General features: G+C 39.6%; 18 protein-coding genes across 28 annotated transcripts; 8 read left to right on the top strand and 10 right to left on the bottom strand.

Annotated features, from left to right (window-relative positions):
* Nucleotides 1-41,886: 41,886 nt before the first annotated feature.
* Nucleotides 41,887-42,439, top strand: LOC108088275. Its single transcript, XM_017185994.1, has 2 exons — nucleotides 41,887-41,956; nucleotides 42,011-42,439. Exons 1-2 carry the CDS (start codon nucleotides 41,900-41,902, stop codon nucleotides 42,278-42,280), a joined length of 327 nt encoding a protein of 108 aa, XP_017041483.1. The 5' UTR covers nucleotides 41,887-41,899; the 3' UTR covers nucleotides 42,281-42,439.
* A 5,465-nt stretch (nucleotides 42,440-47,904) lies between these two features.
* On the bottom strand, nucleotides 47,905-48,719 carry LOC108088351 (39S ribosomal protein L21, mitochondrial). The gene is made up of 2 exons (XM_017186098.2): nucleotides 48,565-48,719; nucleotides 47,905-48,489 (listed from the first exon to the last, which is right to left on the bottom strand). The coding sequence occupies exons 1-2, from the start codon at nucleotides 48,632-48,634 to the stop codon at nucleotides 47,954-47,956; spliced, it is 606 nt and encodes a 201-aa protein (XP_017041587.1). The 5' UTR covers nucleotides 48,635-48,719; the 3' UTR covers nucleotides 47,905-47,953.
* A 976-nt stretch (nucleotides 48,720-49,695) lies between these two features.
* Nucleotides 49,696-51,411, top strand: LOC108088296 (ruvB-like helicase 2). The gene is made up of 2 exons (XM_017186026.2): nucleotides 49,696-49,809; nucleotides 49,867-51,411. The coding sequence occupies exon 2, from the start codon at nucleotides 49,876-49,878 to the stop codon at nucleotides 51,319-51,321; it is 1,446 nt and encodes a 481-aa protein (XP_017041515.1). The 5' UTR covers nucleotides 49,696-49,809; nucleotides 49,867-49,875; the 3' UTR covers nucleotides 51,322-51,411.
* A 366-nt stretch (nucleotides 51,412-51,777) lies between these two features.
* On the bottom strand, nucleotides 51,778-54,825 carry LOC108088295 (lysophospholipid acyltransferase 5). 2 transcript variants are annotated; one of them, XM_017186025.2, is made up of 4 exons: nucleotides 54,801-54,825; nucleotides 54,276-54,391; nucleotides 52,756-53,786; nucleotides 51,778-52,690 (listed from the first exon to the last, which is right to left on the bottom strand). In XM_017186025.2, the coding sequence occupies exons 2-4, from the start codon at nucleotides 54,382-54,384 to the stop codon at nucleotides 52,337-52,339; spliced, it is 1,494 nt and encodes a 497-aa protein (XP_017041514.1). In that variant the 5' UTR covers nucleotides 54,385-54,391; nucleotides 54,801-54,825; the 3' UTR covers nucleotides 51,778-52,336. The 2 variants fall into 2 exon arrangements, with proteins under 2 accessions (XP_017041514.1, XP_017041513.1); XM_017186024.2 differs by having other exon boundaries at nucleotides 54,688-54,810.
* Nucleotides 54,826-55,133: 308 nt separating this feature from the next.
* On the top strand, nucleotides 55,134-55,874 carry LOC108088300 (BET1 homolog). The gene is made up of 2 exons (XM_017186030.2): nucleotides 55,134-55,325; nucleotides 55,423-55,874. The coding sequence occupies exon 2, from the start codon at nucleotides 55,460-55,462 to the stop codon at nucleotides 55,811-55,813; it is 354 nt and encodes a 117-aa protein (XP_017041519.1). The 5' UTR covers nucleotides 55,134-55,325; nucleotides 55,423-55,459; the 3' UTR covers nucleotides 55,814-55,874.
* Nucleotides 55,875-56,293: 419 nt separating this feature from the next.
* Nucleotides 56,294-58,165, bottom strand: LOC108088298 (protein max). The gene is made up of 5 exons (XM_017186028.2): nucleotides 57,951-58,165; nucleotides 57,814-57,879; nucleotides 57,275-57,382; nucleotides 56,857-56,980; nucleotides 56,294-56,791 (listed from the first exon to the last, which is right to left on the bottom strand). The coding sequence occupies exons 1-5, from the start codon at nucleotides 57,993-57,995 to the stop codon at nucleotides 56,646-56,648; spliced, it is 489 nt and encodes a 162-aa protein (XP_017041517.1). The 5' UTR covers nucleotides 57,996-58,165; the 3' UTR covers nucleotides 56,294-56,645.
* Nucleotides 58,166-58,700: 535 nt separating this feature from the next.
* Nucleotides 58,701-59,268, top strand: LOC108088299 (SOSS complex subunit C homolog). Its single transcript, XM_017186029.2, has 2 exons — nucleotides 58,701-58,946; nucleotides 59,011-59,268. The coding sequence occupies exons 1-2, from the start codon at nucleotides 58,821-58,823 to the stop codon at nucleotides 59,266-59,268; spliced, it is 384 nt and encodes a 127-aa protein (XP_017041518.1). The 5' UTR covers nucleotides 58,701-58,820.
* Nucleotides 59,269-59,279: 11 nt separating this feature from the next.
* Nucleotides 59,280-60,402, top strand: LOC108088297 (rRNA N6-adenosine-methyltransferase METTL5). Its single transcript, XM_017186027.2, has 2 exons — nucleotides 59,280-59,767; nucleotides 60,146-60,402. Exons 1-2 carry the CDS (start codon nucleotides 59,280-59,282, stop codon nucleotides 60,297-60,299), a joined length of 642 nt encoding a protein of 213 aa, XP_017041516.1. The 3' UTR covers nucleotides 60,300-60,402.
* On the bottom strand, nucleotides 60,324-62,601 carry LOC108088293 (putative aldehyde dehydrogenase family 7 member A1 homolog). Its single transcript, XM_017186023.1, has 2 exons — nucleotides 62,545-62,601; nucleotides 60,324-62,018 (listed from the first exon to the last, which is right to left on the bottom strand). Exon 2 carries the CDS (start codon nucleotides 62,015-62,017, stop codon nucleotides 60,395-60,397), a length of 1,623 nt encoding a protein of 540 aa, XP_017041512.1. The 5' UTR covers nucleotide 62,018; nucleotides 62,545-62,601; the 3' UTR covers nucleotides 60,324-60,394.
* A 461-nt stretch (nucleotides 62,602-63,062) lies between these two features.
* Nucleotides 63,063-67,431, top strand: LOC108088269. Its single transcript, XM_017185987.2, has 7 exons — nucleotides 63,063-63,186; nucleotides 63,245-63,348; nucleotides 64,371-64,452; nucleotides 64,509-65,270; nucleotides 65,445-65,856; nucleotides 65,917-66,381; nucleotides 66,618-67,431. Exons 1-7 carry the CDS (start codon nucleotides 63,112-63,114, stop codon nucleotides 67,340-67,342), a joined length of 2,625 nt encoding a protein of 874 aa, XP_017041476.1. The 5' UTR covers nucleotides 63,063-63,111; the 3' UTR covers nucleotides 67,343-67,431.
* Nucleotides 67,432-69,051: 1,620 nt separating this feature from the next.
* LOC108088272 lies at nucleotides 69,052-73,251 on the top strand. Its single transcript, XM_017185990.1, has 5 exons — nucleotides 69,052-69,885; nucleotides 72,079-72,139; nucleotides 72,188-72,262; nucleotides 72,514-72,762; nucleotides 72,827-73,251. The coding sequence occupies exons 1-5, from the start codon at nucleotides 69,759-69,761 to the stop codon at nucleotides 72,951-72,953; spliced, it is 639 nt and encodes a 212-aa protein (XP_017041479.1). The 5' UTR covers nucleotides 69,052-69,758; the 3' UTR covers nucleotides 72,954-73,251.
* A 1,082-nt stretch (nucleotides 73,252-74,333) lies between these two features.
* Nucleotides 74,334-75,171, bottom strand: LOC108088274 (collagen alpha chain CG42342). The gene is given in 2 exon segments (XM_017185993.2): nucleotides 74,334-74,732; nucleotides 74,734-75,171. Coding segments are annotated over 2 exon segments (714 nt in total). The 3' UTR covers nucleotides 74,334-74,456.
* Nucleotides 75,172-75,771: 600 nt separating this feature from the next.
* LOC108088312 (glycogen-binding subunit 76A) lies at nucleotides 75,772-88,904 on the bottom strand. 2 transcript variants are annotated; one of them, XM_017186046.2, is made up of 3 exons: nucleotides 87,897-88,904; nucleotides 80,044-80,262; nucleotides 75,772-79,658 (listed from the first exon to the last, which is right to left on the bottom strand). In XM_017186046.2, the coding sequence occupies exons 2-3, from the start codon at nucleotides 80,209-80,211 to the stop codon at nucleotides 77,784-77,786; spliced, it is 2,043 nt and encodes a 680-aa protein (XP_017041535.1). In that variant the 5' UTR covers nucleotides 80,212-80,262; nucleotides 87,897-88,904; the 3' UTR covers nucleotides 75,772-77,783. The 2 variants fall into 2 exon arrangements, with proteins under 2 accessions (XP_017041535.1, XP_017041537.1); XM_017186048.2 differs by lacking the exon at nucleotides 87,897-88,904 and adding an exon at nucleotides 83,352-83,883.
* Nucleotides 88,905-91,179: 2,275 nt separating this feature from the next.
* LOC108088291 (deoxynucleoside triphosphate triphosphohydrolase SAMHD1 homolog) lies at nucleotides 91,180-94,434 on the top strand. Of its 2 annotated transcripts, none has more exons than XM_017186020.1 (5): nucleotides 91,180-91,501; nucleotides 92,908-93,074; nucleotides 93,133-93,304; nucleotides 93,475-94,175; nucleotides 94,237-94,434. In XM_017186020.1, exons 1-5 carry the CDS (start codon nucleotides 91,364-91,366, stop codon nucleotides 94,301-94,303), a joined length of 1,245 nt encoding a protein of 414 aa, XP_017041509.1. In that variant the 5' UTR covers nucleotides 91,180-91,363; the 3' UTR covers nucleotides 94,304-94,434. The 2 variants fall into 2 exon arrangements, with proteins under 2 accessions (XP_017041509.1, XP_017041510.1); XM_017186021.1 differs by lacking the exon at nucleotides 91,180-91,501 and adding an exon at nucleotides 92,617-92,717.
* Nucleotides 94,435-94,590: 156 nt separating this feature from the next.
* LOC108088290 (heparan sulfate 2-O-sulfotransferase pipe) lies at nucleotides 94,591-136,529 on the bottom strand. Of its 8 annotated transcripts, XM_017186016.2 has the most exons (7): nucleotides 136,252-136,527; nucleotides 116,179-116,345; nucleotides 110,456-110,514; nucleotides 104,629-104,946; nucleotides 104,329-104,573; nucleotides 104,116-104,270; nucleotides 103,813-104,052 (listed from the first exon to the last, which is right to left on the bottom strand). In XM_017186016.2, exons 1-7 carry the CDS (start codon nucleotides 136,338-136,340, stop codon nucleotides 103,874-103,876), a joined length of 1,212 nt encoding a protein of 403 aa, XP_017041505.1. In that variant the 5' UTR covers nucleotides 136,341-136,527; the 3' UTR covers nucleotides 103,813-103,873. The 8 variants fall into 8 exon arrangements, with proteins under 8 accessions (XP_017041500.1, XP_017041507.1, XP_017041506.1 ...); XM_017186011.2 differs by lacking the exons at nucleotides 103,813-104,052; nucleotides 104,116-104,270; nucleotides 104,329-104,573; nucleotides 104,629-104,946 and adding exons at nucleotides 94,591-95,121; nucleotides 95,249-95,403; nucleotides 95,523-96,082; XM_017186018.2 differs by lacking the exons at nucleotides 103,813-104,052; nucleotides 104,116-104,270; nucleotides 104,329-104,573; nucleotides 104,629-104,946 and adding exons at nucleotides 96,287-96,520; nucleotides 96,602-96,756; nucleotides 96,809-97,368 and having other exon boundaries at nucleotides 136,252-136,529.
* On the bottom strand, nucleotides 99,543-101,115 carry LOC108088258 (heparan sulfate 2-O-sulfotransferase pipe-like). Its single transcript, XM_017185976.1, has 4 exons — nucleotides 101,095-101,115; nucleotides 100,216-100,778; nucleotides 100,001-100,155; nucleotides 99,543-99,930 (listed from the first exon to the last, which is right to left on the bottom strand). Exons 1-4 carry the CDS (start codon nucleotides 101,113-101,115, stop codon nucleotides 99,740-99,742), a joined length of 930 nt encoding a protein of 309 aa, XP_017041465.1. The 3' UTR covers nucleotides 99,543-99,739.
* On the bottom strand, nucleotides 101,147-101,511 carry LOC122320777 (heparan sulfate 2-O-sulfotransferase pipe-like). The gene has a single exon (XM_043209247.1). It carries the CDS (start codon nucleotides 101,412-101,414, stop codon nucleotides 101,223-101,225), a length of 192 nt encoding a protein of 63 aa, XP_043065182.1. The 5' UTR covers nucleotides 101,415-101,511; the 3' UTR covers nucleotides 101,147-101,222.
* LOC108088292 (heparan sulfate 2-O-sulfotransferase pipe-like) lies at nucleotides 105,218-105,756 on the bottom strand. The gene is made up of 2 exons (XM_017186022.2): nucleotides 105,562-105,756; nucleotides 105,218-105,503 (listed from the first exon to the last, which is right to left on the bottom strand). The coding sequence occupies exons 1-2, from the start codon at nucleotides 105,692-105,694 to the stop codon at nucleotides 105,274-105,276; spliced, it is 363 nt and encodes a 120-aa protein (XP_017041511.1). The 5' UTR covers nucleotides 105,695-105,756; the 3' UTR covers nucleotides 105,218-105,273.
* Nucleotides 136,530-138,903: the final 2,374 nt, after the last annotated feature.

Below are 138,903 nucleotides of genomic sequence, written 5' to 3'. Positions count from 1 at the left end.
CTGTAGCCACAATTACCCAAAAAGCCGAACCAATTCCAATTTCAGTCCCCAAATCCACAACCACCCCTTGCTCACACACGCACACACCCACCCACACTCACACGCACACCCACCCACACACACCCACATGATACTTGGGGAGAAGGGGCGGTTGCTTCCTAGGACTTATCGACTGGGAGATATCTCGGGTAATGCAATTAAATCGCTCTCCAACATTTTCGGTTCGTCCGTCGGTTGGGCAATTCATAAATATTTTATTTGCCCATCACACCCTTTGACCCGCACCGTAACTCCTCACGAAAAAAAACGGAGAACATCAATGCTCAACAGCTACGGCGAAAAAAATGGACACACGCCATTAACAATAAATGAATGTACATCTTTATAAATCCTAGTAGGATATACTATTAAATAAAACAAAATAAATGTTGTTGAAAATCAGCTCTTTGCATATATCATCTTTTAAAAAATACCAACTGCTTTTGGTTATCATCGATTTAAGTTTTAAAGACCAATCCTATAATTTCACCCTCTTCTGTAGAACAGAAAAAAGCAGGAATAGATATTGCGTATACGCCATCGTGGCTATCTAATACGGCTCCTTCTGCGCTCCGTTCTTCATTATTACTTAACGCGGGGCAATGGCAGGCAAATTGCTTTTCGGCCAGGCACTCTCCGCTCGGCTTTCACATTAGAGCTGCATTAGGTTTCCGGTTCGATGTCGTTCCGCTCTTAGCCCCATTCCCCCAGATAAAGGGTTAAAAAGGTGCGGTTAGCCAGGGAGTCGCGGTTCCCGGGTTGGAAAACCAGAGAATGCCGTCCACACCAACCATACCAAGCAACCCCCGAAAAGCGGACACCAGCTGCATTTGCTTTGCTGTCTTCCTTGTTTGCCTTTCCTGCCAGTTAAACTTCCTTCCGTCGCTTTGATGTGCCAGAAATTAATTGCCTACAATTAGGCGCTCCGGCAAATGTCACTCACTCACTCAGAAAAAGGGGAGGGACAACCCTTCCGCTCGCCAAGTAATACCAACAATTTTTGACACTTACCGTTGTTCCTGTTTTGAGGCGGCTTAAAGGCTTCCCAGGAAATGTCTGCAAGGAGAAAAAGAAAACGGTTTGTTAGCCCAAAGTTCGAGATGAAGTGACTCCCGAAAGCCGACAAAACACATGCCATTACACGGTCATACTTGGGCAGACTTGTGGAATGTCTGCCCATGTCACATGCCTCCCGAACGACCGACCACTGACCAAGGGGCCAAGTCCGAGGACCTGGCCAGAACCCAAGAACCCAAGAACCCAGCAACCAGCTATAACAAGGGAAAAGTTCCGCCAACTTTGCGTCGAGTGCCTTTTGCCTAATGAAAAGAGTCTGTCATTGACTAGAGGAAATGGAAAAGTTTTTCATAGACCAGCCCGAAAGTGGTAAGAAGGAGCCAAAAGCCTTGTCCAGTTATGTCCTGTGACAGGCAGTTACTTTGGACTCCTTTTTTTTATCGAAATAAATAAAAGTAGATGATCGGAAATGGGTAGAAAAAAGAGAAATAAAAAGGAGTAAGACGAAAGAAAGCCGGCTTAAACATTCAACACTCCAAAAATGTCTATAAATCATTTTAAGTTGGCACTCGAAATAAATCCTTTCAATCTTAACTGCTTTTTATTGATATACGTTAAAAACTTTAATGCAAATTACCAAGTTAAGAATAATTTTCTTAATTTTAAGAAGTAAAATATGTTGACAGCATTTGTACATTCCTTTTATAAATATGAGTTACAATTATATATTTATATTAAGCAATGCTTATATTGGTAATTCTTTATAGAAAACAGATTTATTAAAAGATGTTTTTACAATTATTATATTAATCCACTTTTACTTTTTTTGTTTAAAGACAATTCAAGTGTCAAACATATTTATGGTATCTCCTTTAACCCTGAATTCTTTTTTGATGTGAATGTAACAATTTTTTGTTAAGAGTACCAATACATTTCCCATCTTGTGGCAATCATACACTATCTACAGATCTTTCCGCAAACCCCTCAAACTGAAGTGACCATTTCAAACGGACAGTAACTTGCGAAAGTTGTTTCGTGCCAAACAGGAATTACATTTATTCGCTTTTTGACTTTTTTTGCTGGTATCTTATTTGGCTATATTGTTGGCCGAGTCCCTTGACGTTTCTAATGGCGCATAGCGCACATATTCCGACTGGCCAAGAGAGATTTATTATCAGATGTCATTGTCGGAGCCCACACACCAGCAGATATGTGTATCTATATCTCTTTGGCCACCAGCAATCATCTCCGCACTCTCAGGAGCCGCAGAACATTTGTTATAATCAAAAGTTCTGACTGCGCGATGGCTGCTGCTTTGATTTCTCTGGCCCCCAAAAAAATCACAACTTTTCCGAAATAGTTTTTCTGATATTCGCCCGACCTCGAGCGCAATTTGTTTGGCTTAAGGTTGACAGTTCAATAAGTCGGAGCCGCTCTTTAATATCCATAAATAACCCCGCAAACAAAATAAAAAAAGTTGCTACCTGGGGGCGCAGGGTTACTAATTACGCATACGCAACGCTGTCTTAGGGGTTGGAAAAGTTGTCGGAAAAGTTCCTTAACCTTGCGCGCCCTAATGCCGTTTCCAATAACTTCTGCTGCAGTTCCCACAAAGTGAAGGAAAAGTCGAAGAAGATGGCAGAGCGGAGACATTTGCCAAAAATCCTTGCCTCGCCATATATCGTTTTAACATAATTTCTGTGGTAAAATTAACTTTATGAACTGTTGAATGGAACGAGGACGACCACGACGACGACGACGACGACGACGACCAGAAGGAGAACAACCCTCGGAGGCAGTCTGCGAGTAGCTAGCGTGCGTCTCACAACCTGCCACTTAAAACAAATAACAAAGTTTTGCTTAACTTTGCTCTAGCTCCTGGCCTCATCCTCTTGCTCCACAACCTCTTCCCTCTGGTTTTTCCCCTCGTTTCATTCAGGCAGCTCTTGGGGGAAATTATGGCCAGACACAAAGCGAAAAGCGTCGTCAACGACGTCGAGCGGCTTTTGTCTTGGGCGGCGTGGTTCGGCATCCAGCAGGAAAATCATCCTCGACAAGGACTCCTCGGCCCGTCTGGCGAGGAAGCGGTATCGCCAGGCAGCCAAGCTCCTCCTGATGGCAAAATTACATATGAAAGTGGATTTCATTAAAAAGAAGTTTGCTGCAGTGAAATATGGCAAGTAAAAGACATTTATCCAGGCGGACTTGTCTGTGGCCTATCAGTGCTGGCACGATTCAGCTTGGTTTTATTTAAATATCGGAAGAGAGAAATATCCCTCTACTTTACATTTCATTTAAAAATATTTTCTCTCTGAGAACAGAAAATATTTATATAAAATTTATAAACACTACAAAACATTCGCTAAACTTCTTAATAGAAATTGGTAAGCTTCACAAATAGTAATACCTTTTGTAAATGGGAAAACTGAAGAGGACAAATTCCACTACCTTTTTCAATCAATTTTCGAACGTTATTATTCAGCTCTAAGTCAGGCAATTTTGTATTCCCATTCCTAAATATCTGAAAGGGAAGACTTTCATCCTTTGGCAAATCCTTGGACAGGTGACGATGCCATGGCGACAGGCAATAAGTTAATGCAAAATAGTTTGCCGCTCCTCGGAGGCTCGAGCACTTTGACGAGGAGACAAAGGAAATTTCCATCAAAATAAAACGGCTTGAAGACGCTCACTAATTGGCCATAATGGAAAAGGGGGAAATAAATCCAGCAAACACCATGAAATATCATTATCCGTGGAGGTGCGAAAAGAAAATCGTAATGAGACGTTCGAGCCAAACACAATTGGCGGCATTTCAGCTTAGGGCCAAGCAATATGGGGTTACTATGTGTGCGAAGGGCTTTCAACCGATGAGGGAACCTCCTTCCGAAAGGGCGTGGGTGTACACACAAGTATAAAAACGGCGCCAACTCCATGAATTTTGAATGAACGCAGGGGGCAGAGGGCAGAGGGCTGAAACTAAAGCTTCTGCACTACCTCCCCGAAAAAAGGGAAAAACTAAGCACGGGGCTTTTCCCGCTGACACAAGACATGGAGGAGCCATCGTTTCCAACTTCCGACGACTACTTAGAGACGCCTAAACAGCTTCATTACTTTTATGGGGCTGACGGCGCGCTTCGTTGGCTCGCCATTGTCTGTTCGCCGGTTTGAATGTTTGGCTGTTCAGCTGTTCAGCTGGTTGGCTGCCTGTTTGACTGGCTGTTCGACTGGCTGTTTGCCCGGCTGTCTGGCCAGGCGCAAATTTGTTTGTGTAAATTAAATGAAACGACTGTAAAAATGCCAAATAAGCTAATTTGCGGTTAGTTTTTTTGTTGCCCGGAGTTAATATATATACAAATGGGAATGCAAAGAGACAAGGAAATTGGGTTCCCTCAAGTTTTGAGTTATGGGATCATTAGTTAGGGGACATTTCCAGAGTTCCCAGAAAAAGCTCTGCGTTTCTTTAAGAGGGGAACTTTGCAAATCTCTCGGAAGTGTTTTTGTCACGCAGTCTTTAGAATTAATTAGAATTTGTCTGTACTTTTAATTTAGAGGATCTCAGGCGAACGTAATAAATTTGTATGTGCTGAATCATTTGCTTAATATTCCTTTAAATAGGTATATATTTAAACCTAGAAGGACTAAATGTGCCTTGTTGATATTACAGTAACAATATAAAATACCAGTTCTACATATAATATTTCAATAATTTTGTACCTAGCCCGGAAGTTTTAGTTTTCTCTCAAGCTTAGAGTTATGATATCATTAGTGTGTGGTCTGTTCTGTTACTTGTTCCTCTAAACGATCAATCAGAGGAACAAAATGGCTTGCCGCCATTGCTCACTTTCTTCATGCAACTTTTATAAGCCTCCAACGGAGTCACTCCAATTTGAGTTCAGTTCGTGCTGGGCTTTTATATCCCTCGATGGTTTTGGTTCCGCTTCGCTCAGTCCGGTTTTGTTGTGGTGACCACCAGTGTCTGGATGGTCATTTTCAGAAGTCGACGCAACTCCACTCTGGTTGCATACTAAATGCAGAAGAGTCTTCCGTATCCTCCCACTTTTCCAGCAACTCTGGTTATTTTTCTGCCTGGCCATGAATTTTGCATTAGAGTTTAGTTAAAGTGCAGCTGGTGCGAATCCCAAAAGGGCAGGGATTGGGTGGAATATGGTTACTATTTTTTACTCGGAATAGATATGGATAGAATGCAAAGCCACTGTCGGGGCATTAAACTATTTAAAAGGGGAGTGATTCAAAGAATTTAAAGTCAGTTTAGGGGTTGATGGGAAAGTTTGAACAACAACGATTTCTAATTGCTATAAACAAATCAATTGAAAGCGTAAAGCTATCATTTAAATGTTAGCTGGAAATTAAAACGTTTCTTTGGCTCCCAATAGTGAATGCTTTTGAAACTATAAGTAAAATGATATTATGAATATTACATCCGCTCTGGGTATAAATAAACGACCCTAAGATTAACTTAAGCTCAAGGTTCTTCATATTCCCCACTATCAACACATAACAATTTACTTGTCAGAAAGTTGTACGGTTATTCGAATCATAAACTCTACTGACAGCTGCTGCGATAAGCTAATAGAACTGTCATTGCCGACCGCGCTAATCTTTATATGAAACTAATCCTAAACTGAGCTTGGTCTCAAAATGAACCCAACTATTTCAGACCGAGTCGCTCATTAGTTTTCCCGATTGCCCGAAGGCATTTCCATTTCCCGGCTTTCCCCTGAATTGATAATGTTGGCCGCCCTTCCCAGTAACTAAATTCCAACTGAGCGACAACAGCTGCGACAGAGTCCTGTTGGGTCCTTCAAATGAATTATAGCAACAACAAACTTTTGCATTATTTTATGAAATTTTTGTTTAACAAATTTGTTGCCGCTTGCCAGCCATGGAGTTTGTATTTGTGTTTGGGTGTTTTACTCAAATGTAAGCAGAATCGGAGGGGCCAGAGCCTCTCTCCTCGCCCGTGTTGAAAAGTTGTTCAGTTTGTGTCACCCGGACACACCTGAGAGTCCTGGCGAAGGATGGGCCGAGGGATATGCGGAAAGTATCTGGCGCACATTGCCATTCCCTCGCCCCGCAGCCCTCGTCCTCGTCGTCGCCTGTAAGTATGGTATTATAACTTTTTTCACGGCATAATTTATGCGCACTTTATGCAAATTTTTTCTATAAACCAGCCAGCGCTAGCGCACAGTGAGAAATACTGACATTTAGGTGAATATGGTGCAGAGAAAAGCACTATGCAGGATAAATATATATACAGAAATCAATTAAATACTTGTAGGTAACATTTTTGGAACATTATATAATTTTTTGAACATAAGGAAGCATTTATGTTAAGGAAAACTAAAATCAATTCATTCAACATATTTCTCCTTCAAATAATATAATAATATATAATAAATGTTATTTGAACATCTATTCAAATGAATTTTCTCAGTGTAGAAAGCATGCGTGCCCTGTATGTGTACGTTGTTTTTTAAATGTAAGCTGTAAGCGGGTTTTGCTTTTAAAAAACAGACATTCAGCTGGCTGTGGAGTTAGCAGGAGAATCAGGAGGTACACAGAAGAGCGCTTCGTAAACGTCAGTAATTATACATTTTTGCAAAGTTCCTGCTGCCAGGTTCGACTTTTTGGCCCACCAATCCGGCCAGTCGCTTATTTTTAATGAAAAAAGTTACCCCAACTGGGGCTCTGTGGCCCGGGGAAGTTCTAATTGATTTTTAGATTGATATGCAAAGCAGCAGAGTCGAGCAGAGCTGCCTCCTATCCGCATTTTGCGTTGACACAAAAATTGTTGCCATAGGCATATGAAATTTCAATTAAACTGCCGAAAACGAAATTCTAATGGCCGGTTGATATGCAACTAATTTGCAATTTTATTTTATGTCCTCGGCTTTGGGCAACCGATATCATTCGCCCCACAATTTATCAAATTGCTTATCGTTCTGGGGACTGTTTCATTCGCTCGGAATTTCGTACGGATAAATTACTTATTGCATTTTAGATTTTCCTGATTGGCAAACGAATTTTTCGCATATTTTATTTTAGTGAGTTTATTGTGATTTGGTTTTATTTTGATTGGAGCCTGCGAGCTCGATTTGATTAAATTAACAATTTATATTTTTTATAAATTGCTTGAATGGTTTTTCGAAATGCTGAACCTTTTCAATAATTCCTGTAATTTGGAAGCACATGATTGCACAAATTGCTAAATTACTATCACACTAAATTATCAAAAAACGAAAGCTTTATAAAACATCTAAATGAATGATAAGAGTTAAGTTAAAATATATGTATTACAAAATATTTTTAAATATATTCCTTTTCTATGCCAAAGTATTGTGCATCACCCTTGTTGAATCCCTCTGCTTTTATTATACTTTCCCCTCCTAATTTGACCCCTCTGAAATGGTAATTCCTGCCCATATACGACGACCCATTTCAATTCATTGAGTGAGCATTTCATTCTTTCGGATGGGCTGGATCCAAATCCTCGCACCTGTGCGACTCCCTCGAATCCTCCTTCACCTTCGAGTCCTTAATTGAATTCGTGTAATTCGTCCGGCAACTCGCCTTTGCGCCTTTCCGCCCTTCCGCTTTTCCGCCTTTTCCTTATCCTTGTCTGGCGCTTTTCGTTTAATGAGGACTGACAGGCGACAAGCGTAATTAAATTTTATTTTACTCTTACATGCAAATTCTATGGGAGTTCTTTTTTAGTCACGTCGCTTTGTCTTTTTCCCGGGTCTTGATTTGATTTTCCGGGTGGTATTATCTTAGTCAATCTCTATTTGGGGGTAGACTCGGGTCTAATTTATGAGCTGACCAGCGGGTGGTGCGAAAGTGTAGCCCACAATTGCCCAACTTAAATTTTCACCACCCGAATTACTCCAAATTGAATTTGGCACACAGAAGCCCATTGATTTCACCCCCCACATCAAGCATACGCAGTGTGCGCCAGGTCTTTGAGCTCCTGCTGCTGACTATGATGGAAAATGCAAGTCTGTCGCTGACAATGACATATTAGACTCATTTACACATTTTATGTACATAGATATTGCTCTGGTCCGCTCCTCACACGACTTTTTATTCAGTTCTTGACTAAAGCAATTTGTATGCAAAATAGTCGTAAACAATTTTGCATTCTCTCCGGGAAGGAACAAAAATAAGTCAAGTGCATTGACGACCGACTACTAATGACATCCTGTGCTGATGAAATGCGATGCACAGCACTAAATAACTATAAAGTTTATTATAATATTTATTTATTTTATTATATTTTATTTTGTAAAACCGATTTTAAAGTTTCTGTTTCATACAGAAAATGACTTCAGTAATTATGAATTTTAACAGGCAATCCAGTTTATTTTCTCGCTGTGTGATATTTTCATCCCAGCCATCAAGTCTCAATTGACATAGAAATCCATTTGCGTTTTTCTTTCAACTGATTCATTATGATACAACATACTTAGTTAAGTTCTAGCCCCGGGAAAGAGATAGGCACAATGTGGGAGCGAAATAGAGATTTTTCTGGGTAAGTGCGCTGAACAAGTCGGCAAGTTCTTTTAATTAGCGCATTGCCTTTTATGGGCCAAAGCGACTGCATTCGCTTAGATATTCTCCAAAGCTCCAAGAGGCGAGGCAGCAGCTTGTAAAGAAAATAAAATTTATTTGAGTTGCTTTAATTAGTTAAGTCGGGAAGGCTTAAACCGCTTCAACGACTTAACTATAAAACGACAGAAACGGGGACTTGGCTGATCAAATTCGGTAATGTAAATTGGGATTAAATATTAAAACGGGTCAGTAAAAGGTTCTGTCTAGACAACCATTTGGGGTAGTCGCGGAAAGTGAAACATTAGATGTTATAAGAGCAAAAGGTTTTAAATAAGTTAATTTAATTTTATTCTAAGATTTTTGTCCAAATGTCTTTTAAATACTTTAAAATCTCAAATTAAAAATCTCCTAAAGTTTTATTGATCACAAACTGCGACTATTTCAGCGAATATCCAATTCGACTTGGCTTTGGCCGGCACACTTAAAGCTGACGCCATCAACATGGCGATTGATTTGCTTTGGGCGCGCCAATAAATGGTAATTAAGATGGCGCTTGCAGCAAAACTGTGCCGCACTGCAGTTGCTCCACATTCTAAAAATGTATACATATTTATTCCCCCAATGGATACAATCCCCGGCAGTTCCATTATCAATCGGCTGAAGTTCGCTTGTCAGCAATAAATATTCAAGTACATAATACTTATAATTTATTTTACATATAAAAGGGAAATAAAAAATCAAATTGCATATGAGCTTCTAGTAAAGCGCCCCCTCCAACCCCCTCCGCCCTCTTTTGTGTAAAAAAGAGCCACCCCCTCGCCGCCCCACGCAATCGCACTTAGTTAGATTTATGGCAAAGTCAGTCGAGCAATTTGCGTAGGTAAACATGCACTAAAACTCAATTTAGAGGCGGATACAAGTACAATTTTATATATCTATGCATATTGTGTGTGCGGATGGATGTGCGAGTATATGTCGTATATATCTGTGCCCACTTCTTGCAAATTGTATGCTGACACAGCATTGAGGCAGGCGCCCAATTTAATGCGATTTAGGCAAGAGCAGCGCAAATTGAGCGAGCCACTTGAATGAATGAATGAATGATGGACCCAGTTGCACGGGCGGCTCCTCGAGCAACACAACAATAGATTTTTGGAAACCATAAAAGGCTTTCTGATACCCTACAAAAGAAGTATTTAACAAGTTCCAAAGCAGCTTTAAAATCGAAAGCTATTTGGCATTGATAGTAGGAGATGAAGAAGCTATAAAAAACTTAAATTATTTTGTATTTAAAATGATAAAAAGCATACTTAAAATTAAACTACTTTTCTTTTTTAAAGTTTAATATTGGTTTCATATATGAGTGCCTGGAGTACCCTTTTTACCCTACATTAACCACAAGTTACTGCCTCAATGGCAACGATAACGATATCGGGGTGGCAAAGCCTTGCCAATCCAGCTCGGTCCTGCCTCACATTATTAAATTACAAACACTCACGAATCTGGTGACGTCTTGCTCTCTCATTCCTGCACTCTATCGCGGTCTCCCTCTCTCTCGCTCTCTGGGTTTTTTGAGAACGCTCCCTTTCGCCTCCGCCAATTAATCCCAACTGGATTTGGCATAAAGATAAAATGACGACCAGCACAGTGGAGCTCTCGACTGTCGCTTCTGGTGCTGGAGGGCAATATTCCAATCCCCATCCAACTGCCATCAAGCGCCCCTCGCTTTTCCCCACACCCAGTTTTCCTCGCTTGACAATTTTCCAGCGCGTGGCGGAGCGGTTTTCCTCCCAACCCGCCACTTGATACAAGCAGATAAGTCATTTTTATGTGACACTTTGCCTTAAATATTTCACATTTTTTGTGACCGTTTTTTTCGGGCGCCATTATACAACTAAGCCCCCGTCTCCCCGTAGATGTTTGGGCAATGACACTATTGTGTATTATAATGGATACTGCGCCTTTAATGGCTGCCGATTCTGAGGCTCTGATATGCCCAAGATGGCCCCCAGTGACCTTCGCAGCCAGTGGGTGGGTCTTAATGCCCCCAGAAGCTGAATTTCGTCAAAGGCAACCTGAAATGGAAGTGAAATAATATCTTAGAGGGCCTGTGTCAACGTTAGTTTGCGATAATCTCGAGCTTTGCTGCTAATGCAGCAGTTGCGAAGTAGGTCACTCTGAAAAGGTGAATCCGAGGAAGGCACCTTAATCCCAGGCTTTTGGGGCTCACTGCGATGTTAAGTGATGTAAATGGGTTAAGGATTTCCCTGCCCAATGAAGTGTGAGTGCAGTTAACTTGCAGGCTTAGCTGTTCAGGCTTGAGCTGTTTTAAACGGATATATTGCTTACAAAATAATAATTATTAAACTTGACTCCTAAAGTATATTTTATTGCAATTTTTGATTCGAGAAATTAAACCCTTCAACTGGCAGAACAATAAATCTGCAAATTAATTCGATTTCCCACCATTAAAATACTTTTATAAACTCGCAAAGTGCCCAATCACTTCCGTCGCCTACTTTGACAACTCTTTTCAGAGCGTTAATAATATCAAAGACCCCACTGCCTTAAACACCCAACGAGGGTTTCCATTTCAAGTTAACAATACTGCGTTCCACCATCGAATCGAGAGGAAAAAGCCTCTTAAAAAATTATCGACAACATTTTGCCCACGCAAATGAGAATTTCGAACGAGGCATGACAAAATTGAGCCGCTGTCAATTGATCTGACTTCGATTCGGCGAAATCCCCACCGTTTCCACTATTTCCCCCAGCACTCTTTTCAGCTGTGGCCATCGTAACTGGAGACTGATGTTGGGAAGGCGTTGAAATTGAAATTGTAGAACGCCGAGGTCACCCTCTCCTCGCGCCTCTCGAATCGCTCCCACCTGGCCAAAACAAAACGTGAGCGGGCCGCAGAGCTGGGGCTTAAATGCGAAGTCCCCACCACCTCATGGTAATGTAAACACGGCCCGAAAGGTGTGTGTAAATAATGCGTAAAAATAATAACCCAACAAAAACAGAAGAGCATAATTTGTGTTGACTCTTTCAATTTCTGTATTGTCCAATCAAAATTTTCTGGCCTGGAAGGGGATCTCAAGTGTCGCCGGGCTCGGGGCTTATAATTAAGCCAAAGCCAAAGCTGTTGAAATGTGCCCACACCATCCTTTCGATTCAATTAAATTTTCCAGCCAGCCACAAAATAAATGACTTTATTTTCCCCAATTTCGGTTGAGGTGCGAACGCCACAAAAAACCAGTCGGCCAGCTACACACCCAATTTTGGCCAGAACGCGCCAGTCGGGTGTATTAAAAAGCAAACAAGTTGCAAAAATTGCCCAAATACAATCAACGGCCTGCAATCAAATGTGCAAACTGTGGCAAGTGGCAAACGATCTAATGACAAATGAGATGGACTGGCCCACTATTTTGGCGCTGATGACCCACTTGCTCCGCGTTTGGCCACGCCACTTGCCCAAGGAAACACTTGCAGTTGTAAATGTGTCTCCCGCATCGTTGTTTCTGAGATGGATGGATATCTCAGCGGTGAAGTGGGCATCCGGGAGATAGATTGAGAGTGATAACACGGACAATTACTTTAGGAAGAACTTCAAAAAAACAATAAGCATTAAATAGCTGGTACGCCTATTCTAGTTGGTCCAAAAGTATTATCAATCGAAAAAAAACAACAATTAAAATTAAATAAAAATGAAAATATGAGTACCTATATTATAAAGAAAAATAACTTAGTACAAACAGTACTATCAATTAAACCATTACAGATTTTAATACTTTTCTTTAATGTTTGTAAATATCTTAAAGCTTGAAGCTTACAAAAGCAATTTATGTTAGCCATCTCCTTAACTGTTTTAAGAATTGATTCAAGAGCTCAATAACATTTTCCCACATTCTGAAATTTACTTTTATCTCACTTTCTGGTACTTGTGCACAATTTCTGACGAATCTTTAATTACGCATTGTTATTGTTTTCATTAAATTTGCATTTTGTTGTAACTGACCAAGCTCAAGTGTCTCAGTGACAGGCCACTTGAAATGTGGAAAACATATTTTTACTTATTTTACATATGCAAATACAATACCAACACCCTTCATCAGCCTTTTCAAAAAACTCAAGCTGCTTGGCCATTATAGTTCCCAGTAATCATGTTTTTCCCTTTTAAAATTTAATTGTATTTGTTTGTGCAACGCTTTTCGATTTTTAACAACATAATAAATAAATCCCCGAACAATGTACACGTCAAATGCACTCGACTGAAGTGAAATTTATGGAAAATGAATACATATTTTTCGTAAATGGCATTTTCCACAAAAATAGCCAGGCTTTTAAGCCCTGAATAAAACCATCCGTCCCGAAGCCCGATTAAGGGCCTGTTAATCAAACTAATTTGGGCGGCTGCTGTCGCTTCTATTGCCTGTTATGCTAATCACATTAGAAACCGCAGCAGAGGAGGGAATTTCTATCGACCGACGGACTGGGCTGTCATTTTCATAATTGGCCAAAAAACCGACGGAGAACCGCACAACTATTAGCCGGGCACCAAACATCACACACTGACCGACGCACTAAATGTTGGCAAAAACTGATCGACAGAGTGACACTTTGGACTTTGAAAAAAAGGTTTTTGCGAAAAATAAATTCGTGATTCCAATGTGCCTAAATGTAAACAATTTAATCTTGAATATTTTTAAATTTAGAATGAATTAGCAATAAAAGTAAAAGGTTTAAAGATTTTAAATGCTGTATTTTAGCTCTTAAATTATTATATCATTTATTATAACGCTTTGATTTTACAATAATATTTCTAAGATGGGTAAAAACCCAAAAAAAATAATTATTTTAATTTTTTATATATTTTCTAGTTATTAGTACGACTATTAATTTCCTTAATAATATTTTTTAACCGAACTGCTTGGGATAGGTTATCCAAACAAAGCGCCCCGTGTGAACAGGAGATACCAAAGGCCTTTCGGGTCTCTGGTTCGTTACCAGAATTGCCCCGTTATTAAAATTTAACGCCGCAAAAGCGTAAAATTGCCACATTTATGTCCTGCAATGTCGTGGCCCAACCCCCCACTCCTCCCCTCCCTCCCATCCACACCCTCAACGACTGTTGTGCGTGCATTAAAAGTTTTTAAAATACACACAAATTGACTTTTGATGTTTCGCGGTTGTATTTCCGCATATTTTTGTTGCTGCTGCTGCAATGTTATAAATGGTGCGTAAAAAGTTTATTAAATTTTAAAGTTTCCCGCACACCGAGTGTGTGTGTAAGTGGAATTTCCATAAAAATAATTTTTCAATTATGCAGGCAGCAACGAAAGGAGACAAACGCTTTGGATTTCAACTGGTTTGGCACTTGGCAACTGCTGTTGGAACACTGCCGTTTGGTACGCATATGAACTTATACGAGAAAGTGGTAGCCAGGAAAATCCAAACGAAACCTCCTTATATAAAGCTAATACCCTTCTTATTAAAAAAAATAATGTAAAATCTTCATTAAACATCTCTTTTTGTGGAATTAGTTTGAGGAACCGCATTACAAAACTGACTCATGGGATTAAAAAAATTGAATTGGGATAACAGATTTTGACTGATTCAAACCTTTTTCTGTGATAATACACTTATAATTTACGTTTCATTTGTTAAATAACAATATGCAAAATAACAAAAAATTTAACATTATATAGATGTACAAAAGTATATTTTTGATTTTGTTATTTGGTCATAACATTGAAAACAATTGGTGGCTTACATAAATGTAATGTAAAGCTGTTTCAAAGTCTAGCTGAAATACCTCTTCAAAGGGCGTCAAACAGAGATGGTGATGGTGTCATGTAATGAAGTTTTAAATGAAGTGCGACAACTAACCGAGCAGCAGCAACAGCCGCCAAACAACCAAAGGAGTCGCACACTCGCCATGCAGAAACAACAACTGCGGCGCGACATTTTGTGGCAATAACGTTGATGATGATGCTCCCGAAACTGAGGGGCGGAGATGGGGCAGAGGCGTGGCTCCGAAACACACACATGGGGCAACATGGCGACCTCCGGCTGACTATTGCAATAATTCGGCAGCAAGTGTCGCCCCAAAATGAACGAACGAACTGCGAATGCCAACTGCATATTCCACTCTGCAAATTTTCTCCCTCCGCATCTTTCTTTTCTTTTCTTTTTTTTTTGATTTGCCAAAAGCCTGCTACTTGTCCTGGCACAAAGTTCATGGAGTTAGTGACTGCCTTCTGTGCTCAACGGGCTGTCAACGTTACTACTTCATATTGTGTTCCCTCTTTTTGGCCAAGGGGAAAACGGTACTATGCTACTGACAGTTCAGTCCGCTGCTTAACTTATTCTGTATAGTCGGTCATAAGTGGGTATACAACATCAAATGGAGGTAGTTTTTAATTTGCTTAAAATTTGTAGGGAAAAAATAGTGGAAGAAAGCACTTTAAAACATATTTATCCTATTTATGTAATCTAAGTATATTACATATTTATATTATATAATATTATTTGATTATTTTAAAGTGCCTAAATTGACTTTTCCTAGTATTTAAACACTATCAATTTACTTTTTTGGAATATTGTCCCTCAAGTCCAAGTATATCTTTCGCAATATGTATTTATATATTTTTTCATGTGGCACCTGCTGTTGTAGTTTTCTTGGTCACGATCCCGCAAGTAATATACCACTCCACCCAAGGCAAAAATCAAACATTTATTCTTGGCTCCGTTTACACCGAACAACTCGAACACTTGATGAATGTCGGTGGAGTACTTTACGCTTTCCCTTCGATATCACTTCGCTTTGGGTCTTAAAACCAGATGGTGTTAATTATGAATATCAATCAGGGACTGAGACAAATAGAGGGCAATAAAACAAATGCCCAACACCCGTTGCACATCGGCTACAGAAGCGAATTTGTCACACAATTTTGAATAATTCGCTTCACGCTTCTTGATTAACAGAAAGCGTTTTTCTGAATATTTTAATCACTGCGTTGATGATGATAAAGAGCGATCAAAACAGTTTAAAGAGCTATCAAATGCTGCCTTATGCAAGCCATCTTATATTATACATCTGCATAAATAATAAGGGCAGCCCTCGAATGTCTATTTGTCGTCTAACACTCACCGGCGGCACCTTTTTGATCTCCAAGCGCCAATTTGGTTTTATTTCAACCTTTTTGTTTTTGTTCCGTGTCTGGCAGCGAAATTCCAATCAAGTTTCGAGCTTTCAAAGGGAAAATGCCGACGCCGACGCTGTAAAAATTTGTGTCTATTTTGTTTTCGTGAAAACTTTTTGCCAAGCCAGAAAGATAAGCAAATAGTTGGCAGCGAGCTGCGAGCAGCCAGGAATAAATACTTTGGCCCAAAAGTTCTTCTCTTGGCACCTGGGCGAGTACAACAAATAATATAAATAATAATTACCCAACTGCAGTTACACTGATTTGTTGCTCGCGAAAGGTTATCAAAATTTATGCGGCAAAGTTATTCGGTTTTCGGTTCTCTAGCTGCTACTGCTTCTGCTCCGCCGGCAGACATTTCATAACTCAAATTAATGCTTATTAATTTTTATTGCTATTATTTGTGGCCCATTATTAATTATCTATTTGGTATTTTTATTGCCTCCAGACTGAAAAGGTGCCAACGAAATGAATTCGTTTTGTTATAATGTCTCTGGCTGTGGTTTCTGGCTTCTTTTGGTTTCAGGTTTCATATGCAAATGGGAATTATTGAGGAATTATGGAGCATTCGTTTAGGGATTAGCATTTTAATTTTGATATTTAGGTAAATGGAAGTTGTTCATAAAACACATGATGTATTTATAGAATCAAAAAATAATATCATTTTATTTGATAAGATTGCCAATAATGGTAACCATTTACACGTTTTGTATTTGAGTCTTATTTTTGACAGAACATTAATATAAAATAATATTTTAGAACCGAATTAAAATGTATACTACCTTATATATTATTGGTTTTATTATAACTTCGATTAATAAAACCAATCAGATATAGCCTAGAAAGCGTACCCAATTCCTTTTTTTCTCAAAATTCTAAATCTCAGTGATGAGTTTTCTATGGATTACCTTATCCATCATTTTAGAACGATAAGCTCCCAGTGATTGTAATCCCCCTCATCCATCAAACAAAAAAGGACTAAAATTAATTAAACTAAGAGCGAGGCAATGCTAATCACTTAATTACTTATCCAATCGCCAGATGTTTTTGCTCATGCCCTCCTCCTTTATTTTTGCCATCTCTGCCAGGCTTCCTACATATTTATAATTTGAAATTAAACTTGGGCGAGAAGTGCACGCGTGATCCATTGAGCCGGGGAAAACCAATCAATCAAAGACGACGGAGCGGCTCCCAGGACCCTTGGGGTCCTGCCTTTGAGCAACTGTCCATCCCCTACTTTAGTTTAAGCCGCCCGCTTGATTACCGTTCAAAATTGATTGATTAAATGCCGTTGTCAACCGTTCTCCGGCGATTCTCCTCCTCTGACGAAGCTGTCAGCGCTTTTGTCAACCGTCTGCGGGTAAATCCCCCCAGGGTTTGCAGCTGGATCCCGGATGCTCCAGCCTCCAGGAAGACAAAAACCGAAAACCGAATACAGAATACCGAAAACTGAAACCGAAACCGACAAAAACGAACGAAAAAACACATGCTCGCATTTTAATTTAATTACTTACAGCATCCGAGCTGCGAAAGGAGCCAACGCAAAGGCACTTTCACTCCTACATCCGCTTAATTGATTAATAAAGATTGTCAACTGAACAGTTTGGGCGAGCAATAAATGGCGTTCACACGTCAAGGCAGTCGGTTTCTCTGAGTTGACGAGGGTCCCTAACTCCCAGATGGGTGTCAGATGTACTATAGGACTACGCAATTACGGGGATCTTTCCCTCACTTTTTTGGGGTTGATAATGAGCGGATCGGAGCGAAATAATTATAATGCTCAAGGAGGTCCCCCAAACGAGGAGGTCCCCCAGTTCATTATCCCAGATTTAAGGCCTGAACTGGGGTCCATGCATCGGAGAAAGTTAAGTATTCCTTTTTAAGAAAATTAAATATATATATAGTGTGGTAATATTTCATTAAATCATAAAATAAATTTTTTTAAATCTGTGAATGTAATTTATATTTATTTATAATTTATCTCTGTATATGTAATCAATTAAATCAATTAATTAAAATTGGTGACATTTTGGGAAAGGAAATTAGTGGGACCAGCAAAGCAAAGTTTAATGCCAAACAACTTTATTATAAGTTGTTTGAAAAGTTCCGAACTGTTAATCGGTATAAGCTCACCATATACACATCACTGTATGTATTGACGCAAGTGGAGCACATAAACATTCTAATTCTCACTTCCTATATATTAACTCATAAATTACGGACAATAAATACTGATTTCGGCAGCTTTCGCGTTCGACCAGAGTTGCCACACTATCGCTGGGATAGAGCCATTACCCAAACCACTCTTTTTTCACATTTCAGATCCCGAGTGTCCATTGTCATCATCGTAAATCTCAACTAACTGTCAACCAAGCGAGTTCTATGGCACAATTCAATGAGTGCCTCTTCATAAATCTCGACTACCCATGTCACTCTTGCCCAATTTTCGTAGCATTTTTTGTGACTTATCGGAACAAGTCGCGTTGTGTCCCCCTTAATTGTCTTTAATTTAGTGTACAACTGAAATTACAAAATCACCTGAAAATTAAATTCGTATTGTACACAAAAACGAATCAGATTACCTCAGTCTCAGGACAGAATCGAAAAGCTAAAGCTGGAGATAAGCGAGAGGTCCCACAAATTGAATCTAATCGTGCGACTATCTAGGTGTAATTACAATTAGCTTGGATGGGGGAAAATCGAGGGAGAATCCGGCGGACCAAAAGATAATGAAATAATTTTTTGTGCGTGGCAGGTTCAATGCGTTAGTGTGTGTGGACGTTTTTGTGTGTGGGTTTACGCGTGGCAGGTGGAGGGGGTGGTGTGTGCGATGGGTGGTAACGCCTAATGTCGGTTAGCCCTAAAAACAGTTTCCACTTTCGGGCTGGTAATCAATCATTGTCAATGCCCTGTCAATTCTGCGGTCTGCCTGCCGCAGGGGTTGGATGGATGGATAGGTGGATCGGTGGGCAAATGGATGCCCAGACGAAACTAACATTACTGGGAAAAATCCTCTATAATATCTGAAATAGGTAGTTTCATTACTTTTTTGTCTCCATAAGCTAATAACATGAAAAAGAGCAAATTAAATGATTTAGGTAAAACATCGTTTCTAATCTTTAGAACAATATATATAATATAAGGAATCTTGTAGTTAGCGAAAAGTAAAAACGAAAAATAGTTTCATTTTTTCCTAAAGCTTTCTAAACATTTTAAGTAAACATTTTAAAATTTATTTTTTTTTCCAGTGTTTTTAAACAATATAGTGGCGCAAGATTGGCGGAGAGTGTGCAGTGTCAAATATTTGCCTATTTCTGGGCAGACAAAAGGAAATGCCGCCGCCACCTCGGAAATAAATTCCTCAAAAAAATAAAACCAGAACTAGGCCACCGCCGCATGAAAACTAATAAAAATCAAAATGAAATCAAATTTAATAAACAGCTAAACAACAAACAGAAAAAAACACAGGAAAATAGAATGCGAATGGCAACAATAAAGCAGGGCAATTACAGCAACAACAAACAGACGATAAAACCGAAGAAAGGACGCTGAGATGAGGCGAAAATTTAAGGCAACGGAGGCCTGAGATAAATTTTCCAAAGCAGACACAATGAGAATTACGGCAACACGAGGAAAAGTCAAAGGCTCGGGCTGAAAAGGAAAGTCGAAGGAAAAAAGTAGCGGAAGGAAATGCCATTATGACGTAAATGTGCTAAAATAAAACAACATGGCGGACAGGACAACCCAAGGAACAACAACGAAGCGTGTCGAAAGCTATACGAGTGTGTGCGAGTGTGTGCGTATTTTGTGGGGCTAATGTCAAAGTCAATCTTAGGAAAAACGCGTAGCGCATAAACATACAACAAAAGTAGAGAGTACAGCGGCAAAAGCAGCAAAAGGCTGTAGCAGTTAACCAAAAAATAAAGGCGAAAAGGAAAACCGAAAAAGAAAGCAAGGAAAGCAACCCCCAGTTTTCAACACGGGGGCCTTTCGCCGGAAAAACCCAACGCAAGCCGGAACCCCTCAAACGACAACTCGATTTTTCTTCTGGCACAAGAAAAATTGCCGAAATTAAAGCAAAAAGAAAAACAATTTTCTCTTTTTCCTCTCTTTTGCCCCATTGTAAGGGTTAGAAAATCTTTGGAGACCAAAGTTCCGCAAAAGAAAAATTGTTTAAAATGCGAAATGAAGATGAAAATGTTAAACACGTTTCGGAATTGTTTTTTCTTTTCCTTATTTTTGACTCGTGTCAGTTTGTGTGATTTGTCTAGGTGCAAAGGTGAAGAGAATAGGAAATATGGCAACAGGAGCAAGAAAAACTAACAAACAAAAGTTGAGAAAAAAGTTGGAATGTTTTTTTGGCGAGAAAGTTGGAAAGCTTTACGTGGAGAACTCGTGAAAATTTTTAATCAGAATGTGCGGCAGAAGTCTTTCGGTGTGGAAGATCCTATCTAGGAGCTTCTAAAAATATTTTTTTTAAACTATATTGGGGAGCGTATCCAGTTTTATAAACAAAAATTTACTGAAATACTGTTATACAGGAATTCTTAAATTCCAATTTTAATTCCAACATGCAAAGCACTTTGCAATATTATTCTAATAAAAGGACTTGAAAAATCAATTGTGTATATTAAACCTTGCTTTGTTTTGTGGCTATAATTATTAGTGGGGCAGCGTTCAAGGCTACAAAATATTAATTAGAACAGCCTAGGAAGAGTGTCTTTTCCTAGACAGCGTTCGAAAATAACAACAAAGTAGCTCTACCCCTTTCGCCAAGGTTATGGCAAATAACAACAACAGAGCACTAGAGCAAAGTCTGCAGCGTCTACGCTCTCTTTGTCTGCCTTTTCCCACTTTTCCCCCGGCTTTCCCCATTTCCCCGTGGCACTCTCCTCTCTTCGGCCGCTCTCTGCCGTTGCCGCTGTCGTTGGTCTCTCCCCGCAGGATTTTCCCTTTTTTATATATACGTATATTCTGCAGTCGACACTTTGGGGGTGGTTAGATAAAATGTGGAAATTGTTGAAAATGCCGCCCGCCTCACGGGCAGCCGATGGTGCTGCATCGTTATGTGGGAAAGCCCGGGTCGACGGACTTGGATGGATGCCGCCTTCGCCGTTCTGGGGGTGGTTGATGGGTGTTTGGGTTGGGGGTTTGGGGTAGATGGGCAGATGGGTAGGTGGGTGGCTGGGCGGCAGGGAAGGTGCGACTGCGACAGAAGGCAGACGAAGGACGACAAACGACAGAGGACGGCGGCAACTGTTTTCACTCCATGTCCTTGCCTCCGTCTTCTGCTAATGCTGCTTCTTCTGCTGGCAGGCATTTTCAAAAATTTCCTTTTTTACACTTGCACAGGAAACTAAGGTTTCTATAAATATGGATTATTCCTGAAATCGAAAGCCTTGTAAGCGTAGGCAAAAATTTTTAATATCACTCAGAAAAAGTAGTTTAAAAAGCAAAAACCGGGAAAAAAATTTAAAACTTCTACTACTTACAAATAATATTTAAGTTTTCTTATTAAAAAATTTAAAAGCTACCTCAATTTAATTTGAAAAAGAATTTAAGTTGGTTAGATATTTTTACAATGAAGAAACTGAAAATAAACAGGATAAATGAATAAATACAATGATAAGCCTGAGTAATAAGCTTCGTCCTGGTAATGTTGTAAGACATAGTTTTCTGATTTCAGCAACATAAAAAAAGGAACCGTATATTCTATTGTCTCTGTTAAAAAATAATCTTATATTATATACATTTTGTTTAGTTCCGAAATGGTTATTTTAGACTTGTGTGGTAAGTTGGGTCTTCAATTTTTCCCAGTACATGCACTGTTTTCCCAACTACGTTTTTTTATTCCGGGTGGAAAACTGGGCAAAAATAACAACAATTTCGCCACTCATAAAAAAGGCAAGAGGCGAAGATGGCGACGAGGGGCTGAGGGATCAGGAGGTCGAGGGGGAAAGCAGGAAGTAGGAAATTTGAACTTGGGCTTGTGATGTATGTCCGATGTGGAGACCCAAAAACTGCCAATGCGGCCGACCACTGCGGCAGAGTTTTCCCTGGTCGAAATGAAAATGGCAGACGAGAATGCTAAGCGATGGATGGGCAGTTGCCACCGGGTGGTTTGACCTCTCCCCCTCCCAATATCGCTTCCCGCCCATCAAGCAAACTGGTGAAAGTTGCCCTTGAATGGTGTTTTCTGGATTATGCTCCGTTCCGCCAGCTCTCCCGATTTCCCAGTCCCTTCGTCTAGGCATTTCTCTCTCTCTCTCTTTCAGAGTCCGTTTTCCAGCTTTTCCAATTGAGGTTTGGGGCCGGTGTTTGAGAGCAAATTGAAGTCGATAAACAGAAGTTCAGGAATGGCTATAGGCAATCAACATATGAAAATAATAACACGAGCCTGTAAACCAAAGTTGTGCTTAAAGGGTGAATTGTAGGACTCCGTATGTGTGGAAATAGTTATTGCTCACACGATTTGCTTTTATTTCAAGTGTTTGAAGCCCTACACTTCGCAAACACTGTGTTTTGTGATTTTAATAGGTTGTATTCTTGCAACAGAGCGAACCAAATAAACGAACTATTATTTAAACCTAGTAGTTGTTTTAGGTTTTTATAATATCAAAATTAAAACTCACCTCCAAAAGTAGTTATACCAATTTCAACTGCAATAATTCGGTTTCAGCGGGCTGTAAAATTGTAATTTCACTTGGATTTATCTATTTTTATATATCTATCGGTTTCGGATCGTATACGTTTCTGCTTTAGCACGGCACGGAACGGAATGGTTGCATTTTCGTATATTTTAATTGCTTTCTCTACATTGGACTGCTGATTTTAGTGTGTACTTTGGCTGGGCTTCCGTAGTTCAATTTACTTTCAATTTGACGAACCTGAAGAAGACATTGCAAATTAATTATTGATCACGTACAAGTGGCGTAAAAAGCAGTTTAATGGGAAACAAAGGACTGGAAGAGGAGCAATAAAAACGCAGACGCGCCTCTGCAAAAAAAAATAGAACAACACAGTCGGCAGGTGTGAGTGAAAAGGTGTAAGCCCGCCAACAACAACTAAATCAAATCGCAGGAAAATGCCTGGATTCCCCGCCCTTCCTCCATTCCCGCCGCTTGGCTGACTCCCAATGGGCTCTGGGGCAAATATTTTAAATGCGCAGATTTTTGGCATGTTTTAGTGGCAGTTCACGTTTTGAATTGTTGCCATGGCCCACGGAAGCGGTCCAACGCTCGTTTCACTGACAATTTAATACAAAAAATGCCAAACATTTTCACAAAATAAAAGCACCAGCACAAAAAGCCAACGTGGAAAAAGTTTGGCAGTCGTAAAGCGTGTGTTAACCCTTTAAAGTACCGAAAAAAAATATGTGTGTGCTCGTGGGCAGGGATATGATAAAAAAGTGGTTTGAATCGTAGTTGCTGGTTCCTTTTTTATGAAGGTGATTTTCAAAGATATTAGCATGATACAAGTTGGCTTATAGAATAGTTGAAAATTAATAAGCAATATTTCAATGAGGATAGTTTGAGCAGAAAATATAAATGGCAACAGCAAGTTACCAAAAATGAAAAAAAAAAATACATTATGATAAGTCTATCTCAATTAAGATTTTTTACATTTTTTTTTACATTCGATTTTCTTTAAATGTATAAGCCTTTTATAATGAAATGAGCTTTAATGGTTGCTTTGAAGCGACTAGGTCCTATTTAATTTTTATCAACCTAAAACTGAAATTTAGGTACTCCAAATGTAAGACACTTTCCTTTTATTTTTACAGAAACTGAATGAATAAGTTTGTAAATGAGCAAACGTCTGTAGACATTTCTGCACTTATTGCTCCGGCATTCACTGAGTATTTTGCATAATTTAACACACGGGTTAGGCTGTGACCCCCTGCAACACCACCCACTCCCCCGGATTTCCCACCCGCTGAGTCTGGCATAGAGCCCCGCCCCCTTTCCTGCTAATACCATTCCGCCCCTTTGCCGACCAGCATTGATGCGTGTGCCTTGCTGCTCCCATTCAAATGCCAGACTAACTCAATTAGAGAGCGCAGACAGAAGTCGAAGTTGAGTGTTACTTTGACTGCCGGCCAACATGCGAGTGCAAAGAAATAAATAAATGCTCCAAAACATCTGAAATTGTTTCGGTCTCAAATTTATGAATTTAAAGCGAGGAGCGATTGAGGAAACAGCTTGAAGAGGCGTCTCAATAAACAGACTGCCAAAAAAAGCGAAGATATGCTTGCCAAAAAGTATCTAGATACTTTTCGTAGCTAACTATGAAATACTTGAACAAAAACAACAGCAAAAGCTTTGTCTGGTTTGTAAACTGGACTGGTAAACACACAGAGAAGAAAATTCGCAAACTTTTATTAACATATTTATGATATACATATGTATGGTAGTTGCCTAACAAGCATCTCAATTATAATGCATATTTATTAAAAATAATACTGCTGGTAAATATTTAACAAATTAAAGGAAATTTCAATTTTTCCAGCATTCTTTTTGTGGAAATGGGAATCAGCCAACCTGTGGATATTTATTTTTTTTAACTAAATCTTAAATGATTCCTAATATTACTTATAAGATCCATTTTGAATATGAGCTGGTCAAAACAATAAGTTAAAAAAATACTGGCTAAAAATTTGAAATTAGATAAGACATTTATCCTATTTGTATATTGCATATTTTCCCCTTAATAGTAAATTTTAAAAGTTTTGTAACTTTTTTAACTAAAAAGTCCAATTAATATTCTTTTATAATAATTTCAGTGCTAATCTTTATAAAATTGGACGGACAGCATTTAAAGAATCATAATAAAAAGTTTTAAACTGTTACTTAAAACATCTGGATTTTGTAAGTTTTCCGTCAATTTTCTCTCTGTGTGCGAAAAACACAACAGAAAACAAAAATAAAATGCAAGCAACGGAAAAGCGGAAAAAAAAACTTGGCGTCGTCTGAGTTGTTAGCTCTCTGTGCTCTCTTTTCTTTCTTGCATCTGTGTGAGTTCGTGGCCGTTGTTGTTTTTCCATTTTTCCGTTCAAAATGTGAATGATTTTCCTTCACTTTCATCAACAGCTGCGCTCACACAAATGCAAGTAGTAGTCTTTTCTTTTAGCGTTTGCTTTTGTTGTTATTTTAGATACACATATGTACATATGTAATAAATTGTTGTATCTTTACCGTTTGGCTTTGTTTTTGTAGTCGTGTTTTTGCAAAACTCTCGTGTTTATCTTGCTGTTTTCAGTTTGGTTTTTAATACTATTTTGTTTGTATTTATTTTTTGTTTGTTTTTTGAATTCTTGGATTTGTGTTCTTCGCCGGCTTGCTTTTTGCAAATGCCGCCGAAATTGCAATCAATTGCAGTTTTATATCCCTAGCTCACACAGATACACACGCACACAAACACACATGCACACACTTAAGAACTGCGACGCCGACTGCGGCGTCGACTGCGCTGCCCACGTCGTTGTCCGTTAATTAAACGCGCGATTTTTTGTTTTGTTCGGCCTTTATTTATTTTTCTCTCGCTGGTTACTTTTTTGCATTCTTTTTGTTTTTGCTCCGCTTTGTTATTGTTATTAACTTTTGTTATCGGCCTTTGGCGCTGTCGGCGTCGACTGCGCTGCCTTTTGGGGCTGTTTTTTTATCCCGTCTGCGGTGTAACTGTCTGTGCCTTTCGCGATTTTCCTTCTGCCGCGCTGTGTAGTTTTTCCGGCGATTTCCACTTTCTAACTGACTTTCTTCCGACTTTTCCAAGCGGCCGGCCGTTTTGTTTTGCAAAATCCAGAAAGAGTAACTAAGTGGGAGAGGGTGAAATGCGGGGGAGGCAGCGCGAGAGAAAGAGAGCGAGCGTCAGCTGTGCGCCGGTCCAAAAAGCTCGCGAAACGATTTGGCAAACGGAACAACTACGTTGAACGTAAGGTCAGCGCGCTTACACGTGACGTAAGGTTGACTGAAAACGTTATATTCGAATAAATTATAATAATAAGAATTATTATAAAAACAACAATAAAAATAACTATTATTATAATAAAATAGTAATAATAACCTTGCACTGGGAACTTTAATTTTTAAAACAAATAGACTCGTTACTAATGTATAAAAACAAATTGTTTTCCTATGTGTGTCTGGTTTTTACTTTCCTATGGCCTATGTTCTAACCATCTTTATCAAGTTGGCAAGAGACAACTTAATAAAAATAACCATTACTGTTGAAAAATTTTAAATGGTTTCACATTTACACACCTTTGAAATCACTACTTCCAGTACCTGTGGAGCCGAAGTTAGTAAAATAATCAACTCAAAACAACTTTATATTTTTTTAAACATCTTAAGACTTGCATCTTATTAACTTATTATTTAAAAAGGTTAATAAATAATTCTATTTTACTTGTTGGGAAAAACAGGTATCCTATATTTGTTGAATATATATTAGATATATATTGAATATATATTAGAATATTGGGTATTAAAATGTAGATATTAGACCCTCAAGCCGCGAAAACCTGTGGCGCCCACAGTACACTCGTAAATACGCAGCGAATTGCGGTTTTTAAATATGCCACGCCTACAGCCCTGGGAGTGCTTTTTAAAGATTTTATTGGTATTATACTTATAGATTATAGTAGTAAATACGCAACGAAAAAAGTTCTAACAACAACAATTTTTTGTCAAGTTTAAGCACAATAGCTTTAAAACCAAGAGACCAGCTTAGTTCGTTTCAGATTGTTATCACTGCTTTGCAAACTTCTGACTAAATTTAAAGTCCCCTATGCAAGAATAAAAAAAAAACAGTTATCAGTAAGGCAGATTGTAAGTCAGGTTACTATTTTACGCAAAGACATATTTAATATTGGTTCTCTTGAAAAAAAGATAATAAAAACAAGAAAGGAAGCTAGCTTCGGCAATCGGAAGCTTATATACCCTTGCAGTCATCAAATATTTCGAAAATTTTATTTGCTATTCAAGAGTCGTTAGAAAACTCTATATTCCAAAAATCATGATTTTCTGATAAGAAATAACAATGTTATCATTTTATTTCCGTTAATTCTATATAGATTTTTCGATCTTTCTTATGGCAGCTATATGATATAGTTGTCCGATTTTTATGAAATTTTTTTATAAATCAAGGCTAGTTAGAAAACTTGATACTCAAAAAATCATGCTCGTGGGATAAAAAACAGCGATGCTATCAATTTATTTCCATTAATTCTATATATATTTTTCGATCTCTCCTATGGCAGCTATATGATTGAGTTATCCGATTTTGATCAAATTTAATCTGAAATTCAATAACAGTTGGAAAACGCCATCTTGAAGAATTCAAGTCGATCTGATGAAAAACAACGGCGGGAGAATTTTTCATTTCATTCCCTCGTATGGGAGCTATCCGATATAGTCGGCCGATCCGGCCCGTTCCGACTTATATACTGCGTGCAATAACTACACACCTTTTGGGAAAGTTTCAGCAAGATAGCTTTAAAACTGAGAGACTAGTTTGAAGAGAAACAGACAGACGGACAGACGGACAGACGGACAGACGGCCAGACGGCCAGACGGACAGACGGACAGACGTACAGACGTATTCTGATTCTACTCGTGATGCTGATCAAGAATATATATACTTTATGGGGTCTGAGGTGTCTCCTTCACTGCGTTGCAAACATCTGACTGAAATTATAATACCCTTTTGCTCTGCAAGGGTATAATAAGATCACATTTTTACATAACATTTTAAACTTAAGTTAACTTATGAGCTGGTCAAAAAATAATAATTTCTATTTCTAAATGCTAAGTTTGGAGATACCGAAATTGGACAAACATACTATATATGATACGGGTTTGAAGCAAACTGACAATTATAAACTCAATGAGGAACGTGTATAGGATTTATAATTATGAGCATTAAATCTCGATTACTTTATTAATCGTTTTTTCCGCGGGCAGCTGAAAATGTTAATTTGTTTTTTAGTCTGCAATAAAGACCCCAATAATATGGACGTCAAGGGTTTTCAAACCTTAGTTAAGCTGTTTTTGGGGACCATCTTTCTAGGCAGTGTTCTCGCAAAGGTGAGTTAAATCACTGAAAAAAAGACAAAACTAATGCAGCACGAATTAATTTTAATTTTTATTGTGACAAGATGAATGTTTTCATGACAGGTCTTGAGTGCTTAAATTATGCCCCAGAATTGATTACAAATGTAAGTTGCCGCTTAAATCAAACAGGCCAAACTTCATTCAGTATAGAGTTTGCCTTGACCAAAGACCTGAATGACTTGGAAGCCATATACCTACTAAAGTTTAAACTAGGCTCACGCTGGTCGAACTTTATCGAAACCAAACTAGACCTCTGTCGTATGTTATCAAGTGTAGAAACACAGTTTTTACTTAAAATGATAACCACTCAAATGCGAAGATACGGCAATCTTCCTCTGCAGTGTCCACTTAAAATGGTATGAAAACCTGTTCATTTTTAGTGCAATTCTCTAAATATATTCTTTTTTTAGAATCAACGATTTTATGTGAATGGATTTACAATCAATGCAAATGCCGTACCCAGCTATTTACCGGAATCGAATTTTATTTCAGATCTTCATGTTTATCATAAAGGTAGCCAAAAATGTCAGCTAATTATAAAAGGACGCCTTGGAAATTAAAATAAAATTAAAGCGTTTATGCCTAAAAAATTAATTTCAGCGAGATGAAATCCACGTTACACAACTGCACTTGACCTCTATAGACCGATTTTATTAATCAAAGGCTTTGTCTTACGTAAAAGAGTGGTCTTCTTGAAAAAAAGATAATAAAAATAAGATCACATTTTACCATAAAAAAAACGTAAAACTTAAGTTAGCTTATGAGGCTGGTCAAAAAATAATAATTTCTTTTTATAAATGCTAAGTTTGGAGATACCGAAATTAGACAAACATATATGCTACGGGTTTGGAGCAAACTGACAATTATAAACTCAATGAGGAACGTGTATAGGATTTATAATTATGAGCATTAAATCTCGATTACTTTATTAATCGTTTTTTCCGCGGGCAGCTGAAAATGTTAATTTGTTATTTAGTCTGCAATAAAGACCCCAACAATATGGACGTCAAGGGTTTTCAAAGCTTAGTTGAACTGTTTTTGGGGACCATCTTTTTAGGCAGTGTTCTCGCAAAGGTGAGTTAAATCACTGAAAATAATAAAATGAAGCGTGTTAATTTTATTTTAATGGGACAAGATGAATACATTCATGACAGGTGTGGAGTGCGTAAATTGTGCCCCAGAATTAATTACAAATGTAAGTTGCCGCTTAAATCAAACAGGCCAAACTTCGCTGAGTGTTGGGGTAACCGTGAACGAAGACATGAAAGACTTGGAAGCCGTATACACACTCAAGATAAAAGTAGGTTCTCGCTGGTTAAACTTTTCCGAATCCCGACTAGACCTATGTCATATGTTATCAAGTGTAGAAACACAGTTTTTATTTAAAATGATTACCACTCAGATCCGAAGAATCGGCAATCTTCCTCTGCAGTGTCCATTTAAAAAGGTAAGTAGACGTGATTATATTAGGGTCCTATTCTATATCTATTCTTTTTTAGAATCAACGATATTATGTGAATGGATTTACAATCAACGCAAATTCCATACCCAGTTATTTTCCGCAATCGAATTTTATTTCAGATCTTCTTGTTTATCAGAAAGGTAACAAAATATGTCGGTTAATTTTAAAAGGACGCTTTGGTAGCCGTCAAAAACCTTAACTTCTTGTAAAAAATTTAAATAAAATCGCTTTTGGTTGAAAAAAGAGTCTGTTCATTAAAATGGAACGATTCAGACGATCGTGATACTGGTAAAGAATATATATACCTTATGGGGCCTGAAGTGTCCTTCACTGTCTTGCAAACATTGCAACTGATAATACCTTCTGCAACCGTATAAATATGAGTCAAAGGTATAACATAATCAATCTTTTTTAATATAGAGTTTTCTAACGACTCTCGAATTGCGAAATTAAAGTCATGAAAATCGGATGACTGTATCATAAAGCTATCATAGGAAAAATCGTTGAACTTTTAACAAATTAATTAAAAGATCGTGATCCATTTGCTCGACATTAAGCACTTCGTTCCGAAAGTAGATATAAATAAACTAACGATATTAATAACTCTTTCGTTTAGCTTCCATTCACAACTAACCAAAAATAATAATATCGATTACAACATGCTGAGTTTCGAGATTGCGAAATTTGTCACATACACAAGTGTTTTGAAGCAAGCTGACAAATTGAAACGAGAAACGAGCATAGGCTTAATAATCATCATCATTAAACCTCCATTACTTTATTAATCGCTTTTTCTGCATCAGCTGAAAATGTTAATTTGTTATTTAGTCAGCAATCAAGACCCCAATAATATGGACGTCAAATGTTTTCAAACCTTTGTTGAACTTTTTTTGAGGTCTCTCCTTTCAAACATTGTTCTTGCAGAGGTGAGTTTTAAGCACTCAAGTGCAGAGATTTGGCAATCAATTTCGCAATATCCAACGTGTGGAACTCAGTAAAGGAGACACCTCTGACTCCATAAAGTATATATATTCATGATCAACATCACGATCTGAATCAAACTAGACGTGTACGTCTAAAGACCTTAAACTAAAGATACTTGTTTGCCTAGAAACATTACTAAATACATCCGTGTGTTTTGAAAAAAATTATCAAACTTTAAGCAAGTTTATAAAACTAAACTCCGAACGAATTGGTACTCATCAACATTTGATAGTCTTGTCCTCAAAAATTTGTTTTTGTTCTTAAATGCCCTTTCGTAACAATTTCTCTAAAGGTTACATTTTCTTAATTACCATGCACTAGCCATTTAATTAAATGTGAAATTAAAAAACAGATAAATTTAAGGAACATGAGAATGGGCCATGTGCTTGGTTTTACCAAAAGTGACAATGAAACATGTCCTGCGCATGATCCTCTCACGAGAGTCCTGCGCTCCTTTCCTCGGCAGCTCTCGCAAGTACACAAAAACAAAAGCCTGGCTGAAGCCTAAAGGGGGGTAAGTCTACCCAAGGGGGATTGGGGGGCCAGAAGCACCCACTGTGTGGGTGAATATGACTGTATTGCTAATGGCAGCGGCAGGACCAAGAACAGCCGGCCGGTCTTCTCCACCAACTGAGTGCGGTCAGCCAAAAGCCCAAGTGGCCAAATGGAGAAGTTACCTCTTGGATCGAATTATGGCCGCTATAACTGTTGCTATTGTCGTTCCGACAGTTGCGTTGACAAATGTTGAGCTGCATTTCGGGTTTTGACTCCTAGAAGGGTAAGGGATTGGTGAAGAGGAGTGAAAGGGGGTTTAGTATTTTCGGGACATGAGACTTTATAACGAACTGCGGAGCTTGATGGGTTATGTTAATGTGAAGAAAATATATTATTAAAATAATATGAGGAAAGATTTGAAACAGACTGAGAAAGTATAAGGAACACTATCTATACACGAAGGCTAAGAATACAAATAAAAAGCAACTCAACACAGGGACAATGAGCAGATGGACATTTTAATTGACAGCATCAGTCTGTAAAAATAGCCGGGTGATTATGGTGTAACAAATAATTTAAATGTTGCATATTAAAATAATTTAAAGTCAATAAATTGAATTTACACATTTAATTGTTCTTAGAAGTTTATCAATCAAATAGGTTAATAAATTTCTTTATTAAGACTTTTTAACTAAAGTCCACTGTATCTTTAGGACCTTCTTTTTTTCGTCACTGACTCATACCCTCAAAACTATTTGCTAATCGCAGTTTTCCCATTTCCCCCACTCATACAATCAATCAATCGGCAACGGCACAATATTTTCATAACAATTAAGTCCATTGATACACATTCGGAGGTTTGTTTTCGGACGAGAACCCACCTGCAGTGCATTGAAATTCGAAATTTGTTTTCGTTGCAATTAGAAATTTTATTACGGCTGGTGGGAGGTGGAATTCGGAAAGCTAAATGCTCAATAGGTCTCCGAGGAGCCCGAACTCCAAGCATGTTTTTTCAATCGATACTTTATGGCCAAAACAAAATATGGTCGAGAGCAGTTGTTTACCTGCGAACCCAAAAAACAGCGTCCAGAAATTATGGCACGCGTGCTGGGGCAATTAGTTAGAGAGCTATGGATCGGGGAGGGATCTGAATACTATATCTGTCTGATTCGCAACGGGGGCGGCACTCAATTTGCCATTTTTATGAGGCGCTTGGAAGCGAATTGAAAACAGCCCACCAGATATTTCATGAGTACTCTTTTCTGTGTCGGAGGGTAAACAATCAAATCTTGAGAGTGAATCAGCGGGAATTAAGTTAACCATCATGCTGGTGGAAGTTCCCTCTTAGTCAGAAAATGGCCGCCCCTCTCGCGGAAATAATTTACCAAGCATTCGCGCAATTTTCACGGAACCAGCACTCATTTGTTAATCGTAATGATTTGTGCAAATGCCGTTAAATGCCGTTTGACGTTTGTCAAGCTGAAGTGACCTCAATCCGAGAGTGGGCGTAATGCCACCCCAAACTTCTCTCTATACTTTGCACTCGGGAAAAAACTTCGTCGGCAATCAAATCTTTGAACTAAAAATGATAATTACATAATGCATATAATACATATCATTTTAGCTCTCTAACTTGTAAATAGGAATATCGTTTGATCTAAGAAATAAATAAATGTTAAATATATGATAAATAAAGTATTTAATTCCTTCTTTAATGATATTAAGAATAATTCGTTTTCTTAAAGCTGTATTTTTCTGAGTGGAGCAGGAAATGCCAGGAAGCAAATTGAAACTGATGATCCAACGCTCACTCAGTCACTCAGCCATTTCCTCATCCTCTCAATTCTGCAGCTGCCAAGTGAGCCATCATTTGGCCTTCCCTCGCGTCCCTTGCTTTAATCAAAATCTACGATGTGTTATTTAATTAAAATTATAAATATTACAAACAATAAATGCGACAGTGTGCGCGCAAGTGTTTGTCTTGGTTATCTGTCAACTGGCAGTTGAATGAAGTGTTTACTTTTGGGCTTTCAATGTCGCTCCCACAAATGAACGCAATTTTTTCACATCAAGTGAAAATTAATTTGTAAATGCAATCACATGAGTTATGCTGACAGATAGGTAACAAAAAGCACGAATTATTTAATAATAAAGTAATTACTTTTCGCTCATAAAGGTGTGTGCGTAATGTTAAATTGCAAATGTAATTCAAATATTTGGTAGGTTCTAAACATTTTAAATTAAGGTGGCAGTGCCCCTGTTTACTTTACTAGGTTTCATTAATTAAAATAATTCTCAATGAAAACCGTTATCAAACCAAAAACTTAATTGAACAATCTGTTTTTAAATGAAAAAAAGATTAATATATTTTATAAAATTTGTCAGTTGTTCTAGCACCAAAGATAGAAATCCTGGATAAACTATAATTTATGACCCTGACCAGCCATACCTACAGTGCATACAAAAAGTCGTTGAACCGATATTGTCGCAGCACTTGCCTTACCAAAAACGCTTTTTTTATTTTCAGCAATTTCCACTGATTAATTAATAACAATAAAAATGGATTGGAAAGAGAACGAAAATCGGGGGAAAATGTTAATGATTAAACACAGTGGCTATCCAACAAAAGCGACACAGCAACAACAGCCTCAATTTGTTTGTTGCTTTTGATTTATAGTGGGAAATGCAGAAAGGCGTAGCACACTTTTGGGGCGTTTTCCGACGGGCTGTGGAAAATGCTGCAGATGGAGGAAAAGCTATAAATCAGTAAATGGTAAAAGTGGGCGACAACGCGCTTTGTTGCAGCCACCGGGATGCAGTTTTGTTGCTGCTCTTCGTCCGGTTGTTTTTTAACACTTTTCTGGGATGTGCAAAAATTCAATGAAGCGACCAGCAGCGACAAAACGGCGAGCGGTGGCAGCAAAAACCTGACAGCAGGCGCACGGAAAATTTGCATCACACAAACAGCAAATACACAAACATATAGAGCACCAGGAAACATACGGCTCAAAAACACATGCACAGGAAGAAAGCAAATGACGGAAAAGAATTCTTTCAGAAACTATTACGTCGTAGAATACAATCACAATAAGATTTGGCTTACCACTTGCGGTGTTAAATACATTTCTGAGTAATTTTTAAGGTAAACCATTTTTGGCTCCCTTAAAGAAACCTTCCGTTTCAAATTATTTGAAAAGGAATTTTGTTTTGTTTGACAATTAACTTTTCCTTCCGTTTTACAGTGCGAACAACTTGATTAAACCGAAATTAATGGCATAAATTGGTAAAGGATGGATTTCGTAGATGATAAGTCCTGCAAAAAATTTATGAAAATAAATCTACATTTTTACAATCGTTATAACGAGTTCAATTTACATTTTAGTCAAAACGCTTACCATTTATAAAAGGTTTCAGGCTCGAAGTAATACCTTAATTTTTATCCGTGCACACACGAACACTGGGTGAGAGAAACACACAAAATGTTAATGCAAATAAATTGCCTGCTGACTTTATTTAAATTTCCCATAAGACACACATGAACGAGGACTAGCGCTAGAGGGAGACGGCAGAGTCCGCAGAAAGAGAGGGTGATAAATGGGGAAGGGAGTCCTGAGAGTGTTGAAGGAGCCTCCTAAGCAAAGTGCTAGGCCGGAGTTTGCATCCGCTCCCTAACAGACATGTGTTGCCTGTGGCAGCTTTTTGTAATTTTAATTTTGATTTTAATTTGTGTTGAAATATTTACATAATCACTGACTGACAACACTGCGAAAGAAGGAACAGAACCTGGTCTTCCAGAGGCGCAGAGAGTGGGTTTTTGGATGGAACATCTGCTTGGGCGCACCAGATTTTTGTATCAAACTTTAATGAAAATTTATAAGGTCTGCATGAATGATTAAGTAACCATGTGGTGGCGTAAAAGCGTGTGCGATTTGCTTTATTTGTCTTCTAACTTGGCTCAAGGATTCTTCTTAACTGGCAGACTTGAAGTTGTAAAGATGGAATGAGGAATTTTATTGCCTAACTAATGGCGTTGAATATTGAATAATAAACTTAAAATCTACAGAAAAAAAATTAAAATAAATTTGTGATGGAATATCCATTATTTGCCCTTTTTTTTTTTTTTTTTAACATCAAATTGAATTATTTTTTCTGTTAGTTTTCTTAAATTTGTGAAAACCTTTAGTCGAAAACCGAAACACTTAAATTACATTTTCTTTATTTCCGCACAACATGATTTTATTTCCCCTTTTCAACTGAAAAGGAAAATATGCTTTTTTATTTTCAAAATTAACAAACAAACTTTTGATTAATCCATTGAATTTTTTCTAGGATTGGCCTTCAAATAAAACAACCGCCTGGATGGTTTTAAGTTCTAATTAGTCATGAAAATACGAGTGTATACACAGTTTGCAAAAGGTTTCAAAGGTTGATGTCGGTTTTAATTGCACCCGTCAAGACCAAAAAATGTGCATAAAAATGTATACAAACAAGCATATACTTTTAATTAGAGGGCAAACTGAGGCCTACGCTATCCTCAGCCCGTTTTTTTGCAATTAACTTTGGCAGAGGCAGCTTGAAGTGGAACTCGACTATCGCAAGATGCAATCGCTTTCACTTTGGCAAAAGATCAAAGGCATGCAACAAACATATGCCCAACAATGGCCGCCTCGTAGATACTTCCTCAACCTCAAGCTCAAAGCCATACATATAGAACGCTTAAAACGAGTCGCGGCATCACAACAATAACAAACGCAACTCCGGGTGAAAGCTAAACGCAACAAAAAACTGTTTGTGGGCAAAGCGGGCGGGCAGCGAATAAGTGAATGAAAAAATATTTATGAATGGAATGTAACTACCGCTGGCAGATAAAAGCCGTCGCCCAGCCAGTGATGTGAAAGGTACTACCTGCATTTACCTGGATAAGGTACTGAAAACTCAATATAAGTGGTATGGCTTTGCTATTGACCGATTTAATCAGGATTAAAGTTACTGCTTAGCATTTGAGTAAATCCATTTTAAAACAAGATTTTACTTTACATTTCTATCATTAAATCATTTAAACAGAAAATTATACAAAAAATAATTAATAAGCCTTAAGAAAAGAAAGCAACTCCCTGAAACATTTCTTAGAAAAAGTAACCCAGAAGATCAGAGAGTGTTACCAGTGTAAAATAACTTGCATGATGTGTACTCAAATGCAACGTTCAGGATCCTTGGCAACACTGGTCGCAGCGGCAGGGTACAGACCATAAATACAGGGAGTCGCTTGCTGAATAGCTTCGTAAACGATGCCAAGCGAGGGGCAGGAACTGAATATGGAGTTGGACTCCTAAGTGAATTGCCATACACTGCACCCACACGACTTCATGACAATGGGCCTCTTCTCATAGCATTTGTATTGTGTATTGTGCATAGTTTTGCCAAAGTCCTGGCCCTCAGCTCCAGTGGCAAAACCCCTTTGATTTATGACATGTGCGTTTTAGGATTTGATTTTTTTTTCTGCCCACGTGCACCTTCCGATGGTACAGTTGCTTCTTCTATTAATTGGCACAAGCTAAATTGTTGCATACTATTGTGCGGGTTGGCAATGCTCTGCGAAGTGCGTCGAAGTTGGAGTTTGGAAAAGTTGACCTAAAGGGCTTTGGTGGATAAGAAATTCTTGAAAATATACTTTTTTATAAAATTAAAAGAATAAAATATATTTGTAATTTTATTATAAATTGTTATTTTATTTACCACTTTTGTATTTCTCTAAAAAATATCAATTTTTAGTTCAGCAATTTAAGTTTTTTATTCCTATGTTAAAAGCAAAAGGTTAGATAATAGTATGATTTTCTTTTTATCTGGATTAAAATTAAATATTAAACAGTTAAACAAGTTCAAAAGAAGTACAACTGTAGCTGCAACTAGTATTTCATATCATTTTCTCAGCTTACAACAGCCACAGGTAGGAAGTATGTACGAGTACATCTCAAAATCGCATGTTAATTTTTGTGGAAATGCGAAAAACACATGCAACACGGGGGGCAGCAACTACGTGAAGATGCAACTGCAGCACAGCCGAGGAGCCGACTAGGCTCAAAGCAGCAGATCCAGAGGGTTGATGGCATCGGGATGAAATGTTGGCCCAAACGAGAGCCACAAATTGCGGCAGAATGCATTTTTCAAAAGACGAAACGGGAGAGGAGGATGCAATCTCAAGTGGTTATCTCCGAGGCCCTCTGGACCTGTGGGACATGGGGACCAAAGTCAACATCAAAGTTCACGCCGACAAAGCGTCGAGAGTAAATGTTTAATGAGCGAGGCGAACGGGGAGCGTAGTTTGCTAAAAAGGAGTAAAGGATCACGACTCCTTCAGGCCCGGGCGCAAGCCAATTAAAACAAAAGCCAAAAAACAAATGCACTCCAAGCGGGGAGAAGCTGGGTAAGCTAGGAAAGCTGGGAGGAAAGCGCGTTTGACAGTGTCAAAGGACCAGAGGAGCGAGGGCCTACCACGTGAAGTGTTTGGCAACATTGTTGGACCTTCCAGGACCTCACCCAAACACTCTTTTTTCTCCCCCAGCACGCACTCCAAGCAACAGTTCTTCTTTGAAGTCAAAAGGATTTTTTCCCAGGCTGCAGCGAAAATCGGAGGCACAGTAAATTAGCTACACTTCACTCGACTGTTCAGCCGAAGGGAAAGGGTTTGGGGAATTTGCACCCGAAAGGCTCGCATTCCATTCGACAGCTGCTGCAGCCCCAAAGATGGATGGCATCCTAATCAAGGTGACAAATTAATCAGGGTTGGCAGAGAGTAAAAGGTAGAAAGAAACATTCGTTAGAGCCAAGCTGAAAATTTATCGGTGTAATTAGCAGAGAGAAGGAACTATAAAAAACAAAAAGAAAACGATTTTGAGTAAATGCCAAAGCGTAAACATACATTAAAACTAGTTATATACATAGTTAAGGAGGAAAACAACAATATTATGTAAAATACTCTCTTTTATTGTTGTATTGTTAATTAATTTGATGCGGGTACAAAAGAGCTTTCATAGAAAAACTAAGAAGACAGGAAGGAAAGCTTTAGTCGATTCTGTCGACTTTCTAATCGCTAATCAGATAAACAATTTTAATTGGCTGATTCTGATACCATTTTAAGACTTCTTATGGTTCAGTTTGGTTCAAAAACAATAATCTCGAAAAAAAATTATACTACGAGAAGGATCAACATAAAACACAACTAAGAAATAGACATTTGTATATGCTCCCTAAAATCAGAAACCTATCTAATTTTATATAAATTTTTAATACTTAATTTAACCATAGAACCTTTTTCATTTTTATGAACTTGAACGTTTTTTCTTTAAGTAAAAATTAGGCTGAAATTTAACCACAGCCAGTAGAGCTTTTAGCCCAACACTATCCCATTAGGAGCTGCAGTATCTCAATCCTGATCCGAAGACCCTATTTTCTTGGCAACTTTGCTCGCTTTTAATTATGCTTAGCTGACAGCGCAAACTACAATGGTAGTGCCAGGATGAGAAACAGGATGAGGAGCAGGGAGTGGAGCGGGAGCAGCAGGACAAAGGGGAGGATTAGGTTGAAGAGGCGCTTTGGCTTTAGGCCCACTGGCGCCCGGCGATATGTGACAGCCATTTAATTTGATTTATGGCAAGTGAATAGCCTTGATTAGGACGCGTTCGCTACAATGAGAACCGACGACCGACTCAGATGCCTGCGGGGCAGGATGAGTGCGATGTGTGTGCATGTGTGGATGAATTTAACTCAATTTCACATAAATCAAAAATGTAGCCGACCCAAAACCCGCTCCCAAGCCCGAATCCTCTTCGTCCTGCTCCACTTCTCCGCATTCATTCATTCATTTCCCCCGTGTGCACCTTGGCGCTAATCGCATTTCAATTGTTGAAACGAATTGCGAATTGAATGAAGTGTTGAAATTTTAGCAGCCCGACCAAGCTCATATGTGCACTGGAAAAAAAAACCTACCCAATGAGTTCAAATAGGAAAGTTAGGAAAGGCTGGATAGAGATTGGCCACTTTTTAAATAAGGAAGTTTTCATAAAAATACTTTGGTTTTATTGGGATTGAAAGTGTTTTAAAACGGCTTTATTTTTAAAAGAAGCCTTTTTTATTTTTTTAAAAAGATAACAACCTTTAATTTACCTTCGAATTTAAATTGAGCTATTAAAACCTGTTTAAGTTGTGAAATTTGTTTTGAAAAGTGTCCATCCAGGTTGGAAGCTTCTAGCAAAGAACAATTTGGATTACTATTTTTCCGAGTGTGTAGATAGAGATTTCCCCTATGGGGAGGGGAACAAGTTCATAAAAGTAAATCCAAAGCAGGCAACAATAAGCGAATTTAGGTGTCAAACAGCAGGTGGCAGTGGCAGCCAACGGAAGTGCCTGACGTCCTTCGATTGCGGACTGGGGGTCGGATTCGTATTGGGATTTGGGTTTGGGGTTCGGTTTCTGGGTTCCAGGACTCCGGGGTTCCGGGGTTTCGGGGTTCTGGGGTTCCGGGGTGCTGAGGTCTTTGGGGACTGCCTGGTATCGTCAGAGACAGATGATATCTTAAACACACACACCCTCAGACAATCACACATGACTACCCAGCCAAATGTTATCAGAAAACCAGCAACAAGCAAAAAAAAACCGAACTGTTGTACAATTTTTGACATGGGTTACACCGAACAAAGGACCACAAACTTGGGGCGGGCTTTAGATACGTATTGCGTACGTATAAATATATATGTGTCTATGGAACCTTCTTTCGATATCATTTGGGCAGTGCCCGTGTATTGGCAAACCGCAAGAACATCAACTGATGGCAGATAAATTAAATTTTGCGGTTCTAAATGGGCAATCAATGAGGCGTTCCACAGCAGGTTTCGCTGCCAAACTTCGCTTGCACTCTGAAAACTATGTGGAAATAAAATTTAAAAATTGAACAAACACGAGCCAATAACTTGACCTCCGCCAAAGAGACAGGCACGGCGAAATGCGAAGAAAGGAAAGGAAAGGAGCCCAAAAAGTTGTTAGTGAAACTTTCAGGCTACGACATCAAATATTGACTGAAGTCGGGAAATCCCCTCGCCCGATTCCCCCTCGACAACTCAAGTGGGTGTTGTTGTGTACAGTTGACACCTGGAATCCCCCTTCTACGGTTCCGTTTATTGGTATTTATTCGGCAGCCGGAATGCCTAATCAAACAGACGGAGGGTACTTGAAGGGCTGCTTGAGCACACAAAATACAACTAATATTGTACGCGATTCGGTATCCACAAGGGGAAATCCTTAAGGCGCCGAACCTCTCCATCTGAATAAAATGGAGGGTGAAAAAAGAGAGTAAGGGTTAAGATACTTCGCGATTTTGTGGGGATTGGATGTTCAGAAGCCAAGGAAAATAAGATAAGGTGAGCCAAATAATTCTAAAGGAGCACAATTGGTTTTTTTATTAATTCAGAAAGCTTTATAATACTTCTCTTTCTGGCATTTAATTTTTTGTAGTCTGTACAAATTCTGAAAAATAATAAATGCAATTCATCAATAAGAGTACCTAGTATTTGTTTAATAGTTACTGGCATTTGGCATTGTTTGACTTTAGCATTAATTGATTATTTTATTTCAACTGCTGTAAAAGTAATCAATTTGGATTTCCAGAGAATACAACATTGTGTTCCATTATTCTTATTAATTTAAATTAGCGCCAGCCCAGTCTGGACTCAACAGTTGCCCAGTTAATACGAGTGGGTCAATGGCTTAACAGTTGAACACCGAAAAAAGGACTCGCAGGACCTAGGCCAACTTGAATGGATGAGGAAAAAACCCATTTCCATACAATTTCTATATCAAAGGAACCCCTTCCTTGTCTCCCAAACGGACCGCGCTAGAGGGAAATATTTATTAATTAACCATTATCGTTGACTGGGCTCTGTCCGACTGCCGACTGCTGACTGCTGATTCCGCTTCTGGTGCTGATGCGTCGATGATAAATGGACGTCTGAAGTGCAATTTGCATGCGAGCCGAACAAAAAGGGGCGGGATGTTGGGGGAAAAAGGGAGATGTGCGGAGGAAATCAGCGGCGGCCATTGATGCCATTGAGATGAGCACACAAAACAGGCGGACGGAGGGACTTCCGGACGTGATGGCAACCTGTCCGCTGATGAGCATCATTATGCCAAAGGACATGCTGCTTGTCCTGCGGATCAGGCTCCCAGGAGTTGACAATTATGACAGACGCAGGCATTCGGCATTCGTTCCCTGCAGCCGATGCTACTGCTGGAATTAACGCCATTTTAATTGAATTTTAATATTTCACACACGACTCAACAGCCGGAAGTGGAAGTCCGCAGTTGGGCAGAGAAGGGCTTTGAAATTTGCCCGAAAACCGCAAGTAAAACGTTAAGAGTAGGCGGAATGGTACAGAATGGTTTATGGCCGCCCACCATAAAGGATGGCCTGCGGATCTGCCGCTGACTGACCAATGAAATAGCCATTATGGAAATCTGTTGCCAAGTTTGGTCACATAATGGATAATGATGCATTAAATTCTGGAGTACTTAAAGCGGGGCAAAGAGGGACCCAAACTCATCTGAAAAACTAAACGGTTATTGAACATTTACCAGTATATGTTTTCAAAATATATTCTCTTACTTTATTAAACGACCTTTAGATATAAGTACAACTATTAAATATTAATAATAAGGACGGATAAAGTAAAATGGTAAAAGGGTCTACGGTGAATGGTGTCTAAACTTGTAATTATAAATTCAGTACTTTCAATTAATTTTCTTAATTTGTATGCAAAAGTTTTAATAACGTTGTTTTAGTTGTTTAAAACGAGTGCCTCACGAAACATTATTAATAATAAGTGTTAAAATCTTTAGCAAACAAATTCTAAGTTCAACAAACCATAACTTAAGCTTTTTTACTTCCCAACTCTGATAAGTGCACGCACTATCGATATGCTTAGAATGCAATACTGCCAGTAGTGTTGAACAACTTAGCAATTAAATGAATGGCTTTTTCACAACTAAACCGCATTAAAATGGCTCGCGTTAAATTCACGATGATGGTAAGTTAAATGTGTTTTATATACAAAATTTCTTAAGTGTATAACTTGCTTCAGATTGGACCGTCTAAAAAGCGAACCCAGGTTATTAAACCCAAACCTCAAACATCACTTGATCGACGTCTGATCGAACTGGAGATGCGAATAAATAGCTTTGCTAAGGAAGTAATGGATTACAAAAAGAAATATAGCCCTTGTATCATTATGAAGACATCGGACAACCGATGCCCTATTCGATTGAATCTGGAATTTATGCGAAGGATTGAAGATCTCGCTGTGCAGTTTTTGGTTCAGGGAAATTCTCCAATTGTTGTTTTCACTTCTTGACTTGTCGAAAATCACCAGAAGTCCAGTTTAACGAGTACTTCAAAGTTGGAATCACAGCATTCGGCCAAACCAAACCGAACTTAAAACATATTACATAAACCACATGTTTCATACAAATGCAACAGACAAAAGACTAATCATTTAAATAAAAAACAAATAAACGTACTTTAAATTAAATAATTCCTTGATCCAAATAATATTATAAACATATGTAAAGGTATTTAAGGAAAAGGCACACATCAGTGGACTGATATTGTGGACAACCCAATTCGACGTATACATATAGCGACCACGATGCCCACGAAAACCTGATCAAATATTTTGTCACGACCAACAATTTCCTGAAGGGACACCGATGGGATGTGCCAGTGTCCAAATATTAAATGCCATTGTGACAAACGCCGCCAACTGGCTATGAAACAGTCAACTATTGATGATGATGAGGACGTGGAGCCCCAGACCAACGGGGACCATTCGAATAGTCGCCGTTTGCAATCAGTGTGAGGGGGTGTGACAAACGCAGTTGGCAATTTCTTCGTGTAACATGCAAATTTCAACGATTTTCAATCACAACTTCGCACTCGCTGCAGCTCTTTCTGTGACGTTTGGCAGTGATGCCGGCTTAGATAGATTTCGATCTCCGAATAGTGAATGGTAGTTTGAAACATTGACGTGGTATAAAATATCCTTTTTGCCAATTTACTCTAAAACCCTTGAAAAAGAGCACCCAATTAACTACAGTTGATTACGTGCCAATGCAATTGACTTTTTTTATTTTTGCACCATTAAACAACCTTATATTCATTTTTATTGCAATCCAAAACCATTAACCTTTGACTTTTATTCTGTTTAATAATTTACATATACATTTCTAAAAATTGCTCTTAAATGAATAAAAAAAGTATAGGATAGGAAGTAGCAGAGTCTGTTTAGTTTCGAGTTTAAAAAGGAATAATTAAGATATTAGGCTTTTATACAAAATGATAGTCCAAGCGGTGTTCTCAACACTTATATTTTTGGCTTAACATTGGGATCCAGTCTGCTGAAAGTCACGCAACACTGGTCTCTGCTTTGCACGGACACACAGTGCGTATGAGCAATGGAAAAGTAATTAAATTTAACAGGCAGAAACGAGAACTGCACGGAGTCCTGTGTGATGTCCTCCGTTCTCTGTCGATTTCCCGGCTAGTTAGACTAACAAAATAAAAAAGAAAATATTGGGAAAACTGTCATTATTAACGCATTGAACGCGGCGCTGACAGCTGTTGCACCCCGGAAAAGGATGAAAAACGGGGGGCGAGTAGGTGCCATGTTGACACTTTGCCGGGACCAAATGACATTTATTGAAATTTCATCATTAAGAGCCGAAGTGGGGAAGCCATTTCCCCAAACTGTTTGTGAACTTTGCCGCTCGTCGAACTTATTTAAATTCGAATTGCGACACGTGCGAGGAGTACGAGTAGATTGTCATATCACCATCAGGTTTTCAAAGAGGCAGCACGCAAAAAAAAACGTTGACAACCCTTGCCGATGAAAATCACTTTTATTTTGGCATCACAAACAACAATTCAGTGAACTGAAAAATATCCCCAAGGAGCAGAGCCGACATTTTCCACATTTTTGCATAATTTTCAAGAAAAACTTTTCAAGTTATGCGTTAGGTGACAGAAATCCTCATCATCCCCTTATCGAAAAATGATATGTGAGTTTATAATTCGAATGTAATATGCTTTAGGCAAATTGATGAAGACGAGGGTTGGATCGATATAATGCGAAAATAATATTTCGCTTGTGAAAGAAAAAGTCTAAGAAAAGAAATGGATCAATACGTACAGCATGAAGAGAATAAATGGAATGTTCAATTCAGAAACCCAATTTTGAATATTTTCTTGCGTTTGACGGGTTCACTGAGTGCTTTTTAATCGAGTTTAGTAGAAAAAATTCAATTGCAACTAAAATACCTTTAAGTTGAAAAATCTAAACTCATTAAATTAGGCTACCTTATTTTTTGAGAAATTATTCTGATTTCCGAACTCTTTACTTTTTTATGTTTGATTTCAAAACAGGTAAAATAAAGCAAAGGCATAGATTATGAAAATAGATGGATAAATATGTAAAGCAAATAGAAAATAAAGGAGATGTTCAATTCGTAAACCCAATACTAAATGTAGATTGCTTATATCGGAAGGGTTCATTAAGTTTTTCAATTCAATTGCCCGAGTCCCTGACTTCGCCACTTAACCACCGAGTTGCACCCCGGAATCCCCCGGATCGCATCGAAAAGCAACCCCTGCGAAAATTCCCTTGGAAGGCTATAGCTACATATATCCTCGTTCTTGGGATCTGACCAGCCTGGGGCTCTGGCTCGTCGGCCCGGTGTCTAATCAAAAATGCAATGTTTGGCTTGGTTAAGCGGAAATCGGTAGATTGCGTTCGCACAGTTTTCGCTTGTTGATATTAACACATTCCTCCCACCGCTTCTGCGGACCCATCAACACCCCCAGATTGATGGGCGTGGTCAAGGGTCGGGGGCGGAGGCGGAGGGGGAGGTGGGTTAATGAAACGTCACAGATGATGGCGACGTTGGCGTAAGATTTCAATGATATGTCAAAACTGAGTGATGCTGATGATGGATGGGTGGTCATAATACAGTATCCTTCGTCCTTGGTGCACTCAAAAAAAAAATTGTCCATTGTTTCTAAAAAAAATTTTTTTTTTAAATGTAAGGAAAGGGAGGGTGCCTCTATATTATATTCTAAAAATGAAATCCTTTTAGATTTGAATAGTTTTAGAGTTTTTATTTTTAATATGTACTTATATTTGTGTTTGTAACTTATTAATTTTATTAATAAATTTGTATTTGTAAAATTTGCTACATTAAAGAGTTTTTAGGCTTTTAAAACCTAATTGTAACACTTATAATATTTTATGAAATACGTGTACATATAAATAATTAAAAATGTATGTTAAACTTGTTTGTTATATAATTTTTTTGAGTGTCATTGTCGGCATGCCCCCTTCCTTTCGCCTTTCCCTTTCGGCCTCATACATCACACGCTTCTACGCATAAATTTACGAAATTTGGACCAACTTGAGCCGCATTTACATGGGATTTCCACGGCCAGAAAAGGATGGGGGAGGGTTGGCGAAAGTGGTGGCTTAGATGGACGCTTGACGGTGGGTGGTTGGCGGTTCGGGGAGGAGGACGGTGGGCGGTGGGCCGTAAGAAGACAAACAAACCCGGCATCCGCTTGGTGGCAATTTCCGTTTCGTCACTTAACGCACATCAAATGCAATTTTGCCGGGCAAATAACATAATCAACCCACAAAGTAGAAGGAGTGTAATACCCAAAATTTACCCGAGCAAGCAGTGCAGGCAGTCAGGTGAAATTTTATCACAGCAAAATGCTTTCAATTTGTGTTTCTATTTTCCGCTTACTCTTTTTATTCGACGCCTTCCATATTGAAATTTGATTTGTCGCTGGCAAAGTGCAGCGGGAATATACATTTTTGTGATGGATATTTGAGCAAAACTTGCCCGAAGTGTCGACAATTGAATTTGTGCTGCTTGTGCAATTTGCGAAAATTGATGTGGCACCATTAGACGCATCAACGTCGGCTCCTGTTGGGCAAAAAAGGGGAAAGGGGAGCTCGGTTGCGAAACCATAATTTTTAATGGCATTTTTATATGGAGCGAAAGTGATTTTATTTAGAAGGTGTCAACACGGATGCCGCCAGGAGAGATGAGGCGCAGACATCACTTTCAATTTATGAGCTGGGACGATAAAAAGGGTGGAGAATATTACAGGGACAACTATTGCTTGAAATAAGTTTGTGAAATACGTATGACTTTCACTGTGTCAAAGAGTAAAACAATTGCGTAATTTCAAATAATCGAACTGTTCGTAGTATTTTTGACTATTAAATTTTTCTGAATCTAAAGAACACCAGGTCGTCTGTTCTTAGATACACAATAACGAAACCATTTGTTATACAGTAATTTAAAACTATATGACAGATTTTTTGTTTTAAAATAAAAGAGTAATAATTTCTTTGTACACAAAATAATTGTTTAATAGTTTTATATTTGCACAATCTTAGCTTCCCAAAATATTAAAATTTAATTGATTTCAAACATGTGCGTTATTTCAAATAATCGAACTGTTTTTATCATCGTCGTATTTTAAGCCATTACATTTTTATGAATCTAAAACACACCAGGTAATCTATTTAATTTAATACATACACAGTAATAAGAAATTATATTACAGATTATACTTTTTTAATTAAAAGAATAATAAATTCTTTGTACGGAAAATATTTGTTTAATAGGCTTATATATATTTTTTTTAATGTAACGTCCGAGTTTAACTTCTCGAAGGATATAAATTTAATTGAAGGAATGCCAAAAATAGTTTTTCAGACGCATTTCCCTTTCTTGTCTTGGCCAATCTATGCAGATTCTTTCTTTAACCTCACATGCTCTTTCAGTATTTATTTTCCCTTCGGCCAAACTAAAACCGGAAAGGCCAAACGGGATAATGGGGCCAGGGAAAAGCAAAAGCCCACGCTTTACCAGGCAAAGGCTAAAAAGTAAACGCCTTTGGTTAGTGGAAAGTGAAAGAGCAGCGTAAACAAATACGACAGCCGCCGACTCGGGAGCAACTTACATCTGCTGATAAAGAAAGCAGCAGGCATTTTGTGAGAACCCTGCAGTTTATAAATCGTGAAGTGGGAGTGGTGTGGGTGGCTTAACTGGGAGGAAAGGGGGTGGTGCAGCCGACGTATTTTAATGAAAGATGGCAACAACAACATGGACGTTAAAAGGTTGTCATTAAAATTGCAGCGGTTGCTGCTGGTCGCTTCATTAGAGATGGCGCCTGCTCTTTGCTCTTTGTTGTGGTGCAAAAAGTTAGGAGTTGGGTGGTCCACATTTCAAACTAGGTTGCGTTTTGGGTAAATACTGTCGAACAGCGTGATGAACGCGCCAGAGTCATTGAATCAAGATGAAAGTGGAAATTGCAAATAGACAAAAAAGCGAAGACAGAAGGGCAATTTTTGCAAAAAGATCAAAGGCAAAAAAGGATAAAAGTTGTTACTAGCTACAAGATTGGTTTTTCAAACCAATGTAAGAGTGGCCGTACTGCTGAAAAGAGTTCGGTTTTAAGGGGATGCCACTTGGCTGAAAAAATGTGAGCTACCAGATTTCCTGGCTCATTTAAAAAATCAAGATTTGGGATAAAGAACTAGAAAGATCTCCCACTTCAGATATAAAGATTATTTATTTGATCAAATATTATAAGGAGTTCTCAATATGTAAGGCCAGTAATACACTAACCTCTAACATTCTCTTTTCTGCCACTTGTCTGCCAGTAAAAGGTTTATTTTTTAGACCTGTTGCACAGTTATTGCAAATGTTTAGCAACTAATAAGTTGTTTTAGTAACAAATAAGTCTATTAAATTAACTCAAATTAAATCATTGATTGGTAGGTTTCAGATAAGTTAATTTAAATCTTATTGGAAAAGCTAAAATGTTCCCTAACTGTTAAAAAGTATTAGGAAATTTCTATTTAATTTGGGTATCCAAACACCTTTGCGGGCCTCTTAAGACTTTGATTCACAATTTACCTTCCAATGATTACGTTTTTTATTTTCGATTAATAACATTTTAACTAAAACAAGCGCCTCGGTGGCTCCTTTTCCTCAGCATTCGCGTCTAGCGGACGAGCCAGTTCGATCGAATTGATCCTGACCATGGTGTGTGGGGATCGCTGGAAGTTGATTCTCATGTACTGCTTCCTGCGCTTCTTCCGGAAGTGGGTTTTCGTGTGGCTGAGGGTCTTCTCCACTACGGTGGCCTTCACGGAAACGAGTCCGGGTTCCAGAATGGGTCTTCCGACGAGGGTGAAGTCCCGGGCTCCCGCCAGCAGTACCTTATCCAAGCTAATCTCATCGCCCGCCGTTGGGGGCCAGTATCCCTCGACCACAATAATGTCGCCGGGGGTTATTTTAAATTGTTTACCGCACAGATGAACCACAGCGAAAAGCCGCCCCTGCTCTGATTTTTGCACCTGACGGTTGATTCGCTCGCAAATGTTCTGGCCCTCCTTTTGTTGCTCTTTGGCTATGGCAGATACGTCCACCGATTTCGCCGCTGGTTTGTTTTGCTGCCCCAAAGCCGGCGAAATGCTCAGCGAACGCATGGCACCTACAAAATACAAAGTTCCATTGATACCTTGTTATGTCACATTGTTTACATGGTTTTTAAAAACTAATCGCTCACCTGCTAATGCTGAACTGCGATTGGGCACCTGCCGCAGCACCTGGCGCACTGATTGCGCCAAAAATGACATCGTTTTTTGTAGTTTTTAACTCAAAATACAAAAGATCACAAATCAATCACACGGTGCAAAGAATCCAAGAAACTAAAATGCCCTAACGCGACAAAACAGCTGCTATAACATAAGACTGCCACATCTCTGTTAACGTCAGGTAAAATCTAGCTATTTTTGATAGACGCGTAAGTCAAAATGGTAAAGTTGTGCTTTAGCGGCTTTTGCTAAAAATGGTCTAGGAATTTTATTTTTTTTTAAAGGATACCTTGGGGCCTAAACATTTATAAAAAAAGTGGCGGAAAGCTTGATTTCTAATTATTTATTTGTAAAAATAGCAAAAAAGCAACTGGCCATAGCTTTCCTGGGTATTCACTCAGTACTATAAAATCACTCTGAGTCATTTCGCAACCTTTACAGCGTTCAGTACTAATATTGGCAGTGTCTGACATGGTGAAATTGTTTAATTTCTTTTGTTTTTAAATTTTCACTCAATTGCAGCACTCTTCATTCACAATACATTTTTCGCGGTAAAGTTTTTCGCTTGAAAAACATGGCAATGTTCTAACACGGGTTGTCTCGCGGCAGTGATAATTGCTGTTTTAACACATAAATAATTAAAATTTACGCTTTCCGCCATTTTTTTTATTAATGTTTAGGCCCCAAGGTATCCCTTAAAAAAAAAAAAAAACATTCCTAGCCCGTTTTTAGCAAAAGCCGCTAAAGCACAACTTTACCGTCAAAATTACAATTATCAAATTAGACTTGTTTGAAAATGATTTTATTTTTAAAGAATTTAGTGGATCAAGATCATTCAGAGCAATATAAAACTTAGCTGGGTTATTTGATAAGTAACAGACCTTTGTTGTATCCTATATTTATGCAAATGTATCTAATTGCAATATTTTTTTTTATACATATATGTATTTCTGAGTTTAAAAAAAAACCTTTTTAAAAATTGACATTGTCATGTGCAGGAATTCGGTAATGGAATCCAGCTATAAAATCATTCCACTTTCAGCTAGGTCTAGGTAGCTTTTTAAAAGCTGTCATTACTGTCAGCATGTGCCTCTCCGTTCAGTGCTGTCAAAAGCCGAAAGCCGAGTCACTTTCCAACACTCCTCCTGAAAGCAGGCCCGGCGTTTTGCTATCCGAATTTTTTGCCTAGCAACTTATTTTAGCTCCATAAACAACTAGTGAGTGGGTGAAAAGATCACAAAAGTGCAAATCCTCTAGCTGGTGATATATTATAGAAGTACAAAATGGCCGAGACCGAGAAAATTGAGGTTCGCGACGTAACGCGCATTGAGCGCATTGGCGCCCATTCGCATATCCGCGGATTGGGATTGGACGATGTGCTTGAAGCGCGCCTGGTTTCCCAGGGCATGGTGGGCCAGAAGGACGCCCGTCGTGCAGCTGGAGTGGTGGTACAGATGGTGCGCGAAGGCAAAATCGCCGGCAGATGCATTCTGCTGGCCGGAGAGCCGAGCACCGGCAAAACCGCCATCGCCGTTGGAATGGCCCAGGCTCTGGGCACAGAAACACCGTTCACTAGCATGTCCGGATCGGAGATATATTCGCTCGAGATGAGCAAGACCGAGGCCCTGTCACAGGCGCTGCGCAAGAGCATTGGCGTTCGCATCAAGGAGGAGACCGAGATCATCGAGGGCGAAGTGGTGGAGATCCAAATCGAACGCCCTGCCACGGGAACTGGACAGAAAGTGGGCAAGGTCACCCTGAAGACCACCGAGATGGAGACTAACTACGATCTAGGCAACAAGATCATCGAGTGCTTCATGAAGGAGAAGATCCAGGCGGGCGATGTGATCACCATCGACAAGGCCTCCGGAAAGGTAAACAAGCTGGGGCGCAGCTTCACCAGAGCCAGGGACTACGATGCCACTGGAGCCCAGACCAGATTCGTCCAGTGCCCCGAGGGGGAGCTCCAGAAGCGCAAGGAGGTGGTCCACACCGTGACCCTGCACGAGATCGATGTGATCAATAGTCGCACCCACGGCTTTCTGGCTCTGTTTTCCGGCGACACTGGCGAAATCAAGCAGGAAGTGCGCGACCAAATCAACAACAAGGTCCTCGAGTGGCGTGAGGAGGGCAAGGCCGAGATCAACCCGGGCGTACTCTTCATTGACGAGGTGCACATGCTGGACATTGAGTGCTTCTCCTTCCTTAACCGCGCCTTGGAATCGGACATGGCCCCCGTGGTGGTGATGGCCACCAATCGCGGCATCACTCGCATCAGGGGCACCAACTACCGCAGTCCGCATGGCATCCCCATCGATCTGCTCGACCGCATGATCATTATTCGCACGGTTCCGTATTCCGACAAGGAGGTCAAGGAGATCCTTAAGATCCGCTGCGAGGAGGAGGACTGCGTCATGCACCCGGACGCCCTGATCATTCTAACACGCATTGCCACCGACACGAGTCTGCGCTACGCCATCCAGCTCATCACTACAGCCAATTTAGTTTGCCGCCGTCGCAAGGCCACCGAGGTCAATACTGAGGATGTGAAGAAGGTCTACTCGCTGTTCCTAGACGAGAACCGTTCGAGCAAGATCCTGAAGGAGTACCAGGACGACTACATGTTCAGCGAGATCACCGAGGAGCTGGAGCAGGATCCCGCTTCTGGTGGCGGGGCAAAGCGTCGTGCGGAGACCGGTGGCGGTGATGCACAGCCCATGGAGCACTAGAGCCTTGATCGGCAGATCAGCAACCTCCCAGTACATTCTCATGACTACTTTATGATCAATAAATAAGTTTCCTTGTATCTACGATTAACACCAATGCCTTTGATTGCGGATTTAATCTGGAGTGCAGCTATTAAACCTCTAAACATTCATTGAATATATTTAACAATGATTTTTAATGGCAAAGCCTATAGGGAAAACCTGTTGGGCTTCCAGTGGTGAAAAATCAGTATTGACTTCTAATTACAGCGATTAAAATTTCTACTTTATAACGTCATTTAGATTATAAAATTTTAAACTTTGACGTTATTATTCGGCGGTTTAAATTTGTATGTGTCATTGTTAATTGAATATTGTTTGGCTCCTCCAGGGAGTCTAAAGTGTATGAATCACCACATAGTCCATAATGACTTTCCCATTTGATTTCCACGCCCAATTAATGCTTGCCTTGTTTCTAAAAATAATTCCATTGCATTTATTTCGCATTTCCGTTACTGAAATTTGCTCTCAGCGTGAGCATATCAAAATATATCTTTGCATCATCTCTGCAATAGTATAAAACTGTCTTTATGGCTTAGTCTCCATTAAAATACAAGAAATCTGTTAAAGAAGTTGTTTGATTTTCAAAGACCCGGGTCTGATAAAGTCTTATATGTGATCTGTCTAGTTACTAGTTGAACTAAACGGTTTTGTAACACTTAAACAATTTACAATTCCACAATATATATAGACTGGCAATGTGCCTTTGGGCGAGATAAAACAGTATCTTATCGCCAAAAAACCACTGCATGTTCGGGGATGACTCCTCCTTGACTAGGCAAACGATATATATATGTATAAAATTGCATTCCAATAGCTAGTTAACAAATCTCTAGTTAGAGTGGCATATTATTTGGTGAAACTTCTTATTTGGTTAGTCAAATTAATTCGATTCTTTGATTAATACCAATTCCAAACAATTGTCAAGGCGAAACTAAAATTTTAGATAACTTCCAGCTAATTTTCAATCTTTTCTTCCCTACTCCAACTTTTTGTCCTCTGGTTTCTTTTCCTCTGTGACGTTTTCTGTGATCTTTTCCTGTGTCTTCTCATCCTCGCCAGCTGCTCTTCGGGAACGGCTTCCAAAGAAGTGATAATAGGTGTGATAGAAGACAGCCCATACGAAGAGGAAGGTGAATCCGTAGTAGTCAACCGCTCCGTAAACCACGATCCACCGCTCGTACTTCAGATACACAAACGCCGTGAGACACCAGCCCATGTACACAATATTGTAAGATTTCATGGTGATAAAGTAGAGCAGCTTATAGATGTCCGAGTTGTTGAGGATCTGGCCATATTTCGGCAACACAACCTTTGTGTAAAAGCGGGTTATCTGCAATCGGTGGAAAGAATACATTTTTTACAAATTCTAACTTCGTACATTTTTGGAGGACTCACCTGCTTCTCAGTGCTCACGACCATGTATTCCATTAGGAAGGTCATGTAGTATCCGCTGTGGTATCCATGCCAAATGGCCAAGAAACCCAACGCCGCACCGTAACTGATCGTGCGATTGTTGAGGAATTTGAGCCGCTTGTAGATGTACTGTCCCACCCACTGATTCGTGTTTACGTTGAAGCTCTGCACGTAGTGCTCCATCGTGTTGCCAGTTTCCAGGAGCCTTAGCTTCACGTTGCTGCAGCCCGACCAATCTGGTTGTCCGTCCTTGTCCTCTCCTTTGTAGGTCAAGCCAATACAGATAAGGGCTCCCTCGGTGAGCAGCCAGCATGATATGTACTTGTACAAACTGAACTTGGCCCAGAAGCCCAGGAAGTAGATCCTCTTGATGAACGGAACCTCGGCAAACTCCGGAGTGAGGAAGTACGAATCGGGGAAATACCTCAAGCCCACTTGGCAGACTATCAGGTAGAAGAACCCAGCTCCGAATCGCCGAACGCCAGCGTTCAAGCTTCCCTCGTGCTGTCTGAATTGGCCATTAACGAAGGCCTGATATCGGCGAAAGGGGAACTGCGGTCCCACCAAGAACCCACTGGGAAAATATGCAAAGGCCAAGAGTTCCAGCAGCGATGGTGGTTTCTTCAAGGCAGTTTCCTTTTGGTCCTTCGACAGCTCTGATTCCTCTTTCAGTCCGTCGGTGATATCAAAGCCGTATCCGATCATTCGGAGTACCAAAATGCAATGCGGCATCGTCCATAGGATGTCGTATTCGTTGCTGGAGGTGAAGAAGTAACCCAGCAACAGATAACTCATGTGGAACACAAAGTTGAGGGCCAGGAATATTTGTGCTTTTTTTCGCAGGAAGAGTACCAGGAAATAGGTGGTCAGGATTCCCACCAGGGAGTGATATGTGTCGTAGCCATAGTTGAAGTAACATAACCCAAGTCCACATCCGGCAAAGAACAGGTGATGTACGGTCTTATCGGCAATGCTTGCGATATACTTGATATAAAACGCTGCCAAGGGATAACCTAAAACGGAATATATGGATATTAGTAGTTAACTAACCCAGTTAGGGTCAAAAAATGTCCAAAGAGCTAAGAAATACACAGATATGTTTTTTTTACGGAATTAACATTTTTAACTTAAGTTAATCTTTGCATTACCAGCAATAACTTCAAGCTGAAAAGTAGATCGAATTTTTAATGTTTGTTTGTATCCATTTCAATGCATCTATAGATCTAATTTGAATAACTAGTTTAAAAAATAGTTATTGTTACAAGCTTCAAATGTTGTTTTCATTTATATAATTTGTAATAATAAATATAAAATTAAAGAAAGAACGCTCCTTTTATTATTTGATTTCAAATAAACACTTGTGCATAAAACCTATTAATATCTACCATAAAATTTGTTTAGGAGTATTTTTAGTCGTATACCCATTAAGTCTCCAAACATAGAATGCAGCTACTCAAGCCCTCAACATTTCTTAAGACTTGTAAACGGATATTTTTGCTTACCTGCAAGGATAGTCAGGAGCAATCGAAAGGCCTCAACGGGGACCCCGATTCTCGACGAGATTCCATCCATTAATCCATAGTAGGGCACGACCTCCGCGAATTCCGTCATGCTAAATCTGGAAAAAAGAAGGTTTGCGCTTATCAGTTCACTTCACTCGCGTGTCTCGCTGGTGGTTCATTGTGCTTGAGTCCTTATCATCCCATAATTGTTGTTATTGTTATTGTCTTGTATTACGCAAACTGATTGTTTTTTGATCGTCGAAATGGTGAGGGGAGTGGAGGGAGAAGATTGAAGCGAAGAAGAAGACGAGAAACAACAACAACAAACGAGTGCACTTGGTCAGGGTCAATGAAAACTCATACGGAGAGGTCGAATTATTTTGTCGAAACACATAAATCGAAAATGACGCACTTGTCTCTTCACGGATTTAAATATTTTATACTTATTGATTTCACGGTCAGGTCATAAAAGTAAATGGAAACAACAAAACGAAAGCGGCAAGCCGAATTGTTGGTCGAAATTACCTAAAGTTGCTAAACACTGGAGCAATGTGGCTGTCTTCGGGAACATAGGAAATGCCTAATCCTAACAGTAATAGTCACGCGTATTAACCCATAGATGGTCGCAGATAAGGTATTACTGGGCCACAAATTATAATTTTCTTATTAAATTTGTTTTTTTTTCTTAACAAAAATTTAATATTATTTATATCAATGTAATTATTAACAAGAAATAAAGCAATCATAAAAAAATTAATAAAGTTTACAATGATTTGTAACTTGTACATTTACGATATTGGACAGAATGTAGGGTCCAGCGACGGGTTAATGGAATATCGTAAATCGCTTCCGAGAACTTTCTGTTGGCTTAAATTGGTCACACTGCTTATCAGCCAAGAATTGCATTAGTTTTAAAAAAGTTTCATATATTTAATTGGAACATTAGACAGCCAAATCCGAGAATTTCGTCGCGGGGCTAAGGGTCAATGCGCAGTCAGCCCCAGCGGTTGACACCATAAACGATAATCACAAAAGCTGTTCTGCCACTGGGTGAGATTTCTTGTTTACGTTTACGTGTCACTTGAATGGGACTCTGAGATTTCCGGACCGTGAACTGATTGCCCTCATTGTATATTCTAATTTACAGCAAAACGGATGCCAAACTGGCACATACGGGGAGCAGTATGCGACGCAACAACTATCCATATCAGCCCCTGAACCACCAGCCATCGGGACCGAGTCCTGCGAGCCACGATTCCTTGGAGGCGGAAAACGAGCAGGCGGCGGAGGAGCTAAAACAGAAGATCGGAGCCCTGAAGTCCCTTACCATCGACATAGGAAATGAGGTGCGCTATCAGGATAAACTTCTGCGTGGAATCGACGACGATATGGACCGAACGAGTGGTTTTCTGGGCAACACGATGACGCGGGTGCTGCGGTTGGCCAAACAAGGCGGTGGTGCCCGCCAGATGTTGTACATGTTTGCCTTCGTCCTCGTGGTTTTCTTCATCCTCTGGATAACCCTCAAGTTCAAATAGTTGTTGCTGATTTTTATAAAATATATACCAACAAATTTGTATTGTTTAGTGTAGCAAAAGAGCTACAAGTGTTTTGAGTGTCCACAAAGTGGTTAACTTGCAGCTCACGTTGCAAATGAACATTTACTTGTGCAGAAATAGCGAGGGCAGCATCAACAACTTAACTATTATTTTAAATTTAAAAGATGACAAAAAAATTCGATATTCAAATCTACTCAATATTTTTTGACTGAAGTCCCTGCTGGGACTAATATCTGGGCGATTCAATATTATGAATAGTTTAGTTAAAATGAATTACCGACTCATATAAATGACTTAAGAATAAAAAACATTCAATTATTATAATATACATACTTACAATTTTAGCTTAGCAACCGTTGGAGTACAAAAACTGTTTTATAAAAACAACTAATCTATTCTACTTGTTAGCCAGACATCCACGAAATCAATATTCAGTTGATTTTAAAACAAAAATGAATGTTTTGTTTTAAAATATGTACTTACATCTTTTATTGTTAGCGCAGAAAATGTTAATTTGCTCAAAGTACAAAAAAACACGCATACAAATTAAGGTAGAGTGGGTGGGTTACAGGATGGACTTACAGCTAATGATGATTATGAATTTTGGGTTTGTTTCAGTTTTCATTTTCACTTATTTTGATCGAATTAGAATTGATTTGAATTGGAAACAATTCCTTCACAACTTTGGGGGGCTATTGCTTTGGATAACACAACTCTAAGAACTGTAAACTTAAATCGAAAATATTCACAATATTGATGAAAGCGAAAACCGGAACGTGCTACTACGCAGCATTTTGAGCTGGAAAAGCGGCTATGCGTGGAAGGTCTTCATCTTTTTATTTCGTCTACTAAAGTCGGGCTGATCAATTTCATCGTCATCGGCCTCCTCGCTGCCCAATTCATCATCGCTGAGAAATTCCGAGAAGTGATCGTCGTTTGGACCTTCTAGGGCTCGAACTGAAAAATATAGAAAGGAGTCCTTAAAGTATAATGCGCAAAGGTGGTGTCAAAACCAAATTTACTTTGTTGATCTAACAGGCTGTTTTGCTTCTTGATCTCCTCGATATCCTTTTGGTTTTCACTGATCTTTCGCCTCATCGTTTGTATGCATTCGGTGGTCTTTTTCAAGATCTGAGCTCGGCTCGCCTGTAAAACCAATAGCGTTAATCTTTAGATATAGCTTAATCCCAGTATTTTCCCACTATTTACGGCCAATTTTCTGATTTTCATATTTAAATAATCCATTTTTTGTTCAACTTCCTTATGTATGTTAGTTAGCATCATAGGATATTCTTTTAAATTGAAACCAATTATCGTCCAGTGATGTTATCTTAAAAATATTTATTTTCTTGGTAGGTTCTGTTTCCTTGACATCCCCTTTTGTGTTCAATTGTCAATTTTCAACTTGTAGTCCCAGGATCACCTGTTGTTCTACAGTACCTTTTCGCCCTTAAGCGTGGGCACAGCCTCCCGAAGATTGGTGAAGCTCTCCTTGATGTGATCGCGCCGTCTTCGTTCCAACGCATTGTGATGTGCCCGCTTTTCAGCCTTTGAATACACAATATATACATAGATATGTGAGTAAGCAATCCAATCGTGCATACAGCAGAGTTCAAAATAATATTACAGAAAGATGATGAAAGAATACAAACATTTTGAAAGATATAATTTAATTTTTTGAGGGCTTATACAACAAATAACTTTTTTTTAAGCATATCTTATTGTATTCAATATTTTCTGTTATTAATTGTTTTTTTTTATTGAATTACTATTCTAATTTTTTTAAGTTTCTTTTGGTAACTTTAACAATCGGTATATCAACTTCTTTTGTTTCGCCTCTTAAGTCGACTCCTATAATAATGAACTTGGCTGTATGCAAGCACCACTTGATAGCAACAACCACATGTGCGTTCTGTTTATCAACAAAAGACAATGTGCGCAGTCGCTTCTTCTTTATTGTGGGATGTATTGATAGTTACCTGGGTGAAATTTGCAGTGCTTGTGTGTCGCGAGGAACCCAATCCATTATCGGAGTCGCCATCGTCCTTTAAAAATCATTATTTTGGCATTAAAGACCGTGTACATATACGTATATAACTTTTGGCGATTTGCTTACGTCACTCTCAATATCAATGTCTCGGTCGTCGTCGCTCATACTCATATTGTTTCACTTGTTCTCAGGGTTTTCACGGAAATGCTTAATAAATAATTAATTGGAAGCTGGCAAAAAAAAAAAACACTGAGAATTTGATTGTGATTATTGTAAATAAGTCTGTTATGATGTTGTTGTCTGCTCACGTTATTCGACAGACAGTGTGACCGTGTCAGAGCGGTCAGAATATACTGCATTAACAAGATTCGTTTTTAAATTTCTTAATAAAGTAAGCTAATGCTACGTTTTAAAAACTTACGTTTTTAAAAGTTTTAAAATTTTTTATTTTAACTTTTAAACTTAAAAACTCTTGATTTATACATATATAAATTTGAAAAATGGACGTTACAAGACCAGTTTTCTTTATAAGTAATTTTTATTTCAGCTGCTAATTTCAAATTCTATTTTTAAATAAATTAAGTTAAAGAACATCGATTTCTGTCGACTTTGTTTTTTAAGTGAATTATAACTCAAAACCATTTCATTAACACAAGCGAAAACTACGATCGGCATTTGTCCTCAAAGAACCATAATCATCTAGCTGTTTAATATATCCACAATATTATCGATCAATAAGAGTGAATTATTGTTATAGAATTTCTATGAAATATTTCTATTAGTTTGATGTGGATATATTTTGTTTTTAAAGAGATAATAGACTTTTAACATTATTTATATTTGCTGTTTGTCTTGCAGCAGGCAGTCACACTTTAGCCGGGTAGAGTGACCGCACCATCCAGCGTGCGCAAAGCCAAAAATAGCGACAGCAGCCCAACTTGCAAGGAAGTTTTCCACATAGTTCCGACTTTTCGACACTTAAACCTAGACTATTTGATGGCTTTTCCCACCACAAGTGCCCAGCAAGCCGAGACGAACCGCAAGATACTCGAGGAGATACAGACAAAGAAGCAGTTGCTCGCGGGCGGGATCATAAACCTAGGACTGAGCACTACTAGTCAGGTATGATCGCTGTGGTAGCGAGTTCAGGGGGCCAACCAATGTAAGCTGGACTTTTTGCCCACAGATGCCCACTCCCCAGTTGCTGGGACAGCCAACGACAGTAAATCCCGATTTCCAGGTGGGCGTGGGCACCAATGCCACATCCACCGCCCGCTCTGCATTTAATCCAACGAGCTCTACGACTCTGGGTTTCTTTGTACCTCAGGATTCGTATTTTGGAAACAGTTTTATACCCGTGCTGCCTCGTCTGGAGCCGCTGCCGTCGCCCGCGACCACGCCCACCACCCCGAACGCCCCGGCCAGCCATATCGTTAGCAAATAGCCCGAACCACCATGGCCCGCATGAAGTTAAGGAAGCTGGAGGAGTATCTACAGGGTGTTGATGGCTTCGAGCAACCAAAGATCCTGCTGGAGCAATACCCCACTCCGCCCCACATAGCCGCCTGCATGGCCCATCATATGCAGGCCCAGCACGAAGACATAGAGGGGAAACTAATTGGAGATCTGGGCTGTGGCTGCGGAATGCTTAGCATTGCATCCACTCTCCTGGGCGCCCAGCTCACGGTGGGCTTCGAACTGGACGGCGATGCGGTGGACACATTCAGGAGCAATGTGGTGGAGATGGAGCTTCCCAATGTCGATTGTGTCCGGGCGGATGTTTTGCAGCTGGCGGGCAGCAAATGGGAGAAGTCTTTTGACACTGTGGTGATGAACCCTCCGTTCGGCACTAAACACAATGCTGGCATGGACATGCGATTCCTAGAGGTTGCCCTGCGGTTGGCAAATAAGGCGGTTTATTCCCTGCACAAAACGTCAACACGGTGAGTCTTTTCAATTTAAATTACCATGATGTAAAAAAATATAACTAAGAAGTTATCCATCTTGTCATCTGGTCAATAGGATACATTTTCTAATATCACTTCAAATTGAATTTATTTAGAAACTGGCGATGCATTCCGAGTTTTAATAAATTAAAAAATACTTGCAATTCCAATCTATGTCAATGAGGTCTAATAGATTAAATAGAATTGATGATGATTTTAATAGAAATAAAAAACTTTATGTAAACATTTTATCGAATCCATTGGGAAAGTCCTTTACCTGATTCAGAAATCGCTATAGGTATATTTTCTTCGCTCGATGGTTTCTTGTTTGTTATTGTTTTAATTAATCGCAATCGTTTTCCGTTTATTTTTTAGTGCTTACATCCAGAAAAAGGCCCAGGAATGGGGCGCCCGGGGCTCTGTGATCGCTGAACTTCGCTACAATATTGACGCCAGCTACAAGTTCCACAAGCACAAGTCCAAGGATATTGAGGTTGACTTCTGGCGCTTTGACATCAGCAAGGAATAATTAGGAAGAATTAACTCTGTTGCATTTAGTTTTGGACATTACGTATATTAAATTGTATCAAATAGGAAAACATTAAAATTGACCATATCTCTTTTCTACTCCACATTGAAGACAACGCCCTGGGCGCAGGCCAATTCGCCGGAGTGATTGACTGTTATTGTGGCTCGTTTGCAATACTGCTTCCAGGCATCCGATCCAGATTCGCGACCACCGCCGGTGGCCTTTTCTCCGCCGAAGGCCCCTCCGATCTCAGCGCCATTGGTGGTGGTATTAATGTTTACGATGCCACAATCGGAACCCTTCGCTCCGATCCACTTGAAGGCCTGTCCAATGTTCTCGGTGAAAATGGCCGAGGAAAGGCCCTGCTCTACTTCGTTGTTCCATTCGATCGCTTGGTCCACGTTTTTGGCCTTCAGGATGTACACGATCGGAGCAAAGGTTTCCCGATGGACGACGCTGGCATCGTGGGGCAATCCGGTGATCACAGTGGGTTCTACGTAAAAACCATCGCGCTGGATAACCTGGCCGCCGAAGGCCACCGTTCCTCCCAAGGACTTGGCCTCCTCGATGGCCACCTTGTAGTTCTCCACGTTTTGTTGGGTGTGCACCGGACCGACGAGAGTTTGCGCCTCCAACTGGTGACCAATCCTGGGAATAAGCTGCTTGTATTTGCCAACCAGCTCCTTCACAAACTGATCATGCAGCTTTTCGTGCACGATAATCCTCCTGGTGGTGGTGCACCGTTGGCCACTGGTGCCGATGCATCCAAAGAGAGCTGCGTCGAGGGCCATTTTAACATTGGCGGATTCATCGATAATGAGGGCGTTGTTACCACCCAACTCGAGGATGACCTTTCCGAACCTGCGCTGGACTTCCACGCCCACATCTCGACCAGTTTGACAGCTGCCGGTGAAGGAAACGAGATTCACCCGCTTATCGGCCACCAAAGACTGACCCACATCGGTTCCGCCCTGGCAGAGGGTGACTACCGGAGGAAGGTTGTTCCTGCGCAGCACATCCGCTACGATCTTGGTGGTGGCCACCGAAACCAACGGCGTGCTGGGAGCTCCTTTCCACAGCACACTGTTACCGGTGGTCAGGGCAATGGCCGCGTTCCACCCGAAGACAGCGTTTGGGAAATTGTAGGCCGAAATAACGCCCACCACTCCCAGAGGACGCCAGGCCTCCAGGATCGAATGATCGGCTCGCTCAGAGTTGATCAGCTGTCCGGAGTAAATCCTGGAGAGTCCGACCGCATAGTCGCAGATGTCGATGAACTCCTGAACCTCTCCCTGACCCTCGCTGTAGATCTTTCCCACCTCCAGGGAGACGAGCTTTCCCAGCGGTTCCTTGAACTTTCGCAGCTCATCTCCAATTTGGCGGACAATCTCTCCGCGCACGGGAGCGGGAACCTGTCGCCACTGCTTGTAGGCCTCCACAGCCAGTCCGATGGTCTGCTCCAGTTCCTGGACGTTTCCCTGTCGCACTGTGGCAATTGGTTTTCCGCTACCGGGGTCGTAGCTGGTGATGGATGGGCCTCGACCCTGCCAGTGACCAGAGTAAACACCTGGGTTATCCCGCTCGAGGCCCAATTCCTTCAGGAAACTGTATTCCGGCTGGTCAATCAGGAACGACGAGGTCGATGAATAGCTGGCGGATTGGGTGACCAGACGGCGGGGCAGCGCCAGCCGAGAAAGATTTCTCAAATGTGCCAACATGCTGCATAAAAGAAATTGTCATTCGAAATTTACTAAAAGCGAACACAAAGAGCAGCCTCTATCATTTGAATTTTTGAAAAGTAGATAAATTAACTTTAATTATAAAATTGTTAGACGAATTGCATGTGCTGTATTGCATCCCACTATTTTAAATAGAATTTAAATCTATCTTTTAGAAAATAATATAATTTTTTATTTATCTGTTTGAATCACAAGATTAAAGATTTAACAACTGCATACAAATTTTGAATAAGTGATCTAATATCCAATTGTAACTATAATAATTAGGCAATGAATCTGTTTAACACTAAAGTAGCATGTTTAGATTCAGTTCTGTATGAGAATTGGTTCTCTGGCGGAGGAGAACGAGAGGAGATTTATGGATTACTGATTACGACCTGATACCATTCTTATCGGTTGATAACAGCTCCGCCAGTTTTCTGGTTGCTGGCTGGAAAGTTTTTTTTAGATCCCCAGCAGAGCGGATCTACTGATACTGATAGCATCCCAATCGGGGCGGTACTCACTTGGTATAAGATTGGATCGGAAGAACGACTGCCCGACTCGCAAGTCAATTATCAACTGAGGGCAGATCTGAGTGCTGAACCAGCGGGACGAACCGGCTTTTGTGGTCAGCTTATCGCAGGCGTAAAATGAATTAAATGCAAAGAGAGAGGGTGGGGAACTGAGTTGGCGTCTTATCAACAACATGAAAAAATTGAGGGGTTGAGTGCAGCATGCAAAAAATAAAGCATACTTTCAGATGGTGAGTTTAAAGATATTTAAAATAATATTCTAGAAATCTCAATTTTATTTGAAATCTCAATTATTAATTGTCATATGCATCTTTTTCTTACAACATTTACTCAATGTATCCCTAAGTAGATATTACAAATGTTAATTTAAACCTTTAAAATCAAAAGAGACCTAATAAGGTTATCTATCCTCACTTGCGATTTTTGAGTTGTCGATTGTAGTAATCTGTTTGTTACTATGGCAACTAGTTAGCTTGCTAAACTGTTTGTTCGTTAGCCCATTTAAGCCGAAAATTTCACTGTTTGAAATATTTTATAAAGTTGATAAAAGTAAACAATATGGAGGTTCTTGAAGAGGGAAATTTAATGGACAGAGTCCCGATTTTATTACAGCGCGATCTCGAGTTTTACCAGGTATAACCTCATCAGTTTGCTTATCTCGCAAATTATCTAACTTATCTTCACAAATCAGACACATCAACGGGTACTTCAGGAACCAATTTGCTCTGGAGTTGTAGGTGGAAAACTGGATTTTCCTCGTTACGCTTCCTTTGCAGCTATAAAATTGATAAGATGGTGAGGTTATTGTTTGTACTAAAATCTGCGTTTATCTTAAACTCCTGTGGTATCTTGGAAATATTTCACCACATTTTTTAACTTTAAAAAAAACAAGAAAGGAAGCTAGCTTCGGCAAGCCGAAGCTTATATACCCTTGCAGTCATCAAATATGCCGAAAAAAATACTTAAAGGCTAAACAACATCGAAGTTAAGACGATTTTTCTATTCATTTTCCATATATTCGACTATAGATCATATGGGAGCTATATGATATAGTTGTCCGATTTTCATCAAATTTAATTCGTAATTCAAAAGTCGTTAGAAAACTTTAAATTTCAAAAATCATGCTTATCAAATAAAAACCAACGATGTTATAATTTTATTTCCGTTATTTCTATATAGATTTTTCGATCTTTCCTATGGCAGCTATAAGATATAGTTGTCCGATTTTTATGAAACTTTTTTCTCAATATAAGGGTTGTTAAGAAACTTGATTTTCAAAAAAACAAGCTCGTGGGATGAAAAACAACGATGCTACTAATTAATTTCCATTAATTCTATATATATTTTTCGATCTCTCCTATGGCAGCTATATGATAGAGTTATCCGATTGTGTTCAAATTTAATCCGAAATTCAATAACAGTTAGAAATCACCATCTTGAAGAATTCAAGTCGATCTGATCAAAAACAACAGAGTGAGAATTTTTAATTTCATTCTCTTGTATTGGAGCTATCCGATATAGTCGGCCGATCCGGCCCGTTCCGACTTATATACTGCGTGCAACAAATACACAACTTTTGGGAAAGTTTCAGCACGATAGCTTTAAAACTGAGAGACTAGTTTGCGCGGAAACGGACAGACGGACAGATGGACAGACGTACATATATATTTCGATTCTGCTCGTGATGCTGATCAAGAATATATATACTTTATGGGGTCTGAGGTGTCTCCTTCACTGCGTTGCAAACTTCTGACTGAAATTATAATACCCTTTTGCTCTGCAAGGGTATAAATATTATAAGATAAATATTTACTTAGGTGGGAAGATGAGTACTTTGCATCCTACCGAAAGCCTTCTGGACTTTTGCACACCGAAAAGGAAATGAACGAGGGTGATTTTGTAAGGAGTTTATGCTTGATAAAACTTGAAGAACTCTATATCTTTTCTCACCCTAGTCTACTGCCACGGTGAAAACCTCTGACCCGGAAAAGTTTGTGCAGCTGGTCACCAAATCGGCTGATTTACTTTTAGAGCATGTTCATCGCCTTTCTCAGGAGTCCTTGGATCACGCTGACTTATCTGTTCTAACTGCCACAATTGGAGCTGCTTCGCTGGTTAAGAACTCCCTGAGTGTTTATATGCAGGCAGCTACAACTACTATATGTCCCCCGAAGGGCGATGAAAAGGGAGGAGCCCTCAAGCTCAGTTTCAAGCAATATTCCCAGATGTCAGAGGCCTTGGCCGAGAGACTCCTGGATCTCCACTGCCGCCTCCTCTTACTCTACATAATGCAGGATGCCGACTGTCTGCATTGGGAGGACACTCAACCGTTTTTCGAGTCGGAGAGGGGTTCTTACACCGTTCAGATGTGGTGGCACTACATGAAGGGCTCCCAAGCCGATCTGTGGAACTCGGTGCCACCGAAAATGGCCCAAAAGATATTCGCCGGAATGCTAAACGAAACTCTGAGTGTACTGACCGTCCGGTACACCCAGATAGTAACTAGTGTGGCTCGATCCACTCTCCATTTGGTGGACATCTGCAACATGCTGCTCTGCATCGCCGAACTTCTGCCCCACATTTGCGAGAGTGGTGAGGCCTATGTGGGATTGCAGCTGAGCAACCAGAGTGTCATCCTGAGGGACATTCACGCGAAGTGCAGGGAGCTCTTCTACTGCCTCCTCCTCAGGGGATCTCCTTTGGGAGTGCTTTCGAAGGTAATCGTGGTTTTGGACTTAAAAAAATTACTGTCTTTATTTCAATTAAATAGATAATAATGGTGAGTTTAATTTATATAAGTTATTTACTACAAATATATTGTTTTTATTTCTTTACCCAATTTTTAATTTCATTTTTAAGGACTGAAACCAATTCTTTTTCATGACTTGAAGGTTTTCCGCAAGGGATTAGACAACATGGAAATGTTTAGCTCTCGTCACGGCTTGCCAAGTGCTTGGATAATTTTTGCTCTCCCCAGATATTTTCCTAAGGAGCAGTCCTGCCAGTGGGTCACCGAATTCTCCGACCTTTCTACCAACACAGCTATATCATTGGACTTGAGGGTCTTGCTGGCCTTTCCGGAAGCAGATTGGTCGTATCTGCTAAAGATTCTTCTGATGAGAGATGCCTATCTCACTGGCATTATAATGCGTCATCTGATGCAGCACTTACCTTCATCGGAGAACTTTAAGAATGTTGCAAAGATTTCGTTCACCAGCGCTGAAGGTGCTCCTCAAAAGTGTGAGGCCTTTTTGTGTCGCGGGGAGTGCTTCAATGTCACCGATTCCATAGCTGGGGATATAGGTGAGTTTGGGTGAACTTTAAATAAGTATTGCCTTTATTGCTATTTGCTTTACCAAACAGATCCCGTGGGTCAGTCCAACTATCAGATAGTGCTTTCACTAACTTATCTCGTGGTGGCTGTTGGCAAGGCGGTGGACATTAAGTCCTGTCTGATCAAAACCCTGGAGGAGCATGCGATCGCAGGCTGGAGCGACTGCCTGGACAAGCGGCAGGTGTGGAACCAGAAGCGAACTCCCTGGCTGGAGGCCATCATGCACTTCGTGTATCCCGTTCTCGATTGCGTCGTGGACATGCTGGTCAATGCCGTGGAAAACGGAGCCAGCATGTATCAGGCCATGTCCTTGGCTCTGACCTGCGTCTCTGAGATATGGGACTGCCTTCCCGAGGGACTGTACAAGATCGCCTCCTTGCTGCAGGATATCATCCCAGTTTCGACCAGGCCTTTGGGAGATTCAGTGCTCTTGCAGGTGGTCTTTGCAGCTCTGTACACAGAACTGATCAAAACAGCGGAAATGTATGAGCAGGGTGAGTATTCGAGTATGTTATGAGTTATGTGGTTGGACTAATTAGGTTTTTAATAACTTACAAATAAATATCAGTAATTGGCCTATTTTAATAATAATTATATAATTTTGTATAATAAATTAAAAGAGAGAGTCGTGTTTAATAATATACAATCTACAAAAAAAAAACTTTTACAATATAATATTATATCAATTTCAATAAATTTTGGTATCACCTTCACATAAACTCAATTCAAGCCAAAAACGATGACAAAGCAGCCATATGTTATTCCATATCGGAGGCCATTTGCTCAATCGACGAGGACGACAAGCACACGGATCAGATCGAACTGTTCCTGAAGCAGGCCAAGGAGAGCATCAACTTGGACACGGACTTCGGAGGAACCCCCGGGAGCAACAATCGAGGCGCCGGCGGGATGAGTGCCGTGAGTACCATCAAAATGGATGACCTGGCCCTGACAAATGCGGAATCAGATCGTCTGAGCCACAGTCCGCCAAATAACTACGCCATGGAACTGGATGTGGGAATCGCAGATTATATAGCCGAGGTTCTGGTCAGCGATGTTCTGACCACCAATATAGGGAAGCAGGCCCTGAAAGTCGTGTACAACTATTTGAAGTTCAACAAGGACTGGCTGCTCGAGCAGTTGGGAACGGGTGACAATGAACCGAGTCCTTTCCAAGGCGTCCAAGGTCAGAACATCAAGGAGGCCAAGACCTCGGTGCTGAGGTCCATGTTCTTCATCGGGAATACCCCCTTCGACCAGCTGCTCACGGGTTCCCTGAAAATCGACTATGTCAGTTGGCTCCAGATGCCGTTGTCCTTGAATCCGGAAAGGACCTGGCTGCATTTAACCAGGCGCTGCGACTTCCAGGAGGATGCCAAGCTCTCGCTGCCCGAGGTGGCCATGGTGGCCGGGATTTCAAAGATAATGAAGCGGCGCAAGGAGTTTCCCAAGTGAGCTTCGCGGAAGGCATCATTAGCATGGCTGCACTTAAAGAAAAAAATAAATATCTGCATTCAACGATAATTAAATAAAAAAGCATAAAACAAATAATCAAGTTAAACCCCTAAGCAATAAAAAAAAGATTGATCTTTAAAAACCCCAAATATTATCAGATAATATTTAATTTAATTTTAACAACAATAAATTATAGCTTGATGTACTAAATTAAGCTTAAAGTTTAAGTTTCTAATTGGATTTTTAAGTCAAATATTAGATTATTATTATTATATTTAAAAGTATGTTTAGCATCGGACAACCTTAACTTAACTCTACACCAATTAAATTGAAGCAAATTTAAATAAATTTAAACTTTAGCTAACCGCCTTTTCCAGAAGTGAATTTTTCTATCCTAGGACATTGAGGGAAATTAAATTTTCTGAGTGCGGGGCAGCTGTGAATTATGTTGTAGACAGTGGCGACAGTAGAGGGTTTCCTCGGGGAGCGGCTTGCCACTTTGGATGTCATTAACGCCGCATAATGCAAACAAGTCTGACGATAGGCACCTTAGCAAATGCACAGCACAATAAGCGAGGGGGGCTAAAAAAATATTTACTCCTGCTCCCCCAGAATTTTTCCCCGTTTAATATATATGAGGTTGGGGGATGGTGTGGCAGCCGAAAATGTTTTTGTCCACATTCTGCGTAGTCGCCTGGCACTTGGCAATTGCTCAGCTCTGCTCCTGGTCTTCTTTTGAGCTTCTTTTCGTCTCCTGCCTCCCCGCTCCTCCGGCAGCCAGTTATGAAAATTACTGAAACGTGGAGGGGGGGAGAGAGGGGGTGTCGGAAGGACCAGCAGGACGAAAGCAGGCACACACGGGTCCACACCAGCAATAGCAACAACATGAGGGGCATCACACACAGGACAACGTGACAAATAAAATCAAGGCAGCATTGCTAAGAAGCGCTGCAGGACTTTAAAGGCAGGACCAATGCGCTACAACCTAAAATAATGGTCCATTGCATTAAACAATTTAAGCTTTAAAATATTTATTACTATTTAATTTAAGTTTTGAAAAACAATTTATGGTGGTCAGAATTTAAAATTTTTATTTAACACATTTTAGGAAATTCAAAATAAAGTAAAGGGTTAGGTATTAATTAAATTTTAGCAAAAGACCTTATTTACTTTATTAACCAATATCATCCAAAAATGTAATTAAGTAAATAAGCGTACTATTTTCAATTTGCACAAAATGATTGTAACACTGAAGCATTTAACACTTATGTTATTTCATAATTAAATCACATCTCAGCAGATAAAGATGGATAGTATTAAAAACGAAACAACAGCGGTAAACCTAAGTTAAAAGAATTAAAAATAAATTTCTCAATTATCAACCATATTCAATGTTAAAACCAACTCATTCATTAAAAATATCCGCAAAAACAACAAATAAATAATCTCGTTTTCCATAAATCTCAGCGTAAAAAGCTGCTTTTTGTGAAAAGCATTTAAAAGGAAATAAACACGAGTGTCCTCTCGTAACAAATCAACTTAGCCGTTTCAAATGCAGCGCCGCCCCATTGGCTGGCATTTGGCTACAAAGTCAGTGGCAGTGGAAAAGCAGCCTCAGCGGCGACTGTGGATCCCGACTCCGAAAATAGAAACGATTCCTTGCTGGTCCTTTCATTCAGTTTCATTCAGCTGGCGCTGCTGGAAGCGTGCGGACGTTCGTTGTTTACAGCTCGGTCATAAAGTCAAGTGGCAAAGTGGCACCTCACAAAAAATAACAAAAAAAGAAAAAAATTTAACAAAAATAAAAAGAAAAATTGAAACTCAAAAAAAGAACGTGCGGGGGCAAGGTGCAAATGGTAACGGTAATTTGCAGACATTAGTTGCTACCAACACACATACAAACGGAGCGGTGATTAAATGCTTTGGGAGGAGAGGTGCGAAAAGTGTCACATTACGCATACGCAGCGTATGGCCAAGCTAAATGCTGAATTTAAAAGCACAACGAGCGGTTCGAGTCGGAATTGAAAAATGAAAATGTTTGTCGTAAAGTTACTTGGCCACTTAGTAAGCCAAGCACGTAGTGGATTTTTGTGATGTGGATACGGCTCTTTGATTGTTTTATTAGCGTTTCCGTTGGACAGTTACCAAACGTGAAGTGCGAGTTTTGAAAAAGATTCTTAAAGAAATGTGGGATTATACAGAGATAACAATAAAAATAAAGGAAATAAATGTGCTTAAGAAATTTAAGGTTATGGCTTGAATAACATACAACAAACAAAAATACAACTCACAATAAAAATAGTTAATCAGCTATGGCATTGTTGGCCTGACTTGAGTGCAATAAATAAGATATTAATAGCCGTAATAAATCCTAAAAAGTTCGTAGAAGAAGTAAAACACGTACCCGAGGTTAGCCATGAGCCAAATGCAACTGCAGACGCAGCGCGTTCGCCGTGGACGTCACCATCACCGCCATCAGTCCGCAGAGCCTTGCGAGTGTTTACGTCCTGTGATAAGAGTTTTTGGTCTGCTGACTTCATTCGGTAAGCCCAAGTGCCTGGAAATCCATGCCAGTGAAATAAAATTCCCCAGTGCTCAGGTGACCCCCCGTCTCCAGATAATGCCAATCACGATATGGGGTTATGATGCATGTGCCTTAATACTATATACGTGTTTGTTCGTGTATGTATATATGCATGTGCAGAGCGCTTTTGGTCCTTTTCGGAATGTTTACTCTTGACAAATCGCAGGAAATGCCTGCGCATAGAAAGCCTCAGGATATGTTGAGTGCTGTGGCTTATTATATTTCTTGGCACTGAATGGAAATTGCAATGCTGAATAGGAAAATGTTCTTATTGGCTTCTTGTATTGTTCCTTTCAATAAAATCATCTTATTTTTTCTTGTTTACAAAGGTTCTGTTTGTTTTTTTTGGCCAGAATACGAAGAAAAAATGTGAAGAAAAGACAGAATATTTTCTTAATTCTTTCTGAGTATCTGCTTAATTCTTAATATTGTCTACATCAATTTGATTAAAATTTCTGAAGTGCTTCTGTTAAACATAAGTTAAGAACAACTTAATTCTGAATGTATTAAAAGTCTGCATATTTAACTACATATTTTCTTTTTTTTTGTGATTTTGCCTGGAAAAAAAGAGGTTATTAAATTGCACAACAAGCCGCATTTCTGTGGCATTTGGTTTTAAGTTCTAAAAGAAAATTTAATTATTCGCAACAAAAAGTAAAAAATGTTATAAATTAACGCAAATATTTTTCAGCAAGTAATCAATTTCCATTAGAAGCATTTATCTATAAATTTTCCGTAATTTATCTGCATTCCAAACTGAGAAAATGCAATCAAGTTTTTTCATTGAGTTTTTCCGTCCATCTGCTGCAGTTATCAAAGTTGGCTTAAACGCTTATCACGGTCAATCATAACGGTTTTCCGGCACCATCTGACTTTTCCCAAATGCGCTTTAAATTTGCACCCCCGTTTTTTTTTTTTTACGAATTTGATAAATTGCGGACTGCAGAATAACGAAAAGTTTGGGTCAAGTTCAAACTAATTTCTTTGCAAATTGTTTTTGGGTCTATTATGGATGCAGAGGCACGCAGAAAAACAAAGTATAAAGCCTGACGTAGTTCATAAACCTTGCAGGATGCAGAAGAAGCAAGGGGATTCCCAAGGAAATTCTCTGGTGGAGCCATTAACAAGGCATTGGCCTCTATGCAGCTTGCAGCTCACAGCTCGCATCCTGTGCCAAGAGCAGTATTTTCCCCGCCCGATTTCCCCCTTATCAGCAACTTTTCCATACGGTCGACAATGAGCTTTGTTGTTAGCCTTTCGGCGCCAGCCATTCGCCAAGTTTCCCCTCTTTCCCGGTATCTATTTTCCCTCCATCGCTTTCAATTATCCACATAATTTTTGCATGTTTTTTCGATTTCCGCTTTTTCGATTTTTTCCGTTGACAGCATTTAATGTAATTGGTTTGGTTTTGGCTTGGCGATTTTGTTTAAATGTGGGGCATACATCTAACTGGCTTAATCTGATTGGTTTTTCGCGGCTCGGCATAATAAAAACAACTTAATTAGATCGGGTTTTTATGGGTAAAGGGCGTGGTGGCTTCTTCGCTCCATATTTTACACATCGGAAGTGGATTTTCTTGAGACAAAATGGGGGACCCATAATGTGGTTAGAATATGAATATTTAGAGGGCTGTTTGACAACATTCGCGAAGCGTGATACAATGAGTTCACAAGTTGAAAATCTTTAATAATAAAATATACCTAGAGACATATTACCATTTTACTTTAATTATAATTTTTAATAATGTATGTAATAATAAAATAATTAAATTTCTATAACTATATTGTTACTAGGGCTATAATAATTAGTTTATGCTTGTAGGGCTGGGGTCAAATGATGAAAATAATAGATTAAATTAAATTAAATTACAGTGGATCAATTTAAACAAATATGTTTGAAGTCAATGGAAATTCTGTTTATATAGCACAGAACTTCTTATACCCACCTCGTTTCTTTTCATTGGTTTTGTATTACATTTTATGGCCCAAGCTTGGTAAACAAAAAGCCCCAACTCAATAAATATGCTTATAAATATATTTGCCTAGACGAAATCACATTATTTTATAGGCTCATTCAAGGATAACAATCCCCGTTCCGACCCGCGGACAAAGACCCCCCGCATCGAAACTTTCTAAGCCATTTTTCATTTCAGTTATCTGCGGCGTTGGCGTTGATGTCTACATGCATGGCTACCAGGCCGGTCTTTATATAGTGTAAGCCAAAGATCAAATATCCGCGGGAAAATATTAATTTCTGGTTAGTTTTTCAGCTGTGCTGGTAATGTTCATTGAGATCAAGTGGCTCGTGACAATATTTTTGCAACTACAGTGCTCAGAGTGGGTATAAAATAATGGTTTTATTGTTACTTATGCTGTTAAATAAGTCAGTTTAAAATATAAATTAAATAATTGAAAATAGAATACACTTAATTAAAAAAAAATCACAAAAATATAGCCCCTGCTTAGTTTCATAACTTTAGCTATTACCATCTCGTTGATTATCTTGAATTAAACTGAATATTTTTCGCAGTATCATCTATTTCCTTAAATGTCCCTATACACTTGTTTATGGATTTAATTTGTTCCAGGGATAATTACCATCGGAGGTCCTGTAGCTGCCTGGCCTGCTGGCGCCTTTCAGCGATTTGCGGCGGATGGAGACCCACTCCCGTTTATGCGGTCATAGGCATCTGCCTGATACTGTATCCCCACAATCTGTGGCTTAGTTATGTGGCCGGGATGTTCCTGATACTCCTCGGAGTCCTCAGACTCTGCACGCTGCTCAGATTCAGTCCTTCGAAGGAGGAGGGCCTCCTGCCGCAGTGCGACTTTGAAAAGTGATGGCGGAGTGCGAATATCGTTGTTATTTGTTTTTAATGTCTGTTTGCTTTGTGTTGATAGGGTCTCCAGCTTTGTGGATAATATGGAGGACGATTTCGCCGAGGTTAGCGCCTCGCAAGCGGCCTTGGAGGACGAAGCGGAGGTGGAGGGCGACGACCACCCCGTCATGGATGATGATGTTTGCTAATAGTTGATATACTCGTATTCCACTTTTCGTTCTCCTTGGAGACTTAAGTTACCGCGTTTGCTTTATGTAATGTGAGATTTTAATTATCGAAAAGATGTCTATTAACGTACGGTTTATAAAAAGGTTTCGAATGAAAGTTACATTTTGGTTTTTTCTGCATTGTTAACCCTTGAGAATTCAAGTTAATGTGGACAATCAAATTCGAAGGGCTGCTTTTTTGTTATAATTAAAACAACCTTGAAGTTACAATCAGTGACTATGTTCAATATTCATGTTTTATTTTCAAAGAAAAGAGCATGAGATTCTTATATCTCTATAACTACTTTGTTTCATCATTTATGATAGGCCAATTGCTTATGGGATCCTTTGTTATAATTTTAGTCAGCACACAGTAAAGAAGTCACCTCCGACAATAGGTATATGGAATAATATACATCAGTTTTACCATCCGAGTTAAAAACGTTGTCCGTTTCTCCGTCTGTTTGTTTCTATGCAAATATGTCTCTCAGTTTGAAGTTTTTGACTTAACAAAAAAAAAGCAAAGATCAGAACACTATTTTATTTCTTAAAATATGTGTACATTTTATATAAAACCAAGAATGAAATCTAGCAAAACACTATCAGAACTTAAATATTATATATAAAACTACTAGAATTCAAAATTAAATTGCTTTCAATTTTTTCTAAGGCCACTATTTGATGTAATAGTAAAGAACTTATTTTTTTTATATCTATTATTATAACGGAGTGGAAAATGATAAAACGATTTTTCCATATTTTCTGTATTTTTTTCGATTCTACAATCTATATTTTAAACTGTTTTCTTGATTTAAGCGTACGTAAAAAGCTCCATGTTCCGAAAATAATATATGATAAAAAACAACGAGGTTACAGTTTTTGTTCCGTTAATTATAAAAAGATTTGTTAACTATTTCAATGATAAAGTCAATCAATTCGAACGAAATTTAATTCAACGGGATGATAATGATTTTTTCCTGAATTTTTTTATCTCTCCTTTGGGAGCTATACGCTGTAGTTTCGACTTATTCAGTGCATGTAATTACATTTGGTAAGGTTTCAGCAAGATGGTTTTAAGCTAAAAGACTAGTTAACATAGAAACAGTCAGACGGACAGACGTCCACGACTAGATCGATTCAGATGGTGATGCTCTTGACTTATGAGATTTGAAGCATCTTCTTAATTGCGTTGCAAACTTCTGACTGAAATTATAATAACATCTTGCTTATTATCCAGGCAAAGATGTATATGTAAGACATTATATTTAATAAGATCGGAAGGCTATATCTTATTGCCGATATGCTTAATGAATGGGAGAGGATATTTACCTTCTGTTAAACATATCTAAATCTTCGGGTGCTCTAATTTCGTTTTTTTTTGTTCAGCATTTTCTTGATCATTAACATATCCTAATTTTATAGAGCCTATTTACTTCTCATTTCCTCACTAAACATATATCCCAGTCTTCATATATTATTACTTTTTTAATTTCGTCTTTTATTGGATTTTGTGGTGAATGGATTCCTATGATGACTAAAGGCCAAGATGATGGGTTGGCCACTGTGATCGTCATCCAAAAGGCTAAATGATCGCTCATTTCCGTAGTCACCGTCCTCGTCATAATAGTAAGGATCGTAGTACCTTGGGGGTCCTACTGGACCGCCTCCATTACCTCCGTTTCCGTTTCCAGGCCGTGGTCCTGGTCCTGGTCCAACTTGTGGGGGCGGAGGAGGTGGTGGGTATGGGTACGGGGGGGTAGGGATACGATCCTCCAGGATATCCAGGAGGACCCTGCGGACCCGGAAGTCCAGGCATTCCGGGGTAGCCCTTGTCTCCCCTGGGACCCTTCTCTCCGGGTTCGCCCTTGGATCCCTTTGGTCCGGGGTAGCCCTTCTGTCCAGGTTGTCCAGGTGGACCAGGCGGTCCTGGAGGTCCCGGTGGACACTGACAGTGTTGCGGCTGAGATGGAGGGTACGGATAGCTGGGCTGATACGCTGGCGGATGGTGGTGATGGTGGTCGTACTCCTGTTCGATGATCACTTCCTGGGGCGGTGGAGCAGGAGCAGGACTGCTGGCTTGAAGGGTAATGAGCCGGGGAACAGAGACATCTTCCTTGGCCTTAACTCCACCAGAAACAGACAGCAAGGCTGCCAACAATATAATCCAGTTCGCAGCGCGAACTCTCAGATGCGACGACATGCTGTAAACTAGCCAAAATCAGATCATAGTCACTTCTTTTATATGGACACAACGACCTGAAGAATGGCGATAGAGAAGAATCATTCAAACTACCGTTAAAATAGCTCATTTGAGATTTATTTGCCTTGTTGTTAGTTTGTTGTATATATATTCACATTATGCAAATCCCCCTTGTTTAATAAACTAAGCCAACTATTAATAAAGTGTGTATAATTTACATAAAAATCAATGAATACGTCGAGTTCTTGAGCTGTTGAAAGAACTTTCACACTTAATGTGTGTTGTTCTTTGTGATTGAGCCATGAAAAGTGAATCGTCATTCTATGTCGACTGAAATAGTTTTATAAATGAGAAAGGGTAAAATAAATAATGCGAAAACAGCAATAATCATCCCATAAACTTCAAATGGAACTAGAGCAATGGCTTTCATTGGGAGTGTCCAGATTATGATTCAAATACTACATTTTCACTTACCTGTGCAAAAGTTTATCATTTTTAAATTTTCGATATGGGTTTTGGGTTGATTTTTCCCCCCAACTGCCAGCTGGCTTTCATTCTGTTTCCATGCACAAAAGAAAACACATTCAAGACATGAAAAAATGCCTGTTCGCATTATTATTTTATTGTGGGTTTTATTATTCTTTTGTTAGTGTGGAGTGGAACTGATGCTGACAAAAGCCCCGCCTACACAAACCTTAACAAATGTCTGTTTTTTGGGCAGATCTCATAACATTTTTTCGCACTTCTCGCGAAATACTCACGCTTCAGTCTAAGTCATTCGGTTTGGGGGACTTTTGTAATTTTTATTAGGGTTTTGCTACATACATTAACATATGTAAATAGTTGTAACTTTTAAAGTTCGCTTTTATTTGTTGCTGCTTTCTTGTTTTATACATGTTTGCTATGCAATAAACATATTAATTGGTATTTTATTTTAATCATATATTTTGTTTAACTATTTATCTCTCTTATTCGTGTTTTCGGCTAGAAAACCTTGAGGTAGCTGCGTTTGCAATTAATTGTTAAAAGTATTCGTTTGTCAATCCCTGATATAGGCTATTTAAGGTTCTGTGTGGATAAGAAGAGCTCTAATCGTTTTTATTATTTAAAAACAATGATAAGTAAAAGAATCAACCAAGGAGAAATAACTAAATTTTATATTTATTTTATTGTGTTTATATATATTTATATAATATTACGATATATATTACGAATCAACATATACATAAAGAATAAGAAATCGTTTAAATTAGAGTTAACGAATATTAAAAAAATCAAGAGATTTATCAACATTTAGGAGAAACAAAAGCTGAGGTTTGTCTGTTGTCAGATGGTTGAAAAAGGATTTCCAATCGGGGTAAAAAGATCATTGGCTTGGAGTATTTCCTTTGGGACTGTTGAAAGTCAAAAGTGTCGCAAAAGTAAACTCGAATTGACTAGATAATGGATGTTGGTTAGTTGTAGTTAACTTTTGATGTCGTCTCTGTGCTCGAACGGATCCGTAAACGAGGCTACAAAACTTTCTTATAGTTGCTCTTACAAAAAGACGAGAATATGAATGGTGCTAAGCTCGTAAACTTCCTCAGTATTGCTGCTGAACTAAGATTAATAGGAATTAATCTTCTCACAAAAACTATGTATTTAAGAGTACATCAACTGGCAGAAATCCAATCTTGATAACCCGACCTGGAAACTCTTTTTCGCTACAAACAAACCCGGGAACAAACCAAATGAAATTGGGAAAGAATTGAAAACAGAAGAAGACATTGAAGAAACTGATCTGATTTTTAGTTTGTTATCACTTGCTCTTCTTATAACATACGACTAACAACTATCTTTGGGATTCATTCGAACTTTGCTGGCTTCTGTTCTTTTTTTCGCACTACTCTGGTTTGTCAATTTGATTTTTGTGGCGCTCTCTTAGCTTTTCAGCTCCTCTTCCTTTTCTCTAACCCTTCACTCCTTTTCGCTCTATAAAAATACAAACAATGATTGCCCTTTCAAGGAAGGGAAGGGCGATTCGATTTATCGGTGTGCGAGAACTTATAAATTCCAGGGATAAATAGTTTTGTAGACAGTTCTAAGCCACTTTCACTATGTAACAGCAGGTTGTGGTCGCTTGACATGAGTTGAGTTCTCATCTGAGGTGTAAACAACGTCATTAAATCGGGATACCATCCATTAAAGCTATTATATAGCAAAATCCAGACGAGAACTCGGCTCGTGTAAAGGGATCTTATAAAAACATTGTTATTCAATAGATAGTTATTTTGAATTTGCATTTAGAGATTCTTGGCCTAGAGTGTTCTCTGCACGTATTTCTAGAATTGTCCAAAAAGTACTTATGTCCAACCGGAATTTCTAGTCAAAAATCGACTCGCCCCACTGAAGAGGTGGCCCAACGAGGGTAGGTATTCTGATCTGTGATCTCCGAGGGGGATTCGAGTTCTTGCGGGGACCTGGACACGACGTCAAGGAACGGGATGAGTCCCGGACCTTGGTGTGGTGCCGTCGGGCTGGGGACTGGTAGGTAGGTAGGTAGTTAGGTAGGTAGGTGGGTGGGGTACAGTTCTGGAGGGCTTGCCAGTGGCCCGTCGCCACCGCCCACCGTCTTAGTAGAAGGAGCTGCACCAGGCATCGCCCGCCGTGGGGCTTAGCATTCCGACCAGGCTGGCCACGTGGCCGGAGGATACGGAGCCAGTCGCCACGGACGGCGGCGATACCGATGAGCTGCCGGCGGTGTGCGTCGAGCTGGGCAGACACTGGAAGCAGTAGTTGGCCCCGTAGTTGTTGTCCCAGAACTGCTGGCCCTTGCACTGGAACCGCACGGCGAACTCCAGCCGCTGGCCCACGTGCAGCGAGTTGCCGAACAGGACGAAGGTGAAGATGTCCGAGAAGCCGTCGCAGGAGTTCTCCACGTAGTTGGCCTGCAGGTCCGCGTAGCTCCTCCAGCCGTCCAGCGAGTAGCGGATGTGCACCGACTTGTGGAAGTCGAGGTTGCGCACGCGCACCGACCCCGAGATCGTCTGGTTGATGACGTCCGACACGGCGGCGTTCTCCAGCGACACCTGCTTCTCCCTGACGGCGTCGAGGAACTTGGGCAGGCCGCCCGGCTGCTGGAACAGGGGCATCAGCAGCTTGTCCGACTTGGGGCCCAGCTGCAGCGGCGGCTCCGACTCCAGGATCTCGAGGTCCTCGAACGCCGACTTCGGTATGGTGGGTATCTCGTCCAGGAAGGTCTTCACATCGGCCAAGTCCAGGCCGAGCACGTCGGCGAACCGCACGATCTTCTTGCGCCCCGGAGTTCCCGGCGGAGTCTTTCCCGTTTTCAGCGAGGAGCAGCGCCTGATCCTCTGGGGTCTGCAGTCGTCCTCGTCGTCCGTGGTGTCGATGCCGTGGCTCTGGGCGCCGCTCTTCTCCACCGCCTCGGTGGCGTCCTGCTTGGCCTGTTCGATCTGGGCCAGGTCGACGTTCACGGTGAGATTGCTGGCCGACTTGTCTGTCTCATCCACGCCGCTGTCCGGCGAGAGTTCCGCCTCCCTGGCTTCCACAACAGTTCTGTCCGGGGAGGTGGTTTCCTCTGTGGGGGTTGGCTCATCGGAGGTTTCTGGGGGCGATTGGCAGGAGGTTTCCTCCTGGACTGTGTCTTTGGCGGCTTCCTCTTGAACCCTTTCGTCGGGAGTTTTCTCTTGCAATCTGTCGTCAGGGGTTTCCTCCTGAGTCCTCTCCTGGGAACCTTCTTTTTGAACTCTGTCGTGTGGCAATTCTTCTTGAGTAACCTCTTCTTCGGTGGTCAAGCCTGGAGCTTTGTTTGTAGTACCAGCTACCAACTCCAGGCCATCCTTCAGCTCTGGCTCCTCTCCTTCCTCAAGATGCCCATTGCTGAGCTTCTCCTCCTCCAACTTTGCTTGTTCCAGACTTGCTCTTCGACTGTGCTGCTGGAGCTCACTGAGGATCTGGGCCTGCAGGAAGGCCTCGTCCTCCACATCCTTTCCAGCTGGCTCGTCCTCCTGCACTCCGTTGACGAGTCCGTGCCTTCCGTTTATCTGTAGCGTGTTCGCATACTCCTTGAGTTCCGAGGCTGGCAGCTTTTGGTCCTGGGCAGCTGCAGCTGTGGATGTGGAAGCGGATGCGGATGCGGATGCGATTGCATTTGCGGATGTGGATGCAGAGGCATCGAAGTAGGGACCATCGGTGCTGCTGCTGTGACTGCTGGCCATGGACGCGCAGGCGTAGCCCGACTCCGCCGTGGAGTTGTGCGGCGTATTCGAGGCGGTTTCGATCAGGCGCAGGTACTCGCACTCGTCCACCGGACTCCCCGGCGACTCCAGCTCGCAGTCGAAGTCGAAGAAGGAGTCGGACTCATGGCGCAGTGGCTGCAGGTCCGTCACCGTCTGTTCCGAGTCGTGGGAGTTGACCCACGTGTTCGTGCTGGTTCCATTGATGATTGGCTCATCCTCCGCGTTGCCCTCGCCCTCCTCGGTTGTCTGCGGGAAGAGAAGAGGTCTTAATAAGAATTACTTATGAAAATATATTGTAAAAGCACTGAAGATCAGTACGGCTAAGCATTCGTGGGTGCAGACTTAGCCCCAATCTTAAATCCCATTATTTAGAAGAAAGTCTTACAGAAATTGAAGCTAATATATAATTGCTCATCAATGTCATCCATTTTTAATATATTTTGTGAAATATTAATTTAAATACCATATAGGTTTCGAAACATCAACTGAACTATGTTGATTAAGTACTTCTTAATAAAATTGTTTTAATGAAAAAGAATATTGTACTGTTGTATTGTAAATATTGCTAGCCTACATTAAGTTAACGAGTACTTGATTGGGAACCTACTTTATAAAGATTGAAAGTGCTCACCTGTGATCCCAAGGTGCGCAGCTTGGAGGACAGACTCCGTGCGAATGCCTCGGCTCTCCCGCGACATGAGGACATCCCAATGGTTGGTATGATGGAGATGATGCTGCAGGGCGGCCTGCTGTCCGGCGTGCTCGTGTGTGTCAGGGGAATATCGCCTGGATCGTTCATTTACGTCACGTCAGCTCACGATCGTGTCGATGCAGCCGATCTGCGGAATATCTGCAAATATAGTACCATCGGGATGCATGACGTGAGTTATATATTGGAGCACGATGAGACATTTTTGAGTAAACAAATAAATTCGCACGAAATGTTGTTTTCCATCACTTTCCCTTTCCGCTTTCACCGTGTTTTCGGTGGCATTTTAAAACAGCTGAGGAAATATCTTATGCAGTATACTATACATGCTTTTATTATCCCCAGCGCATTTCTCATTTTTCTTTCGTTGCCATGGTTTTTTATTTGATTTAGTTGGTTGTCATTAAAATTTAAATATACTGACTTTTGAAAGATTCTGTCGGTTCAATTTGTTCTGCTCTACCAAAATGTGCACAACTCTGCCGAATTATTATGACAGTTTTGAGCTCTCAAATTCTTCGCAAATATTTTTTCAATGCATTATATTTAATGTGCCTAAGCAGTTGTTTATTGGTAATGAATAAATCAAATTTTAAACATTTAAATGGAAAGTATTGCATTTTGTTAATTACGTTGTTTATTATAAAAAATAAAACCAATTTTAAACTTGATGAAATATATTTCGATGTCAATAAATATTTTTTAAATGTAATAAAACTAAATCTGTATTTGATTGACCGCTACTAGCAGTCAAAAAAACTTTTGTTATTCCCGAATATATAAATTATTTGGAATCCAAAGTAAAGGCCCCAAGAACTAAAAACTTATATAATTTTATTTCATTTGGGGATGTCAGGTTTGCCCCGGATGCTTGCAATATTGTTTGGACCCCTGGGCACTTTGAGATGCACACGCGATCCAATAAGTCAGGTGATGAAAACCCGTGATACTTTGTCCCACAAACGATGTCAATGAAATCCCCGATGAACCGGGTGACCATAACAAATTGTTAACACCTCTCTGTTTTGCTCTTGGCAGATGGCAATGTTATTGTTTTCATTTTGCAATGACTGCACGTGCATTACCTTTGATCAGGTGCACAGCCAAGCCACGCCCATTAATAGGGATATATAGTGAGAGCAAGAAGGCGATTAATTCGGGAGAGGAAGTGCCGCCCAATGAAGACATCAGAGTTTTTATTTTCGAATTCAGATGCGCCAATCGAGTCGAGACAAAGTCAATTGGCCTTGAACTTTCGCGGCATTTCTTTTTTGTCTATTCCGATTTTCCGTCCCTTTTTGTTTTATGTTTTTTACTTTTTATTTTTGGCAGCATGCATAGGAAATTTAATTAAGCAGTAAAGCGAGTAAAAAGAAGTATAAAGATTGAAATGAAACTTTTACGCTCGCCAAATGGCGTCGACAAAGTTTAAAATAAACAAACGATCGTCTGACAATCGATCGATTAAGGAGGTCAAAATGCCGATCTCTTTAAAATTTCCTTAAAATTAAATCAACGAATGCAGGTCTCTTTGAAGCTACACATTATACAGATGCCATTGCATATGGGGTGGTGCCACTGATGGCAGATATTTCGTGATTCACCGACATCCCTTGCAGCTTGGTACTTTTATTAATTTTTTTCTTAAAAATAAATTGAATATTCTTTTGGCTCTTGGCCAAGAGGCTAAATGCGTTTTCGGTGCTAATGACGTTGAGTTGAGCAAAAACATTACAAAACTGAATTTGCATATAAATTTAAAAACCAAAAGTGCTTTCGAATTATTGTTAAATTACGTTTGTCGTTTTAAGTGACTCAATTAAGAAACAATATAAAATTAATTGCCTTTAAAATCAGAAGAATATTGGTACATAGAGATAATTAAATTTCCTATTAATTCACCTTCTCAGTTAATTCAAATTCATTTTCCTCAAATTCTAAAACATTTTCCTCTTAAATAATAATTGTCAATGTTGGGTCTCAAGCTCACATTTTATAAATAAAATGTATGTATAGAAAGAAGGAATGAAAATAAATAACATGAAAACGAAATCTATAAATAAAGCTAAGACAACATATGTCTTTGACTTTTATTTTACTGCTAAAGTAACATTTCCGTTTTCTTCGTATATTTGCCATTTTATTTGCGATTCTCCCACAGTTTTTGCTTTGCGAATTTACGCTTTGTTTTGACTGAAACTGCGTAACTGCAAAAGTTTATTTTCTTCAAGTATTTAACTTAAGTAGATACACGCACTAAGTGAGGAGACGGCCATAAAGCCGCTTAATTGAATTAAATTGGGGGAAATGTACGGAATTGATATTAAAGTGGACACCCAAGCGACCCACGCAATAAAAAAGATCTTTGAATTATGCTTGATTGGTTCATAGTCGATGTTTGTGGAATGAAGTCAAGGTGCTGTTAAGGTGCCAATTTCGTACAAAAAAACTCAATAATACTATTTAGTTTTATTGTGTTTAATAAGAAGAACGGTAATTGGAGATTTAATCCTATGAAAACAGTTCTTTTAGAAAGATTTTACCACATATTAATTTTTTGTTTTGAGAAATGGTCAGTTCTACTAGGGAATGTTTTCTTTTGCATTTATATACCTAAATGTAATCCACACCCGAATATATGTATGGAATGTTTCTGATTCGAGAATATTCAACAAATAATTGGTTGTTGATACATTCAAAAATTGTGTAAACCCTAAAAGTTTGTAGTTACGAAGTGCACATTCTTAGGAAACGTTTTATAATTATAAACTAAAAATCCCTGAAAATACACAGTTTTCAAATGTTTACAAGCCCTTCTGGTGCTATAATTGACAGACAATCAGACAGACTTATCAGCTGCATCTTCCAGTTGCATTTGTCATGTCAATTAGTTAGTCACTGGTCCAGAGATAGATGCGCCATTAGCTGTTCACACCATTTAAATAGTTCGATTAGATGTTTCTAGGCCTACGACTCGCACTATATTTTTATGGCCGGTCGCCGGCTTATCACCTGAACCACACATGATATTTGCCAGTGGGCGATGGGTGGGTGAGTGGGTGGCTTGGGGACTTTTGTGGTCGGGTGGTTTGCACTTAATCATGCTGCGACGGCGTCTCGATTATGAGGCGTGATAACGAATTTGCAGTTTTATTTATAGCAATCAGAATTGACCCGCGAACCGCGAACGCTTCTCTCACAATTGCACTCTTCGAGGATTTTTCACTTACACTAGACGGAGATGATATAACCGTGCGGTTAGCTGAAAAATCTCTTTTTGCGGCACTTTAATAACAGTGAATATTGAAAAACAAACGGATATTTAAACCAGCAACAGCCGAGGAAAAGAACCACCGAAAACCACTCGAACTGCACCACGTCTGCAGCGTCACGGTGTCGGGCGTGCACTGACTACCCACCGATCTTTTTGTTGTGTTTTTGGCATTCAGCAAATCCACAATCCACCCTGATTGATAAGGCGAAATCGGAACGGATCGGATCGGAGCGAAATTGCAAATCGCAGCCAAACACTGCCCTCAGGCTGATTGCACTCACCCCGCATCCGCATCCGTCTCTACAATTCGCATCTAAATCCGCGTGGTATCTGTATTTGTATCTGTATCTGTAACTGTAACTGTGCCCCTGTATCTGTATCTGTATCGCAGTGCATCCTAAAAGGTAACTGCAGCGCCGCTCGATTCTGGCAGACAGTCGCCGCTATAGACAGATGCTCGTGATCGGTGACGTCGCAGCCTCGGACGTCTGTCCCACAATTAACTTAGCTAACTGCTCTTTGAAGTGCCCTTTTCCGATCGGGATTATTACAAAATGTAAACCAGCTTGGATTTAATCTTTAAGACAATGCCTTAACGACTCAAATTGATGGAGAGGGTTTTGATTAGAAATAAAATAACTAAAAAATGATTTTTTAAAAATAAATTTTCAATATCTTTAATTTTTTCGAGGTCAACATATTGAAGTAGTAAAACTTCACCTTTCTTTTATTGACTTTAACTATAATGTTATAATTTTTTAGAATCAAAATATCTTCGATTAGTCAGTAATATTAGTTTTATATTGCAATAAATAAGCAACATGTGTTGTTTTAAGCTTAATATCATAAAAAAATTATTCTATGAATTTGCCGTTTTTGACTGTATTTTTTTGACTGTCATGCTTATTCTGTAAAATAAACGTTTTTTTGAAATACTAATTGAAACACCCTATAAGTAAATAAAATCGATTAGCATTAATAACAACAGGGTATTATCAAACCCACACCAACTAGAGAAACAGCAAGGCAACGGATTTCCGTTTCTGCAATAAATTGGTTAATACTGTAACGAGTTTCTTTATCCATATCAACCGTGTTACCCGCAGATAAACTATCAGTGTTTAATATTGCCGTCATTTAAGCCCCGTGGGCTTTGAAAACCTTCCGGGACCGCCTGCTGTGATTATCGAATCGTATATATGTATTCGGCGAACTTGGCCAACCGATATGGACCTAATCAGCGAACGGTTTTTCGAATTTGTTGGTTAAGAGCATGAGATTAGGTAATAATTTGTTTGCGTTTGGATTTGGCGCCGGAACAGCTTGTAATCCTGATTTAGCAGTGCCGAACAACTTGAGTTAGATTGATGGGTGACAGGAGAGACCGAAGGTGATAAGATTGCCGAGCGGATCATTGAACTGCTCTACAAAGCAAATATGCTTAGAAAATTAGTTTCAACAGGCAATTAATTATAAATTTGAAGAATAGTGATAAGATAAGATTGTACGGTAAATAATTAGAGTTGGTTAAATATAGTTCAAAATGCAAATACATTTATTAATAAATGAATAACAAGAATGATAATCCAAGCAGTGTTGAAAATAAAGAAAAATCAATAACTAAAAAATATCAAAACAAAAACGGTTTTTCATAGCAAATTATTTGCAAACAAGAAAGGAAGCTAGCTTCGGCAAGCCGAAGCTTATATACCCTTGCAGTCATCAAATATGTCGAACAAAACGCATAAAGGCTAGACAACATCGAATCTAAGACGATTTTTCTATTCATTTTCCATATTTTTGACTATAGATCATATGGGAGCTATACGATATAGGTGTCCGATTTTGATCAAATTTAATTCGTAATTCAAGAGTCGTAAGAAAACTCTATATTCCAAAAATCATACTTGTCTGGTGAAAAACAACGATATTATAATTTTATTTCCATTATTTCTATATAGATTTTTCGATCTTTCCTATGGCAGCTATAAGATATAGATGACCGATTTTTATGAAACTTTTTTTCCAATATAAACGTTGTTAAAAAACTTGATATTCAAAAAATCATGCTCGTGGGATAAAAAACAACGATGTTATCAATTTATTTCCATTATCTCTATATATAATTTTCGATCTCTCCTATGGCAGCTATATGATAGTGTTATCCGATTTTGATCAAATTTAATCCGAAATTCAATAACAGTTAGAAAACGCCATCTTGAAGAATTCAAGTCGATCTGATCAAAAACAACGGCGTGAGAATTTTTTATTTCATTCTCTCATATGGGAGCTATCCGATATAGTCGGCCGATCCGGCTCGTTCCGACTTATATACTGCGTGCAATAACTACACACCTTTTGGGAAAGTTTCATCAAGATAGCTTCAAAACTGAGAGACTAGTTTGCGCGGAAACGGACAGACGGACAGATGGACAGACAGACAGACGGACAGACGGACAGACGTACATGCATATTTGGATTCTGATCGTGATGCTGATCAAGAATATATATACTTTATGGGGTCTGAGGTGTCTCCTTCACTGCGTTGCAAACTTCTGACTGAAATTATAATACCCTTTTGCTCTGCAAGGGTATAAAAATACATAAAAGAAATAATAAAATGTATTTATTGTAGTATAAACGTGCCAAATAGACAACATTCTTTAAGTTTCCCGTTTAAAAGTAACATCTAATAAAAACATTATTCGTATTTATTACTTGTTTCAATTTTTATGTATTTTTTTAGTTTTTTGATCAATTAAGCAGTACCTTTATTTTAAAAGCAATATTGTACTTTGACCCCTGTTTTAAAACCAACAAAAAAAATTTGTCCAGTATGATAACAAAAAAGATACGAAAATAGCTGCAAAACCAATACTGTATGTAAGCTACAATAATTTATGAAAAAAGTTTTCCGTTTCGACCGAAACATTATTTTTAATAAGCTTAGAGCCACTTGAATTGGACAGCTCATAGAACTAAACAAATATCATTAGAGAACATTTTCACGCTGTCATCTACTGTCGCATATATCATTAGCATAAATTCTATTCAGCCGGCAAGTGCCGCCCGCGCATTGAAAAGAGCTATAGATACATGTTCCACCCATCAACAAACCACAACAGCTGACTGGCTTCTTTATTTATAAATAAACCGAAATTAATAATATATAATATTAATGGTGAATTAGCTGAAATTTAGACTGGCGCATGTTGCTCGGTCCCGAGTTTTCAGATTTAGAAGGCTCCGGCCACAAAAAAATCGATTCGCATGAGAACTTCAACGCAATCAATATGAAATACAAGTGGCTTACACGAGCCTCGTTTGAAGCGCTAATTTGCCTTCAGTAATTTTTCCTATCTATCAGATACATTGCGTGCGTGTGTGAGTGCGTGTGCTTGGATGTGGGTTGGTTCCACATTCATTTTTTGCTCTTTGGCAGCGCGTGGATTTTTTTATTTATATTTGTATGACATTGCTACCGAACGAAATGTCAAAAGCAAACAAAGCCAAGCACCGTGAAAGGCAAAAACAAAAAAAAAAACAAGTGGAAAAACGCTTGCGCCGTTCTGAAAACTCAGTTACAGATACGAAGATACTTGGGGGAAGGATACTTTCACTTTCAACTCGCTTTCGCTTTCGCATTTGCTTTCCTTGTTTTTATGGTTATTGCTGGGGTCCGGAGAACTGCGAGCGACTTGGCTTGTTTTGATTATTGTGATAACGAGATTTGGATTGTTTTGTTTTGATTGCGGCGGCCAACAAAAATGTGCTTAACGGTTGTTACAAACTTGTAATATTGATTTAGGAAAATAACTCCCCATGCCAGAGTTATGTAAGTATTACTTTATCCTTAAAATAGTCATTGAAAAAACGACTTCGTGTTCTTTAAAGAGTGGTGACCATCCATCCCTTCAATAAAAAATGTGTTTTTGTTTTTTAATATAGGAAGCAAATCTAGTTTACAAATTCTCGATAAAAGATCCATTAAAAAAATGTTCTTTTTTTTAAATTCAATATACACACTTGGAGACCCAATACAGCTTTCTGTGTCATTTATTTAAAATTGTAATCTTTTTTACAAATATGTTTAAGGTTACCCATAAGATCAGTATTTTTGTTTTGTTTTGTTTAAAATAGGAGTTACAGAACCGATCAACTTTATGTTCTACTTTACGAGCTAAGCATGCAAGTACGTAATTAAATTGATTGGTAAAGTCTGGTGTAATACTTGACACCCCTGAACTTGTCCTCAATTGAACTTGTTCAGTATCTTAAGTTTGTGCTACTGATTCCATGTTCAGTTAAGCACTCGAAGCTTTGACTTTAAGTGGTAAAGCCAATGTCAAATGTATCTTATGGAGACGTGCTCCACTAATTGCTTCCACTAAACTGAAGATATATTATTTAAGAAAATAAAATCAACACGTAAGATTCCGTAATATGCAATTAATTATGTCACTTGGGTCTGAAATTTGTTGTAATAATTTGATTTACAAACCTGATGTTTTAATATTATTCCAAGGCGTTCCCTTTTTGGCCTTTGCCAGCGTTTTCCTCTGGTTCGTCGGCGTAGCAATAAAAAGAATTGCTTGTCAAAAGTTGTGGCATAAATATCACCTATATATACCGATTCTAGGTGTATATATTTACTATATATGCTGGGGCCTTTTAATTATTGCGTGCCCCGTTGTCGTTTATGTTTCGATTCCGAAGGAAGTGACCCAATGTTGGGGAAAGGTTACCGAAGGATATTGGCCGGTCGAGAACTTTCACTTTTATTCGCCGCACACACACACACACAGCCGCCAGGGGGCGCTAGTTAGATAACACTATCTTTTGTCGAATTTCTCAGATATGTTCGCTTATTTTTTCATTTAATCTTTGTATGTATGTGTATTTTTTAATTATTTGTTTTTATTTTGGTTTATTTAGCACACACTTGTTTTGGTTACGGTTAAGGCTTTATTAAGGATACGTCCGGGGTTCTCGACTCTCGACTCTCACGAAGTCACGCGAAAATTTTTTGACCTCAATAAAATTTTCACTTTTACTTTGCGCAGCGTTTTTTCGGGCCCTATGTGTTCTGCTGTGTATTTAAGTGATTTTTAGCTGTTATTATTATTATTTTTGCCAGCGCTGAGTGGCAGCCGTGGCAGCAGCGCCCGTTGGAGTGGCAACGTTGGCGACTTGGTCGCAATAAGAGTGTCATTCAAGGGCATTGCAAGGTCGCAGCAGTTGCGTCTTTCGCCCACTGGCAGCTGAGATGCGAGAGCGCCAAACGACGGCCTCTTTTAGTTCTCCGATACACAGATACAAAGATTTTCGAGAATTATTTCGTTTATTTTTTTTCGCAAAACCGGAGAGGATGGATAATTTGGGGACGGTGGGGGGGCTTTGTCACGCAGCGATTTAATTATTATTAATTTGGCTATCGGTGTATCTGAGCGATACGGTTTTAGCCTAGGCCCGAGTCTTGTGCCTCTCCAATCGCCCGTTTGGCCGTCCTGTCGTGTGGCAACTGAGGCAAGTCTCACCAAAAGTTGCAACCTTTCAGGCCTCTCACTTTCGCTCACATTCTCGACGCTTCTCTGGCCGCATTCTCTCGGGAATTCTCGCTCTCAGTGGGCGGCTTTTGGGTGGTTCTGCTAGATATTGCCCGGTCTAAGTTCCATTGATAAGAGAGAGGTACACCGTCGAGAGAACACAATTTTTAGGTGATGGACAGTGGTATTCGACCAGATAACTAGTACTTGTTTAAAATTCTATTCTAATAAAAAATTATGTTGTGTTTATTTTATAAAGATTTCTAGTTTTATTTAATTTAGATTATTTATTTCTTTTTACAAAAATTGTATTCATCAGTAACATTGCATATGGAATTAATTTTAATTAATTGATCGAAGTACAGTAGGGCTTTAAGGTATACATTTTGATTTTTGTTTCTTTTCAGGAATTGGATTCTGTTTTATTACTGTTGGTAAAAAAAGCAAAGTATATCATAATTTCGTAACTATATATTATTAAACCACTGTTCAGCATTTGTTTGCTGTTCTCAGCGCCTTTAGACTTCTCTCGATTTTAGTTCTCTTCATTGCTCCAGTCCTCGTCCAATTGTAGAACCGGCATATTTGAACAATTCAGTTTTTTGTTTATATTTGCATACCTAAACTGTTTGCCCGGTTATTGTTTTCGTTTCATTACTTTATTAATTGTTTTCGATCTTTACGGTAGTCTTTTAACTTTTGTGGGGTGGCGTATTTCACTTACAAATTTGCCGTAGATACTCATGTATCTGAAATTGTACTCTCTGTTATTCTAAAGTGCGTTGACTGGGTGAACTTTGAGAAAAGATGCAATTACATATACGTATGAAATTGCGCTTGAATGAGAATTGCAATAATGCGGGTTGCATACACAGATACTATGGTAGTATACATTCTCTTTAGCCACACACTCTTTACTATTCTTGTCCTGAAACTTCTCTTTGTTGTGCCGCTTTCATCTGTAGGTCAGCGGCAAACTTTCACTTTCACTTTATTGCGACGGCGCTCTCAGCAAAAACAATTTCCACGCCGATTGAGCCACGTGCCATCCCTCCCACCTTGCTGCCGGAAAATGTCACTGGAGAATCAGTGGATGTGTGAAAAGAGACACCTACTATTTGGTTTAAATCGGGTTAGCTTAACGACATATGTATATTTAACTGTTAACTAATGTTGCGTTTCGGGTAAGATTATGGGATAAGTATGACATATATTTATTTTCAAAAATGTAATTAATAATTAAAAAATAATTTCTTAACATGTTTTCGTATGATGCAAAATAAAAACGTTCAGTAATTTAGATTTTATACACAACGTGTGTTTTCAATTTTATATTAATGGTGAACCGCAACAAGACTCTAATTAGTATCTCGCTATATTTAAGTATGTAGTTAATTTTTAAGTTTTTTTTTTTTTCAAATTTAAAGAAATTTAAGTGTTGTACAAATATAAACAAAAAGTTTAAGTTTCAAGGTACGATTTATTTAAGCTTTAATAAGTACTACGTTTATAGAGTCCTACCCAATAATATTATTGGTGGTAAATAAATATGCATATGCGCACTATTAAGCGGGGACATGCACCAAAAGAGAAAGTTTCGACATAGTCCGTCTAGATGGCGTAGGATTTATTTGACGAGAAATAATAATCGAAATTTCAAAAAAAAAAAAAATACAAATATTTAAGTATTTAATACTTAAATTAGTAATATCATGTTTTAAAATTATTTTATTTTATTTATATTGAAAAATTTCACAAAGTTAAACTTCAGAAAATTATGGTCAAAAAAAGTTTTATATAAAAAATTCAGTCTTTTCGTGGTAAACTCAATCAAAGCACTAAACGACTTTTATAAGTCTATGGGTAGCTGGGTATGTACAAAAGTTTGAAAAATTAAATATAACGAACCAAAATGAAATAACATTTTCCGAGATATGTTACTTTGAATAATAAAAATCGGACGACTATATCATATAGCTGTATAAGGAACTAATAAACTAATTCGGTATAAAAAGATATAGGAAATTAATTTTAAAAAATATAACAATGGCTATTGAAAAATAATTTTGTGATTGTTCTTAAAACAAATTAAAACTAAATGCTGCAATGCTTAAGAATGGCTACATAATAATTTTAATGCCTGTTTTATTGCCGGTGCTGTTTAAAAATTGCGCCACTATTACGTAGCTTGTGCTGCATCCCTGGTCGATTGCCAACTAAGCTAATCAGCTGTTCTTCCAATACTCACATTTGCAGTTGTGTGCTTTAAAAATCGAAAACTTGCCATAAAACTTCTTAACAAATTTCCTGATGTAATGTACTGGCCCCAATCGTCGGGAAGACATCATTCAAGACGTCGTGCTGTTCGCGTTTTCGGTTATATTTCGGAAGCGGGCTGTCGACGAACAGAAATCCATTTACAATGTCGGCCAGCCAAGTTCTCCGCTCCCCCACGCAGCTCCGTCGACCCCTTCCCATCGAGCAATCGAAAAAGCCGTTTCTCCAGCAACAACAACAAGAATTTGAGACACAACCACTGCAACCACCAGCACAACAATCCGTAAGTTTTCCCGCTTGTTTCGCTGGTTGCTAGGGAACCGTTGCAGCTGTGCAACAGCTGATTGCACTGAAAACAACTTTGTGTTTATTAAAGTGAACCTGATTTGTTTTGATGCATGTTCTACATTTTTTTGTTATGTTGTGGTTTATTTTAATTGCCATTTACTTAATATTTTTTTATTGGTAATGCCAATGTATGTATGTATGTACATATATTTATATTGTTTTCTATACAAAAGCTTGTGGTTAAACTGGTGCACAAATGTGCACACAAACATAATTAATGAAACTCTATTACTACGGTTGTTACCTTTATATATCCTTGCCGAGCAAAGGGTGTTATAATTTTAGTCAGAAGTTTGCAACGCTGTGCAGGATATAGCGTTTATTAATGACTCTTGATTTTTATAGCTGTCATATGAGTATAAATCGAAAATGTAGAAAAGGTTTAGAATAATCGTCATAGCTCCAATGGTGTTCAGCCTTTATGTATTTTGTTAGACATATTGATGACTGCAAGGGTAAGTATATATGTATGATAAGCTTCGACTTGCCGAAGCTTGTTTTCTTTCATGTTTGTTTTAAGATTGATATTTATTAAATGAAATACAATTTCTATAGACAAAAGTCCAAAGCCGACTTAAAGAAATTTGAAGTGCGTGGTCCGTATTGAAGAGTCCTCACAATGGAACAAATTACAAAAATAAACAAAAAATAATAGCCCAGAATTCCGATCTAAGAAACAAGTTGTCAGCGAAAATTTTCCATCTCGACCTGATTGAATCGGATTTTACCCATTGAGACATTTTTTACATTCAGCCAATTATAAGTTGATCCTCAAATGAAAGTCCAATGTTTGAATGTAGCAAAACTAGTTTGTAATTGTATGCATACAAAAATTAGACCAAGAGTTGTGTTTTAACTTTTAAAGGGTTATTGACATTTGTACTTACACGGTTTTTTATGTCAGAGGAAAAAATTATGTTGAATATCAAGAGTGCGTTTAACTTCATTTTCCAGAAAAATTTGAGTACACAAATTATATTTTGGCGTGTTGCTAAAAAATTAAGGGCACAATGTGATTGGAAGCTAAAATTGCCATATTGGTAAAGGCTTTTCTAAATTGAACAATTTACTCACATTAACCCGTAGTCATTCAAAGTGTTTCGGTTATTCTTAACGTTCGACGGATGATCGATGGAGAGAAAATGTTTTCAGTAATCAGTATATTATAAACTATATTATAAAAAGTATTTAAAGATTTTATGTATAATTAGCTTAATCTTTTTTGTTTTTAAACTAATGATGTCTTAGGTGTGTCAACATTTTTATAACTTGACATTTAGTGAAGACAAATTTGTTATTTTTAAGCATTAAGAATTCCATAAAAAAAATATTTTCTTTCAGTTGCTCATTGAAGATGAAGTCCACGGTGTGATAGAACTACCAAGCCACATACAAGAGATCGTTCAGCATCCGCTCTTCCAACGCCTAAAACAAATACATCAATTGGGCCTGATACCGTGGTCCATAGATAAGAAAGCCAATCACAAGCGATACGATCATTGTCTTGGGTAAGCATTGGAAAGTACAACCCTGATTAAGTCGTTAAAAAAACCTAATTATTTTTAGGGCTTACAAAAGTGCACAGGATCACCTAAGGGCCATAGAACGCAATTCGCATTATGAGCCAAAGCTACCCGATTGGTGTCGTCTGGCGGTGGAAATAGCAGCCCTTCTTCACGACATTGGACATGGTCCGATGTCACATGCTTGGGAGCTTTTGAACCATCATCAATTTGACGTAAGTCATTTTATTCAAAGGTCTCACAAAATATCCTTTGGGTTATGATACGGTATAACATTGCAGACAATAAATCCTTTTTTGTTGTTTTCTAAACCAATAACTTAAAAATAATAATTAAAGAAATTACATTATATTTTTTAATGCTATAATTTTTCTCGTTCTATTAGCACGAGGAAAACGCCTTAGCCTGTGTGGACCTCATTTTTAATGATGCCCTAAACCAGGAGCTGGTCTCCTTAAGGGACGATGGAAGCGGGCGAGGAGTTCAATTAATAAAGGCTCTGATTCTAGGATGCAGTGACTCCCTGTCGTTTCCCATGATGGGGCATACCTACATCTTTGATATCGTTCACAATCGTCGTTGCGGATTGGATGTGGATAAATGGGATTATCTGCGGCGCGACAACAAACGCTTAAAAGTTCTCAACGCAGCGGAAATGGATTTTGATGATGTGTTTCTTCAGGCGCGTATATCGGCAGATGGACAACGCATCGAATACCGTTATCAGGACTATCATCGTATATATCGCCTGTTCGAGGCAAGGTGGCGCCTCCATATTGCTTCTTATCAGCATCCCCTTACTTGTGCCATAGATATAATTTTTGGAAGTGCAGTGCAACGTATAGCTCCTGAACTACTGAAAATTAGGTCGAAAGACCCAGACTGGCTTATACTACACGATGATCATGTCCTAAAGAAAATTGAATCGGATCCCATTTATAAATATATAAGGGAACCACAACGAATTGCAGAAGTTTCAAGCAAGAATGGTTCTGGATCAAATATTATACGGGTACATAGGAAAATACCTGGACCTTGGGAGGCTATGAAATCCGATGAGGCTTTCGCTTTCTTTGGTAATAAAAGGTAAACAAATCTTAAATGCTTAAAAATTATATGTAAACAAGAAACTTTGTTTTCTCTTTAGCAAGAAGCGTCCAATCACTCCATGCCTGAAAACGACTATAATCAACAAGTGCTATAAGTTAGAGTAAAACCTCGACCAGAAATTTTCCATTTGAAAGCATAGATTGCGTTAAATCCGTCAAATCTCGTATGCTATTGTTTTCTCTTTCATTTTGCTATCTATATTTTAATAAACATTTTATGACATTATGTATTAATACTCGTTAGGTTGTTTTAGTATTGCAAATGCACGCAATGCTGATCACATTTGTTATCCATTTTTATGTTCAAATCGTTGATTTTATCAGTTACTTGAAGTTTATCATGTTAGTTTTTGTTTTTTCCATATAAAAGTCAAAATAGTACAACAGCAAAGTGTTCTTAAAATATTCATTTATTAGTTTATACATTGTATTATCATAATCGTCTTAGAACTAAAATACTAAAACAAAAATTTCAACAGTTCACTTGAAGACATCACAATTCAAATTCAGGTCTTTCTAACATTAAGTACTTACTAATCAATATAAATATAAGATGGATTTGTCATATTTTTGATAACCCCGAAATATACACAAGAGAAAACAATCATTTTGCTACAACATAAAGGGGAACTTAGCTGACTACATGTTCGAGTACGATTTTGTTTGTCATATTTGTTTCTACATTTGTTCGTGAGCTACAATGTACACAATTTAATTGCCATTGGGGCCTGGCAGATGTGCTGAGTCTGTGATTATTCGCTGGGGCAAGTGAGCAGCTAGATATTGCTTGTGAAGTCTCTGTCGGCAAAACTGATAGAACTCGATCTCGTTTGTAAAGTTCCGGCGCACTATGTCCTTTACATGTTCGCTGACGGGCGGCTTGAAGTTGTTCTTGTTGATCTTGGTCAAATATTCGGCGCTGGCTATAAAAAGAGAAAAGGGTCAGCCATGTCATATTAAAAGAATATCGTTAATTATTATAATAGGTGTACAGAAGTGAACTTGTTTTAAGTATACCTTCTCTTACGTATCTGAATGCCATCAACTTACTTGCATAAATATCTCGAACGCCCTCAAAGAATCGTGGTACGTATTTTTCCAGGACAGAGAGTGTTGTGTTCAGATCCTCCAGCACGCCGACTACCGCATATTGCTGTTCCACAGCGAATTTAGCTCGCTCCAAGGCACCCACAGTATTGAAGGGACTACAAATTAAATTTGAATTGAAAAATCATGTCTACAATTTAAAAACATAAGTTATATTATTATATATATAAATAACTACTTCTTCGTGGTTTTTTAAATAAGTTTCCAAAAAACTTACGTGCACTCGTAGTCGTGACCGCAGAAGAACAAACTCTGTCTGCGATGATCTCCGATTCCCTCCACCGTAACTCCTTGAGTGTAGGTGCACTCCTGATCACCATTGAGCACACACGTTTCAAAATCCTTCTTTAGCCAAGCGGGATGGGGCAGTGGGAGGTCAGGAAAAGCCGCTTTGCGCTCCACAAAGTACCAAGGAGCCCTCACGTAGTAGAACCAGCTGATCACTCGCTCCACGGGATCACGAACCACATTCAGGTAAATGGGCTTGGGCAGGTTGAACTTGGTGAAGTTGGTGAAGCACACGTGCTTGATGAAGACCGAGGGTTCCGGCAGCTCACTGATCACCTCGGCCATTTCCTGCTGCTGATCCTCCGCCAGGCGGATGGTCTCCACTTTTTGCACAGCATCGCGATGGAACTGAAAGTTATTGCGCTCGGAAAGTCGACGGAGAAGCTCCATGAACGTCTGACTTCCCACTTTGGGAACTCTGTTGAAAAAAACTAGTTCCATTTGTGCCTTTCGGGTGTTATTCAGATCCCGCACGTTAAGGGAGGACATCTGGTTGGAAGATTCAGGGTTAGTTGTTAAAATCAAAACATAAATAGTAATAAGTAAAATTGTTGCAGATTTGTGGATATGTTTACCTTCAGATCCTTGGTGGTTGATATGCATTTGGGGTTATTGAACCTAATGAGATAATTACGATAAAATCACCTAAGCTAAGAAATATTTTCTAATTTTAATTAAGAAAATTTAATTGTCTTGCATTGGAACCCAAATTTTTATTAGAAATTAAGATATTGTTTCGGTGTACACAAGTTTAATGAAGATTATTCTCGAATTGCAGAGCCAGGTATTGCTTGTATAGACGCTGCTTGCAGAAGTAGTAGAACTCGTATTCGTTGGTGAAGTTCTGCCTTACCATCTCCCTAACATCAGGATCTATGTGGGGCTTACGGTTATTGCGATTCCGGTTTCGAATACTCTTGCTGTGCACTGAAAGAAATAGTTCTACTTGACTCGATTCTTCGCAGATGGCAATTGAACACTTTTAGTTTGGCCCCTGGGTCTACCTACATTTAAACAGAAAACGAGCGTGATTGAAGAATCTGGGGATATATTTCTCCAGTACAGTCAGTGTTATGTTTCTCTCTTCCCAAGTGCCCACCACGGAATATTCTTTTTCCACTCTTCTCTTTGCTATTTGGATAGCATAATGGGAATTGAAGGGTCTACAGAATAATACGTAAAATATTGAGTTGGAAGAAGGCTTCAACTACTCACAAACAATCGCCTTCGTTGCCGCAAAAGTACAGGGATTGTCTCTTAAAGTCCGGAATGTAATCTGCCACCGAATACTGGACAAAATTACATTCGCGACTTCCCCTTCTTACGCAATCATTAAAGCTTTCTTGGTACCACTCCTCGGGCATTTCGCGACGGCCTGGATAGATCCTTCTGTTTATAGCTCTCTTCACCCAAGAGCGTCGCTTGTAAAAATCTGTAACCATCCGATCGATTGGATCTTTGACTAGCGAAATGTATATTGGTTTCTTGAATCCATAGCTGGCAAAGTCCAGCCAGTTGGAGTGGGCCACATAGATCGACCCGCCCTCCAGTTCAGTTGCCCACTCCGCTTCGACCAGTTGCTCCTTTTCAGTGCGGGTTCTATTCATCGTCCTGACAGGTCCATTGAGCACCACATTTATGTCGTTCATAGCGGCGAGTTGCCTGAAAAGCGGCATCATTCGTTCGCTGTCCACTCGAGTTGGTCGATTAAAGACAACAATTTCCGAGCCCGCGAAACGTGTGTTGTTGAGATACATTAGGGTCACCCGTCCAAGCTGGGAAGATCAGGGGTTTTCCTGGGATTCATTAAAACTCCAAAAACAAAGCACAAATTAATGAAACACAGAGTGTATATGGTGTCACAAACTAGATTCGCTAACTATCCCAGGAGCTAACAAAGCAAAAAGTGTTCAAATACCTATACAATTCGATCAAAAATTTGATCGCGATCGAATACTGAAAACAGTACAGCATGCAACCTACTCTCAAAAATGTTCCTCACTCCCTTGAAGAATCTTGGAATGTAGGCTTCAAACACGGTAAGGGTTATATTAGTCTCTTCCCAAGTTCCCACGACAGCATAATCCCGTTCCACATGTAACTTGGCTACCTGAATGGCGCGTGGAGAGTCGAATGGTCTAAAATAATCTTTGCATAAGACGTTTTCTTACAGTTAGAAATCTTCCTATGAAGCTACTTACAAACAGTGCCGCTCATGACCGCAGAAGAAGAGGGTTTGCCTCATGAAATTACCCACCGCCTCTTTAACAGTTCCCGGCACATATTGACACTCGGGGTCACCACTGCGAACACAATCGTTGTAGTTCTTTTTGAACCACTTCTCCGATTGAATGGTCGCATTCGGAAATTTTCTGTGGTGGATGGCATTGCGGTAACCACTGCGAACGTAGTAGTACCAGCTGATCATCCGCTCCACGGGATCGCGAACCAAGTTGATGTATATGGGCTTTGGCAACTGATATCTGTGGAAATCCAACCAGTTGCAGTGCTCTATGTAAACAGTGCCTGGATCCAGCTCGGTCACCCAGAGGGCCTGTATCATTCTCTCCCCAGGAGATCGGGTGCGGGAATTAGTGTCTATTGGTCCTTTTGTGACCACCTTTAGGTCATTATAGGGAGCCATGGTTTGGGTGAGTTCCATCAAAGCCTCACTTCCGACTTTGGCTCCACGATTGAAGAATATAACCTCCAGTTTAGAATTTCGTGTGTTGTTCAGCGTTTCGCTGCTCAACGAGGCAAGCTGCGATTTATACAGATACGATTCAACTTAGCTATGGTTGCTCAACGGGATTCTATTGGTTTTCTACATGTTAGTTACAATTACTATTCAGTACTTTATTATTGAACTACAGAAAGATTACGTCAATAACTAATATATTTTCAGTCTAAGAAATTAGGGGAAGTTCAGTCGTTCCAATTCCTTTCGCTTGAGCGCTATGTACTGAATATAGAGACGCTGTTTGCAAAAGTAGTAAAAGTCGTATTCGTGGGTGAAATTACGGCGGACCATTGCCCTGACATCTGCATCCACCTCGGGTTTTCTATTGTTGCGATTGCGGTTCTGTAAGGTTTTCTGGTGCACTAGAGGAGAGATTATTTTAGTGCTAACTCCTAGTCATTGCGAACTGGGAACTCTTACTGTGAAAGATCATTTTTGCTTTAGCGAAATAACGCGGAATATAGTGCTCCAAAACGGTTAGAGTTATGTTGGTCTCCTCCCAAGTCCCCACCACTGCGTATTCCGTTTCAACCCTGCGTTTGGCTATCTGAACAGCCAATAGGGAATTGAAGGGTCTGAAATGGGGTTAAAGATTCTTCTCTTTAGTAGAGATTGGAAACCTAATGCCTGTTACACCACTCACAAACAGTCCTGATCGTGACCGCAGAAGAATATGCTTTGCCTTTTGTAGTTTCCCTCGTAATCACGAACTGCCAAAGGGACGTACTGGCATTCGGGGTCACCACTCCTCACGCAGTCGTTGTAGCTCTTCTTGAACCAGGCCGTGGACTTTATGGGAGCCAGAGGATGATTCCGAAAGAACAGGGCATTCCTGTAGGAGTTTCTCACGTAGTAATACCAGCTGATCATGCGTTCCACGGGGTCGCGAACCAGGTTGATGAAGATTGGCTTGGGCAGGTTGTACTCATGGAAGTCGATCCAAGGGACGTGTTCCACGTAGACTGACCCCTCTTCCAGGTTGTAGACATAGCCAGCGGTCCGAGCCTGAGCCAGCGGTTTCAGTTGCCTTTTTGATTTCTTGCTGAACCCGTATTTGTCGACCCGGAAGTTGTTGATATTCTGCAGATACTCCATGAACTCCGACAGGGATTCGCTGCCCACTTTGGCGCACCTCGTGAAAAATAGACGATCCATCTCGGCCTTGGCTGTGTTGTTCAGTCGGCGAGGCGTAAGGTCACCTAACTAGTTGGGGATAGGGTATGGGTTTAGAAGCTTCATGGGAAGGGACGATGCCAGACAACAAATACAACACAGATATGGGAACAACGTGTAAGGAAAGTGTGGGTCTACTGCTCTACGGTTTTACTGACTACTGTTTATTAAACTGTTAAGATTTGTTCGCATATATATCACCATCTAAAATCTAAATGTCGGAGTCTAGTCAACTAGTTCAAAAGACCATGCTCCTCCAACTCCTTCAGGTTAAGAGCCAAATACTGTTTGTACAAACGCTGCTTGCAGAAGTAGTAAAACTCGTACTCGTTAGTGAAGTTCTTGCGGATTATATCCTTGACCTCCGGCTCGATGAACGGCTTGCGTTTGTTTTTGTTCCGATTGGTGATCTTGTTATTGTGCACTGGTAGGGATTGGGGTATAAGAAATAAGCTCTATGCTCTACGGTTGATTTACTTGATTTAAGCACCTACTTTCGTACATGAGCTTGGCACCGCGAAAGAATCGCGGAATATACTTCTCGAGCACAATCAGGGTTATATTCGTATCCTCCCAGCTGCCTACGACAGCGTAATCCCTTTCCACGTGTTCCTTGGCCATTTGCACGGCAGTCGGCGAGTTAAAGGGACTAAAAAGGGAACGGGACCCCGTGATACCAGAAAACTCTTTACCATTCCTATCTACTCACATGCAATCATCGTGATGACCGCAGTAAAACAAGGATTGTCTCTTGAAATTGGCAAACGCGTCCTTCACCGTGTGGGGTACATATTGACACTCCGGATCGCCACTCCTCACACACTCGTTGAAGTCCTTTTTGTACCAAGAAGCCGGCCTAATATTTTTATTTGGGTTTTTTCGGTACTCAATGGCATTCTTGTAGGAGCTTCGGGCATAGTAGAACCAACTAATAACCCTCTCAACGGGATCGCGGACCAGGTTAATGTAAATAGGCTTTGGTAAATCGAACTCGTCGAAGTCCAGCCAATTGATATGCTCTATGTACATGGTGCCCTCATCCAAGTCAGCGACAAATTCAGCAGACTCTCGTCTTTGTTTTTTGTTCATCTGACGAAAGGTTCTGGTAGAAAGACCACGTCTTTCTAGTGTTACATCATCGCGGTACTTTTCCAGTGCAATGAAGAGCTCCAGCATTGCCTCACTTCCGACTTTGGCGGCGCGGTTAAAAAAGAGTACATCGATATCTGCATTTTTTGTGTTGTTGAGACGGTTTGTGTTCAGGTGGTGAAGCTAAAGGGGATAAGGGTGTCCAAAAAGGGGATGATCAGCCTATTGATCCTATTTTTTGCCTGTTAGTAAGCAGCGATCGCAAGCGAAAATAAGTATTTTTCGTCCAGGATAAAAATGTTGATAGTTTGGCTTTCCTCTGCTCGGTTACAAAGCGATAGTTTGAAAAAAAGGAAAAGCTTAAGCGTCTAAGTATTTATTTTATAAGACGATTTACAAAGTAGAAAGTCTTATAATAAGTTAAAATTCCCAAAAAGAATTTCCAGTTAAAAAACAGAAGAGAAGCAGCGGTAAAGTGTCACTTCGATCAAAGAGCCACCTCAAAACTTATCATAAACATTAAGATAATTATAAAAGGTCAAATATCGGCATTTTGTTTCCACAAGAAAAACCTCTTAAAATCTTCCTTCATATTTATTAATTTGGCTTTAAAATATATCTAAAAAACTAGTTTTTAATGGCCATTTCATTGGCATCGCTCAGTCTGGCCAATGACTTGTCCACCCGCTTGAGATCGTTCAGTTTTAGGGCAAGATACTGTTTGTGCAATCGCTGGCGACAGAATTGATAAAACTCGATTTCACGTGTGAAATTCCGGCGAACCATATCTAAAATATCCTGCGAGATATGCGGCTTCATTGGGTTAACATTTTGTTTATCGACATGCAGACCCGCTGTAAATTATATTTGTCTATCACATATCTCAATTTTAAACACAATACAGAAGAGTAAATTTAAAATCAAGAAAATAGGTTTTGTTTGCCTATGAAAAATGTTTTATAGAAAATTTTGCCCTTCTTGATTTTAAAAGTATTCCATTCGAATACCCACTGAAACTTACAATAATACATTTTGGAAGCATCTGCAAAATAGCGAGGTACATAGGCCTCTAGAACAGCCAGGGTTTCATTCGTGTGCTCCCAAGTTCCCACCACAGAGTACTCCCGCTCCACATTCATTTTGGCCAATTGCAGGGGCAGCCGAGCATTGAAGGGTCTACAGAGGGGTTCGAGGAATCACTGAGAGGAAAAATGGGCACGCTGACCTAACTCACGTGCACTGTAACTCGTTGTGACCGCAGAAGAACAATGTCTGTCGTCGATGGTCGCCCACGTGCTCCAGCAGAGAATTCTCGATGTAGGTGCACACTTTTTCTCCACTGGTAACGCACTGGTCGTATTCGGTGTTGACCCACTTGGGGTTGGGCATTTCGCGGTTGTTGCGCCTTCTTCCAGGCACAAAAACCCACGGAGCTCGAATGTAGTAGTACCAGCTGATAACCCTCTCCACCGGATCGCGAACCATGTTGATATAAATCGGTTTTGGTTGTTCGTGCTTGCTGAAGTTCAGAAAGTTTACATGACTGGCGAAGACTGTGCCATCCTCAAAGTTAACAATATTGTCGATCATGTCGCTTTCCTCAGCGGGTTCCAGCAGCGGAATGACTCCTCCGTTTTGGGGATCCTTTTCCACCTCATAGTCATGGACTTTGCCCAACTGCCTCATAAGCTCAATCAGCTGCATACTTCCTGTCTTGGGGACTCGGTTGAAAAACAACACATTGATCTCGGCCTTGGGGGTATTGTTCAGCTTTTCGGGACTGAGCTGAAGGATCTGCAAAGGTTGTTGGTCGCCCTTGAATTAATTTCTGGTATGGGAGGCGGAGTGGAGAGTGAATCCAAGCAAACAAGCTATCAAAATGATTAGTAGCGAAAGGAGGAAAAGACTCGTCTCGAAACTTAGGTGTAAGATCATTTGGCAAAAAACCCTGTATTTTATTCATTTGGTAATGTTCAAAGTCTTTAGTCTAAGGTGTCTAAAACTCGTCCTTATGCACTGCTATATACTGCTTGTAGAGACGCTGTTTGATAAACAGATATAGCTCAATCTCGAAGGAGAAACTGTTCCTCAGATACTCCATTACGTCCTTATCCAGATGAGTGTCATGGTGAACTGTGTTTATCGTAAATTTTTCGGTTGTGTCTAAATAAGAGAGTTCGAAGTAAGTTGACTTGCGAATTTGGTTCAAATGGAGTACACCTACTATAGTAAACCTTGGTGGCATTGGTAAAAAACCTCGGTATGTAGGCTTCTAAAACAGCCAGGGTCACATTCGTATCCTCCCAACTACCCACTACCGCGTATTCCCGTTCCACGTTCATTTTGGCGATTTGCGTGGTAGTCTCGGAGTTGAAGTGCCTAAATAGGAAGGACATGGTAACTTGTACCTTAATAACTCTTTCAGAAAAGCTTTCTACCTTGGCCAAGTTCAAACGGCTATAGCTTTGAAATCTTCGAATTTCAAGACAATCTTTTAAAGAATATAATAATAAAAATATTTCCTTAAGCAACCATCCTGTTCAAACTTGGTTTCGGTTCGAAAGACTGTATTCCCAAGCAAGATAAACCTACGTGCAAATTTCTGAATTGCCGCAGAGGTGAAGCGAAAACCTTCTCCAATCTCCGTTAAACGGATTGTGGGCGTCAAAAACACAATGTGGGCGTATCCGCTGCCTCACACAGTCGTTGAAGGTGGTGTCGAAGTACTGCTTGCTCTTGATTTGCTTATTGGGATTCCGCATTAGACCCTGGGCGAAGATCAGCGGGTGGCGTTGATAATAGTAGGCACTTATCACCTTCTGTATGGGATCCCGAACCATGTTGATGTAAATTGGCCGGGGATTTTCGTGCTTTGTAAAGTTGACCCAGTTGGCGTGCTCCACGTAAACGGCGGGTTCCCCCAGTTCGAGGAGCTGGTCCACCAGGTCCTTCTCATCCTCCTCATCATCAGTCATCGGCCTAGAAGGTCTAACTATGTTCCTGAAGGTTTCAAACCCTAGTAGATCTCCCAGCTGTTTGATGAGTCGCGTCATTGACTGACTTCCCGTTTTCTCCAGACGGTTGTAGAACACAAATTCACGCTCCGCCTTGGGGGTGTTATTCAGATGGGCAGGGTCCAAATTATGCAGCTTGAAAGTGAGGAGAGAATTAAGTCCACTTTGGTACAACAAAAGAAAAAACCCTTATCGACACAAAAACTAGGCTACGGGGTTATAGGGAGTAAAGTTAATGGAAAAACGAAAGGCGTAGGCAGTTCTTCAGAAATGCAAATGTCTATTTATTGCAAAGTATTGTCGATACAAGCGCTGCTTGCAAAAGTAATAGAAGTCATATTCCTGGGTGAAGTTGGCCCGCATTATCCGCTTGATGCGTTCGCTAATCTTAGGCTTCCAGTGGTTCGTGTTTTGTTTCTGAAAGGCCAGACCTTTGATGGGTTCTATGGGAAGACAGAGTTTTCTTTTTAGCACCTCCAGCAAGGCAACTTTATGGAGGACATTACCGTAGTAGAGCTCCGTGCTGCCCTTGAAAAAGCGAGGTATATAGGCCTCGAGAACTGACAACGTCACATTCACATCCTCCCAGGATCCAACCACTGCGTATTCCCGCTCTACGTTCTGTTTGGCCCTCTCTATTGCTCCCGGTGTATTGAAAGGTCTTGAAGGGGAAAACCTTATCGTTAAGCAGGAACCTACAAGAGCTCTAAGCTACCTACTCGCAAATGGGTAAGTGTCCACAGAAGAACAAGCTCTGACGCTTGTGATCGGCAGTATCGTCTTTAAACATTATTCCGTAATCATATCGACATTCAAGATCATGATTCAGGACACAGTCCTCAAAGTTTTTGACGTAATGTGTGCGGTTCTCGAACTTCCCGGTGACCTTGAACATCTTCACAGAGTTCCAGGGAGTGCGCTTGTAATAGAACCAACTGATCACTCTCTCAACGGGGTCACGAATCTGGTAAATGGGGTTAGTGGGGGTATTTCTTCTGGGCCACATTATTCTATCCTACCATGTTTATAAAGATGGGCTGCGGATAGTGGAAGGGACGAATGTTCATGTAGTTCATGTGCTCTACATAGACGAAGGCATCCTCCTCCTGCAGGTTAAGAATGCGCGTGGCTTCTTGTTTTTGGCGCTCCACTGACCAATAAACTCCAACGGGCTTCGAAAAGGGTGCTCTTGCGGTTTGGAAATTATTCCTTTCACCCAGTCTGTTCATCAGCTCAATCAGGGTTTCACTTCCTGTCTTGGGCACTCGATTATAGAAAATGAGTTCGCGGATATGGAACCTGGTGTTATTAAGGAACTTTGGGTTCAACCGCCACAGCTGCAAAAGGTCAGGTCAAAGTTGAAGAAAACAGAACGAATCACAGACACTAACAGTACAGATAAACACACAGAAAGCTCTTGTTGGGACTCAAAATACACAGAAAGCAACCGAAGACTGTGTTTGCAGGGATATTTTTGGGAAGTAGTCACACACAAAGCAATCAAATATCGTCTTTATAAGAAGACACATATAATAAATAAAAGTGAATAAAAAGTTGATCAAGGCTGCAACAATTTAACCAAATCAATAGAAGCGTATTGTAAACCTATTAATGATCAGTTTCTTTTATTTGTATGTGTTCTATACAGTCCTCACTTAATTAATTTAATACTCTTCATTGTAATCGTTTTGCTGTTCGGGCACTAAGAGGTAGTCATCCTCCCCGAATCGCTTTCCATGGCTCAAGGCGGCATACTGAAGATACAAGCGCTGTTTGCAAAACTCGTAAAACTCGATCTCGTTGGTGAGATTTTTCCTCAAAATGAGTCGAGTTTCATCGCTGACGATTCGAGTGACATTGTTGCGATTCACTCGCGACAGCCGGTCTTTTCCCACTAAAAAAATATGAGGGAAATTCACAAATGTCCTGAGAAGAGTCTTCGACTTTCTTACGGTAGTAGGCCACTTTGGCGTTGCGGAAGAACCGCGGTATGTATGCCTCCAGTACAGAAAGCGTAATATTCGTGTCCTCCCAGGTTCCCACTACGGCGTACTCCGTCTCCACAGTTCGCTTAGCCTTTTGCATGGCAGCCTCCGAGTTAAAGGGCCTATCGAGGGTTTTCGGTAATGAGCGCGTTAATGTCCCTATCTGTTTCCTACTTACATGCACAGCTTCTGGTTCATGCCACAAAAGAAAAGCGTTTGACGGCGATGATCCCCCACGGGGTTTTTAATCTGCATTTGGGTGAAGGTGCAGTGGGGATCGTGGTTCCGCACACAGGTGTCCAAGTCGAGGTTGAGGAACTCATCCGAGGGCATTGGCAGTGCCTTTTCGCCCAGCTTGGCCTGCATATCCCGGTAGTACCACGGGGCCCGGATGTAGTAGTGCCAGCTGATAATGCGATCGATCGGGTCGCGAACTAAGTTTATGTAAATCGGCTTCGGCAGGTGGAACCGGGTGAAGTTGATGTAGGCTATGTGCTGGCTATATATGTGCGGCTTTGGTCGGGTCAGCAGATCGGCTATGAGGTCGTTCTGCTTCTGCTTGTTCATCACGATCGTCTCATGGACACTTCCCTTGTTCCGAGCGTGGGTGAAGCCATTGATCTTGCCCAGGCGAGCCATCAGTTCCATCAAGGACTGACTGCCCACCTTGGGGACCCGATTGAAGAACACAAAGTCCACCTCGGCGAACTTGGTGTTGTTCAGAAGGTCGGCCTTCAAGTTGAAACTTTCGTCCTCACTGGTCCCCACACCATTGGCCAGGTCATCGTCCTCCTCCTCGTTCTCCTCATCGTCGTCCGCGTAGTGGACCTCGTCTTCCTTTCGGTGGTTTTCGGGCACAGCCAGTTGTTTGTCATGGGCCGTCTTGTGCTTGTGCTCATCGCTCTTCGCCTGGTGATGCACATGGTGGTGGTGCGAGTGGTGATCGTGGTGGTGACCATGGCCCGTTGAATCCCGCAACTCCTCCTCGCTGCTCCGCCGATCGTGCACATTATATCCAACCTTCTGCATGGACGACAGGCTGTATGAGGCTAAATCTGCGCGAAATCTACCGAAGCTAGCCCATTCGAAAGTTCACCAAGCTAGGGTTAGAATTACACCGGAAAAGATCGAAGCAGTCCGAAAGTTAGCATAGTTTTATTACTCTTCAACGAACCCTTACTGACTATATTCAAACTATTCCCTCAACTTGGGATCTGCATCCAGTTGGAGGGCTATGAACTGCTTAAACAGTCGATGCCTGATAAACTGGTACAACTCGATTTCCCGTGTGAGATTTTGGGTGAGTAAGGCCCTCGACTTATCGCTAAGTTTGGGTCGGAACGTATTCCGGTTGAAGTCTCCCAGATTTTTCTTCATAGCGTAATACTCGTCCTTGGCCCCGGCAAAGAAACGTGGGATATAGCCCTCGAGGACCGAAAGAGTGGTATTTGTGTCCTCCCAGGTTCCAACCACTGCGTAGTGCTCCTCCACATTCTTCTTGGCCCGTTGCATGGCCTCATGGGAGTTGAAGGGCCTGCAGGCGGATGTGGTTAAGTCAGTTCTTCCTATAAGGACCCATCTTTTTAAAGTGGGGCTTCAACAAATAGAAGGGTTGATCGAAAAGTAGAGGGGACTTGAATTTAAATATAAGTTTAGTAGAAGATCTTATGATCTCTTGGGTAACAGCAAGTGTAATTTACTTTAACATTTTCAGTTAACAAACTAAAGGTGAATTTACTTTTGATAATAAAACAATGCGAAAGAATTTTAAAGTTTCAATAGCTTTCTTTCATTTTCAAATTTCAACGAAAATGTATTTATAAAGACAGGAACAGAAACCGATTTTTACTTTTTTGAAACCCTCTTTCACACATCGACTTTCCCCTCCTAATGGTTTTCCCCCCATTTCAGGGACAGCTACTCACATGCACACCTCGTTGACCTGACCGCAAAAATATTCCGACTGTCGCCTGTGATCACCAAAGTTTCTCGGGGTCATTTGTTCGAACGTGCACTCTGGATCCTTTTCCTCCATGCAGCGGTTGAACTCCTTTTTGAGCCACTCTGTACTGGGCATTTGCACTGCATCTCCAAAGTCCTCAACCAACTCGCCGTACACCCAAGGGGCCCGCACGTAATAAAACCAGCTGATCAGCCGCTCGATGGGATCTCGTACCAGGTTGATGTAAATGGGCCAAGGTTCGTCCAGTCGGTCAAAATCCAGGAAGGCCACGTGTTTGGTGTAGGTATTTGCCCGACTGCAGTTCAGAACTTCGGTGCGAACAAAGTTCTTGGCGTAAACGTCGTCCATTCTGACCACCTCGTGGAGAGCCTTGGCATCGCGACGGGCCTCGAAATTATTCCGCTTGGCGAGGATCTTGAGCAACTCCATCATCTTTTCGCTGCCGGTCTTGGTGACCCGATTGAAGAGTACTGTCTCTACTTGGGCTCGCGGGGTGTTGTTCAGCTGCGCGGCGGTCAGGTGCTTAAGCTGCCGGATTGCAAAAGTTGGGAGTGCTAGTTGGAGTAGTGTTCAGGTGGCGGGTTTCTTGGAGTTTGGGGCACAGACACAGAGGCACACGCACATGAACGAAATAGGCACAAGTACAAAACAGAAATTTCATAAAAGAAGGCTTTCAGCGGTTGGGTTACAAAAATTGTTTTCAAGCAACAAACAAGATCAACGTTTTTATATATATTAAATTTTCGCAACATGTTTAAGCATAGTTTAATTGCTATAAAACGATCCTTAGTGACTATATCCTCAGCTTGGGATTTTCATCTAGCTGGAGGGCTATATACTGCTTATAGAGTCGATGCTTGATGAACTGATACAACTCGATTTCGCGTGTGAGATTTTTGCTGAGTACTGCTCTCGCCCTTTCGTTGAGAGTGGGTCTGAAGGCATTTCGGTTAACGTTTCCCAGTTTTTTCTTCAAAGCGTAATACTCGTCCTTGGCCCCAGCGAAGAACCGTGGGACATAGCCCTCGAGGACCGAAAGAGTGATATTCGTGTCCTCCCAGGTTCCTACCACTGCGTAGTGCTCCTCCACATTCTTCTTGGCCCGTTGCATGGCCTCATGGGAATTGAAGGGCCTGTGGGTGTTTTACTCAGTTTTTGGTCTTATTAAGAGAGATTTTTGGGTGGGGCTTTAACTAAAGGGGTTGAACGAAAAGGAAAGACGACGGGAGCTATTTGGATTTTAATGAAAGGATCGCCTTGTCGATTGGAAAATCGCCCTAAGGAATTGATATAAGTTAACAAAATTCGATAGCCACATCGATTAAATGTTCAAATTAAAGGGTTTTCTATCTCACGTTTTCCCCTTTTTTTAACCTCCCCTGCTAAAGCTTGTACCACCTCATCTCTGGGACAGCTACTCACATGCACACCGCTGTGACCTGACCGCAAAGGTAAAGTGACTGGCGCCTGTGATCGCCCAGGTTGCCCACTTCCATTTGCTCGTAGACACACTCGGGATCGCCCTCCTCGATGCAGCGGTTAAAGTCCTTTTTGAGCCACTCTATGCTGGGCATTTGGACGGCGTCTCCAAACACCTGCCTTCTCTCGGCCAAGTACCAAGGGGCTCGGGCATAGTAGAACCAACTGACCAGCCGCTCGATGGGATCTCGAACCATGTTTATGTAAATGGGCCAGGGTTCGTCCAGATGGTCAAAATCAATGAAGGCCACGTGCTTGGTGTAGGTGTTGGCCCTACTGCAGTTAAGAACTTCGGTTCGTAAAAAGTTTTTGGCGTAGGCGTCGTGCATTATGACAATCTCGTAGAATCCCTCGGCATCGCGTCGGGCCTGAAAGTTATGGCGCTTGGCCAGGATCTTGAGCAACTCCATCATCTTTTCGCTGCCAGTCTTGGTGATCCGATTGAAGAATATTGTGTCTACTTGGGCACGAGGGGTGTTGTTCAGCTGCGCGGCGGTCAGGTGCTTAAGCTGCCGGATTGCAAAAGTTGGGAGTGCTAGTTGGAGTAGTTTTCAGGTTGCGGGTTTCTTGGAGTTGGGAGCACAGACACCGAGACACACGGACATAAACGAGTCAAACACAAGTAGGACAACATATAAAGTTTTGTAAAAATAGACTTTAAGCGGCTGGCGATTAGATATTTTTTTCCGAAGCAACAAACAAGGCACCTGGGGGCATCCCATCATCTTTGAAATTTCGCAAAATTTTGCTCGCACAGCTGGGAATGTGGGCATAAATAATAATCCTCCCCATAACAGGCACTTACCTTTACTCTTTAATCTTTATAAATCGATTTTCTATCGCTTCAGTGTCGCAACTAACTAACGAGCCAAAAAAAAAGACAAGACTGCACTGACAAATTCCAAGACTGAGTCGAAGTGTAATTTTCGTAGTTGGTTAGTGTTAGGAGAGATCTTTATAGGATAGTGTAGAGCTAACTAGAATCAGATCAGTAGGGATAGGAGTAGGTATAGGGATAGCTGATAGTCTACCAGATAGCTAGTTGGCTAAACTGTTTAATTCTAGTGTGTGTGGGGTGTTGTTCGTGTTGTATGTGGGTGAGGTCTAAGGAGGATATGCTACACGGATAATGAATCCACGCTTGACACAATGGGTGCGACAGAGACAGCGCATGAACGATACAGAGAGAGGGAGACAGAGACAATGAGGTTTTCTGGGCAGGCAAAATGCTAAATGCTGTAGGCTAAATGCAATATCAATCACCAAGGAGCTGAGGCTACCGTTCCACATGTCGGTCGCTTTTGATGGACTTTCATCGATGGTTGCTTTTTATCCGCTTTATGAACCACCAGTAATGTATGCAACAATGTTTACGGCGATGCGGCAAATGCGAGATAAATAAAATGGAAATTCGCTTACCTGGCCAGTGCTCTTAAGATATTGGTAGGTGCCATGCAGAGTGTTGATATCGTCGTGCTCTAAAAAAAGAAGGGATAATTAAACAATCGAATGTAAACTAAGAGGTTAAAAAGGAGAACATAGAGCACATTTGTGAATAACCTTCCTTGTTAATTTATTAGAAACCTCACGATTATCCCATTACCGCCTAACATCGCCCAAATTACTTATATCAGTTATCATCTCGACCCCAATTAAATTGAAACATTCGGCGACCTTAAAAACTGACGCCGAAAAAGGAAGCAACCCGAGTACTTTTACTTTCCGTTTGGGCCCGAAAGTGTTTATGCAATATTTGAATGGGATGCCGAGGCCCAAGTCGAAGTTGAGGCCATTTACAGCTATGATAAATAAATAAAGACGAGTGCAATAAATATGCAAGCTCATGATGATTCCTTTCACTTTTCCGGCTCGCTTGGGATGCGATAGGGATCATCCCGGTGGATTTGAAAGGTTTCCCCATTTCTTCCCAGCCCAAGAAGTAAACGCATGCAAGTGGATATTTCTGCGTGTCGTGCGGTCAATTTAATTGCTGATGCCAGACATTTGTCCAACTGAAGTCCACACCATTTAAGCCGAAATGGTAAATGACTGCAATTGATCAGTTGGACACAGAGATGCAGAGACAGAGATGCGGAAAACATCTTGATTTTCAAGTGTAGTATGGGTCGGTCGCACTACTTTTGTTTTGTTTTGGCTAGGCTTCGGTTTTTATGGCCGAGTATTTCATAATTCACCGCGAAGTGAACAAGGAAGTCTGCGTATATCCAGTCCAATTGCCTTTAAACCAGATCCGTTGTATTTGGTCAATTGTGCAGTTTCGCTTTAAAATGTGAATGAAAATGTCGGACCAACTGGTTTCGGCCGACTTTCTGTGCAAAGCCGCCAACAACAAAGTCACTGAACCAAGAGTGAAATACATTTTGCGGTCGAAACCTTAAAATAGAAGCCTGCTCTCCTTTTATTTGTCACATTTTACTTGGCTCCTTTTTTTTTTTTTTTGCAAGTTTTGTGTGTTTTCGTTTCGTGTGGTCAGGAAATTGGGTCACATCCCGTTCAGTTAACTCTTCCATTTGCTCTGAATGCTTTTTTTGCTTGGAATTCTCTGCTGTTCTAAGGCGACCTTCAATCTTAGCCTAGCTCCGGTTATTGGCCACTTGAACTGTCAGTGCGTTGAAGGTGAACCACCTGGCATATGTCGCAGCTTATTGAATATGAGGCATTTAGGAGTACATATGTGAATTCATTCTGGGTGCGGATTGGATTGAGTTCAAGTGGTGTGATTTTCAAAGAGAGAAAAGCCGGTACAGACAAAACTTAGGTGGAAGCTCAAGACTTCAAAGGGAAAGCATTTGTTAACGCCACTCTGACTGACTTTAATCAAATAAACAAGGAACCACATTATTTGAATAAATATTATATATCTGTATTGTACTAATTACTTATCCGTTTTGTTTCCCTTTTTAGCTGCATCTGAAGGACCCACCCAACACCACGTTCATTAGGTTAATGTTATGTTTCACTTCTCAATCTCTCTATCGCACCCTATCTCAAGATCTGACTCCGAAATTATCCGAGCTCTTGGTAACGCCCCTGCTAACACAAATTGCTTGCTGGCTTGCATTTTCCAACCGAATTGGACCTCAGCTCGAAAACACTTAATTTGGCTACCTAGCGAACTTGGAGTGCAGAGAGAAAAATTGCTAAGTACTGGTTTCTAAAATTGCTCACATCATGATGGTGCATTAATAATAATTAATGTTTACATAATGAAAAATATGTACATAGTTATTTTATTCCAATCAAGATACGTTTTATAACTTCTAGTACATAGTGTTAAATCCTGTTTATCTACTCAATACTTTCTCCCTGTGTAGGTGTAAGTATTGCCATTGCTTTTGTTGCTTTTTTATGGGTGTTTGTTTGGGTCCGTGGCTTAGTTTGTATCTAGTGGCTGTCTAATTGAAAATAAAGCTGCCCGGTTCGGTAGTGAGCGCAAAGAACTGGTTTGCTATGCATTTTAGCCAGGGGCAAAGTTGCCATTGCTACACTTTTGCTAAGATTGTTGTTAGTGTGCCACTTAAAGGTGCCAATAATTGTTGGGTTGGTTTCTTATTTCAGAGACAATAGCTAGTGCCAGGTAGACCCTGTCAGGGAAGGGTTCTATGCACAAAGAAGTTTATCCATTACGTCGCAGAATAAAGGTAACAGAAAATGGAGGGGTAATTGGGCATTGCATATCTAAAATATATAAAAGTTATCTGTGATAATATAATACATTAGTATTGATAGAAGCTAACGATCATTTAATAATTTAATTTAATTTAATGACCCAACGAAAGGTGTTCAAAATGTCGTATTCGTTTAATTTAAAATGAAAATAGCAACGCGGTTTTGGGTAATTCAAATGTTTTTGGCACCCACACTATGTTTAGCTATAGCCAACTTTTGAAAGAAAAGTTTCTTTTTTCTTGCGGTAATTAACATTTTCGTGGTAAATTTTCTGTTTAAAACATTATCCGCTTAACCCACTTTTCGTTAATTTATGCTTTCCTGAAATCAACATAAGAATCTTTAGATTTTCCCCTGCCCATCTCCATTTGCTCATTAGACCACGACATTAACCAACTTCCAAACAACTTGGCTTGCATCGTTCAGCACCGTTAATTAACTTAAGTCAAGTTCAATGTTGCCAGCCAAATACGTACATATGTATATAAAATAAATACAAAAACGCAGCCAGACAAAAACCGACATTGGCCGACGGCAACAAACGGTGTCATCATCATCATGATGGCTTAAACGAGCATGTTGAGTACGTCGTCATATACGTATCTTTATCTCGCACTCGACCCCAAGTCGTGTGAGTCAATTAAATGAAATATTTATGAATGGACGGGATGAGCGAGTGGCTGAAGGTAAACCTTTTTCCTGCATTTCACACTGTTTATTTCGTTTTGTCTTTAGCCCAAAGAAAAACTCCATCACCGTCGCAAGGTGTTGTTTTGGTTTTTCTTTTTACTCAAAAAATATTTTCTTTTCCTCGGCTATTTGTTGTACTTTTTGCCATTAGCTGGGGTTTTTTTTTTGTTTTTTGAGAGGGGCAAACCGGGACAATTTGTAACTGTCGGCAATTGACGCGTGCGCAGACGCAAATGCAAGAGATGCAACAATGAAGATGCCACCAGCTGTGCGGCAAATATAGCCCACAAGTGCACTCTGGATGGCCGTCGCATCTGGCCCGACTTTATCCACTTCCACATCATCATTATCATCATCATCACTCACGGCACAGTGGAAAATCGACTTGAGCAGCGAAATTTTTCTTTTTCTCTTTTCCCTCGAACAGGGTATCTCAGATTTACTAAAAAGATAATTATGTAGATAAATGATCTTACATTATTTAAAGAGCAAGTTGTTAAATCTTCATTATGTGAATGGTGATAAATTTAATTACTTTGAAAACCATTTACTTGTATTTTTTTTGACATTACTCATTTATAATTAGGGTTCAATTAAATTGAATAATTAAATAAATGTAAATAAATGTATCGTCCAAAAATATAACTATTCAATTACTTTTGTAATAATATTATTAACAAAAATAAGTAAAATAAAAATTACTAAATTGAATCGAAAAATCTGTTATTTTTATATTAGGCAATAATCAATTATTTAACCAAATAACATCAATTTTGAAAATACTTTAATTACAGAATCGAATTTTAAAAATAGTTAATTTTGTCCGCTTTAAATGACATTCTTTAACTTCAGTCTATTCGGGTAAGTTTGTTTGATCATTTAGGGTATTTTTTCGGCCCGTAGAAAGCCTTAATTACCACAGTGCTATCGTCAGCTGACTTATCGTATGTTGTTGTTTGGCAATCACCGCAGTTAGGCGTGAAGTCTTCTGTTTTCCTTCTTCGGGCCCCTTCAACTCACATTTTCCCCGCGAAAAGCAACCAAGTGGAGATCACTTGGCACAGCTGCTGTTGTGATGTTGTGCTGTTGGGGCAACTTTTGCCTAATTTGCAAGTGGAATTGCACGGCCCGAGCAACCCGCCAAACTTCCGGCATGGAAATTAGGGTTTCATTTCCAGAAAGTTTTGATTCGATTTTGCATTTTTCCGCGGTTGCCTAATGATAGCGTTATTAGTTTGTTGCAAGAGACCTAATTTGGGGTTTCTGCCTGACGCTTATTGAGTGGCAGAATCTGAAGAGATTTTTGTTTGCCAGCAATTACGCTCTTTTTAGGGCGTTTTTTATTGTTTGTGCTCCCAAGTGCGGTTTGGTTTTGGAATTTGGAGTATGCTCGTCAAATATTGCTCCGATGCAAAAAGGTGTCAAGTGACGGCTTTTGTGGTCCATGGTAATGTGATCTTAATGGAAATATTTTCAACTCCCTTGAGCTGTAAACTGCCTATAAAAGTACAAAACGCGAACTAAAACTTCATAAAATTATATTACTTTGTAGCTCGTATGATATATTATTAAAATAAACCAAACATTGGGCTTTAATGCGAAAACCACAAACCGGTTTTAGTGACACCAATTAATCCCCAATTTCCTTTTGTTGCTTTTATCATTACCATTGCTTGGTAATTGAATTAATAATATTACAATCAATATGGTGCATTATTTATATGGGCCACGAAAATAAAAACGAGCTTAACTATATGTCAAAAGGTTAAATTCCCAGACACGCATAAAATGGCCTAACCTTTTTCCCTAGCGGACCTGTCGCACCTAAATAATTTATTAATGCACTAAAATATTGACAAAAAAGAAGCCTTTTATGTACAAATATATGCGCATATGCATATTGTAATTAAAATGTGCACCGCACACATTTGCAGCAATAACATTCTATGGATGCAACGACCATATATTATGTTGAATTTAATTTGCCAGTTTATTAGTGCTTTACCAAAAGCACACACAAATGGTGTAACAAATGCACATGTATTTATATTTACTCTTTGTGCTACATTTACCAAACAGACCATAATTAATTCACGAGGACTAATTTAGTCTAAAACGATCGACTAATTTATGGCAGGCGGTACCTGCAAATACAAGCAAAGGTCTTAGCTCCCCGAATCGGTTCTTTTTACCCGTTTTTGCGTGGCTTGAGGTTTGGGTCAATGCGGTAATTAAAAATCAATTGGCCGTATCTGGCTTTCAAAGGCGGTATTCAATGGTTGAAAGGGTGGATCGGACCGTTTCGTTAAGGTGTAGCAGAGTTTATATTTAAAACATTAGCAAATTTAAGGTAGAAAACGAAGTTAAATATTTTTACTGAGCTTTCAAGAACTATTTATTTTACAATTTTACTTGGAATTTTAAACTAATAATTATGATCCAAGAAAGGATTAAAGGATTCAAGATGATTTTGCTCCGAGTATTCCTAGCTGCAACTAATATCCCTAGGCGGCACCCTGCACCAATCCCACTGTTTTTGCCTTTTGCTAAACTTCCTGTCCAAATCTGATGCCTTATTCCGATAGGCAACGCAACGCGGGTGCAATCGAGCGCAAATTCTGGCCCGCAATCTGGCCTTGTGGCCATTGTTTGCGATGGAAGCGAGTCGAGATGAGATGGGGCGAGGTGCGATGCGTTGGATATGCATCTGATAAATGGAAACTGGGGAAGTGGGTATCTGAATCTGAGGGATAGTGACTTACTGCCCGCATCGTGTCCGCTGATGTGATTGCCCGTTAGACCCAGGGCCGAAAACTCCGACGGCTGCAGCTTCACCTCCATTTCCTTGAGGCGACTGTTCAATTTGTTTGTGTGCATGAACAGGAAGAAGGTGCACGAAATAGCCAGCAGGGCTATCAGCTCCACGGAACTGCAAGAGAACAGTGAACAAATGGTTAGTCAAAGGTTACCCAACAGCTCAATGAACGGGGGACGGGAAACGGGCAACGGGGAACGGGCTGTTCTCCATTTATAATGGCCATTAAGCTTTTATAATTTACGCCAAATTGGTTTTTAGCAGCTATTATTTCATTTACACTTCGAATCGCTGTCACAAACAGCCAGAGCGGCTCCCCCTGACAGGATTCAAAGGCAACAAAGGTGGCATAGGGGCAAGGGTCCTTTCGCCGCGACTACAAAGTGTGCGCTGTGACAACATTTAATTAAGTTGTGAAAAGCCGGAACGGAATAAAACGAAACAACAAAGCAAAAATCGGCGAAAGGACACAAGAAATGCACTGCTAGTGAGTGAGAGAGAAATTGCAAAAATTATAAAAGAAATTAACAAACAATGCGGGATGAGTTGTGGGGAGTTGCTCCAAGGGATGGAGCACCTGACAGGTGTGCGGTACAGCTTGGCGATTGGGGTATATTGATGATAAGGCAACGATCCTCATCCTCAAAAAAGTATTTACAACTTGTAATATTCAGTTCAGCTCTTGTTGGATTTTCTTTAAGGAGGTTTAAAAAAAACATTTATGACTTTATAATGCCTTATCAATCAACTGAAATGATTTTTTAGTCGACTTTTTAACCTGTCTACTTTTTATGGTTTTATTAAAAATCACTTATCGGATTTATGATAATTAAAACCCTAAAAAAAGGTATGCGAAAATAGGTACAATGCGTATTTGTTTACTTAGATACATTTTGCTTGTTAAAATGTACACATACGTAATCATATTTATCGTAGATTTTATGTGTTTAAAATATGAATTGGCTCAATCAGATAGTCATTTAAAATTTATTTATAAGTAAAGGTATTTATTTACCTAGTAGAATATTGCATTTCCTAGACAAAAATTGTTCAGATTTTTCTTAAATTTTTATTTTTCTTCTCCTGCAGTAAGCTTCCGCACTAGTTCAAACGACTTGCAATTGTTTTCTTTTTATGCATATATTTTCATATCAAATTGAATTCGCAGCTTTCAGATTTGGCATTACTTCTGCTCGAGTCGGTAAGCCAGAGCGGACTACAATGACCCAGTTGGGAGGGTTTAACCGAGTTGCAACAGACCGGACAACCTTTTGTGGGTCCTGGTCAGTCCTAAAGCGCACACAGAAAGTATATAGTTAAGTACATATCTATTTTTATTTTGTTTTGATATTTTTTGCTCTTGCCCAACGTTGATAACAAAACAAAGCACAAAGAAATAGAAAAAACAACAACGAACAACGAACCTCCTAAAGAGAGTTGAAAAATAAAACCGGGCAAAAATTGCAATGCAAACTGTTTTCTTTGGCAACTTTTTAATGCCGCTGTTCGCTGCTCCAACTGGACAGCACAAGAAAGAAACAAAATTAAAAGCAAAAAAGAGTGTACATATTTTTTATTGTTGGCTTTTGTTGGCATAAATCTACGGGCAGATAGTAGGAAAACTGGGCAGACAACAGCAGAAAACTTAAAAAACGGTATCAAAATAATAATGACAATAAATGCGGCCATAGAAGGTATACAATTACTAGAAAAAAACCGGGAAAAAATCGGTATAGGAAACCGAAAAGCTGGATGCTCTTAAAAGTAGATATTTGTTGATAAAATGTGATGCTTTTATTGATATACAACTAGGAATAGCAGATGTGTGGTAAACCAAGGAACACCGAAAGTTTAACATTTTTAGGAAATGTTTGTTATTATCTGCATATGTCAAATTTTGTGACAGACTTAAAGAACCCATCGAGAAGATACTCCCCTTTAACCCCATAACCATAGTTTAGGCGAGGGGTCTTGTTTAGTTTGTCATCAGGTGCACAGAGTAATTTATTTCGAACGACTGCACTGGAGTTGCTCAGCTGGGCAGAATATCAAAGGGGGGAAACGGGAGAGGAAGCCTCGGAAAAATCCCAGGTTGGACTTTAGTGAAATGTATCTGCCGGATAGACAGATGCAATTGATAGCTGAAACAGTGTCCAGGGGCTGACCAGAAAGGAAAAATCCTTCAGACGGTCACCTGCTGTGTGGAGTCAGCTCAAGTTGCTTCATAGATATACATATGTTTTTTTTGGGGGAGGCTTCGTTTCATTAGCCCACAGTGGCCGCCAAAAGTTTTGCGGCTTTTATGCTGGACAATGTTTCGGCTATCCATTTACGGCCCTCTTTTTCTCAACTTATTGTTAAAGTTGACACTAAAGGGCCACGCAAATCCCACTTAAGCGCTCTAGCCGCCAAAAACTTATACTTTTTCTGCTGCATATTCCAACTTTGTTAGAAATATACACTTGTGGTCAAGCGAAAAGCAGCTAAAGATGGGTATTACAATTTTTGTGATGGGAGGTGTGTTTCTACTTTTAAAGTTACTATATTTTGACTAACATAAACCTTTTCTATAGTTTGTTGTCTTAGTTTCAAAATCATCAAAACACTTCTATAATTGTGACCGCTGTTGTGAATACATTCTTTTGGTCAGCCCAAACAAAAAGTCCGAAATTTATTGACATTTTGTTCGCTACTCCCTTTGGATCGCCCGGCGTGTAAATGCCAAAAGTTATGTGATTATTAAAATAATTTTACGTGACTGCGTCGATTTCTTTGGACAATTCCAGCAGGGCGAAGTGGGAGTTCGAGAGCAGAGGGGGCGTGGTCCGCTTGGTCCAACTGCAGTTCGTTTGTTGCCACGTAGCACATGTGCAGGCCATTAGGGACCGAGAACCAGGGACCTCGGCCACACTTGGTTCGTTAGCGCTTTTTTTTTGGGACTTTCGACATACTATTTTATATGTGTGCGATGCGAGTTCTATTTCCCCTGCTCTGAGGGGGCGTATGGATGTGCTGGTGGGCGTGGCGGGCGGGGTTGTGTGGCTCCAAGAGTAATAGCTTTGAGCTCGATTTCCACAGTGGCACAGTTGGCTCCAACTTCATCAAGATGATTGAAATGTGTGCGTGCACGCTGGTAATGAGTGAAACGGGACGAAGATCTATAGATACTTTCAAGCTGAGCCTGAACTAAAGTTATTCATAAGAAGTTTTTAAAAAAATATATAATACATTCAGTTAATTTTCTTTGTCTTTATCCTTATACCCGTAATTAAAGGTGCTTTATAAAATATTATTCAATGTTCAGTCATAATTCTCTCTGTAAGGGTATTATAGCATAGTATAGTACAGTATGTAAGCTTTTTGTAACTTCAAAATTTGTTTTTATATTCCTCCGTTCAGGTATCAGGTTTAATAAAATAATTAAATGCTCTTTTATCTTAGTAGGTACATAAATATTAATGCACGAATTCTGCATTTCTTAAGTGCACGCATTCGCAACTATACTCAACCTAACAGAATCTCTTCCTCATTTCCGAACGGAGCTTTCGAAATGCCGATGGGTAAGTTTTGCATGCAATAGCCATGACTATAGGAACGTCTATTTCCTTAGATTATTCCTACGGTTCATGCATATCCAGCAATTTTTCAGCAAATTCAATTCCCATATCGAGGCGGAGAACTTGCAGAATCACCATGAAGTTGCCTTAGAACGCAAAGTTCGTTGGCCAAGGTGCTTTCCGTTCATCCGTCAGCATTTGTTGGCCAACAGACCGCACCTTTCACTTCGGGGAAAGATGGGGGATCGGGGCAGATCGGAATGGAAACGGAATCAGTCAGCTGCCGTTGCATGCAAATTGCTCGCCATTTCCGCTCATTGTCATTTGACTGCCCATACACGTAAGTCTAGGCACCAACTGCCGACTGCAAACATGATTTAATTAAACGATGGCAAATTTTCCAGCTAATCAAACTGCAAAACGGCAAGCGACCATCTAAATTGCAGCCAGTTTCCAAGGCATTAGAAATGAAGATTGCAAAATGCGCGACTCAGGGAAAAATTACAGTGGAACTTGGTTAAGTCAAATATTTTACAAGCCATTAAAACTCAAAAATATGGTAAATTAACAAAAACATATGCAAACAATATTGACTCCCTTTTAAATTTAATTTAGGCATTTAATTAAAAATGTTTTTACATATAAAGAACAAGTCTTTTTACAAGTAGCCTCCATGCTGAAGTAGAATTTCTCAAATCAAACCTATTAAGTAATATTTTATATTCTATATGTGATGTATATTTTAGCCATTATTTCTAGGATTGCTTTTCCAAGATACGGACTTGGCACTGTTAACTCGAAATATGCTTCGGTGATATACAATGAAGCAACTTTAGCTCCAGCAGCTCCTACTTGGTTGACTTGCAGAGCAGGCGCAACAAATTGCTCGAGACATGAAGATTTCTTTCGCAATGAGTCCGATTTTCGATTGGGGATCTGCGAAGATGAAAAAACCGAATCGCGCTTGGCAGCCACACACTCCAATCAATACACGCAATAGGCAGCTTTTCGAAAGGTGTTTGAACCCAGATTTGCCCCGAGCCAGCGGCATTTCGATTAGAAGTGGCCAAACGAGTTGAAAGAACGCGGGGGTAAGAAATATGAAATCATGGCATCGAGGAACACGGCCAGATGTACTGGCCCTGCCTTTGGAGAACTATTCTTTAACGATTGCTGGCAGATCGGAGGAAAGACTTGGCACCATGACATAACCCAAACGCTCGGCGAATCTTTTTTATAACTAGTTTGCCCCCGGGTCACTCAATGATTCGCCTGATTTAGTATGCAAAGAAATTGAATATTTTTTCCGCGTTTCTTGGCGTAGCCAAAGTTCAACAAACTTTAAGCCACCGTCTTTTGGGCAACCTTTCGCTTGACTTTGGCTGGCATTCGCAGTCCACGGGCACTTCATTAGGCAATTTCGTGGGTCCGGCTCAAAGGCCCATTAAAATTGTCAACTGAGGTCAGGTAATGAGGCCTTCCGCTGTTGTTGTGTAAGCCAGTAAGGCCAGGAAAAGTGTGTGAGAAGCGCATAGAGAGGTGCAATGAGGTCGCCGGGTCAAGGCTTGATCTCTGAAGTTAGAGGTTCCGTTAGGCCTTATCCCAAAGAGATGGTTACTTTTGAGGTCATAGGAAACCCATGTGGTGATCATTTCTTGGGATTTTATTCGGGAGAGGAAACACACGGGGTTTGGCGGGATGTTGCAATGACTAAGAAAGACAATTCCAGTTTGGTTGGAGCAATCAAAGTCTGCGTGTTTCGAGGTCAAAGGTTTGTTTTAATAGTAGTCAGTAAAATTATTTTAAACAAAGACTAGGCATATTTATTGGTTTTATTGTGCTGCTAATTATTTTTTAATGACAACTTAATTTCTGCATTTTAAGCATCTTGTTTTTCGATCTTAAATAATAATACATTTTAATTTATTGTATTAATAAATTCTGAACCCATTATTTGAATTATTTAAATTACTGCAATACGCTTTGTAATTTATTAAAAGAAAGCTGCCCCATTTAAACTCTTGAAACTGAAAGATTTGGCAGCTTTCAACCCGTGTACCTAGGTATCTCTCGTCACATTTAATCACATTTCCCTAGGGCCTGACCAGAGGCTGAATTCCCCTGGCTGGCCCACTCCCAATTAAACTATTAACTCTAATCTGATAGCAGGCTCCGTGACGTGGGCCAGCACAAAGATAGCCATCAGCCGAAGCATCGAGAGAACGGTCCAAAATCTCGGCTTACAGGGGAACTAGGCCAATTGTAATTAAAACGTTCTACGTGCCCCTGTCGATGATTTTTGGTTTTACTTTGGCATCTGATGGGGGCATAACTAACCCACATCTACTAGTGCTTTTTTGGACTGAGGCGCAGGCAAAAACTGCGTACCGGAAACTCTGTTTTCAAAATGTAACCGAAGAAAATGGACACCAACACTTTAGTTTCGGCTGATTGAGCCAATTGGGCAATTGAATTTAGTGACGCCACAAAAAGTGAAGTAAGGCAAGGTTCGAAAACAAACAATAAGAAAACGTCATGAGTAATAATAATAAAATAATATTTTGATTAGAAAGTTGTATAATCTCAAAAGAGACGAGCGCGAACGATTCGAGTCATGTGAATTTTTTATGCAATTGTTTTTCTTTTCAGTTTTTCGGTTTTTGGTTTTGTTTTTGCACGTACCCTCCGATTAAAAGTGGGAAAGACACGAAGACTCCGGGGGCGGGTGATATTGTATTGTATAAGTAGATATAGCTTTGGATATAGCAACAATTTTCTGCAGCATGAAAAGCCAGCAAAGCTTGGCATATGATTTAATTGAAGCAGCAACAACCGTCCACAGATTGAAACTGTGTTTATTTTAATTTCACAAATGTTATGCCATTTTTGAACTACATTTTACCATTATTCTTTTTTTGTCGTTTTGCATTGGCGCTGCTCTTTTATTTCGTTATTTTTCTGTGGTTTGTTTACTCTAATAACAAGACTCTGTCAGCATTTAAAAACTCATCAAAAAAACAGTTTTCCTCGTTTTTCATTGCGTTTTATGTGGTAAAGTAATTGTGATAAATTTTAAGTAAACAAGCGAACGGCACAAAAAAAGTTGGGTCAACAAAATTGCTTTTAGACAATGTTTAAACAGGGTGAGAGGGTCTAACAAATTTGCCTGGACTTTAATGGAATTTCGGTAGTGGCTTTCAATGGTGAAAGCGTTTTTGGCAGTTTTCAGAAATACGCTTCAAAAAATATATAATTGCCATTGAACTCATTGTAAAGGTAACATCTAGAAGTGCATACTGAAAATGAACTCAAATATTCCTAACAATTGTACAAAAGAATCAATTACATTTTTTAAAAAGTTAGTTTTAGATGGTCAAAAAATAGGTTTAATAACTTTAATGTAAGAAATAGTACACAGGTGTAAAAACATTTGTTTAATGTAAGTTTATAGAGATTTTCTAGGTTGTTATTATTATTAGCTAACTCTAGGCTATTATCCGAACTATTTTCATGTTAGGCAGTCATTAGCTTTCAAGTTTAATGAGTGCAGCCTCAAAATCCACATGCAATTAAGCCAAAGGCGACGACTTGCCCGAAATTATTGTAATCTTCTTCGGCACGCTCGAGTGTAATATAATACAACAAAATAAAAGTTAATGACTTTGCCAGCCGAAGCGTTCAACAGCCGCAAAATAATAATCAGAAGCAAAGCGATTACTGGAGATGCTGGTAAAAAGAAAAATATTTGGAAGGCATTTCACGCCCGTATTGAATATCGTAAGCCGAATATCGTATTTAATATGTTATAAAGTGGCGCTTAACACGCACTTCAAAATTGAGTTGAATGTGCGGAATTGGGCTTTATCCTCCACTCCTTCCCCCCCAACCCTCTCTCCTCTTCCTCTTCTACCTTTCTCCTCTTACTCTTTCATGATTTTCTTCCATCCATCAGCTGGCTTGTTGCAAATAATTCACGTTTCAAATAGAACGTGATCCCATAAAAGAAAGCAGAGTAAAAAGTACAAAATAAAATCCAAACCGGACACGGCATTCTGTGCTGGGAAAAGGTCTTCTTTTCGATCAAATGGCTAACTGCGGTTACTGTGCAAAAGATCCAAAAAAGTCAAACTCAACTTTCAATTGCGAATTGTGCGGCGTTTCCAAGAAACGTGCGACTGCAACGCTCCGCTGCATGTCTGCCACTCCCCCGCCCAGTGACAAATTGTTTTTGCCTAACCCGATACAAAAAGATACAGATAAATACAGTGCACTTTCCATAAATCAAACCAATTGTTATTGTTATATACCTTTGCACATAGTTTGTATATCGTTTTTAAGTTGTTCCCCGCATTTAAATAACAGTATTTGTTGGCTAAAGGAAACAACTATCTTCAAATAACAATCTTAATAACTTTTTATTATTACCACCTCCCATATACTTTTTTAAAAAAGGTTTTGATTTGATATTATAAATAATGAAATTTAAGTTATGAAAGTTACAGTGTTACAATTTCGGATTTCAGAATCGAGTTAGATAAGCTCGACTGTAGTTAGATACCTAGATAGATAGATGTATCTGTGCAAATCGAGCTGCGGCTAAAAGTCAGAGTCACAGTCATGGTCGTTGAATAAAAGTGTCAATCTTGGCCAACAACATCGTCATTATCGCCTTCATCATTATCAGTGGCAAGACAATTTGCTCTTTTGTTTTCAAAAAAGTACGTGATGACAAAAAATTGAATGGAAAGTAACTCACAAAAGTGACAGCTGTTTGAAGATGTTACGCTGGAGTAATATTTGCCTAACGTTGTATTGAAAAGGGAATCAATGGGATCCTTTGTTTCAGTAGTTTTGAAGCTGTAGTTCTACTTTTAAGAACAAAACTTTTTGTTTTATTATTTTAAACTGCTATCTGAAAAAACTGTTTGTTGTACATTAATTTCATTCAATTTTTACAGCTCTTCTTTTAGTTGTGAAACTTATAGATTCAATAAGTTTTGTACCAATTATTTTTGAACAACGCATCTTTAGGGATAATAAACTTTATGGTCTAAATAAATAATTCCAACTAAAATCAGAGTTACTTCTTAAGTTTTTAAGTTCCGATATTAAGCATCCAATTAAAATGTCATACAGCCCGCGATGAACAGAAAGTCCCATTTAGTTTGTTATGCTCCCATTTAAAATCCCCTTTCATTCCTCCCATGAAGTGCATGTCAAATGAAAAGTGAAAGGGGAAGGTGAAGCTTCATTTGGCTTAGATTAACGCGGCTTGTAATTAAGTTGTAAAACCTACGTGCGGGCTTTTCAAGTATCTGGCCCCCAGAGTTCGTCCCTAAATTTTACCTAGTACATACATAAAAGTCCTAAGTACACATCACATCTGTGGGTGGAAAACTTGTGGCAAAAATGGAACTGGAAATTCATTAAGAGTTTTCTCTAGTTTTGTTTTGTACACTTAAAAAAAGGCTGTTTACCAACGTACTGAAAAAACTAAAATTAAAGTTTTTTTGAAACTTAGTTTTAAAAGGTTAAAAATTAAAAAAAATTGTTAAGTGTAGAAGAATAAAATTCCTATATTTACACAAATAGTGTTGTATGAACGAAACTTCCTATTTTGTAGGTCTATAGTGGGTTTTGAATAAATGCAATTTTACTTTTTTTTACATGCTAATGGTGTTATAAGAGATATCAGATATAAAGTACTTCATTTTGAATTGAAAGAATTACAAAACATGCAAGGGTTCTTCTCACTTTGAGTGAAATGAAATAATTTACGATTTCTTTGGTGTTATTCCTTCATGTGCGTATATGTTTTGTTTTGGGATCTCTGAATTGCTCTTCCCTTGGCTGTTTTTCGAGCTGCTCATGCAGCGCTCTACCTGCAACAAAGGTGGCTGGCAACATGTTGACCGCGTCCATTAACACACTCCAGTTGTCATTTGTTTTGCTGCCGGCTAGAATTCGTCCATGGAGACGGAGCGAGAAGAGCTGTGTGTTGACAATTAACGAATTTCATATCATGGCCATAAATCTGCCGGTTTGCTGGAGTGTAGAACGCTCCTCGTTGAGCAGAGTGGTACGGGTGGTGTGTGCCAAATTGCTTTTGTGGGTCAAATTGTAAACAATTAACTGTTATGGCAACTGATTTCGCCGCGAAGGTTTATTTTTAATGCGATAATGGAACAATGAGAGCGGTAGATTTTCGAGGCGGATAAGCTTGAAGAGACGTTTTAATGATAATGAAAATTGCCAGTGGTTTTTTTTCTGGGAAAAAGAGTTTAAGTGCTCTTGAAAATTGCTATTTAATTTAAAACACACCAGACGCATTTCAAAACAATAATTTAACGAACAAATATTATAGCTGAAGCTTTGATAAAATAAATATAGTTGCATTTTGAATCCTTATAGCTAACATTATTTTAGAGACTTCAGTAATTTTATTAGCTAGACAACATTTAAGGTGCTACTCGAAAAGTTAATATTCGATGTATCTCACATGGGTTTTTCTCTATCAGGGAACGAAATATTTTAGCCACAAAATGGAAACTATCACCAGCCGGCAAAGTGAGACGGGAACTGCTCCAGGCCCTTCCTTTCTCTTCTCGCTCCTCCCTATTTGACTTGCAGCGAATGTTAATAACATTTTGTATCAACAACAGCAGCAACAACCAAAATTTACGCACTCGACAACAGAAGCGAACAACTCGGCGGCATTTGTTGCTGTTGTCGCCATCGTAGTCGTTTCCTTTAACGAGCTCGTCCTTGTTGCAACCGGCGCACGTGACACGCCCTTCCGCCCCTTCCGCCCCTCCATCCTTTCATCCCCCCGCCCACCTGCCACGCCCCCTGGCAGTGGCAGCCCAATTTAAGGCTGGAACTCCTGCTTCTTGGCCTCCATTTCCGTCTTCGGCTTCGTGGGTGCTTACTTTTACTACTTGACGCTGTCATTTGCGGCATTGCAATTAATTTTTGCCTGCTCCCTGTGTACGTGTATGCGTGGAGGGGCGGTGTGGGAAATTGGGGGCATGGCAGGAGTAGTACACGGAAAGAAGTCGGCAAGTGCGATCAGCTTAGCGACTTACATTGGGTTGAAGGGTCTTAAACTAGGAACAAATGCTTTGACTTAGGAATATATTGAACAAGGTTTAATTCATTTTTTCGTCCTTCATTTTGCACGAGATCTTTTAAAGTTAATTCCAATAAAACAAAATGCAATTACACAATATTTTTAAAACGCAAGTAATGAGAAATCCCAAGGGAAACACTGTTAAATTTAGAAATGAGTTGTATACAAATTGTAAAACCTGCATATTATCTGACAATATTTTTAAAAGGTATCTAATAATAAGAATACCTATGGATTTTTTTTAACGTTTTTTTGCTTAGCATGATTTGCAAAAGGCAGATCAGGTAAAATAAAATACAAATTATACTTTATTCTATTGATGTTGAATCGTGTGCAGTGCATGGAATAAGAATATGTGGGAGGCACCGGGACAACAACTTGGCACACTAATTTCTGATCTCTGGCTGCTGCAAACAACAAATACGGCAACAACACCAACCAACTAAAGGGGCAATACGGATAAGGTGGCTACGGTGGATAAGGTGGCGCCTTTCTAGTTGTCAAACGCTTCTCATTTAACGCCTGCATGGACCCCAAAGTGCAATTGGGGCGGGGCAAAATATTGTGTTTTGCGTTGGAAATTCGAACCAGCTCCTCCAAGCCGCCATGACCATGATAATCATTTGCATTGTTGCCATTATTTTACCTGAGACGATTTGCAGCGAGGGAAATTAATATTGACAAAGGGGGTTTTAAGATAATTTTCCAAAGATTTGGTTAAGGCGCTTATGCCCGTATTGAAAGCTAATATGTAATATGATAATAGGAGAGCGAAGTTATCAGAAAAGTGCAAATCAAATTAACAGGTTTAAAAGTAATTTAAAATTAAATAACTTAAATGTATGAATACAACCCGTTAATTTTATTTATAGCTCTTTATTTATTACCTTAAAGTTGGTGTCGACACTCGCAAATCCCAAGACATCACCAAATAAATTCATTTTGGCCGAAAAAACAAGTGCGGCTATTGAACTGCGCACCGATAGTTAAATCGGACACCACTTCAATTTCTCCGCTGATTGCAACAACCCAAGGAAAGAATCCTTTCTCCTCGGCAGTTGCCCAATCCCCATTGGCCAACTTCGCCAATTTGCGTTAACCGAAACCACCTTTTAGACGTGCCCACCTGAAGGGGTGGGAGGGCTCCTAAGTATTAAGTATTAAGTATTTGTATCACTCCTTGACTTTCACATGGCGAACCCGATCCGATTTTCTGCTCATTTGTGATGTAAAAAGAGCGGCCCGCCTGACAGAGACTTGCCATTCAAATTGGTGTCAACCAGTCAACTGGACGCCAAAGAAAGTGGCGCCACAGACGAGGCAGAAATGCACTGAGAAAAAATCGGCCCTAATTTGCAGTACAAATGTTAAGGATATTTACTTATTTTTTATTTGCCCAAAAGGGAAAGGAATCGGTTTTAATTCACGCAGAATGACCTCTGATAACCCTTAGATAATTATGATAATTCCAAGCCTTACTAATCTAATTATTCTATAAACTTGATGGGATAAGAAAAGTTTGCAGACAATTTTCAAAGAAATTTTTCATTATACAGCTGCTGTTTTCTCTGTTTTGTTCGCCACCGCCCCTGCAGAGATCTCCTGCTCTTTTCCAGCGACAGTCTCCGCCGTCTGAATCCAAGTCACAGGCGATGCGAAAAGTAGGTCGCCATCGTCTCGGCAACTTGTTTAACCGGCGACCGAAGGAAACTCGCTTGCACATAAAAATCACAAAGACGAGGAACAAAAAACTAAAAATGGATATGCATCCTGTGGGACATCTTTGACTAAACGAGACTAAGCTGCATTAAAATTAAATTTTATTTGCAATTTTATTTGTCTCTCTGTTCCGTTTTCTTGTTTTTGAGAGAGGATGCGAGTGTGGAAATTAATTAAGCAATTCAATTTCCCTTGCAGGTATTTGACTGCCGTATGTTTGCTATCGCATTTATGTTGATTGGAAGTATTTGGGATGGAGGGGGGTGTTGACTATTTCTATCGGTTGAATTATCTGCCAAATGGTTCTGAGAAATGTGGCTCTTAGGATGTTTAGTTTAAGTGCTCTAATCAACCAAAACGGAAATTCAATTAATCCAGCCTGGCGTTTATTTACTGTCCTCAATTTAAAGTGCTTATACAAGAACTTTGGAGTCTGTCGGTAATTTCAAGCCGTTTCGAAGTATAAATCAAGTTTAAGCTTAAGGAAATTAAATATATTTCTTAGAGTAATAAGTTGTTGTTTAATATTCAAACATATTTTACTTGGTAATGTTATGGGGAAACTTTATTGGCCTCTAGGCATTAAATGTATTTACACCATTTTAAGATCGATGTTCAACTTTGGTGTGGATGCCAACTTTATGGAGTCCATTTTATGTACCCAGGCCATTTTAATTTTTACAAGACAATGTTTGGATCGATTTCATAAGCAAATCCCCTTCATCGTTAACTTGAGCTACTTGTGGCTGGCTAATTAAAAAGACATACAACGTCCGAGAGGTATTACACTTAAGCTCTGCCATTATCAAAAGCATCGAAATGCAGCCGGACAAAACAAAAACAAACAATAGATGTAAGCTGAGCCAGCGCTGAGCTAAACTTAACCCAACTCACCTGGCGTCAGTCGCTTTTGTTTGGTGAAAGGCATGTGAGTAGCTGCTGCACCTGCCGCAAGTCGAAGGCTCCACCTAATATACAAACATTTGCTCAAGACTCTAAAACAGTTGCCGTCGAAAGTACACGCACAGCTTGCGACCCCATCATCCATCTTTCGGCAAGCATCTATTCCTCAAAGCCGAATCCAAATACCCATGTGCTTGCCCCAGAAACGAAACATTTTCGGGCGAATACCACCCAGGACCCTCCCGTCAGGTGGTAACAAAGCGAAATGATAGCAAGATTTATGATTTACGAACATGATGTTCGGTACATGTCCGATAAGCGATCCGAAGCGAAGGCATCATTAAAATCAATTTTGATTTGCCAACCTCCTTTCACCGAGTTCCGAGTAACAGCTGCCACATGCCAGGGAAAAGGGCGAAATTGGATTACAACTCTTATTGGGGGTGTTCAATGGCAGGTTACAACATCTGACATTCATTAGGGATCAATACAACTTTCTTTGCCGGATTGCCAGAGCAATTCCGATTCGTTAACTCTTTCGGCGACCGGCAATTCAAGGCAATCAAATCAAATCAATGCCTCAACGATCCATAAAAGTTAAGTTTGTTGGGATTGTGGACTATCAACAAATTTGTTACGCCTTCAAAATAAAGATTAAATTTATTAATGCCGACTGTTGGACTTTCATCGACCGATTATTGGTTGATATAAATTTTAACTAATTGATACACAAATGAAAGTACCCTGAGGGATATGAAGTTCTCTACTATTGTAAAAACATAGTAAGTTAGCATTTAAATTTCGTATTTATATTTCTACTCAAGTATCATTAATTTGAGAACTGTTATAACTCCAGTCGGTTATCCCGTCGCCATTTAAATCTGGAATGACCACTTCAAGAAAATGCAGTCAAGATTTTAAGCTTTTCTTCACATACTTGTCATGCCCGGGCCAATCCCCCTGGCAATTAAAAGACCGCAGAGAGCGCAATTAAAAAAATATTTAATTATAGTTAGGCCGGGATCCTCCTCGAGCTGTGGACCGATTTTCCGTTTGCGGTTTAGCCTAAAAGCCAGCGAGAGGCACATGACTTGGCCAGGCGGCTTCATGTGGTCATTACGTCATGATGCAGCTTTTGGAGTGGCACAGCCAAAAGGCAGAGATATATATATGTACACATATATAGCGGGAGAGGAAGGCGGAAAATGGGGAAAAACTTGTAAGTCGGGGCAGACAAAAACCGCATATTTGTCGTGAGCATTTTGTTACAATTTCAATTTCGGACTGGTCCATTGTTGGGGGTCGGTTTCTAGACCCCACTCTTTATAAGCTCACGGAATCTTGTAGTCTTGTGTTTTTTGCCTAGGCGTTGCCCTCGCCTTTTTGTTCCGACTACTCGGCTTTGGCTGCATTTGAAAGTGCATTCGTTTCGGTCTTGGCCAATATTTGCCAACTATCAAACTGGTTTATTGCAGTTTTTCTAGTCTCTTTAGTAGTTGATGAAATGGCCTTTTATGGCGGGCCTGTTCGACTTCTCAAGTGCAAGGAAGTGGAACAGAAGAGAAGGACATGATTTGCACAAATTGCTGAAAGATTTTAAAGACTTAAGTGCTGTACTGCGTAGGCTTACAAATTTTATTTAGTAGTAAGAAGTTTTCAATTTCTTTAAGCATCATTATCACAAATTTATGACTGAATCACTCTGTTTCTTTCTGAAAGTAAATACATTTTTTATAAGAGCGAAACTGAAACGGATCTGTTGATGGTTTCAATTAACACCAACTGTTCTCTGAATGCTTGGCTGCCAGAAAAGTGAAAAGAATCATAAATGCGACCGCTAATTGCAGTTCAATGCTTTCACCGCCTTCCGCCAAATGGGTGAGAAGGCACCACCCACCTGGGAATTTATCTCTTGGGATCCCAGACATGTCCCACCGTAAAATATTCTGCTCGGCTAAGTAGCTGGCGCCCATTCATCTCCAGCAGTTCGCCGGCTGTAAAAAAGTGATTTACATACTCGAGGAAGTCCCAAGTTTTGGATCTGAACCTGAGCGTTGGCTCACTTTCGCTATGTGAGAGTGAAGAGGCGGCGAAGAAATTAAATTCAATTTTGCCTCGTCTGCATTTGGCAAACTTAAAAACAAAACAGCAAAACGCTCGCAAACAAATAAACACAGTTTTACTTTTTTTCACATTTTGCCTTGGTTTCTTATTTATAGCATTTTGCATGCATATTTGATCAAAAACAATCAAATATTATGCGAAAGTATGTACATCGTGATATGTTTCATGGAAAACGAAAATTGAAAGGAGGTTTGTGTGTTTTTCTTAAATATTGTGCGTTGCATAAAAATAATTAGTATGAAAGTCTCTTTCGGGGTGAGGAAGTGCCTAAAAATTTGGGGGCTGTTAGATGAAGTGGTATTAATGAGTTTTTTCATTGTTTGAATCGGGTTGGTGAAAGGCTAATTAGTAGATCATCAGTTGCCGAAATTGGTGGGACTGTATGAAAATGTATGTGAGTAAAAGTATTGCTGTACTCCCTATTAATATGTATTTTTCTATAGGGCATTATTTTTCATACTTTTTTAACTGCTACCTTGAATATTTCAATGACAGTTTCATTTAAAAGGCCCTGTTCAGTGGCTTTGAACTAGTCCCACTTCTCAACTAATTCCACTTTTCATTCAACTTCACCTTTTGCCCAGACATTTACACTTTGCTTGGTAAAACTCAGACTTGAAACTCAGCAGAGACAAAAATTCATCATTGTCATCATCATTTGGCTGTTACGCATTGCTGGCCACGCCCCCTTCGTCACACAGCCCATATTTGTATATCAAGTGAAAGCTATACACATAATTTCCACTTGTCTTTCGACGTCTGGGTATTTTTTGCACTTGTTTTATTTTTAGCCAAAAAGTGTTGCACCTTTTTCACATGATTGTGTTAATCAGCCATTGCCTTTCTTATACGGTCTATGTACTGTGCTAAAAATAATGCGAATTTGTTAGTTTTTATTCGCAAGCCAGCTCGACATTTGACCGGCTTTACATAATGTAGAAAACCTCTTTCATCTCGTTTTCCGTGGGAGAGGGCGTTTGTTTTCGGTATCCACGCGGACATAGCCAAAGTTTTTGTTTTTATGACCAACTACTAACAGCCAATTAGTTATAGACTACCGGTGGGCGTTAGCTGCTTTCTGAATTGGCCAGTAAAATGGTTGGTCATCTCTTCTGAAAGGTGCTAAACGGCTGCGGTCATAAATTGCTATTATGTATACAAACATGTGAATATTTGGTGGGCTTTCACTTGCCAAAAGTTGCGTGCAAAATTATCAGTGAAAAAGGGAGTAAAATGTGGGCAGAGGCCTAAAGTTTCACCTGATCATGCGGGTTAGGTGTGAAGTTTTTGGTAAAATTGTGTAAAGTGCGGGCTCGAACTGCAGCTCGTTGTTCTTCATGCTTTAAATCGGGTAAGTATTTCGATACCCAATCGGGGATTTCATTAATGGATTAAGAGCATAAATATACTTATGATTTGCTAATTTGCTAGGAAGCTTATATCTCAAAGCAATTAAGCCAACGAATCAGTAACCGTATTCTTTGATAATGAAAATGTTAGCAGAAAAAAGTTTTCTCAGGTTCAAGAGACTTGAACTTTGTTTTACCGCTCGTTACAAATGGTTTATTGTATGTATAATGTTTTCAAACTTCAACCACAAAATAAATTTATCTCTACACTAAAAAGGAAATGAAATTGAGATGGTTTACAGTCACTCCTTATGCGAACGTCAAAAGCAATAAATTTGTTTTTATTTCCGAAAGTGTAAGGGCAGTTTAAAAAAGAAAAATAAAATAAACTTGTTTTGTTTATTATAATTATTTTTTTTTTCAATTTGCCACCCGCCGCAGACAGTCAGCAACAATTAACTTTCCCGAGGCCCACCAGCAGCGTGTAAAATTCCCAATATACATACATACTTCATTTCCATTGCAATAAGACAGACAAAATAAAACAAAACGCAAGACGAAACCCAAAGCGAAGTGGAGAAAAACAAATCACATCTCTGGATGTATAGTAATTATGCGAGTGTGAGTGACTGCAAGTCGTGGCGCCCGAAGAAAGAAAGAAAGAAGTTGGTAAGAAAGAGAGAATCGCAGAGAAGAAAGACATGAAGCCAAAGAGCCAGCCAGCCAGCCAGCCCGGCTTGAATCTTCTCTCTTATTTACCCACTTGACCCGCTTTTGGGGCGTTCTAAATAATTTCTGTCACGCTTCGGCTTCCAATGAAAATAAAAGTAGTTTTGTATTAGGTAAGCCCTAATCCATACGGAAAACAAATCGGGGGACGTAATTTATGCTAATTCACGCGAGGGTGTTGCATAACTGCATTTGATTCTACTTATTGGATTGCCAATTGCCATTGACTTTGCAAATCGATTTGGACAGCTTTTCATCAACGGAGTGCAACGAACCCAACTCAACTCATTTTCTCCGTATGCTTATTTATCGCGTGTCTGGTTAATGAAGCTGCCAAGCATCTGTCGGGTGGTTATTTAAGCAAAACCAATTAATTTAATTAATTAATATCAATTTGGAATCGCACAAAAGAGTAGTGCAAATAACAACAGCAAGTACACACATCAATATTGCTGCGAATTTATGTTTATGTTGAGGACAATTCTTTGCTCTTGCCATACTATACATCATATCGATGTTTAAATATTTGCATTGCTTTGTTGTGCAAATGGTAAGATTGTCTTTTCGCTGAATCGCCCGGGTAATCGGAAATAAATAAAAAATAAATGTTTGCCAGATTGATTGGCAGACTGACTGACTGACTGAGTGACCGACTGATTGACTGAGGGTTCGCAGCTGCATGAAATTGTCAAAATGAGCGTGAAATTTATGCTACTGCGAGCGATAATTACACAGAGTACATATCTACATTTAAATCGTGAGTTTAATTAATGCCAGTAATTCATACATTAAATGTAATAATTTGCTCTGTAAATAAATGGGAAATGGGCTTGGGATCTCGATAATAAAAGGGAACTTAATAGGATAAATCGTGTTTAATTATGTTTAACAAAGGCCCCAAGCTTTAAATGTAGGACAGCTATTGAAATAATAATATTGCCATAAAAAATAGAAAATTCCGCAGCAAAGTGATAAAAAATAGTATCATTTCTTGTTACCAGGTATTTTTAGCATTAGGGCTTACGACTTTATTTGTTGGCCATGCTTGAAGTCTTAATGAAAAACAAATTCTCACACTCCTTTTAAAATCAACAAAAGCTAAAATATTGTTTCCCCGAAGCCAATTAGCCCACAACATGTGTACTCAGTCTATCATTAGTTTACATCTCGACGCACTAGTTGCAACAATTTTTGGCCATACAGACGTAAAAAAGAGCGAAAATTGCACAACAGCGGACGCAGTGGCTCAGATCTCTGGCCTAAACACCTTTTAATGGCCAAAATTGTTATGGGCGGCCGCAGAAACCGCCGTCCGCCGTCCGCCGACCATCAACCATCGACTAATGAGCGGGCAGTCAAGTCAGCGGGCTCTCAGCCTTTATCTGTACTTAACTGAACTGAACTGAACTGAGCCGAGTTGGGTTCTGTAAAAGGCCAGAACAAACACTGAAAAATGTAGGCTCAGACAATGCAGAGCGAGGGAAGGTGGTAAGACACAGCTCTTTTGGCTTTTGTGGTTTTCCTCCTTTTCATCTTTGTAAAATGGCCTTAAGGTCGTACACCAAATGAATTATGAGGAGAATTGAAAATTAAAACAGTAATAAAAAAATGTAACAAGATTGTGGCTTTTAAACTGGAGCACAAGATGAAAAACATGTCAGTTACCGTAAAAGTGCACATAGACAAATTTTTTTAAATGATTAACAATATGGCTTTAATCTTTATCTGTATAGTTTGTTGTTTTTTTTCTTGTACTATACAATCATATTATGATTTATTAATTTTGTTTCTTTCAGTAGATTCAATGGTTTAAAATTTGTTCCTACGTTAATATTCATTCAATTTAAAATTAACGAATTTATATAAAAAATTACAGCAGTAAAGATCGGAAAACAAATAATAAAGCCTCAGCCAAGTTAATAACTGATTTCTAGGCTTCGTTTCTACAATCTTAAACTTAAGCAATTATTTAACATTTTGAACTGCTTTCAGTTTTCAGTCTGATCTGCCAAATTAATTTCAAATTTAGATAAAAAGGTTTATTAAGATCATTTGGTATTTCCATCCAAAATACATTTAAGAACTTCTAAGCAAGTTTGTACTTTTTTTCCCATGTGTGGAAATTACTGCAATTAATTTACTGGCTGGCAGTACTTAAAGTCCGACAAAAACGCTTGAACTGTTTTTGCGAGCAATTGAAGTTTTTATTTAATTATATTTATCAAATGCGTCGACCCTGAAATGTCTTTCACTTTTTAGCCAGCTGCGAAAAACGGAAAGTTAAGCGCTTTTTATGGAGAATCGAGAGCAGTCTTTTTAATCTTAAGCCGTTGAGGCGAACGCAATCTTCGATCGACCAACTCAATTCTCAGGCCATTCAATGGCAATTATGACCGGTTTTCAATTAAACTGAAACTGGAACTCAATTGCATTTCCCCTTCGTAGCGCGCTTAATTCTCGGGTGAAAGAAATCGATTCTCCACTGCTTTCTTTGGACGGATCACACTTACCGCTTGGGATACGGTATGCGCCGGTATTTGAAGGCATTTTCCACATCGCGCAGCTTCATTTTGTACGAACGATCGGCGTTCAGAGACATCCAATGGGAGTTACACACAAAACACAATCGCTTGAGATCTTTTTCGGAGACCTTTCTTGGCCGAAAGAATTTTCCGGTCAGCACTTGAATTCACTCCGGTTAACTTGGAGGCTGAGATAAAGATAGACGTCCGTTCAGTTCGGCGATCGCGGCTTGACTGAATGTTCCTGGGGGCACTTGGCCGCCTTTTTGGCCAACTTTAAGACGTTGGCAGCGGCTTACCGCTGTTTGCTTTTACCATTTTCTTCAGCACACACGATCGCTCTCTTCGGCTCTGTTTGCCCGCTCTCTTCGATTCTCTTTGTTCGCGGGTTGACTGAATTCGTGGACGTGACTGTAGCCCATTTGTCTGTGGTAACATTTTCATTATTACCCGGCATCTGACATTAATCTACTTGGCCGTATTTATTTAGGTCGTTCAAACAGCGTAGTGTTTTTATTCTTCACGCAAGGAATTCAATTTTGGGCACTTGTTTCAATATCCTATGTTGAAACAGTTGGTCACTGCAACCTTAAAAGCATTTTTTGAGGAAAATAACATATTTCGTGTGATCCAAACCACGTTGGCAAAAAGCAGAGATGCCTAATTTTTTTTTAAGGCACAGAATTAGAATCATTAGAAACTGGTTTACCTTTGAACTTCTTCTTCTTCTAATGGGCAGTCGAAAAGTTGACCTTCCCGCTTTTGTAATTTCCATCGACTAGTTTTGGCCAGTCGTGCATGAATAAAAGATTCTTCCCAATTTTTGGCTTCTCGCCTCGTTCGTTTGCTAACTCTGAACCTAAGTATAATTTTGGCAAAAGTCAAATCTGAAGTTTCTATAATTCTTGGTTCCACCAGTCTCCGCACTTGCTGTCCACAAAGCTCATTGACCCCTATTCTACTGAAGAAATTTCTGGCACAGTGGCTAAGAGAATTCTGTTGGCGGTTATTGGTGATAAAATTTAAATTTAAAAGTGAAAGGCGTGCTAATATGACTAAGAAGACAGTCTTTACTGATAAGATACGTTAGAAAATACTTCAAATTTTAGCTAAAATAACTATTTTAAGAGATGTTCTAATGATTTAGATTGAAATATTTTCTTAAACAAGTTTAAAAAGAGAAAAACAAATTATAAATGTATGCACTTATGATGGTTTATTCAATCCTTATTTTAGTCTAATAAAATAATTTATTTTTAAAATTATTTTACTAACTTATTTCTCCCACTGTAACTCACTTGTGCACTGACTGGCGTCTGACGGCTGCCAGATTTAAGCGTTTACCCACAGCTATCTGCCTAGGTCCACATTTTTTCAAGAACGACAAAAAACTGATTTTTTACCTTACTAACCTTTTTTTATTTCAGCAACAAGCTGAAAATCCGTGTAAATTTCTCGATAACAATGGCAAAAAATGGAAAAATGCCAGCCTTAACATAAAAGCAGACAAAATATGAAAACAAAGTGAGACAAAAATATGTGTTGGCGGCACATGCCTTTATTTTATAAGGTAATAACCCAGCGGGAAAGTGAGAAGTAGGTTTTTAGAAGTAGGTTTTCGGTTTTAAGTCTACTGGAAATCCTGCTTCTTTTAGCAGGCGTAGGGGTAGGAGTTGAAAATTTTGGTCCGCTAAATAAGGGTGGGTTTCTGAAACCTGTGGATTTTTACATAGAAACCTCCTTTACCCCTTCCTTTTGTGTGTCACCCCCGTGTATTTTGAAAGGAGAGACGGCAAAAATGTAAGGGGTGAAGGAGGTTTTTGCCCTTCCGCTTGTATGAAGAAATCTCTGGAAAATAGCATATCTTCCACATCTCTTTTCCCGCTGGGAATTGATGGCACTTCTGTAATTAGCACTGAGATGGCAAATAAAAACTTGCCAAGTTGTTGTCGATTGCATCCGATGATTTTCCAAATTAGTTGAGATAGATGTGCTATCTGAGTGATCGGCCTCTTTCTCCGATTTCAAAACATAAAGGCTGACGAGTTGTTCGCCTGTCAGATTTCGGTTTAAGCTTATCAGCTGTTCGCTTGCGGTTGCTTGCCGTAAGTTGGCTATATCTTTGTTATTGTTTTTTCTGCAGGCAACGGCTCCTTTGTTGTTGGCCCGGTTGTGCTGAGCTGGCCACTCAATTGTAAACAACTGCAATTGGCCCTAGGTGCAAATATAAATTGGCGATGTGTGTGCTTGTGGCAGGTGTGCGTATATATTATATTTGCCTGGCATTTGGGTGTGGATTTTATACAGCGAGGGTCTATTGAGCAGTTGATTTCCACACACACTAATTAATATTAAGCAAGTCTTTACAAAAAAATATGCTTTCCTTGTAAGCATAAGAAAATAAGTCAATTATCAGTTATTTTAAGTTACATTTTTTGAAGGTTACAAAAAACTTTACAAAAAACTATTTTACAAAAAATATATATTATGTTCAAATCTAAAATTGATCTGATATGTATATATTGTAATGAAACATTATTTGTTTTATATTTTTTTATTACATTTAATCAGTCACAAAATTATTGTTACATTGAAGGAAAAGCAAACAACAATTTAAATATTGTGATATTTGTTTTATTG

This window comes from Drosophila ficusphila, unplaced genomic scaffold (genome assembly GCF_018152265.1).
Source record: "Drosophila ficusphila isolate 14025-0441.05 unplaced genomic scaffold, ASM1815226v1 contig_106, whole genome shotgun sequence".
Lineage (NCBI taxonomy): Eukaryota > Metazoa > Arthropoda > Insecta > Diptera > Drosophilidae > Drosophila > Drosophila ficusphila.
The sequence above is the reverse complement of the archived record's forward strand: the minus strand, read 5'-3'. Positions and strand labels throughout refer to the sequence as shown.

Coding starts and splice junctions, on each gene's coding strand:
- LOC108088290 (XM_017186011.2), bottom strand. CDS start 136,340: ATGTCTCTGAACGCCGATCGTTCGTACAAAATGAAGCTGCGCGATGTG. Junction 96,083..110,455: donor ATCTTAAGAGCACTGGCCAG/GTAAGCGAATTT, acceptor TCTTCCAACCAG/ATGTCCTCCCTTAACGTGCG. Junction 95,122..95,248: donor CGTTCGAGATATTTATGCAA/GTAAGTTGATGG, acceptor CTCTTTTTATAG/CCAGCGCCGAATATTTGACC.
- LOC108088295 (XM_017186025.2), bottom strand. CDS start 54,384: ATGACGGAATTCGCGGAGGTCGTGCCCTACTATGGATTAATGGATGGA. Junction 53,787..54,275: donor GCTCCTGACTATCCTTGCAG/GTAAGCAAAAAT, acceptor ATTCCGTTTTAG/GTTATCCCTTGGCAGCGTTT. Junction 52,691..52,755: donor TCGTGAGCACTGAGAAGCAG/GTGAGTCCTCCA, acceptor CACCGATTGCAG/ATAACCCGCTTTTACACAAA.
- LOC108088275 (XM_017185994.1), top strand. CDS start 41,900: ATGGCTTTTTCACAACTAAACCGCATTAAAATGGCTCGCGTTAAATTC. Junction 41,957..42,010: donor GCGTTAAATTCACGATGATG/GTAAGTTAAATG, acceptor AACTTGCTTCAG/ATTGGACCGTCTAAAAAGCG.
- LOC108088269 (XM_017185987.2), top strand. CDS start 63,112: ATGGAGGTTCTTGAAGAGGGAAATTTAATGGACAGAGTCCCGATTTTA. Junction 65,271..65,444: donor CTTTGGGAGTGCTTTCGAAG/GTAATCGTGGTT, acceptor CATGACTTGAAG/GTTTTCCGCAAGGGATTAGA. Junction 65,857..65,916: donor TTCCATAGCTGGGGATATAG/GTGAGTTTGGGT, acceptor TTTACCAAACAG/ATCCCGTGGGTCAGTCCAAC.
- LOC108088293 (XM_017186023.1), bottom strand. CDS start 62,017: ATGTTGGCACATTTGAGAAATCTTTCTCGGCTGGCGCTGCCCCGCCGT.
- LOC108088312 (XM_017186046.2), bottom strand. CDS start 80,211: ATGAACGATCCAGGCGATATTCCCCTGACACACACGAGCACGCCGGAC. Junction 79,659..80,043: donor TGCGCACCTTGGGATCACAG/GTGAGCACTTTC, acceptor CTCTTCCCGCAG/ACAACCGAGGAGGGCGAGGG.
- LOC108088296 (XM_017186026.2), top strand. CDS start 49,876: ATGGCCGAGACCGAGAAAATTGAGGTTCGCGACGTAACGCGCATTGAG.
- LOC108088291 (XM_017186020.1), top strand. CDS start 91,364: ATGTCGGCCAGCCAAGTTCTCCGCTCCCCCACGCAGCTCCGTCGACCC. Junction 93,075..93,132: donor CGATACGATCATTGTCTTGG/GTAAGCATTGGA, acceptor AATTATTTTTAG/GGCTTACAAAAGTGCACAGG. Junction 93,305..93,474: donor TGAACCATCATCAATTTGAC/GTAAGTCATTTT, acceptor TCGTTCTATTAG/CACGAGGAAAACGCCTTAGC.
- LOC108088297 (XM_017186027.2), top strand. CDS start 59,280: ATGGCCCGCATGAAGTTAAGGAAGCTGGAGGAGTATCTACAGGGTGTT. Junction 59,768..60,145: donor CTGCACAAAACGTCAACACG/GTGAGTCTTTTC, acceptor TTTATTTTTTAG/TGCTTACATCCAGAAAAAGG.
- LOC108088300 (XM_017186030.2), top strand. CDS start 55,460: ATGCGACGCAACAACTATCCATATCAGCCCCTGAACCACCAGCCATCG.
- LOC122320777 (XM_043209247.1), bottom strand. CDS start 101,414: ATGAAGCCGCATATCTCGCAGGATATTTTAGATATGGTTCGCCGGAAT.
- LOC108088292 (XM_017186022.2), bottom strand. CDS start 105,694: ATGCAAAAGGCTAAGCGAACTGTGGAGACGGAGTACGCCGTAGTGGGA. Junction 105,504..105,561: donor CGCCAAAGTGGCCTACTACC/GTAAGAAAGTCG, acceptor ATATTTTTTTAG/TGGGAAAAGACCGGCTGTCG.
- LOC108088272 (XM_017185990.1), top strand. CDS start 69,759: ATGAGCCAAATGCAACTGCAGACGCAGCGCGTTCGCCGTGGACGTCAC. Junction 72,263..72,513: donor TTGCAACTACAGTGCTCAGA/GTGGGTATAAAA, acceptor AATTTGTTCCAG/GGATAATTACCATCGGAGGT. Junction 72,763..72,826: donor CCGCAGTGCGACTTTGAAAA/GTGATGGCGGAG, acceptor TTGTGTTGATAG/GGTCTCCAGCTTTGTGGATA.
- LOC108088299 (XM_017186029.2), top strand. CDS start 58,821: ATGGCTTTTCCCACCACAAGTGCCCAGCAAGCCGAGACGAACCGCAAG. Junction 58,947..59,010: donor GACTGAGCACTACTAGTCAG/GTATGATCGCTG, acceptor TTTTGCCCACAG/ATGCCCACTCCCCAGTTGCT.
- LOC108088298 (XM_017186028.2), bottom strand. CDS start 57,995: ATGAGTATGAGCGACGACGACCGAGACATTGATATTGAGAGTGAC. Junction 57,383..57,813: donor GCACTGCAAATTTCACCCAG/GTAACTATCAAT, acceptor GTGTATTCAAAG/GCTGAAAAGCGGGCACATCA. Junction 56,981..57,274: donor CCACGCTTAAGGGCGAAAAG/GTACTGTAGAAC, acceptor TTGGTTTTACAG/GCGAGCCGAGCTCAGATCTT.
- LOC108088258 (XM_017185976.1), bottom strand. CDS start 101,115: ATGTTTATGATAAGTTTTGAG. Junction 100,156..100,215: donor GGTCATCACGATGATTGCAT/GTGAGTAGATAG, acceptor TTCCCTTTTTAG/TCCCTTTAACTCGCCGACTG. Junction 99,931..100,000: donor TGCCAAGCTCATGTACGAAA/GTAGGTGCTTAA, acceptor AATCCCTACCAG/TGCACAATAACAAGATCACC.
- LOC108088351 (XM_017186098.2), bottom strand. CDS start 48,634: ATGTCATTTTTGGCGCAATCAGTGCGCCAGGTGCTGCGGCAGGTGCCC. Junction 48,490..48,564: donor TCGCAGTTCAGCATTAGCAG/GTGAGCGATTAG, acceptor TGTATTTTGTAG/GTGCCATGCGTTCGCTGAGC.